Source organism: Urocampus carinirostris, chromosome 5, assembly GCF_059441175.1.
Source record: "Urocampus carinirostris isolate Australia breed hairy pipefish chromosome 5, RoL_Ucar_1.0, whole genome shotgun sequence".
In the NCBI taxonomy this organism is placed as follows: Eukaryota; Metazoa; Chordata; class Actinopteri; order Syngnathiformes; family Syngnathidae; genus Urocampus; species Urocampus carinirostris.
Window position 1 is genome coordinate 35,519,240 of NC_142353.1, and position 144,179 is coordinate 35,663,418.

The following is a 144,179-nucleotide window of genomic DNA, read 5'->3' on the forward strand; positions in this document are numbered from 1 at the left end:
CCCAAAATGCCTGTCGATTTTTTTTTTTCAAATTAATTCATTAAGAAAACTCGACTGGAGACTAGTATTTTAATCTACGGCTGCTTTATTTTTGTGTAAATAGACTGTTCTGACTATCGCATTCGAATTTCATTTTGGTAAAAGTTTGCCGGTTTTAAACAAGTTGCCATGAGGGACAAGACTGAGTCTCGGAGCCAGCTGGCTCAAGGACAGCTTCTTCCATCAGGCTGTCGGGACCCTACCCCTTTCCACCCCAAATCAAATCAAAGCAAAACTGCTCTATTTAAAGTCCAGTTATACTTTGAGCATCTTTATTCTAACCCTTATATATTTTTTTGTATTTTTACCTTGCTGCTATTTGTTATTTGTATTTTCTTATTTAGTGTATGTTCGCATGTGGTGAAAAGGAAGTAATTTCATCTATAGTGTATGTTGTGCATACAGCATAATTGACAAAGTTTGAAGTTGAAGCACATGTTGTTTGTTTGATATTATAATATTCTGGAGACGGATTGTGTTTCACGCGTAAAAGTTGAGTGATAAAATCTATTTTTCTTTAATATCAAAAAGTTGGCATGTACCTTACTGGAATATTTTTCAAGTAGTATGTGATATTACCTAAAAAGTGACGAAAATAACCTATTTTGATCCTTTTTCAGAATGGTTATAGGAAGCATTTCTTAGTCAAATAAAATCAAAGATTATTTGTATTTCCAAAGTAAATCAAAATGTCTTCAGATAGGAAAAGGTAAACAAAAAAGGTGAAAATTTAAATTTTCTGCTGACATCTTAAGAATTTATTGTTAGCATAGTGACCATCAGAACAGTCACTAGATGGCAGAATGTAGACTTATTGCAGGGGGCTTCCACATAGTGCTCGAGGGAACCAGGTTGCCCCCTAATGACAGCAGAGTAGCCAGACGACAAGTTCTGAAAATGACTCACCAGTGCTGGGTCATTTTAGTAATGGACTGAGTCTATTTAACCTTATCTAATCTTTAACCCTGTAATAACATTGTAACAATATACTAATAACATGGTAAGTTATTTTAGAAATGCGTACTAACCTCATACGAAAATGGCATTACTGACAATAGTTGGTTTTAGAGAAAAAAACTCAAAACTGTTCAATTTTGAAATCAATAGTTGCACTTAATTAGTCGTATTAAATTAATTAGTATTGATACCACATATTAAGTTTGCTGAAACAATCACTAACTAGCAAATAATTAATTAAAACATTTTTGGTGCCATCATTTATAGATTTCTCATGTGATAATGGCCTCACCAACATCTAATGAATTTGTAGGAAACAAACTGTATATCAAAATTATATTGTATGTAATAGAGGTATTAGAGTACATCAGTATGGCCATTATCGCATAATTGGTTTTTAAGGAGTTAAGGCCATTATCACATTAAACAGTTAAAATATGGAAATTATAATGTTATTAATTTCAATATTAAAAAGTTAATAAAATATGCATAACTGAAAAGTTCTTCCTACCCCCCAAACATAAAACAAAAATTAAAAAAAAAAATTCAGTAGTGCCATTTTGCACATGGTTATTAAACTAGTAGCCTGTTGGATTAGGCCAGAGAAGATGTTAGCTGACCCGCTAGGTTGCTGTGACCTTCCTTGTTTTTGCCATCATTCTATCTAAGAGCACTTTTGCACACGTTTTCCAGTTTTAACCAGTTAAGACCATTAATTCTCACGTAGTCACATGAAAGAGGCTGTGCCCCCTTTCCTTTGGGCGGCCAGTATAAGACTAGGCACTATCTTAGATCATACAGAATTCTTCTGCATCATGCCAAAAGAGGCTCCACAGCTGTGTATTCAATCTTTCTGGCATCCAGTAAATAATTAAAAGAGAATATGCAGTCTCCTAGTCCTTATTTCTAACATAGCATTTAGGATAACAGAACCGGGCCGGGGTTTGGGAAAATCTTTCAAGCTCTTTGCGCTACTTAGTAACAAAAAGTAGCTTTCAGCTTCAAAAAGGTTGAAGACCCCTGACTTATTTTGTGTAAAAAAAAGTGTAGGAATGTGTTTTTGACATTTGCAGCAAGGCTTGGTCCTGACCCTCAATGAAAAGCTCGACTCATGGTGGGTCTTTTTAAAATGGCCTCCACAGAGAAAGACAGAGACTCGCCGGTGGTCATCTTGTTCCCCCCCGGCTTGGACAGAAAGTCTTTGGCGCATCTGTCGGCCATTTTGCCAACATTAACGTCCTCTCCAGTGTTTACCCTGAGCTTGCGCGCTGCCTCCTGGAGGAGCTGCTTACAGTACGGAGCCCCCCGGAGGCCTTGAGCCATCTTGCCACCGGCCGAGTCACCCAGCGAGTGTTGGATGAGCGAGTGGAAGGTGGAGTTGACTTTAAGCGAGAGCTTGGCGGGGAAGGCTTGTCCGAAGCTTCGCTTTGCTGGGTGGAAGGCGGAGATTTCTCTCTTTGTTGCAGTCTTGGCCGGGTCCTGCGACAAGGCGGCCCTGGATCCCTCAGCGTCAGTTGCATCCTGCTCCAACGGTTGGCTCTCTGCAGCCTTGGGTTCCCACGGTGCCCCACCAGGCTTCATGTTTTGCACAGCCGTGGCATTGAAGAGGCACTGACGGTAGAGCAGGGCGTCGCCCAAGTTGGCGGCACCGCGGGGCCACACCACTAAGCCCCCTCGCGGGTATTGTTGGTAGGACGAGACAAGCTCCACGTTGTTGGCGACCGCCGGGTACGGCACGGGCCCATCCAAACAGGAGGGGCCCAAGCACATGTCCTTGGGGGACGCCTCGGGCGAGTACGGCGACTTGTAAGCGTTGAAGTCGACGGGGCGGTGCAAAAGCAGCGGCGAGGCTTGGCCGTTCTCCAGGAGCTCGCGCTCTTTGTACTCGCGCTCCAGCATGATGCTCTCCAGTTCTTTGTCGGCGAACGCTCGCCTTTTGCGCATGCGGTCGCTCAACGGCGGTGGCAGGGACGGTGTGGCCGCCAGGAAGGGATCGGATGGCACTGGGCGAAAACCTGTCCAATAGGGAGAGGAATTTTACTGAATACACTGAAAAAAAATCTTAAATATATTGACTTGTTGTAATATAATTGAGCTTCAGAGTTCTTGCAGGTGCTTGAAATTCTTTAAGATGCTCTAATTTTAATGCTGCATTTTCAAAGATTACAAGTGCTTGATTTTTGGTTAAAGTGCATGTAAATGCATGAAATTACTGCCATGTTTCACAACAAGTCTGCTTAAAAATAACTGCTCTCTGGTGGCTTCGCTTTGCCATTGCATTTCTTCCCTCGTGATTAACGGCAGCAGACTTTAGTTTGTATGGCAATGTCCTAGGAAACGTCCTCGTCCCCTTTGAGTCACAGCCAAAAGGACAGATGAATGCTACACCTAAACAGGGCACTATGGATGTGTATTAGGGCAAGGATTACTTGTCAATCACGGACATCTATGGGCTATGGAAAAAAATTATAGTGTATTTCTCAGTGGTGACTTCTAATAGGGGCAGCATGGTGTCATCAAACAATACTACCATGTATTTACTTGGATCGGATCGATACCAAATTCCCCAGTATTGGCCAAGTCAAATCTTTGAGGGTAAATTTTTCCTTTAGGTGCAGCATGTAAACCAGCATAAAATGACTTCTTGTTAAATTACAACTGAAGCAACAATTATTATTTTTTTTTATATAAATATAAATACCTTCGAGGATGCTTTTGGCCAGCAGAGTGGACGGCCGGACATGTCTCTGATAGATGGGTCTCCTCTCGGCTGGAATTTGTTTCCCAGACAGGCCTTTTTTGTCCTTTTTAGGAGGAGAAAATACACTTTGTCATTTGTAAATAAATTACATAGGTCTCGATGTCCATCCTTTTTGTCTCTCCAACATTTAGAAAGATAAAAATTGAATATTAAGACCAAATAAAAAGGCATGTCAGTTTTAACATTCTCATATGTGAGTATGTTGGATTTTAGATTCTCAAACAAATACAAATCCAAAAGAAACTCCTCAAACGGAGAAATAATGAAGTTTCGGTCTTCTGTTCCTATACTGTATGTGTTATTCTGTAAAGATAAATGTGTATTTTTATTTACCCCTCAAACTCCCAAATGGAAAATAATTACAAACAGAAAGCATTTCTTTGGTTTAACAAATATTGACAAATATATAATATCAATTTGCAACAAAAATCTAAAATCTAGCTAGAGATACAGAAATAAAAACATATACTAGATTTTTTTTAAATGTTTTGGTTTTTGACCACATATAATTAATTAGACCCCCACTCCTCCAAAAAACAAAATTAAAAAGAAAATTAAATTAAAAAAACAAAAATAAATATTTTTTACTTAAAAAAATTTTAACAAATAAATGTAGCATATATATTTTACCTTTAAACTACCCAAAATCATAATATAAATGACATATAATATTATGTATACATATGAATAATACAGTAGAATATGCATAAACGATATTAAAAACATCCAAAAGATATGTGCAAAATAAAATTCAAAAGTAAAGATAGATTTTTAAAAACAAAAAAATATATATTTATCGTTAAGAATACTTAAGCTACATTTAAAACAAATTGTTTTTATGAATAGATATTTTCATTGACCCCTAGAAAAATCTACAATTGAGAAAAAAAGATTTGCAACCAAGAGTAAGTATTGTTCTTTTTTATTACAGACATAACAAAGAGTCATATTTTTTTAATTACCGAGATATAAAATACAAATATTTTAGAGATAAATCCACTATGATTAGAAAAATATATATCATATTTCTAACTCTGTGAAATTGCACTGATTCACAATAAAGATATTTGTATTCTGTGTTTCACTTCATAATAACAGCTACATGTTCAAACACTTGAAAATAATCTGAATTGTTTTTATTACAAAAAATCAGAGGCGTCAAACTCATTTTGACTGAAGGCCACATGTAATGGCTTCCCTTAAAGGGCCTGATAACTTATTTAATCGAGATGTAAAATAAATGTAATTACTCCTTCGTGTAAAATAATTCCTCATTGATTTATCATTTAAGTCACAATTATTGCAGTTGCATTGACAAAATTTATTTACATAATGTTTTATATATTAAATCCAGTGATGCCTCCATATACGAGCCACTCGAGCTACGAGAAAAACCTAAATATGAGAGTTTTTGGAATTTTCCAGCCACGACAGGGAGCGGTGCTTAAAAGCCAATTTACGATCATCTCATTTATCTTATAACTGTATTTTATGTTCAATTAGTATTTGAATGTGTTCTTTGTGTTCAGGGAGATGTGTTTTGTTGCTATTTTGGATCGCCTTTGGTGCTTTTGCGAGTCCAGGAGTGGATTTATTTCATTCATTTCAGAAGAATTCGCTCTATATACGAGAAATTCTAGGTACAAGCATGATCCAGGAACAAATTACTCTCATATGTCGAGGTATGAGTGTATAACAAAATCAAAATATATTTTGGACATTTTTAGGAGCATTTATTTCTCCATTCTACTCAACTGCATCCGTTTGAAATATTGGCGTCACTTTGCCGTATTAGGAATGTTTTTAGATTACATTTTTTAATTTATGATCATCACAATTTCATTGGGGAAAATATAGTTTTGGGGGGAAAACTAACTAAAACCCATTTATTTTTTGTTAATTTGCAAAATTACAACAATGTTGCTGTATTAATTATTATTTTTTATTTATAATTACATTTTTAATTCATAACCATCACAATTTGATGAGGAAAAAATATATATATTTTAGGGGGAAAACTGAAATTTATTTGAATGAGTGTTTTGCGTTACGTATCTATATTTTAGTTGTCCATTTACAACAATTTTGCATAACAGCAACAAATGTGTTTATTACTATCTTCATTTACCTCATGTTGAGGTTTTGAGTTTTTCCTTGCCCTCATGTAGGTTTTAGATCAGGAGATGTCTTTGCAATAATCTATGGTCTGTGCAGCCCTTTGAGACTTTCTGTGATAAAGGGCTAAACAAATAAATATGACTTGACTGCGGATATTGTGTAGTTGACAGGCATCATGGGAAGATTTTTGGTCAAAGCACTCTTTTGACGTGTTTATTTTACAAACTCAGCCATTTTACCGGTCATGAGGTTGACAAGTATGGCATAGATGTCCAACAACTGCATGAATGGTAATTTAAAATATATTTATTTTATTCTTATGCAATGCAACTAATAGTACATACAAAGTAGTTTTAGTCTGGCAGCAGTTTGTTGACTGTTCCTATAGGGTGAGGACCAAAACCTATGGTGAAGAAGCATTCAGCCACTTTGGTCCTCATCTACGGAACAGTCTGCAGGAGGACATCAGGTCTACGGGGACCCTTGATAGTTTTTTTAGAGGATGCTCAGGACCCACTTTTTTAATATGGTTGTTACTGACATTAGTTATGATTTGTTTATCTTCTAATATTTTACTGTAAATGCTTTTACTTTTTACTTCCCATTTTCATGTTTTGCTCCGCTGTCTATTTATGTTTTGACATTTCAGTGTTTCCTCATTTGGAGGGCCCCATACTGCTAGGGTGCGATGCAATGGCTGAAAATCCTGAGGCCATCTGTGGCCATCCCTATCAGTGTAGATAAGCCCCGCTCAGGTCCCTCTCCTCACATGATTAGTCTGTGCCGTGTCGTCATGATGTTTTATTTATACAATTATAAATATAGTTTTAATTGTTTTTTAACCGTTGTGTGTATATTATGTGTTTTGGGTTGTTGGTGAGTATAAAGGAATGGATTATATTGTCTTATCATACGCTGAATGTTTTGCACTTTGATTGGAAATGTATTGCCCGAAAAGTGCTAAAGAAATAAATTTGATTTGATTTAGTTTCCGGGAATGTACTTTAACGACAGGCAAAAAAATGTAGTGTGTTCAATTACTGCAAAACTTGCATGCGCTTACCTCGGTGGCCTGTTGCCTCCGTAGCGCCACTTGCGCAGCCATAACCCGCTGGCGCTCCACCACCAGCAGGCAATTGGCACACTGGCAGTCCCTCCAGCGGCAGAAGCGCTTGTGGCCTTTGAGGCAGGACACCACGCCGTGGTTGCGGCAGCGCGCGCACTTGGGCGTGCGGCTCAGTTTGCGCTGCTCGCCCGGGGTCAAGCCTGCGGGGCCCGGCTTGAGTGCTACCCGGGCGTCGCCCCCACAAGCACCCCCGCCGCCGTCGCGCTCCCGCCGGCTATTTTCCTCCTCTTCCTCCGCACGCTCACCGGACTCGTCCGCCTCAGCTTCCACGCTCTCCACGTCGATTTCGAACTCGCAACCTTCGGTCATTTTTGCAAGCACCCTGAGTGTAAACGAGAATTTTTTTGTAGAACACACACACATATACATATGCATATATATATATATATATATATATATATATATATATATAAACGAAAGAATATAATATATAGCATATAGATTGCACCCAAATGTTAATAATACAAATCAAATTTATAAAATGGACGATGCATTGACTACATATAGGTTTAAATCTTCATTTATATCAAAATATTCGAGTGAGTGACATTTGAGCCAGTGAGCGTAAACGAGACTTATTAGTAGGCTTTATTTATTATTTTTTGGTTAAAAACAAATCCCCAACAAACAACAAATTGAAAAAAAATTAAGATTAACAACCCTATATAGAATCGAGATTGTACCGCCCAAAAAAATATACAAATAAATGAATTAACTAAATATAATTTAAAATCTTCATGACAAAATATTTGAGTGAGTTATATTTGAGTGAGTGAATATAATCAAGACTTTCTTTTATAAGAAAATTAACAAATACAGAATGAAGATTATGCCCCAAGAGATTATTATCATAAAGATCTCAATAATAAAGTTGATAATGCATTAACTAAATATAGTTTTAAATGTTTATTTATAATAAATTTCATTTCATTTCATTTCATTTCATAAAGATCTCAATAATAAAGTTGATAATGCATTAACTAAATATAGTTTTAAATGTTTATTTATAATAAAATATTTTGGGAATAGAATCCACCAGTAAAAAGATTTGCAAACTATAATGACGATAGAAGTGTAAACGAGACTTTTTGATTATTGGTACGAATGGATTACTCCGCATGTTAATTCTTGATGTTTGTATAAATTTAATTATCTTTGTTGTCATTGATAGAAACGTGGTGAACACTGTTTCCAACACGATTGGAATAAAGACTCAAAAGACCAAATAATAAAAAAGAATGTCAGGATAAAAAGGCCCTTTTCAAATTGTCGATGAAGGATTTTGCACGTGTTTATCCTTTTAAATTGAATTAGGCTATAATTTAGGTCCAGGACATTCATATAATAATTTTTGACTTATTTCGGATTTATGTTGCTGCTAAATGTCATTGCAATGTTTCATTGCTCTATTGTTCTGATGCAATTATAATTTAGGCCAGTCTCCAGCATTATTTGCCTATTCATTTAATTTTATTTCTTAAGTCTTTATTACATGTTCATCCTAAAGTGTCAGGTCTAATCTACTACATTGTTATAAATTGCAGTGATTGTAATTGAAAACTATAGGCCATTAGTTTTATAGTTGTTGAATTGCATTTTCTTCATTGTCAATAACGTGGTGAAACATTATATGTAACGAGATTAGACAGGACACTCCAGGGTAAACATGTAATAAAAGCTTTACAAGGTAGTGATTTGACACTGGCCTAAGTTATAATAATAGTACAATAAAATAATAGTGCATCGTCACAATAGTACAATGAAAAGTATTCTTAGTTCATGTTTTCGTCAACGGGTTTTAAGGAAACTAAAGGACAAATTGTTATTGATCCAAACTAATTCCAGACCGACAACATGATCTTTTTAGACAGACAGACAGACAGACAGACAGACAAAACATTGTCATTTGCATAACCAATTGTTTTTGCTTTTTTTAATTCATTATACAGCATTTGACCCTACAAATCGTCGTAATGTAAACTTTTAATTTGAAGAGTATTTTAAGCATTTATTTAGTTATATTATAAATGCAGGTCTGAAATGTTATGTCTTTTTTCTTTTGTAATCTCTCTTTTGTGGAATGGATTTCTGGTTTTGTTTTGTTTTTTTTGTTCTTGTTTGTTTGTATTTTGAATATTTTTCCTGCAACAAAAATAATAACATTCTTAGTTTTTTCGTGTTACAATAAAACAGTAGCTATAGGCAGGTTACTTATAATATATTTTATGTTTGTTTTGGAGGGGGAAACAATAAACTACACATTATTTATAATGGAGACTACAAAAAAAGTTTTAATAACATTCATAAAACGATATAGATTAATAGATAGATAGATAGATAGATAGATAGATAGATAGATACTTTGTTCATCCCCGAAGGGAAATTCACATTTCCAGCAGCATCCCTGAGCTGAGAACAATCGAGAACAATCGAAAATAACACGGGAGCTGCTGGAGTGGCTGCCATTCGTGACGGCGCCGGAAGAAAAGATTCAATTTGAATCATGTACAAACAAACAAACAATTGAATCATGTACAAACAAACAAACAAAATATTCATGTTTCAATAAGTGGAGTGTTAATAAAATGGGGGGAAAATAATTTCTGATACTGATATAACCAGGTAAAACTAATTTTAAGTTACCTGACCAGATGAATACAATTACCAGAAGTATTAACGCAACAGTATGAATCGTAATGACGATAGAATACATATTTCCAATAATAGAAAACTAGTGTTGTAAATCAGACAAGGCCTATAGTAATTATTAATGTATAATACAACCTGGTCAATTTAAAGAAAGAATATGTTGACAAAAACTTGTTTTGTTTCCAAGTAAATATTAAAGAAGTTTATCAAGCTACTTGTTAAGTCCAGGAAAGATTTTATTTGAACCAACAAAACCTTTAATTGCCAAGTCATTGAGTAATCGAAAAATGTAACAATAAAATAATATAGAATCATGAATTGTCTTTTATTCTTCTGAGGGATATTGAGGAGACATAACCAAACAAATGTCAAGGTTGGAAATAAGCATTTACCTCCAAGAGTGGACGTTCTGCAAACTCCAAGAGTTTTCCAGTGTGTTGGAAATTAACGCAGAGTTAATTAGCAGTTAATTAGGCGTCCGCGTGCTCGTCTTGTTGCGCGTGTTTGCAGACTGAGCCAAGTGTCCTGGTGCAGCGCCAACTCAATGCAAGTCATTTGTAAGCCACGCCTACCTCACTTCTGATTGGCTGCCCCTCCAGAGAGTAAAAAAAATTATAAACCGCCCTCTGGAGATGTCAAACCGCTCGGTGACGCTCAATTTAAGGTAAATTTCCAGTTGAACTGAAATTAAAGTGTTGTTTTAAGGTAAGCACGCAATGAAAAGATGTTTAAAACAAATAGTTTGAAGTAAATACACAATTTATGTTCTCATTCATTATGTTTCACTTCACTGTTTATTGAGCTAGGAAATGGTGTACAAGCTAGGCTAGTTAGCCCGTTTCGATGCTAATTGTTTTCAAGCTAGCAGCTAATTAAACCAACATGTTTATGAAACACTCTCATTCAAACACAACTAAATACTTTATACGCAGTGAAAAAATGCAATAAATCAGCTAATAAGCATGTTATCTTTTAGTTCAACACCTATTTAGCCAAAAGTGTAGTGTGCAAAATAGTTAATTATATAATAAGGGAAATAAAAGCAGAGCAATAAATTGTGTTATAAACACAATATAGGAATGCTCGGAAATGAAATTTGGAGGCCAAAACTGTCACGAAACGGAACGGGAATGTCTTGCAACGGGTCGGGAAGCAGGAAGTTGGAACTCATTTGCGTAGACGATCTGTCACTTTAATTAAGAAAGAAAAGTTGTCCAACACACAAACGGACCAAAAACAAAACAAAGCAGGCTGAAATGCAGGCAAAACTACAGACTAGGCATTTAACGGGATTAAACAGAACTTGCAGGAATCTCTCAGAATGTAACATTGAAGTGCAACAAAGTCTAACAAGCAGAACAAGAATAAACAAGTTTTCAACAGGGGTAAACAATGATCTGGCCAAGGGCAGTTCCAAAAGGCGCGTTTAAGTACACATAAGAGTAGTCAGGAAAATGCAGGTCAGTCAGTGTCAAGGGGCAGAAGGGGTGGGGCCAGCTGGGCGCCATGACAACCGTGCAGGACATGACAAAAACAAAATAACTCAAAATTGAGACAGCAAAATATATGTATATATCTATCTATATATCTATCTATATATCTATCTATATATATATATATATATATATATATATATATATATATATATATATATATATATATATATATATATATATATATATAAATCTTTATGTTACGCGAGTGGGTCCTGTCTGCGTTCTGGTCCTGACAGTGGCTGGTTATAATCAAAAATGTAAATTGGTTGTACCTGCTACGCTGCACAATCTCTTACTTCTAGGTACATATTTTTGGAGCATTTAAGGTTTTAATGGACATGAGAGTGAATATTGACAAAAAAAGAAGGGAACAAACAAGTCCCACTTGCATATTTGCTAAAGTAAAATATTAGTAGTAGTAAAACAAACTCCCCTGACATAGTTTAGCGCCAGCCTGTGGACTTTGGTGACAGACTGAATGTCTTACAAATTAAGTAAGTTGACTTTGTAGTGCCAGCATGTTAACATAAGCCAAAATCTGGCGAGCGGCTAACAAAACGTGGAAGCAGAAAGACACTCAAACATTTGGGGTGACGTCATTACAACATTGTTCTTTCGAAGGCTTTCTTCTGTTTTTACCTTAAACCATTTGGGCAGAAACCAAAATGCAAGAAAACCTTTTAGAATTGGGTGCATCCTTACTAAACACAGCTTTAACTTTTGTTTTAACTCATCCACCATGTGTGGAGAAAGGGAAGTATTTTTTTGAAGACCTGCAGGTGCAGCCTGACTCTCCACTTGGTCTCTTAATTTATGACGGGGGTTACGGGCGGCCACCCCAAGCCAGAGTTTCCTAGCAAGGAATGCTTTGATATGACGGGCCCGGGTCGAAAGGATGAGCTCGTCACTAGGGTCGGGACACCTCCAGGTGTAACGCGTTCTCTGTGGCTCATTAAGGACCCCCGGGATGATACTTTGAAAGTATTCTCGGCATCTTCTTTTGTGAAAGGTAGGGTGAAAAGAAAGTTACACCGGGAAATGCGGGACAGCCCATAGACCTTGAAATTCTTCCAGAGGTCCTTGTGGAGGGTCTCAATTTCTTTACAGGGGTGTGGGGTGGGTCCTGGATCCTCAATAAAACCCCGCCTGTGAGTCCACATGAGGGCAAAGCCAAGTTGTGACTGCTTTTATTGGGGAACATGCTACTGATGTCCGCCAGGGTTTCACAGACGTTTTCCAGCTCTGGGTCCAGTTCACAAATTGAGATCCTCTTCTGGGATCCTTAATCACTTTTCCAATCATCTGGGATTCAATAAAATCTGACCCCAGACCCCTATTTGGGATCTACCCTGGCCTTTGGAAATACATAATCAAGACTTCAGTGTCTCCAATCAATGTTTACTATTTGGTCTTCAACCCATATCAAACAACATTTAAGTTCCCCAAGAGAAGGCCTTGTAAACTGCTCAGAATGTTTCCAAAAAAGCAATCTGTGGAAAGAACTCATTTCTAAAGGTTTATCAGGATTAATTGATTCTTGGTGTCGGTCCACATTTTTATTATGTAGATGGGGTGGTTTTGTAGTGGTTTAAAGCCGTTCTTGAAAAGCTTCAGTGTGCCAGCCTGTTGGACTTTAGTGTTCCAGCAATGGTTTTAAACAGTCTGAAAAGCTTGAAAGCATTAGGTCCTGTTCAAGAAAATGGGGCATTCTTATGGCGGTCATGAGGTGTTGAAAGTGTATCGTGTCCTCTTCAGGGTTCAGGGTTCTACCTGTGTTTAGATTGAGTGTTTTGAGTGGATTGTAGTTTTTGAATTAGTTCTATGTCCTCATAGTTTATTTAAGTTTGTTTTTATGGTGAACCAAAAGATTTTAGGAGTCCGAGGCCCCGTTAAAAAAATATTTAGTCCTCTGACTTTTTTCTGGAAGGGAAAACTTAATATTCAAGGGGTTTCCTGGTCTTTTTATAGATTTGCAGTTCACCCAGTTGTTGAAGTGTATGATGAAGTACTTCCAGGTCTTTTTGAAGAAATTTTGGTAGAAGTAAAAAATAAGCCTTCAGTTGATGAAACTTTTCTAGCTCGTCCTGGTAATGCTGAAGGTGCTTGAAGTGTTTAAGAGCCGTTTTTGGAGGGGTTAATGACCCTTTTCAGGGTTTGAGGTTTATGTGATTTTAAAGAGTCTTTACAAAGGTTTGTGATTTTTGAATGTGTTATATGACCTCAGAAGATATCATAAGTTTATGTGATAAAGCAAAATACTTTCCTAGAGTCCTAGAAATGTTTTCTTAAAGGAGTTCGAGCTCCTGTTAAAGACAATTTGATCTTCTAATGCGTCTTCTACAGGTACATTTTTTATTCAAGAGGTTCCTTGTCCTCAATCGGTTGGTCAAGTCTTCAAAGTTTCTTGAGGAGGCAGTTCCACATCTTGTTAAAAGAAATTTTGGTCGCATTCCAAAACGAGCCTTCGGTTAATGGAGCGTTTCCAGGCTGTTCCAGGCATGCAGAGTTGTTCGGCTGTGTAAACTAGTTTCTAAGTTCCAGATGACTAAATGATTATTGTGTTAAAGCCTAAGAAACTTTTGTTGATGATATTATGAAGTCTTTTCACCTTTGCTGTCACGCGTAAATTTGATTTGTGTGTCCGACTGGACATATTGTGGTCGTAAGCTGTCGTAACACACGCAGAGCTAAAGCGACACTTGATCACATGCCGTGTGGCTGATTGAAAGAGCAGCATCTAGTTGGAAGTGTCCCGCTGAGAAGGAGGAGGAGGTGATCTCCACTTTAATGTGTAAGACAGCCCTGTTATGTAAATTAGCCTGTGATGGACTCACAACACATGCACTTAAAGACATTAGCAGACGTTGCTGGCTGCATTTGTCTTGTCTCAAGTACTTTGACACCTTTGCCCTGACCTGCCATCCATCAAACTGAACACAAACGTCAACAAAAATCACCTTGGACCACCCCATTTTGTTAGAGTGGCAGTGTGTAATAATTCACCACTAGAGGTTGATGTAGCTTAGTAGGAAGCTGAAGCGTTTGCATTCAAAGACAACACACTGTTGAAGCTTGAAGCATACCAATTTGCAAAATATGGATGCCTTCTTCCTTATTTTCTAGGGTGAATGTCAGCCAGAGAAAGGACATAAAAGCTGGTGTTACTCCCCACTATTGTCAACAAAAAAACAAGTGGGCTAAATACACCCGGAGTGGTTGGTCAGAGCTGATGTAAGCGGTTAACTTTAGCCACTAGAGGGAGAAGCTACTAAAAAGGGCAGTAAAAGATTGCAAGAGCAAAACAGAATTTGTTAAGCGGCAGGATCAGTGTTGGGCGCGTTACTAGAAAAAGTAATTATTTCCACTTACTAGTTATTTCCTCTCAAAATAATCATGTTACCCCATGTATAACGGACACCCAAAAGTAGCGTGTTACTCTGAAAGTAACTATCTAGTTACAAACTATTGTGTATACTCGCATTGATGCCAACCACCTTAAAACGCTTAAAAATAACGACATAATGAAAGAAATAGAAGAAAATGTGGACACTAACATGTGTAAGCGGTGAACCCTTCATATTTATTGGCCTCTGCAATTGTGAGAGCTTGTAAGAGACAACCCATATCCATTTTGTCTTCAAACCACTCAAATATTTCCTTTTACATTTATGGGTCCTGTCCAAGACATTTGATTTTTTTCTCCAGGCATGGTGTATCGCAAAATCTATTCTACAAACAAAAATACCAAATTTCATCACTGTAAATTCTGTGCTCATGTTTGCCCCATTGATTTTGTTGTTCCTTTTAAGCCACACCTCCTCCTCTCGTGCTGCCCACCATTCTCCACCGGTGACACACAACCAAATATGCACATATACGTGCCGTGAAAAAGTATTTGCACCAATCCTGATTTCTGTGTTTTTTATCACTCACAAAGGTTTCAGATAGTCAAACCAATTTTAATATCACACAGAGACAACCTGAGTAAATACAAAATGCAGTTTTTAAATGTTGATTCAATTTTTTTAAGGCAAAAAAAATTGCCCCCTAAACTTAATAGCAAGTTGGGCCACCTTTGGAAGGAATAACAGAAATCAAACGTTTACAATAATTGGTAATGAGCCTTTCACAATGCTCTGGAGGAATTATTGCCCCAAGTCTGCTTTAAAAATGACACAAACGCTCCCCTAAGGTGCCATTGCTTTCTTCCCTTCTGATTGGCATTAGTTTGTACGGCATTGTCCTATGAAGCATCATCGCTCCCTATGGGTTGCTCCCAAGAGGAGAGGGCACTATGCAATCTGTATTAGTGCAAGAATTACATATAAATTATGTGCATTAGTTATGGACCTTGCAAAAAAATTAAGGGAAGAACTTCCTGCACCTGAAAATGTAAATGATTTTACCCAACACCTAAATGGGGTGAGTTTGAAAAATATATATTTACACGGGTATTGTTCAGATCCACAAATATGTGTGCGGTTTATTCAAGATATAAAAATGATATGATAAATGCACACACAAGATCAAAAATGCATATATAAATCGCAGTTATATTTGTGGATCCGCTTAATACATGACTCACAAGGGACTTCTTGTTTTAATGGTACTGGAAATTTAGAATAATTGCCTTTGAAAGTCCTTAAAATGTGCTTGAATTTGGCCATGAGGTAGGCGTACGAACCCTGTCCGTTGTAGTAAAACGGCGAAGGAACATGTCAGCCATTTCAAAGGTTTTTCTCAAGTTGTTTTTCTAAACCCTTTGAGTCTTAAAACATATATTTTAATGATTGTTTTTGCATTTTATTCTAATCAATTGTGTTGAAATCAAATGAATAAATAAAGTATTTTTACTCAACCATGAATAGCCATATAATACACACTGGCTTAAATGTATTATTCAAATGTAAATTCAAGGAGGGCCAAAAAGAATACTATCACTGCCATATTGTTTTGGAATTGAGTACAAAAATAGCGCTAGATGTCACCATATGCACGAAAACGTAACTGGCAATTGGGCATGCAGTGTGTACATTATACCAGCAGATGGGAGCATTTATCATGTTTTCGAATGAAAACCGTGATCATGCGAATGGTCCTCTAATCCAGTGTTTTTCAACCTTTTTGACACAAGGCACATTTATTTTCATGAAAATAATTTGAGGCACACTGTCCGTAGAAAATTGTTTAAAGATGAATTGCCAGTACCAGTTACATGTTGTTGATTTTTTACTTAAATTATCACGTTGCCAAAATGACAGTATAAAGTATAGGTATAAGTACTTTGGTACATTAAAAAGACTGTTGTTAACTGTACAGTACTTTATTCACACAGCAGGACATTACCATTTTTTATCATCATTTGTGGTCACCGTGGGTCAGGAGGTAAACCAATTTATTCATTCTGGTTAATAATTTTGCTGTGGTTTGGGATTGTATTATATGTTTCATCTGTTTTCAAGTTTAGCTATATTTTATGCTGTTTTCCTCATGTTGAGGTTTTTGAGTTTTTCCTTGCCCTCATGTAGGTTTTGGATCAGGGGATGGTGTAATAATAGTCTGTGGTTTGCAATAATCTGTGGTCTGTGCAGCCCTTTGAGACTCTTTGTGATTAAGGGCTATACAAATAAACATGACTTGACTTGACTTTTTTAGAAAACAAAGAATAGAATAGAATAGAATAGAATACAATATACCTTTATTGTCATTGTTGCAAAATGGGTTAACATATTGTGAAAACGAAATTGGGCATGACACTCCAGTTTTACACATTCACAGTGAGGTATGAGCCAAGAAGATAAAGGAACAACAAAAATGAGCAAAAATGGTTTTCTAGTAATGCAAAACATGATTTAATACATTCCAAACCTTTTTTCAATATTTTTGGGAAAACATCAAGATATTTAAATTATGATTTTTACTTTATCACATTTAATTCATTATTTTCTGTTAGTTAATAGATATCTGTACATGTTCTGTCTCATGTTCAGAGAATTACTTTATGAAAAGAGAGAAAGTAAATGATGAATGTTGCAGTTGGATGATTAATGGCAAAAAGATATGTTTTATTCAAATACTAATAAAAAAAAAATGAAATAATAAAATTGGGCAATTTCCTGTGGCACACTACAAATTCTCACGGCACACTAAAAAACACTGCTCTAATCCATGGGTGTGAAACGCCTGATCCGGCCCGTTAGCCACATGTCTGAGACCCTGCTCTAAACTGTGTATTTGTATCAACATATTGCCATTTTTCTATAAGCCTTTAACACAGATTTTTGGTTTTGTTTTTCAGACGAGATATTTTGTCTACTATCTAATGGCGCCACCTGTTGGATAGAAAGTCCGCGCTAATGGGGGTAGGTCATTCACTTGCCAAAGCCTCAATTTATATTTTAAGTTTCAAACGAATTTTAAACGTTTCTTCAATATCAAAGAATATTTGCACTATTCTTTTTCCTTGTTACTAAGCCGTGTCATCAAAATTCGTGCTTTTAGGATTTTCTCGGGGGTTTATTTACATTTTACAGAAATCATCAATTTTATTCCAATTATATTATTTAAAAAATAAAATGTGTAATTGGTATTTTATTACTTTCTTCCTCTCTTTTCTCTCTCTCTTGCTCTCTCTCCCTCTTTTCTGTCTTTCTTTGTTTGTTTCTCTTACTCTCTTTTTGTTCTATTTGTTTCTTTTTCTCTCCATCCGTATCTCCCTGTCTCTCTATTTTTCTCTCTTTATTCTCTTTGTTTTCTTATTCTCTCCATCTTTCTTAATCTCTCTGTCTATCTATTTTAGTTTCTTTCTCTATTTATTTTTTTTGTTTCTCTTTGTCTTTCTGTTTCTCTTTTTCTTTCTGATTCTCTTTCTCTTTCTTTCTCTTTCTCTTTCTCTTTCTCTTTCTCTTTCTCTTCCTCCCTCATTCTTTGTTTTTCCTAATTTAATCTACTAGTCTGGCCCCCCTGATATTTCTGTCCACCATGTGGCCCCCTACCTCAAATGACTTTGACACTCTGCTATATCCTGTGGGCCTGAATGGCCTCTATACGTTGTAGTCTAAATACCACTGATTTTATGGAAATTATGAATGCCTGATTTCTAAGCACACAAATTTACTCCTCAGTGGTTCTTTTAGAAACAATTATCTTTGGTAACATTATTTTTTAAAATGACGCGAGTACCTAGGCCAGGTAATGGTGTTAATAACACATTGTGATCAAATTAATGCAAAAAATTTGGGACTCTTTAACAATATATTTCGGATCGAGTGAGGGAGGGAGGGTATGGAATTTTATGTACTAGTGGTATCAATGACCTCTTTTCTACAAAATAAAGCAGCAGAACTATATCAAATTACTCACTTTCATTAATGTTGCCATGGCAACATAGGTTAAGCCTAAGAAAACTAGTTTGTGCTTTTCTTTGCATTTTTATAAGTATCACTTAAATATTGTACAGTTTTGGGCTTGAAGGCATCCATCACTTAGTGGTCCTAAAGGAGGTCGTGGGCCTGCTTGAGTTGTACTAGAATGAAATATGACACAGTTTACATATCCAGTGTGTGTTTTTTTTTATTATTTCACACCCAACACATGCTCACAATCATGACAACATGCTGACAGGAATTAGCCATAGAGGCGTGTACATTCATTAGTATCCGGATCCAGATCGACCAATCACAGGTCCAGAACTTATGGCTAGCAAGCCAGTTAAGGCTCGTCTCATGAGAACATCTGGCTTGGATTAAAAATCGGGACCGTGGTAATCTACTCTCCATTTTGCCAATTTTAGTGAAAGCCAAAGCGCCGCAACTTTTCGGTTGAGAATATATAGGGCAGAATTTTAACCACAGTTTACAATCATGATGGTAAACTAAGATACCCCGTTTTGGCTGCACGTGTCTATGTAAGAATTTAGATGGAAGCTAATCAAACAATTAATTTTCACTTTTGGGACATTTTTTGATGAAAACGTATAGAACAAACTATAAAAACCTGAAATCAGCAGCCAAGCACCCAGAGTAATTTGATTAGGTGAGTGGTTAAGGTAGGGCAGATCTCTACACAATATTTCACTCCCTAAATACATCTGTATCCTTCTTGTTTGCAGTATTTTGTGACATTTTTACAGAAGAACTCTGCTCGTACCTTGGTTTGAAAATACTATCTACAACAAAAATGATGGTCAAAATTAGCCTTAAAGATCTCAAGTAACAGCAGGAGGGAAACAAATTTTGAATGGGATATTTGTTGATATGGGACACAGACTCTGGCATTATTATTGTTTCATAGATTTAATGAAATCATCAATTCTTCAGTGAAAAATAAATGTGCTGGAGAATTAGTTTTTGTCTATACAGTATAATAGGTTTGGTTGTTTTGTTGAATTTTGTCTTAAAATATATGGTGTGGCTCTCAAAAAAAAAAGCGAAATATTTTTCTTCCACGGCTCATCGAGTCAAAAAGGTTCCTGACCCCTGTTCTAGGCCGACGAGTTCAAGATCCGTGAGTCGGCTGAATCGGACCGTTCTTCGTAGTCCTCGTCTGGCGAGTACAGTGCCCCCTTGCCCCCTGGCCCGCACACCTCCCCCTCTTGGATGCGAACCCGGGACTCTTCAGTGACTCTGGGGTGGTGCTGATGTAAGAGCGGGGCCCCCCGGAAGACGGACCCCCCAGGGGAGGCTGTCGGGCCGAAGGGTGAGACATATTGGGCTGCAGCGGAGCGAAGCTGGTACTGTTGCTGCAGGGCCACGGTGTTCCAAAGGGTCACGTCATTGGGCATCAGGGTGCCGCCCGGGCCCCGCGCCAGGGAGTTGCGCAGCACCAGCGGGTAGCGTGGGTGCTGCAGGGGCAATCCCAGAGCGCCCATCGAAGAAGCCTCAGGTCCAAACCGCAGCGAGTCTGGCACCCTGAAGGCGGAGCCCACCGACCACTTTGCGGAAGATGTCACGTGGTGGTAGGGGCCCAGGCCCTGCTCCAACGGGTGGCCGCCTGGGGGAAGCACCAGGGAGTCCGAATGGGAGTCGGATTGGGATTGCACACCTCCATCTGGACCCCGACTGGACAGAAGCACCTCTATGGCGCCCACTAGGTCGCCCCCGCAGCCTCGGAGAATGAGCTCCAGGACAGGCGCTTTGTGGCCAGGGAAGATTTTCTTGAGGACCTCCAGGGGTGGCCTATTAGCTCTGAGGCCAAAGGGCAGGTTGATAGACCCAGCAAGACCCTCAATCAGCACCCCCCGGCTCCCTGGACTGGCAGGGCTCTTCTGGGGGCTCTCTGTGGCCTTCGACTCTTTCTCCCCCAAATGCCCGTCAGGGGGATCCGGCGTGTAGCAGGAGTTTGGTTTGGAAGCTTCTGGGGAACTCGCCTGATCTTGCTCTCTCTCACTGGGGCTGCCCCCAGCCTCGGTCCCGGACAAGTCCTCGCTCCTGTCTTCTGGACCCTCTGTAAAAAAATCACTTCTAGTTCAGATTTCGTACAAAGCAATAACTCAAAGGTGGAGTTAATATAAACAATCAACAAATATAATAATCGTTTTGTTACGATAACAAATTCTCCAAATTTCTATAAACGCTTAAATCTGCCTAGCAGACAGTGCAAGCCTAACCAAGGATAAACGGATAGTTTTTGCTGCAAATAATATATGCCAAAGCATTAGCTTTTAATTTAATAATCACATCATTATTTAAAGTCATACATAATTTATTTGGTGACCTGGTTGAAACATTTGTTAGCCTGGAGAGGGATGAGCTCCACCAGGCTGTACTTGCCCAAGACACACTACAGGAAATGGTGCCCCTACAACCCGTGTGGTATAGGGATCCACCCACCAAACCCACCCACCCACATAGAGCGTATGTGTTGTATTTGGTTTGACACATAAATACATATCATTATATTGTGATGCGATAATGTAATTGAACATACAGTGTACATATGATTTAATGTTTCTTTGTCTTTTATGTTTTACTTGCAATAGTGTATTTTCAGGTACAACATTTATTATTATCATTATTATTATTATTATCATTATTATCATCATCACTATCATTATTATTATTGTTATTACTAGTTTTATTAAACTAAGTTTTGCGTTTTTCATGCTGCTTATTGAACATGCTGATTGTGTGAAAAAAGACCTTAGCTAATTTCCTAGAAGAATTTTAATCTGGATTTGCGTTAAAAAAAAAAGCTCTATATCGTTTTCAGGATCTGATCGCTGTCTTGGAATGCGTCAAATGTTGCATGATAAGATGAAATCTTTTTTGGATTGTTCGTTCATCAAGATAACCAGCTAACGCAATACGCTTGTATTCGAGGTGGTCATTTTCTAAAGTTTACGCAGGTGATTAAAAGTAATGAGAAAAAAAAGTAGGCTTTTTATAACATGTTTTCTGACGAGTCTACTTTTTATCTGAATGAAAATATTCATGCCATATGTAATTTTGTCCTTTTAGAGCCGAGTGACCCTCACAAACTTTTTGAAGGTGATTAAACGTTAAGACTTCTCCCCTTAAATAATTAATTTGTTTCACCAAAATTATTTAACGGAAATGATCTTTATTTTTGCATTCGACAACACATACATTAGTCTTTTTCAAAATGTAAAATTAAGAAAAAAAAGAAAAAAAAATGTGGGAATGATTTGAATGATCATTTTTTAATTGGCTCTTTGGTCTCCAGGCATACCAACCAAAAAAAATCAGTTTGTACAAGAATATTGCAGATCCCAAAATGAAAATATAACATAAAAACAAAATACACAAAATAAGGAATCAAGAGAAAAAAACAGAGAAGCAACTGTACCCCGACATGACCAAAAAGATGATCTTTAAAGCCCATTGTCAATGCAAATATTGATCCCTGGCATAAAAACAAATTTGACTGGATGTAATGTGCTAAATACGTATTCTAACCCACATTCCACTCTTAGACTGTAAACTAGGCCATTTTACTTTATGAATAATCGCGTTTCTTGTGTGAGCTATTCGTTTACACGTGCATATATTAAGATTTCTGCAATGTTAATACATGCAAAACATGTAATTTATTTGTAAGCACACTAAATACACATTTCTAATCTCGTTGCATACATTTTTTTTCACTACGTTATCAATGACAAAAAAATTGTGGTCTACATTTCGCCCAAAATGATTGTTTTCTTAATTTTTATGTCAACATAATCACGGAATTAAACCCTGCTTTAGGTATTGATATTGATTATATTTATAATTTAAAAACAATTACAGTAATTAACATTTGAAACGATTTAAAATGTGATTACCAATGCCACAATATGCACGTATAAAGCGTGTTTTAGTGTACTATTTGAGCTTGACATTTGTCAGACTACATGTTTAAAGTGTTTTATTTCAAATGACTAATTAAAAAACTAGCCTTGCCTTAAAACACATGAACTAAAAAAACGACATACCTGTCAACCTCAGCCAATTGTTCACTTTATTAATTATGCCAATTCTTTTTATTAAGCGATATTAAAGCTCACAAACACAACGCGGCACCTATTTACTCACAAAAAGACAGACTATATAGAAAAAAATACAATGATCATTGGTGTAAACAATTGATTTACCTGCAATCAGGATTTTGCAGTCGTCATTTTCATTACAGCAATCTACGATGACGTTATCGTCTGCTATCGGTGACCGAGACGATCCAGATTAAAGCCGAAATAGGCATCCCGTACAAAAATCCCGTGCAAAAATTAAACAGTATATACTATTTGAAATGATCAGAAAGTTGTTGAAATACGAGGACACCGTATTAACAGGCATGAGAACTAACTGTGCACATGTATTTTTGTTGAAATATTTTCTTTTAGTATTTCTGTAAGTTTTTGTAGTATCTTTTTTGAAGTATCTTTTTAGTATTTATGCAATAGGGTTTTTATGTAGTATTTTTTTTATCTTTTCAGGATAAAGGTAAAATGAAATATGAAGTCACTAATTTAAAAAACAAAAGTTGACATTTAGCTTTGTGGTAATTCCGTCGTATTTCTGTAGTATTTTTGTGGTACATGTGTATCAGTATTTCTTTAATGTTTTTCTAGTATTTCTAAAGTAGTATTTATGTAGAAATATCTTTATTATAGTAGTAGTATTTTTGGTGGTATTTCTGTAGTTTTTTCTCTTTAGAGAAAAAAAGCAAAATAATAGATTAAGTTTCTGTTTTAAGCACCAACAGTGATATTTGGTTTTGCAGTTTTTGTAGTATTTCTGTAGAAGTATTTCTGTAGTAGTATTTGTGTATTATTGTAATAGTGTAGTAGTATTTTTAGTATTTTTTTCTTTTCAGAATTAAAGCAAAATAATATATTAGATCTCTGTTTTCAAGCACTACATTTTATATTTAGTTCAATAGCAATTTTGTAGTTTTTAAGTATTTTTGTAGGATTCATTTAGTAGTATTTCTGCAGTATTTTTGTATTATTTCTTAAGTCGTATTTCTGCAGTATTTCTGTGGTACAGATTATTCGGCCTATTATTTTAAATGACTAAAAATAACGAAAGCCACTTGTTTTAACCAATTTAGCAAGCCAATATGTATATTTTTTTCAGGGGGGGGGGTCGTTTTAAATCATGTTTCCTTTTTTAAAAAGTTGCTGATTGCTTTATATAAATGTCTGCAACAATATGGACACGTCTGATTTTTTTATAATAACACTTGTATTTATTTATATTTAACAGAATGAGAACCATTTGCAACGACAACTTAGCCAAAGCTGACTTGTTTGGAGAGAAGAGCACTAAACTTCCCATTAAGGTTAGATCATTATTTTTAACATCACATGATATAATAATATCTAAATAAAGACGGGTGTCAATTGTAATTATTGTGTAAAATTGAGAGTATTTTTCTGAATGTATTATTCCGAATATAAAAACGATGACTTTTTTGTACATAATGTGTATTTAATGACTTACAATAAAAATAAGCAAGATAACTAAATGGACAGAAGATGTTGATTGTGTTGTATCCCAATATTTACAGCTATACGAGCATGTATTTTGTGGACAATTTGTTTTGCAATTGTATTTATTTTTGTTTAATTGCATTTTCCCGTACAAAAAAAATATACCGCAAACACAATGTGAAATTATCAAAAACGCATAAAATATGGGGAAATTGTATACATTGGCAGGTATGAGTACTATATTAGTCTTTAAAACCCGACGTGTGTACTTGTGCCTCACCTGTCCCTTCCTCCGCGGTCTTCCATCTGGCTTCGGCTTCGGCGGCAGGGCCGACGGCGGCGGCGGTGGCCCCCTCGGCGGGCAGGACCCTGAGGGCCTCGGGCACCAGGCTATCGAGGCTCTCGTTGGCCTGCTGCCGGCGCAGGGCCACCTGCGCGGCCATGACGCGCTGCCTCTCGATGATGAGGATGCACTTGTCGCAGGCGCAGTCCTTGAAGCGACAGTAGCGCTTGTGACCCTTGAGCCACGACAGCACGCCGTGGTTGCGGCACCGCGCGCATTTGGGTGTGCGCTGCAGGGGCGCACGCGGCGGCTGCGACACCGGCGCGCCCACGTACAAGTACGGAGAGCCGTAGCCGTTCATATCGTCTCGCTTGGGGCACGCGTGCTCCAAGATGAGAAGGGCGAGAGTGAGGGGGACTTTGGGTGCGTGTTGCGACTTGGGGGGTGGAGCGGGGTCACTCAAAACACACACCCACACGCCCGGTTCTCAATCATAAGGAGCACGTGACTGACAACTGTGCAAAACGGAGATTAGGAAACAAATTGTTTTTGAAATGGTTTGAATGTTTCAAGAGAATTTTAGGGGGCGTTGTCGGTTGGTTTATGTATTAATGGTTCCTCTTAAACCCAACCCCCTCCCCCATGTAAAATGATTTTTTTTAATCAAATTCATACATGCCAACCTTTCGACAATAAAAATTGTTAGACGTTATCGCGCACTGAATTTTTACACGCGAAACACAATCCATCTCCAGAATATAACAAAAAAATGTGCTTGTTTAAAACCGGAAATGGCTTTTATCAAAACGAAAATCTAATGGAGCGGTTTATTCACGCACAGACTAAAGCTAGGTTAAAATCTAATGGAAATACGATTTGCAAGCAAAACTAAATACTTATATTGGGGTTATTAAGGGGCTATTAAAAATGTATCTTATCAAAATCAAATAAACATTTTTTAAGACCACCAATGTCAAAGTCCAGGGCCGCGGGCCAAATCAGCATATGAGGTTTTCTACATCCCCTGAGATCATCAGGATTCTCTTGTATTATACACCAAGAATTGTTCTGTGTTTTATTTACTGTGCGTTACTTGTCATTGATGGGCAGCACGGCAGCGCAGTGGTTAGCACGTGTGCGGCACATTTCTGAGGTCATGAGATCGAACCCTGGTGTGGGGAGTATGCATGTTCTCCCCGTGCTAGCGTGGGTTTCGTCCCGGCACTCCGGTTTCCTCCCACATTCCAAAAACATGCATGTCAGGTTAATTGGCCGGTCCAAATTGTCCCTAAGTGTGAATGAGCGAGTGAATTGTCTGTCTCTGTGTGCCCTGTGACTGGCTGCCAACCAGTTTAGGGTGTCCCCTGCCCACTTCCCGAAGATGGCTCCAGCACCCCCGCGACCCCACTGAGTATAAGCGGTGAAGATAATGGATGGATGGACTTGTCCTTGATGAAAGTTGTGTTTTTGGTTAATAGGTTTGTGCACTTTATTTGCCAGCTTCCCCCAGAGGGCGCTAACCAGGTATGGTGCAAGACACACCTTTGCCTAATCTCTCCACACCTGGTTGTGATTACCCCAACCCTTTATAAGGACTGGTTGCACATCACACTTTGTTGGGTCATTATCACTATCTCCCTGTTTTCCAGTCCTATCCTGGTTGCCACGTCTAATTGAAGTTTGGTTTTTGTTTCTAGTTGAGAACATTTTATTGTGGTTTTTGAAGATTTGTTTGTTTGTTACTTTGTTACTTTGTTCCTGTGTTTCGTTTTCAAACAATATCATTTTTTGAGCAGCCCAGCCTCTGCTCAATCTTTCTTGTATTTGTGTCCTCCTTGAAAGGTAACAACTACCGTCTATTGTATTTCAATACAATTATATTTTAAAAATAGGTTTCATACGGGTGCTTGAAATCCTTGAAAATGTTGTGTTCAAAGATTGAGAAGTGCTTGTATTTTGGGTGGCATGTTTGTAAATGCTTGAAATTTTTGCCATGTTTTCCAACAGTCTGACTCTATAAACCACACATTAGATAGAGGCAACACATTCAATGAAGAAAAAAAAACAAGTCTGTTAAAAAATCACGCCAACAATGCTCACTGGTGGCAAAAATCAATCTATACCGCTATGGTTTGTGGGAGTAAGAACAGGAAAATTTGATACAATATGGACCAAACAGAGATGGCAGCAAACACTAATGAAATAGGCACAAAAACTCAGTTTCACTTTTTATGCCCTATTCAGTAAACGACAGCTGCTGGTTTAACATTTGGCTTAGGATTTGTCAGGTTTTCTTGTTCTTTCTTCTACTGGCAGTGATTAGTGACCTCAGACAACAAGGCTATGGATTGATTCACAACTGATTTCTTCTTTTTAATGGTACTGGAGAAATTGAAAAATAGGCTTTAAAAGTCCTTAAGAAGTGCTTAAACTTTGGCTATCAAACCTGGCCGACAAACCCTGTAAAACGATTTTGAGTAATGATTAAAAATTGCTATTTTGTAATCAAAGTACATTTAGGCCACATTTGCCAAAATATATACTAAAGTGGACTGATGTTGCCTGAATAATACTAGCTTTTTTCATTTAATTTTCATGGTATGTTTTTTTTAAATACAAAAAGCATCAATTTGTGTGTTGAAAATCAAACATGAATGGCAAAGCCATAAGACAATATTGCATTATTTATCTGATCATATTCGGATAAAAATTTTCATTACGTTCACTAGTGACAAGACTACTTTACATAGTTTTACTCAAACAATACAAACACTAATGCAGTACCTTATTTTAATGAATACTAAGTATATATCATATCTAGAAAAATGACTAGATTATGTTGCACAAGATAATGTGTTTATGTAACGGCAAATACAATACCCAGATCCAAAGCCTAGGGTAAAGCTAACCATTAGCTTGAATAGTTTAGCTTCGCGAATAACTACTACAAAGAAAAAAATTGACTTTGAAAAAAGTCGTAAAAGCCTTTCTTCCAAAACGCAGAAAAAAACTATTTCTATTAGCCGTGTAAAATTACAAGAGTGGCTTTGGGTCCCATTTATCGGCAAGCACGAACCTAATAACATTGCTAGCGATAACAGTCGGAAAACAATGCTAAAAACATGAGTGAAAAAATCAAAGTGGCATAATATACAAATACAAATTTCTTGACCTATGATTTTTTTCAAATGAAATTTAACATTGTTGTGATAGTTAATGTATTTTTGCGTAATATTCATATTAATGTTTTCTGTAGGAGTATTTCTGTAGTAGTATTTCTGTATTATTGTATTACTGTAGTGCAGCACGGTAGCAGTGGTTAGCGCGTGTGCAGCACAGTTCCGAGGTCATGGGATCAAACCTTCCTGTGTGGAGTTTGCATGTTCTACCCGTGCTTGCGTGGCTTTCCTCCAGGCACTCCGGTTTCCTTCAACATTCTAAAAACATGCATGTCAGGTTAATTGGCCAGTCCAATTTATCCCTGGGTGTGAATGAGTGAGTTGTCTGTCTCAGTGTGCCCTCTGACTGGCTGGCAACCAGTTCAGGGTGTCCCTTGCTCACTGCCCGAAGATAGCTGGGATGGGCTCCATCAATCCCGCGACCCTACTGAGGATAAGCGGTGCAGATAATGCATGTATTACTGTAGTAATATGTTTTTAGTATTTTATCTTTTCAGAATTAAAAAAATATATATATTTTAGGTCCTTGTTTTTAAGCACTAAATTCCATATTTAATTTTGTAGTACAGTAATTGTTTGTTTTGTTTTTTTGTATTTCTGTAGTAGTATTTCTTGATTTTTTGTTGTACAGATTATTTTGAATTGATGATAATAGTAAGGAATAACCCCTTGTTTCAACCCATTTAGCAACACCAATATTTAACTTTTTGGGTGGGGCGTGGGGGTTGTATAAATGTATTTACTTTAAAATCAAGTGGCTGATTGCATCGTATAAATGTGTATAGCAAAAACGACAATGTCTTTGGTGGGCTTCATAACGTTTGTATTTATTCATATTTACCAGAATGAGAACCATTGGCGATGCCAACTTAGCCAAAGAGATCTTGTTTGGAGAAAAGAGCACCAAACTTCCTATTAAGGTAAGATAATTATTTCTAACGTCACATCATATGTCTAAATCCAAATTTGATATCAAGTTCAAATACTGTATATAACTGAGATTCTTATGAATTTATTTCTCTAAATATAAAATCGAAAAAAATACATATTTCTAATATTTTTGTTCTTAACATGTATTTAATTATTTACAAAAAAAAATTAAGAACTGAAAATAATAAAAAATTACAAATTGGGGAGCAAAAGCCTTGATTCTTATCTGCACTCAAAACGTAAACACATTTTTCTCCCCGGCCCTCCGGGAAACATGGCAGGGACACTGTAAGTCGCCGTTCACGGCATCCTGCCCCCTCAACAAAACAATCAGCTATTAAAATCCAACAAATGAACGAGCAATACAATCGGAAATCGTCTGCAACTTTTACAACTTGTCCGTTTTTCATGTTTCGCTGCGGATGGAGAATTGAGAGAGCTTGCTGATGAGAGCTGGGCAGTTTATTCAAGCACATAATGGGATGATGCATCACGAGGATGGGCAGCCAATGGAGTGGGGCCGTTAAGCTTTTAATTGGAAAATGGCCCTGCACCTTTCCAAGGTGACTAAACGGGTATGGACGCTCACTTCTGGAGTTTCTGACCTTTCAGGCGAGGCGTCCACAACGGCAAGAGGATACTAAAATGCCGTTGATGTCATGAGAAAAACAAAAAAACACTCATCTCCATTATTGTCTTTGTTTTGCCTAACAAACATTTTTAAAAGATAAAAAAAGCAAGTAATGCGAGGTAAAAATAATTGAATTTGTCCTATAAGAAAAAAGGTTATCGTAATTCAAATGTTTAAAACAGGAGTCTCAAATAGGGCTGCAACTAATGATTACTTAAATAGGCCATGAGTCTGTCAATTAGTTTTTTCAATTAATAGATTCATCGAATTTTAAAACCACATAATTATTTTTCTCCTCCATTGAAATATTGACTTTTTGAATGAATGGAAAAATGGTACACAAAAAAGTAGAAAATTGTACAATGTAAAACAATAACAAAATCCAAATGTTTGTCAAATAACCAAACAAAAGAAAAAAAACGTGCAAATTTTTGCCAAACACATGCAAATGTGTAAAATACTTTTTCACATAAAGTGCAAAAAAAAGTCAACACGGAAGAGAATGTACTTCGTTGGAAGTTATCTTACTGTACATTGAATGTTTTTATACAGACTTTTGAGTTGCATTTCCATGTCTAAAAAGTGCTATATAAGTAAATATTGCTCAAAATGACCCCGTGCATCAAAAACTGGTCTTGCACCGCCCTCTGCCAGTCTCAATTGCTACTACAAGTTGGTTGCCGAATCATGAGGAAATTCAATGTACTTATTTGCTGTAAATGAACGTGGTAAGTGCTGCATAAATCGTGCGACACAACAAATCGATGATGAAATTTGTTACCAACGCTTTTGATAGTCGATTCGATGTTGCAGCCCTAGTCTCAAACCCAATTTGTTTGGGCGGCGTCGGAGCTAGTCTCGGTAAGGTTGGGCCGAATCAGGTTTTTCACAAGAAAAGCTCTCAAAAAACATTCCACTGTTCTGAAGTATCTTTTTTAATTGCTACTCTCTCTTCTCTCTCTCTCTCTCTCTCTCTCTCTCTCTCTCTCTCTCTCTCTCTCTCTCTCTCTCTCTCTCTCTCTCTCTCTCTCTCTCTCTCTCTCTCTCTCTCTCTCTCTCTCTCTCTCTCTCTCTCTCTCTCTCTCTCTCTCTCTCTCTCTCTCTCTCTCTCTCTCTCTCTCTCTCTCTCTCTCTCTCTCTCTCTCTCTCTGTATCTATCAATTTATATCTATCTATTCATATATTTATAGAGAGTAGCAATTAAAAAAGACATTTAATAACAGTGGAATGTCTTGGAGAGGTTTTCTTGTATAGATAGATAGATAGATAGATAGACAGAAAGGGAGATAGATAGACAGAAAGGGAGATAGAGAGGGATAGAAAAAGATGGAAAGTGACAGACAGACAGATAAATAGATAAATAGATGAAGCGTAATGAAGCGTAAAAAGCACGTTTATGACAATTTTTTCCCCAGAAGGTCATAATTTCAGAGTGGTACACTTTCATTTTAACACCAATTTTTTTGGACACTTTTTGTCACTTAAGAGGTCGCAAGCTAGGTGGTTTGACCCTTGCTCAGTTGATACCAGTAAGGGAGGGGGCCGAAATGGAGGTGTGGGCCCAGAGGGGAAAAAAATGGCTGTGATTAGGGGCCGCTGATTGTGGGGCGGGGCTTGTTGTCAAAGAGCAGCTGATTTAAGGGTCCCCAGGGGAGTGATATTGTCCGCACGTCTCAATTGAGGTTAAACAACACATTTATATTCGTGTCTGCAAAAAAAAAAAAAAAGTACAATATTTATGTATATTGGGAGTGTAACAAATACTAATTTAAAATATTTTTTTTATGTGAACCATTTACCAAAGTGGACCGAATACTTTTTTTTTCTTTCTTATAACTGTTGCAAGCTTTTATTGTTTTTTTTGTTTGTTAGGATATAGCTTAAATATGAAAGCCTCATTAATTCAGGTACAGTGTATTTGTATTACCCAGTGTGTACCAATTGAGTTGAACAAAACCGAATTGAATCGTTCCCTTTTGTAACCGAACATCTTGGAACAATAATTTTCCAACTTTGGTATAGAAAAACAAATCAAATCCCCCTTTTGTTGAAAGACATGACTCATATATATACAGTAATCCTTCGTTTTCTGAGTAGGGTTGCATCCTAATGGCCCCCTGATAGTCAAAACCTGTGAAGTTGAAAACATTTCTGTATTGTCAAGTGATAATATCAAAATAATCCTGCCATTTTATTGCAAAACTGTATTAATGACATGATCCACTTCAGTTCTCGTGATACTTTGTCGCGATCACGTGGACAATAACTGCAAATTTGTATGTATTTATAATTTGTTTTTACATTGCGGGTTGTCGGAGATGGAAAAAATATAGGCCTCATAAGAAAGAAAACACATAATTTATCCTATATTCATTATAAATTGTTAGGAATGTTTGTGTCCTGTTTGTCCTGCTACAGAAACCATATATTTTTCCATATTTTGCCTTCAGAGAGTGCCAAAAAGCCACACGTGGCTCCAGAGCAAGTTTAGCGAATCGAAAAGTGCAACTTTGTTGGCGATATAAAGCATCTTAGTCGGCCCTTTGGTGCTTTGGGCAGTCCAGAGCATTTTGTTGACAGTTTTTCCAAAAACTTGAAGTTGAAAAAGAGTTGAGCATGCATAATGGACGTTCGTAGAAGCGGTTAAATATATGTGTACAACTGAGACAGCCATTGACTCGCAGGCAGACACAAGCAGAAACGGGGGGGGGGGGGGGGGGGGGGCAACGGTTTGGCCAATCAGGATGGAGAACACAATGCACGATGAAAATCCGATTAGTAGCGAACCCGCAATAATTATACCGCGATACAGCAAGGTTTTGCTTTGTTCCTTTGCTTGTTTATTCTTCCTTCGAAGCTGCGGTCGTCTTTCGTTGATCGGTCCTGGTTAGCCCCCCATTGGCAGCTCTCATTGGTAATGGATCTGGCATTTATAAAATACAAGCCCGGCAGTGGTGGCTTGTGAGAGTTGTCACGTAGCCTAGACCAAAGGGCCGCACATGTCAGCCCCGATATTGCTTTCTCTCTCTACGCCACTTCAGTCCCTTCCTGGACCCGACAACGATTCTCGGAGCAACCGCTGGTGATAACCGTTTCTTTGCGCTCTTCTGACTTTCCTCAGAGCCCGGTTTAATTAATGACTTTCATTCCAGTGTAACAAGCTGCTTAAAGCTAACTGTTGCCATGTTTCTCAGTTTGTCTTGGTCGCCACATTGACTGGTATGCCCGCCACGCTGTTCTATTGACAGCATCACAGTCCCTCACACAGACATTCACAGCCCACCCAAAACACCCCCCCACTAACCTGCTTTGGTGATAGAATTTGCTGTGTGCTGTCTGCTGTAGAACACAATGCACACTATGTTTATATCAATGACAATTAAGACAATTCTGTTAAAATCCGTAAAGCAGTAAACCAGCGATAACCAAAGCGCCAAGCATCAAAGGAATACTGTATTTGTATGCAAAAAATATGAACTATTTTGTCACATTTTGCATAGAGAAGAATTTGGGAACCCCTTAAAGCTTGACTTTTTGAAGGTGAAACTAACAAGACGAGCCAGTAGGAGGCATAACATCGTGGGGTGGGTGTTAAGCAAGGAGGGGGGGAGCACTGGCGAGACACTTTGTTCTCCCTGTGATAAAATGGCCTCCCTTAACTAAAGTCGTAAAAGCGCCTGGCCATAAAAGTCAATCTTGTGTAAAATCCAATTAAGTCATTATCTGACTGATTGTATCTTTAATTGAAAACAGAAGTGACAGTAAATTTGTGTGATATATCAGCAGCAATCGATAGTAGCGCCGCAGCTGATTGATGGCGCATCGGCGCTTATAGGTAACTCCACATTCTTCTCTCTAAAACCACTCGGGGATGAAATTAAGAGTAAGTGCGTTTCATAAAAAAAAAAAGACGAAGAAGAACAAGACGGCGGTGTTATTGATTCCAGTAGATGGGGCACGACCCGCCGGTGTGTTAGCCGCAAAGAAAACACTTTGGACTTTGTTTTGCGTCGCCCTCCATCATTTCCAACCCGCAAACAAACTTGTAGCCACATAAAAGTGGAGAAAACACTTCACATGAAGGATCTTTTGCCATTTTACGCTTGCAATATCTAGAGTGATGACCGCGAGGAGAACACGAAACTCAATTACAGCCAGCACGGTTACAGCAGAGGCGGTGCCTTGCATTTCGAAACCCAGGCCTTTAGTAGTGCTATGTCTGAATTAGGGTAGAATGATTTGGGGGAAAAAAGAATGCGATTTTTCAGACCTAAATTTCAGTTTCGATGCGATTTTCGATTTGAAAAGAAAAGTGCACTTTCTGTGCTAGTTTTTTTCCCCGGGAGAACACAAACATAGTGACAAGCAAATATAACTTGAGATGACGTACTTAAGAGACGGAGAGTATACCACTGTTACAAAATATCAACTTTCGATGTACAAATAAAAAACAGAATTGCAGTTGGACGAAGGGTCTTTATTATCATTATACAAAACGACATTGAAGGGCTTTTGCTTTCAGTGTAAATAAACGATTAAGGGGCCGGGAAGCTACACGCTAGAGTCGGGTCCCCTCAACTTCTGCAATGTCTTTGTGATGACTAAAATACAAGAGTTAGAAATGTAGCGGTTTTCTACGAATGGTAGCTCCAAGTCATCCGCTTTATTGGTAATGGATTTGGCGTTTGTGACTAGCCACGTTGGGCAGTGGTGGCTTAAGAGTTGTTAGCCTAGTTGTTAGCTTAGCCATCCGACGCCACGTCAGTCAATTCCCCGACGTGATGAAAATCCAGGCAGCACCCGCTTTTCCTTGCGCTTTTCTGACTTTCCCCAGAGTCTGATTTAACTCATGAATTTATGTTCAATGTAACGAGATGGTAAAGCGGCAGCACGGCGGCGCAGTAGTTAGCGTGTTTGCGGCACAGTTCTGAGGTCATGAGATCGAACCTCTTGTGTGGCGTTTGCATGTTCTCCCCGTGCTTGCGTGGGTTTCCAAAAGCATGCATGTCAGGTTATTGGCTGGTCCAAATTGTCACTAGGTGTGAATGAGCAAGTGTGTTGTCTGTGTCTGTGTGCCCTGCGACTGGCTGGCAACCAGTTGAGGGTTTCCCCTGCCCACTGTCCAGAGATAGCTGGGATGGGCTCCAGCACCCCCATGACCTTACAGAGGATAAGCAGTGCCGATGGATAGATGGACATGGTAAAGCTACAAACTGTGGCGTTTGTTTTGGTGGCCATTTGTGTACGCGGCGTTTAGTCGACCAGCAGCTTAAACCAGCCTATCGAAGGTGTGCACACACGTCTTGCAAACTTTGCCTCGCCTTTATTGATTGGTGCCATTAAAACCTGCTTCTGATTGGAGGGCGATGTTACACCAATTCTTGATGGCTAAACACTCCGTCAAGTAAATAAAGTGGAACTATGAATCCTTGAAAAAAAACAAAACAGTGGTTTGCGGTTACACTATCATACTATGTCACATTGCGATATCGATTCGATTTCGGTTAATCTTGCAGCCCTAGTCTGAATTAATCTAACCCTCTATAAAACATTTCCTGCGTCACATGGAAAAATACATTAATAATAACGTCATGGGCAGCACGGCGGGGCAGTGGATAGCACGTGTGCAGCACAGTTCTGAGGTCATGGGTTCAAATCCAGCTACCGGACCTCCTGTGCGTAGTTTGTATGTTCTCCCGGTGCTTGCGTGGGTTTCCTCCGGGCACTTCGGTTTCCTCCCACATTCCAAAAACATGCATTTCAGGTAAATTGGCCTGTCCAAATTGTCCCTAGGTGTGAATGAGCGAGCGAGTTGTCTGTCCCTGTGTGCCCTGCCTTTGGCTGGCAACCAGTTCAGGGTGTCCCGTCCCACTGCCCGAAGATAGCTGGTATGGGCTCTAGCACCCCCGCGACCCTACTGAGGATAAGCGGTGCAGATAATGGATAACGTCACCAAATTGCAATACCATATTTTACTCACCAAAAAACTTGTTATTTGTGCACAAAATCCATCCTCCTTTCTTTCCTCAGGAAGATTTCAATTACTCCGTTGCACAGAATATCCGTGCGTTTCATTTCCATTGAGTTATTTTCTATCGCCATCGAGGCTATTGCTGAAATTCGAGCCTGTTGTATTTCTTCTATATTTTTTTAATTCAAAAATGTTCGTTCGACAAAGGCAGTGAACACCGGGATCTCTATCGTCACTTCTTCATTTTGATACTTCCTTTACCGCCCCGTAGCTAATGATAATTTGTGGAACAGCTGACGTTTCCTTAGACCAGTGCTTCTCAATTATTTTCTGTCACGCCCCCTCCTCGGAAGAAGAAATCCTCTCGCACCCCCCAACCCATGTATTTTACAAATATATTTAGCATTATTTGTGATATTTAGAATTTCATTTGCATGACATATTAAAATTTGCATTAAAAAGAAGGATTATAGATGCAATTTAAAAATCATGTATACATTTTACAACTCTTTTAATGTAATTAATTCGATTGTTTACATTTTTAGGCCTATATTTCAACTATCAAATGATTTCAATTTACTTGCAAATCAGTGTGGATGAGCCTCCCTCAGGTCCCTTTCCTTACATGGTTTGTCTGTGCTTTGCTTAAACTGTATTTATTTTAATATTTTTATTTTGTTTTAACCATTGTGTGTGTGTCTTTTAATCTTGTGTTTCGGTGGTTGAGTGTGGTAAAAGTAGGGGATTTGATTTACTTATGTACACCTAATGTTTTATACAGCACTTTGAGTGCAATTCATTTCTTGAAAAGTGATTTTCAAATACATTTTGATTGATATGAATGATTTGCAATGCACAGCTTTTTGAAGATGCCAACAGCGCTCGCTGGTTTACTGAGATAAGAGTCACAAAGCAGAAGAATTGTTGCTAATATTCTGCACCAAGGACATAGTTTTGGGGTCGGCATTAGTGAGGAATGAATTATAACAAAACAAAAGTTTTACATGTGAAAGGCTCAGCCAATACATTTGTCTTATGTGCTAGCGCTTCTGGAGAGAACATGATTTACCCCTTTCTGCATCCGCTTCATCAAACTTCCTCATCTTAGCTTTCGGGACTTCACTCTGTCTCTCTTCGTCTGTCTTCTCATCAGTGTTTAATATTTTTCATGGGGTCACTTGAGGGTCTACTCCACTTTGTATTTACACTATGCACTGCATGGAGGCGAAATTTAAACAAAATACCCTGCCAATGAGAGCGCCACAGCTCTCTAGTGTGCGCCCCACTATATGAGAACCATGGCCCTGGGGCCTAGGGCCATGGTTTTCAAATAGTGGTCTAGGGCCTAGGCCTTCTAGAAGGTTTTGGCTCAGCCAACTCGAAATCTGATTGGCTAAACTGTTTTATCGTCACTCATTTTATGCCTCAGGCGCCTGCAGAACTGATTGTGAAGGCCTCAAGATAGATTTCTGACTGTGGCAACAAGTAGTGGCTGAAATGAGATTGCTCAAATACTTGAATATGAAAGTTACAAACCCGGAAGCAGCACAACGAGGGGAAAAGTACTGCAAAGGAGGCTGTCAGACAGTTTTCAACTAAAGTCAAGTCAAGTCTTGTTTATTTGTGCAGCCCTTGATCACAAAAAGTCTCAAAGGGCAGTATTTTTGTTGTATTTTTGCAGTAGCATTTCCATAGAAGAAGCATTTCTGTAGTATTTTTTTTAGTATTCCCATTGTTTATTTTTTTAGTATGCAATATTTTGCGGTATTGCTGTAATGTTTCTGCCGTAATTTTTTTAGTGGTATTTTTGTAGTACTTCTGTCATATTATGTAATAGTATTTATCAAAGTATTACAGTATTTAATAATTAAATAGCAGCTTTAGTCTTCATCTTTTACTCTATGTCTAATCATCACTAGAAAGTATTAATGGACAAAATATCACTAACATCAAATGGTTGCAATATATTTTAGGACAGCAGAGAAGGATTTGCAGGGTCCGACTGGCCCACCACTGGGTTGCAGTGAAATTTAAATTGATACGTTTTGCCATCGATGGAAGTTAAATGAGTCATAAGCAAGACTTGAAGCAGAGTTTTTGTTATCACTATTTACAAACAGAGCAACAAAATTCAGCAATTTATGTATGGCCTAAAATGGCAGGTTTGGGTTGGCCATTTTCCCACAGCATAATGCTAGATTAAGACTCTTAAATATTAGAAGACTTGAGCTGATCTGCTAGGTTGTTGTGACTTGTCCTTGCTTGGCATCTTAGTATCTAAAAGCACTTTTTCACATCTTACCCACTTTAAACCAGTTTGGGTCTCACATTGGGTCTCACATTGGTAAGGCAGAGCCGCTCCCGCCCACTTGTAGGTGGGCAGCTAAGACTGTACAAGACTAGGCACTATTTTAGATAGGACAGATTTTTCTGTATACAGGTATTTGATCTTTCTGGCATCGAGTAAATAGAAAATTGAGATAATACAGTCTCCTGGTTCTTTTTACTAGTATTGTGAGCATTTAAGATAAAAGAACCGGGCTTAGGTTCATACCGAACTTTATCGTATGCTAAAACTAGAATTAGATATTAAAGAAAGCGTTATGTGTACTGCTGTTTTTGAATACAGCGAACTCTCGCTAAAATGCAATTCTCTTTTTACTGTCTTGCTACTTCACTGATTTGCATCATGTTCTACATTCTGATTGGCTAAACAGTCCCTAAGAGAGCAGTCAAGTCAAGTCATGTTTATTTGTATAGCCATTAATCTCAAGAAGTCTCAAAGGGCTGCACAGATCACAGATTATTGAAAACTACTGACTATTATTACACCATCCCCTAATCTAAAACCTACATGAGGGCAAGGAAAAACTCAAAAACCTCAGCATGAGGAAAATGAAGAAGACATTGAGGATAAATAAATAATTACTGGTACTGCATACAGTCCTTTTTTCTTTTCTTTTTTACATTTTTATTATTTTTCTTCGGTTGATCAAATACAAGGTTACAATGAATTTAAATTCAAGAACTTTGATAAATAATCGCGAAAACAGAAGGAAAAAGAGAGCTTGACGGTTAAAAGCCGGAGCTAATTATGGTCCCCTTGATAGTCCAAACACTTTTCATATTAACCAAATCATGTAACCAGTTAATACAACAAGGTATTATATGTAAAATGAATTACATCTTATACATATGTCAAAGAAAAATTAAACAATAACAAACACTTAATATGAAGTCACATGATAAATGTAGGATTATAATTTCTGATCACAACATTTGGTCAACATAATCAAATACAAAATTAGACTAGAACAATTTCGATAAATAGATATATGTAAGTAAAGTGAAACTAAATTCTACACTCTTTTTTGATGAAAAATTAAGGATGCGGTTTATACTCGAGTTCGCATTATTCACAAATAAATCCGGTATCTATAATGTGATTTGAAAACCCTGTCAAGTGCTGCTTTGAATGGTCAATGAAATCAAAACAGAAATAACTTCTTGTGGTGAAAACCTTGCAGTGCAAAAGTTGAAGGCCCCGGTTTATTTTTATACATCTTCGTCAATAACGAGGTGATCGGAGCCGTCCAGTTCGTTCTCCTGCTCCGGCTTGTCCTGCTCTGGGATAGGCGGGAAACAAACTGAGTCCTGCATGTCAGTGCTGCTGCCTCCTGTCATGGCTGAAGACACACAAAAAATAAATAATCGAGCAGAAAATATTTTTATTTAAATTGTCCAGAACCGTCATTGAGAAGTTGCGCTGAAAACAAATGCACAGAAACAAACTTTGGCAGTGATGGGCTGCATCTGGTTCAAGATTTGGCCCCGGGGCTTGGCCCGGGGACCCATTCAATTTTTCTCATTTGTATTTGATATACACAGGCAGACATCTTTATGTTATATACATTTTTTGTATTTGTTTGTTAATCGATGATTTTTATCAATTTATTTTTGAAACACTCAGAATTAAAGGAAAATGATATTTTTTAGGTCCTTGTTATAAGCACTTAATTTGATATTTGGTTTTGTAGTGTTTCGGTAGCATTACTCTTGTAGTATTTTTGTGGTATTACTGTTGTTGAATTTTGTAGTATTTTTGTAGCTTTTCTGTAATAGTATTTCTGCAGGATTACTGTAGTGGTATTTTTGTTGTCGTATTTTGCAGTATTTCTGTCGTGGTGTTTTTGTATTATCGTATTACTGTACTAGTATTTTTGTAGCATATCTGTAGTTTTTGTTTTTTGTTTTCAGTATGAAAGCAAAATAATTTATTAGATCCCTTTCTTTTAAGCATTCAATTTAATATTTGTTTTGGAGTAAGTTTGTTGTAATTTTGTATTACTGTAGTAGTGTAAAAGACAAAGGGACAAAGCTGGCACAAAATAAAACCCCAACATTTATTTTATCGGTAGTACTTCATTTACTATACTATATACTTCCATTATATTGTCAGCATTTTAGTTGAGTAGGCCAGATTAGAAAGCCTGACGGCTACATGTGACCAGCGGGCCGTAGTTCGCCCACCACTAGATTAGGGTTTAGTCCAGTTTTCATTGAAGTGTTTTTAAATTGGATATAAGGCTTTTCAAAAACGCTATACAACATAACTTGCAGTTTTAAAATCTAGATTTTTAAATACATGATAAAAAATATTTGTTTTAAAGTTGCAAGTACAGAAAAATGTAGCCATCTATTTGTATGTTGGCCTTAAGTGCAGTACACAGGACAGGACACTAGGGACAAAAGTGGCAACAAACGACTCATTTTTAGAAGTACCGTATTTTCGACACTATAAGGTGCACTGGATTATAAAGCGCGACCCCAAAAATATGTAATGTATAAGGCGCACTGGACTATTAGTCACATTGGATTAAAACTATGGTAAGAGCCAGGGTTGCATTAATATATGGATAAACAATTAAATACAGTAGCTCTACCTGTAGTACTAAAGGGCGGGTGGGTGTCAGTATCCCTTATCCACAAGGGTCTTAGGGGCACCCTTTTCTGTGACAGTATGCAATATTTAGTACTTACTTGTGGTACAAAAGATTCACTCGGTTGAAAAAAGAAACATTGATTGGAATACTAGGCAAAAATACATGAACTATAATACCAATGTTAATTTTTTTTTTTTTTTAATCATTGGTCGAGAAATGTGTATTTTTAGTTACACAGTGGAATCCCCACTTATGTCGGCGTGATATTGGTCCGTCATTCTGCCGCCATGCTGTGCCATTTGTCACTGGCCCTCACTCATTTCCGTGCCATCTAGTGGTCAAATAAAACACATTGAGGCTTTAATTCCATGCCCTTATAGTCGAGTGCAACTATTGTATGAAAAATATGACAAAAGAGTATTTTTTTGGGGGTGCGTCTCGTAATCTAGTGTGCCTTATAGTGCGGAAAATACGATCCTTCAAATATTTTATGGAGCTCAATTCCCCACGTTTTAAATAAGGTCGTCTATGAGTAAATTTCCATAACGGTGTTGCAATATTGAAGGTGTCTCTACATTAAAGTTAACATTCAGGCTGTTTTGGCTTCCCAAGATGCGATTGGCCAGCTCTGCCTCCCTCCTGTCTGCCTCCCAGTCCAGTTGTGAGGTCATTTCTCTCCTCATTAACTTCCCGATTGGTTGGGGACGCTTACTTTTTTTTTTTTTTTTTTTTCCCCATCTGCACTTTGTCACCACTTTCAAACGGATGCTTTCATCATTAAAAAGGATGTTTAGGTTGCAAGGGGAAGCCTGTGAGCTGAGCTTGTATGCTGTTAGAGCGCATTGTGTGTTAGTAGTACGTGTGGATGCGTCTTTGTAGGCAATTAGAGATGCTGTTGGGCGTTAAATGAGGACACAGATGTCTGCTGTCTAATTCAAGTGCAGCCTGAATATACAGTAATTGTCAATTAGTGCCATGTTGTTGCCACTCGTTTCAATTCATTAGTGGAATTAATTGTTTCCATACGTGCCAACCTTTTGACATTAAAAAGCGGTAGATTATATTTTCGCACTCTATTTTGCATGCAAAACATAATCCATCGCCAAAATATCAACAACAAAATAGAACTACTGTACATGTGCTTGTTTAAAACCGGAAGTACCAAAACCAAAATCCAATATGCAGGGTTCGTACGAGTGTTTGAAATCCTTGAACATGCTTGAATTTTAATGTTGTGTTTTCCCGGTCAGGAAAATGCTTGCATTTTGGGTGACGTTTCTAAAAATGTTTGCATTTTGGGTGAACTTTTTGAAAATGCTTGAAGTTGTTGCCTTTTCCATGTTTCTTGGCAGTCTGTCTCTATAGACCACATAATGAATGGAGAACATTTTTTTTAAAGTGCGTGAAAATGATTGTCAGTAGGGTCCCAGGGGTGCTGGAGCTCATCCCAGCTATCTTCGGGCAGTGAGCAGGGGACACCCCTAACCAATGTTCCCTGTAACTTTCCACGGGTCTGAGCGTTCACACAAAGTCAGTGAGCAACGATTGAAACAACAGTGAGCAACAGCAATCCCAAGTGTGGCAACTAAATCATTATCAAACATGTCCAAAACTTGACATCAAGTTACATTTTGAGTTTCCGGCAATGCAAACGTTTTTTTCACTTCTGAATGAATTGCAAAGGTATTACGGCCTACAAACGTCATTTGTTTTTACAACAATTCTTTCACAAGATTTTCACTACTTTTTATTTTGGTATTTTTTGTTCTTTTTTGTTTCCCCACCAACACCCCCCCCCTTCCTTTGTGCACAATTTTACATAATATTTGGTTGTGTAAGGATTAAAGAAGCAAAAACAGCCTGAAGAGCCGTTTGGGACCCGAAAGAGCCGGTTCCCTTTAGTGAGCCGAGCCGAAGAAGCCGGTTCTCGAAAAACTCTACTGACTTTACTTTTCAACTTCGTTCGACATTGACTTCAGGCGTTCAAAATACCACATTTAGAAAACAGCGTCAGGGGAACCCTTGTATTTTTACCTTCATGCACTGTAACTTTGACTTAATTCGCTTCTTAATTAGCAATTTCGAGCCCTGATTTTTGTGCGCTGGCTAGATTTTCTTGTACGCTGAGAATGTGCGAGCAGTGCGCGCAGCTTAGAGGGAACACTGCTCCTAACTGGTTGCCAGCCAGTCGCAGGGCACACAGAGACAGACAACTCACTCGCTCATTCACACCTAGGGACAATTTTGACCGGCCAATTAACCTGATATCCATGTTTTTGGAATGTGGGAGGAAACCGGAGTGCATGCAAGCACGAGGAGAACATGCCAACAACACACAGGAAGGTTCACACTCATGACCTCAGAACTGTGCCGCACATGCGCTAACCACTGCGCTGCCGTGCTGCCAGTTATGAAACATAAAATAAGAAAATAAGAAGGCTGGGATTCTGAATAGGAGATAAATTACATTACTAACACGGAATAGAATACTGTGGAAATTAATCAATAATTGGTATTAAATAATAAGGAATTTTATTAAAGAAAGTCGGCAGCACGGCGGCACAGTGGTTAGCGCATGTGCGGCACAGTTCATGTCTTGGGAACCTCCTGCGTGGGTTCAAATCCAGCTCCAGACTTCCTGTGCGGAGTTTGTATGTTCTCCCCGTGCTTCCGTGGGTTTCCTCCGGGACCTCCGGTTTCCTCCCACATTCCAAAGACATGCATTTCAGGTGAATTGGCTGGTCCAAATTGTCTCTAGGTGTGAATGATGAGCGAATGAGTTGTCTGTCCCCGTGTGCCCTGCGATTGGCTGGCAACCAGTTCAGGGTGTCCACTGCCCGATGATTGCTGGGATGGGCTCCAGCACCCCCGCGACCCTACTGAGGATAAGCGGTACAGCTAATGAGATGAGATGAGATTAAAGAAAGTCTCAATTTAATGTTCATAAAATCAGTTGAATGAATACATGAATGAATGGCCTTTACTGTCATTATCCATCCATTCCATCCATTAACCGCTTATCCTCAGTAGGGTCGCAGGGGTACTGGAGCCCATCCAAGTTATCCTCAGGCAGTGGGGTTGCCAGCCAGTAAACACAAAGGCAGACAACTCACTGGCTCATCCACACCCAGCCACCATGCCGCTATATACAATAAAATTGGAGGGCTTCTCCTTTCAGTAAAAGTAAAACAAATTAAGGTAAAAATGTGCAAAAGGATAAACACTTTAACAATATACAATATGAGCATGATCACAGTGGCAGTGGAAAATAACATGCTTATTGGGAGTTCAGGGGGGTAATGGACTAACTTAATCTTAAATAAAAGCAGGGGAGTAAATAGTTCAGATTAGTATTTGAGTGGAAAATCTGAATATTAGAGAAGAAATACAATAAATAATTCAAACTACAGAGACTCAAAGAAACCAAACCACTACATTTTGTTTACATATTTTAACCAATAGTTCACAAAGTTTTTGTTTTACTCATAGCATCAAGATGGCGGAAAATCATTGCGCTACAACGCATAAATAAAAGTGAACTTTTGCCCCTGCGGTCGTCAGTCAGCGCTCCAACAAAAGGGGGTTATGGGGGGCTGTCAGTTAGCAGCCTCCCTCTTGCACCTGATAGAGTGGCCGGGAGTGCATCAAAGTGCAATCAAAGTGCAATTGCTGAGCAACAAAAGCCCGCACGGGACAAAAGCCCCCTTCGTTTTGGGGGTCATCATTGTCCCAGTCGCACTGCCTCTGTTACAGGGGACCGGAGGCCGGTGAGGCCCGCCAAGTGTCTTTAATCCCGTCCATCAGTCAACAAGAAGTGCAAGAGATAAATGAGCTGCAGTTGAAAATATGTCCATTGATGTTGCTTAATACCAGGGTTTTATCCCTCTGTCTTCTTTTCTTGCTTTCTGTCTCTCTCTTTTGGTTTTTCTTTCACTCTCTAGTCTTTCTCTCTTTCTATTTCTCTTTCCGTCTTTCTCTTGGTGACTCTCCCTCTCTCTCTCTCTCTCTCTCTGTCTCTCTCTTGCTTGTTTTATCTCTTAGTTGGTAGTAGCACAGGAGGTAGAGCGCTCGTCTTAGGATCAAGTGGTCGCAGGTTAGATTCCTGGTGGCTCCGTATTATATGTCAAAGTGTCTTTGGGAAAGACACTGAATCCCTAATGCCCCTGATAAGCAGGTAGTTGCCTTGCATGGCTGACTCACTATTGGTGTGTGAGTGTGTGTGTGAATGGGTAAGTGTGACGCGCATTGCGCTGTGGGAGGTCTTCAGTGACTTGAAAAGCACTGACCATTTACATTTAGTCTCTCTTTCTGTCTCTTTTTCTCCATCTCCCTATTTCTCCAATTTCTCTTCTTTCTCTCTATCTTTGTCTCTCCAGTTTTTTTCTCTGTTTCGTTGTCCCTCTCTTTTTCTCTCTCCCTTTCCCTCTCTATTTGTCTTTATGTCTTTCTCCTGTTCTCTCTCTATTTCTCTCTTTCTTCCTCTTTTAATCTCTCTTTCTCCATCACTCTCCTTTTTTCTCTTTAATCTACTATTGTGACCCCCGTGAGATTTTTTATCAACCATATGGCCCCCAAGCTAGTTTGACACACCTGCTCTAAGGTGTCATAGGGGCAAAACATACCCACCGCATCGCCGCAAACTCTTCTCTTTGAATTCGACAGAAAAAGAAGGGAACACTCAATGGGGCTGAACAACTGATCATATTCAAAATCATATCAACATTTAGGAGAACGAAATGTTATATTTGCATGGGTTGAAATTGAATAAAAACAGAGCAAACTTCATAAACTCATTAGTCACAATTTTGATTTTCTATTTATTTTCCTTTCCCTTTAAGATCTATTATCAGGGTACCTATTTCTTTAGAATTTTTGGCCGAACTAAAGAGAAAAAAAACATTTTGACGATGTAATGTTAATAATCAGGCATTTTGAAGGGAAGAATAGAAATACATAAATATGTTTGATTTATTCATTAAAAATAAAAAGAGCAAAGGACAATGACCTTAAAACAATTATAACACAAATACCAAAAAAGGTGGATTGCTTTGCTCATTTTAAGGATGAGATATTTTTCACCATGCAGTATGTTTCTTTTTGTCAAATAATAAAAATAATATATCAAATGCTCATGTAATAATTCTGCTCATTTTAAGGATTATTTTGTCCCTTTATTTGTCTTAAATTTACTATTTTTTGTTTATTGAAAATTAGCAAAATTTTAAAATGGCATTCCAATATTTTTATCAAAAATATTAACTTCTGTAAAATAAAATCAGATTCAGAATAATATTTTGGCCCATTTTAAAAGGTACTGTTTGGAATTTTTTAATTTTGTATTTTCGGATGCCATCTTCTGGCTTAAGTCACTATTGCAGCCTCTGTTAGACTACTTGTGTTGCCCATGCAAGTACGTGCATTTCTCAGATGCGCTCGAAAAACTTTTCTTTTTTCATCTTTTGGGGGTTTGGTGTGGCATCGTGACCGTATTTAATACAATTCTTTTCTTACTTTTACCATTTTCATGCTACACTAACAAAAAATAGCAAGCATGAGCATAAAATACCCCCACCTCCTTTTTCCTGGTTTCTAATGTCCTGCAAGTCCCGAACACCCTAATAAAAGTGAGATTAAAGCAAAAAGGTGTGTTGAAAAGAAACATTATAAATGCTCTTTGACCTCACGTGGGCATTATTAACACACTCAATAGAGAAAATATTCTCCTTCAACTTTTAAATTACACCTCAATCGACGCACCCCAACTTTAAGTATTTGTTTCTTAATTCATTTCAGACTCAACATATTTTTCCCATGAAATGAAAAAAATCTTGAAATGAAAAAAAAAATAGCACAGAAAAAATAAAAAAATAAAAGTACTATTTAACCCAAGAAAAGTTACATAAATACAATATAGCCCAAGTTATCAACCGTTTTTAGAATGAAATAGAATTGAATAGATCGATAATGCTGTGACATTAGCAGCAACATATTTTCTAAATATGAGTCAAGAAACAAAATATGAATAATAATTTTTCAATACAATAGGTAAGATATACAGTCTTGAGTACTCTTGAGTAGTCTTGAGTCAATGGCGCATTGTGTTCAGCAGACAGCAGACAGCAAATGCTATAACTGGGGCAGGTTTGGGAGAGCTATCTCTGTTGGGTGTGCGTGACTGTGATAGGCTGGTTTATGATATCAAACACAGGGCGGGCACACAAGTCAATGTCTTAACACAAAACTAACTGAAGCATGGCAACTGCTAGCTTTTAGCGGCCTGTTACATTGAAAATAAGTTCATAAATTAAATCGGACTCAGGAGAAAGTTAAAAAAGCGGGGGGTGATCTGTGGATTTAACAATAGGAAGCAACTTAAGCGGCGCCAAGAAAAAAGGCAAGACCAAGGCTGTGTGTCCTACTACAACAACTAGGGTAACAACTTTTTTAAGCCACTCCTGCTGAGCCTGTACTTACCAATGCAAGATCCATTACCCATGAAATGGATGACCTAGAGCTACAACTCGTGGAAAACCGCTACATTCGGGACAGTTGTATTTTAATCATCTTGATCACCTGGCTCATTACAAGGATAACCGATGGTGGCGTGCAGCTAGCTAGCAGCTCTCTAAATCGCTTTCTTACTCTGAAAGGAGAAGCCCTATAATCTTGTACTTCTGTAGAATGAAAATAAAGGTTGGACCTTTGGGGGCTCTTATAAAGGTGCAATGTTACTTCGCAGATTTTCACTTTTTGCAAAGGGGTTCTGGTCCCAATTTACAGTGTTAACTGAGGGATTACTGTATTATTTTTTTTTCCCTCTGTACTTAAATTTGTTAACGGCTTACAAAATTTGAAATTTAAAAAACAAAAAATGGGGAAACGTATACGATGAAGGGTATTGTCGCCATTGTTCATGATCAGAAGTTAGCGAAAAAAAAGCTGGAACAATGGAATAAGAAGTGTCGCTGTAGTTCGGGGCCACTCTCGCACTTAGCACAAGTTATTATCGCGCCAACAGCAATTCAATCTTAAGAATAATAAGTAGCCTGTCAAATGACAAGGTTAGCTTGGGATGAAACGGCGCTCATTAAAACGATACGAGCACAAAATGTCCCTGGACACTTTGGCGTGTGTGTTGTTGTGTATGTGTGCAGTCCGTCATCATCAGCCGGCAAAGCGCAACTTAATGATCCGGAAAACTCAGTCAAAGGGCAGCCAAGCAGACGGTCTTTAAACAGGGCGACTCACGCCAGCCCAAAACCCCCCAACAATGTTCACGCGGCGAACCTTCACCCCGACTTTCTGACCACACGACTTTGAAACAACGGAAAAAAATATACAGGGGTACTATTTAACCCAAGAAAAGTTACAAGTTACAAAGCTAAATCCAATCCAGGATCATGCTCGCGGCCTTGAATTCCTCGTAATGAGCAAATTTCCCCAAAATGAAATAGTTAAAAGCGAAATGGTTCATTCCCATCCTCCTAAAAGCATCTTAGTTAACCCTACGGCTATACCTGTATATGTTGAAACACACGGAAATAGAAGGATTTTATTCTCGGATTAGTTTTTTGGGGGAAATCTCATACCTGCAGAAGAGTGTAGGATGGACATCTTCTCTGGAAAATAACTAGGGCAATAGCATGAAGCCTTACTTGGTCCCAGTTCGAATGTAATCACAATCTAAAAAACTAAAATTTGTATTTCACACATTTTTCGAAGGTGTTTCCAACAGCAGCCATTCGAAGACAACCAGTTTACAGCTCTAAAACCTCTGTAATTATGTATTTTATTTTGGCTAATTTTTAGACATTGTGAAAGAGTTGTAAATGTTTGACTTCTCTTATTCACTGATTGTTCACACTTGCGCATTATAAACGTGTGTAAAAATAGATCCCGGGTTGCATTTGCGCATGTTTATTTTCGGCTCTGATTTGAATACAGAAAAAAAATTGTTGTGACGCTGAGAGTTGTAGTACCACTTTGGTCCGACAAAGGGCGCCAATGCAGTTTTATTTAAAAAAATCTTATATTGTCAAAAACATTTTTTATTGAACATTGCGTCATTACAAACAATTGGCATGGAAGTTTGTGTTTGACTGTTCAATCATGAAACAACGTGGCATCTAGTGGTCAAAATTTACACGCTCGGACTTTAAGTAAATGAGGGAGGTAGACAAATTTAAGGAGTATATATATATATATATATATATATATATATTGATATGGGACACAGGCTCCAGAATTATTATGATTCCATAGATTTGATCTAATCATCAAGTGACACACAGTATACTAAAATGTGCTGATATATTAGCTTTTGTCTGGAGAGCTGGTTTGGCGTTTTTCTTAAATTGGTCTTAAAATATACAGTGGCACAGTGGATGGGTGGTTGGGTGGTTAGTACGCAGCCCTACGATACAGAAGTTCAGCGTTCAATTCCAGATGTTTTGTATTTTACGATTGCTTTGGTAGATTCATATGAAATAACTAATTACTAAATAATTTGATATCAGCTGGGTGGTTAGCGCGCAGCCCTACGGTGAAGAGGTCCAGGTTCAATCCCAACTATCGCGGCCTCCCCGTGCGGAGTTTGCATATTCTTCCCGTGCCTGCGTGGGTATCCTCCGGTTTCCTCCCACATTTCAAAAACATGCATGTCAGGTTAATTGGTCCGTCTAAATGGTCCCTAGGTGTGAATGGCCGGCAACAAGTTGAGCGTGTCCTTTGCCCACTGCCCGACGATGCCTGGGATGGGCTCCAGCACGCCCGGGACCCTTGTGAAGATAAGCAGCGCAAAAAAAGGATGGAAATGGATAAATGGTGTGGCTCTTTCAAAGAATGTGTTTCAATAGTTTTGCTTTATGGCTTTTCTGTTCAAAAAGGTTCCCTGCCCTGTACACATCTGGAAGTTCTTAATGTCTTTACCTTGTATTTTATCAAACATGATGGTTTTTTTATTCAATACGATGCTAAAACGGATGTAGGGAAAGGCCGCTGAGGATGTGGGCCCTCATGTGCGGCCCTTACACTCAGACTGACAGACGGCATCAGTGTCGGGGTCAGAGGCTAATTAAGCAGCGAGGACCCTTTGGCCCTGTATTGTTAACCAATCTGTCCCCACTGGAAAACGAGTGGCGGGTGGGGAGGGGGTTCCGGGGGTGGTCCATCCTCTTCCCTCCGAGTTCAATCTCCATCGGGGCTTCTACGTGCCCCATCAACTCACAAAATGGCCTGTCTGTTTTGTAAAGCGTAAGGTGAGGATACGGCTTAATGAGCTGAGCTGGCTGATCAATATTTCCAGCTCTGAGGGTTACCTTTTTAAATCTGTTGGGTACACAGGCCAAAACAAAATTCTCTTTCTCTTTCTCTTTCTCTTTCTCTTTCTCTTTCTCTTTCTCTTTCTCTATCTCTATCTCTCTTTCTCTCTCTCTCTTTCTTTCTATCTATCTTTCTCTCTCTCATTCTCTCTTTCTCTTCTTCTCTCTCTCTCAATCTCTTCTATCTCAATCTCTCTCTCTTCTCCCTCTCTCTCTCCCTCTCTCTCTCTCTCTCAATCTCTCTCTTTCTTTCTTTCTTTCTTTCTCTTTCTATGTCTCTTTCTTTCTCTTTCTATGTCTCTTTCTTTCCCTTTCTATCTCTCTTTCTTTCTATCTCTCTCACCCTTTCTCTTTCTATCTCTCTTTCTTTCTGTCTCACTCTCTCTCTCTTCTTCTCTTTCTATCTCTCTTTCTTTCGATCTCTCTCTCTCTCTTTCTCTCTCTCTCTCTCTCTTTCTTTCTTAATTTCTCTCTCTCTCTTTCTCTCTCTCTTTCTATCTCTTTTTCTCCCCCTCTCTTTCTCTCTCTCTCTCTGTCTCTGTCTGTTTTTTTTTCTCTCTTCATTCTCTCTCTATTTTTTCCTCTTTCTGTTTTTGTTCTCTTTCTCTTTGTCTCTCTTTTCCCCCCTCTCTTTTTTCCCCACTGCTGCCTTCTCTCATCGCTCTCTCTTTCTCCCTCACTCTTTTTTTATTTCTCGCTATCTTTTTCGCTTTTTCTGTCTTTCTCACTTTCACTGTGTCTCTCTCATTTTCTCTTGTCTTTCCCTTTTTCACTGTCTTGGCCACTATTTCTGTCTCTCTTCTTTCTCTTCTCCTTTTCTTTCTCTATCTCTTTCTTTCATTTGTCTCTCTCTTTTGTTTGTTTCTCTCTCTCTGCCTCTCTCTCTCTGCCTCTCTCTCTCTCTCTCTCTCTCTCTCTCTCTCTCTCCAACTCTGTCTTATTGTTTCCCTTTTTCTTTCTTGTCCTCTTTCTCCACTTCTTTCTTTTCCCCTTCCATTCCCCTATTCCTTCTCTCCCATTCTTTCTATCTATCCCTTGCTTGTTCTACCTCACTTTCTTTTGCTTGTTCTTCTGTGTTCTTTATCTTTTTCTCTTTAATGGACTTACATGTGGCCCCCAAGCTCAAATGAGATTGACACTCCTGTTTTAATAGATGAAAGACTGTTTTAAATTGTAGTCAAATCATCTTTAAAACTAAATGTTTTAAATGTATTTCAGTTACATTTTTGCTAATTTCCTCAGAAATAGCGTTTTGGATTGCTCAATGCTTTTTGGTCAGACTGCCTGTTCCTCTAACTACTAGGGTGGTAGGGGCATCTTTTCCTGTGGTGTGTCTTGGGCAAGTACAGCCTGTTGGCGCCCAAATTTCTCCACCCGGTCTCGAACCAGGGACCTTTCGCATGTTATTCGAATGTGCTACGAGTACATAAAGCACACAGCAGCCATTTATTGGCTTCCCATGCCCGCGGGCTGACGTTAACGGCGCTGTCGTACAAGCCATTACAACAAACAATTACACTCTCATTTAGCACTTAGTTGGGTGGCAAAGATGACCTTAAAACCCCCGGGGGTATGACGGACCTCAACCGCCCGAGGGTATGACCGACCCCAAGCCGGAATCCTAAACGTCCCTCTGTTTCTTACTCACAGATCACAGACCAAGACCACTTTTGTTTCACAGGGAATGTTCCTTCGACGGTATAGCTTTTGTTCAGAACCCAGCGAAAGAGACACAAACCAAATATGAATGATTGGATTCTGCTACTTGGATGAAGTGCGTGTTTGAATCAGTAGTGTCAAAATTGAGTCCCGCGAGCCGGATCAGGGCCGCCAAGAGTTTGAATCAGGCCCACGAGACAATCACTGGAAGAAACGCGGAATAAAAATGAGCTGCAGTTTTAAATATTTCCGCTGGATGTCGCCAAAGCCGGATGCCACTCCCACATCAACCGGAACCGTATTTCTGTATTTCTTTTGTTATCTTTCCTCAGTTTTCTTGCTGCGTTTCTCGCTTTCTTTTTTGTCTTTCGATCTCTTTTTGTACCTCTTTGTTTCTATCTTTTCCTGTCTTTCTTTTTTTTCTTCTATTTTTCTCTCTGTCACCCTCCTCTCTCTCTCTCTCATGCTCTTTGTTTGTATTTCTCCATTTCTTTCTTATTAGTTTGTTTTTTTCCTTGAACCTTTGTGTACTTTTCTCTCTCTTTCCCTACTTCACTTTCTTTCTCTCTCTCTTTTTTTATGTCTGTCCCCCTCCCTTTTACTTACTTTCTCACTCTCTTTTGCTGTCTTGCTTTCTCTTTTTTTTCTTACTCTCTTCTTTCTCTTTCTCTCTATTTTTTCTATTTCTTTCTGTCCCCCTCTCTCTTATACTCTGTTTTCCTCTTCCTCATTTTTTCTCTCTCGTTTGTATTTTTTTTTCTTTCTTTTCCTCTCTCTTCCCTTTTCTACTCCTTGTCTTTCTTATTATTTATTTCTCTTGCTCCCTTTCACTCTATTTTTACTCTTGTTTTCTTTATCTCTCTTTCTCACTTTTTCTTTCTTGCTTTCTTACTCTCTTTTTTCTTGCATTCTCTTTTTCCTTCTTGCTTTCTTTCTTACCTTCATTCTTCACTCCTTTATTTCATCCATTCCTTCTTTCTTTGCTCCATTCCTCATTTCTCTCCTCAGTTCCTCCATTTCTCCTTTCTCTTCTCAGTTCCTACTTTATTTATTTTGTCTTGCTTTCTGTCTTTTCTCTTTTCTCTCCTCATTTCTTTCTTATTTTCTTTTGTCTTTTCTTTTCCATTCTTCTTCTTTTTCTTTTCTGCCCCTCCTTCATTTTTTCTTTTCTCCATTCTTTCTCTATTCTTCCTTTATTCCTTTCTCTCTTCTTATCTTTATTTCTCTCTCGTCATTTACTAGTCCAGCCACTGTGAAAGTGTTATATTTTACCATGTGGCCCCCAAGCTAAAATGAGTAGGCGCCTCTGGCTTAAATTCAAGGGGTAGTCAAATTGAAATGGAATCATCAATTTACATTATTTTGGGGATTATACTGCAAACTCGAAAATCTCAAATTGGCCAGATATTTGAAAGTGCACCTTATAATCCGGTGCGCCTCATATACCGGAAAATACAGTGGATAAAATTGGAAAAGCATAGTTACAATTAAAGGATTTTTTGCAGCCCTAGCTCTTTAAAATTAAATCCATGTGCCTTATAGTACGGTGCACAACTATATCACAAATGTCAAAACATATGGAACATAATCAGACTATTAGTAGTCCGAAGGTGAATATTGTAATGCCCCTGGATTTAATCAATGACACAGTCGCTGATTAAGTATCGTCGCCAATTGAATAACCAAATAACAAGCTGTATGAACATTCACACGAGATCAACTGTTGATCGTAACTTACACCGTTTACATGCACACGCAAAATGACTTTAAAGCATAAAACTTCCAAATCTGTTGCCTCCCCTATCCATCGCGTCATGTCCTATCTTAAAGGGTCCATGCGTGAACAGAAACTTACAGAGGATTCTCATGAAAAGAATGGATTCTTGATGCTTGGGACTGTAGTTCCAGCTATCGCAAAAGCTGGCGTTATTGCCGAGGAGCCGAACGGCACAGATAGTTACTCTGAAAGTGACTCTAAAAGTGGAGGGTTATGGAAGTGGTTCTTGTCAGAAACAGAGGACAAAGTTTTTGAGGGTTTTTTTTCATAAAATGTGAGTACCAAACTTTGGTTTTGCACCAGCTCTTTTTAAAAAAAAAAAGTCATTTTATCTCTGTGTTTTACTTTGTAATCAATACTTAAATAAACCACAACAAAATCAGTTTTTCTGCCATTGTATTTTAAAATATGCACACCTGTATGCTTGTCTGGGTTGTTAGAACACGGCCACAGCAGAGGGCACCTGCACCCTATAGTGCAGTGCGCCCTGTGTAGTGTTAAATACAGAAATAAAACGGTGCGCCCTATGGCTATATGGTATTTTTTTCTGTAATGTTTTCCTTTAATCCTGATAGTCTTTTTTAAATCTTTTTTCCTCTTAAAAGCCTTTATTACATGATAACCTTGGAGTGCCATGTCCAATCTCGTTGCATACAATGTTTAACAACCTTGATGTCAATGACAATAAAGCCAATTATTTTTGATTCAATTCAATGTTGATTGAAGAACGGGATGCTATATAGTCCATCAAATCTAACAGTTCATTTTAAAGTGGAACTGATTCAGATACAATCACTTCCACGCAACTGTTTACGCTTACACTTTTTGCTGTTCGGTAACGATCTCAAATCACATTAGCGACTGCGACTCTCCCTGTCCACACCCATTCTCTAATACAGATGCCGTTTTTAAGGACCGGTAACGGTCACGTAGAGTACAGTGACAAGGGTCGAATCCGTTGAAAATCCTCTCGGAAAGATAGTTATGGATTTGTAAGGGTAGGTTGTCGCGGGTCTATCGATTTGCAAGCCTGTCATTTGCATTTAAATGCTGTGGCCCCTGACACCCGTATAACCAATGCTCATATTGACGTACACAGACTCGAGTTTGAATCTTTGCTTTCAAAGTGCGATCGATCGGAAAAGTTGAGCCGGGGAACTTTACAAAGTCTCCGCAAGGACGGGGGCGAGAAGGAACATGAAGCAAGATTTCCCCCCGACAAACATCCCGACTGTGTTTGTGTACGTGGGGTTGGCGGGGGGCGGCGGCGGAGGCTTGATGGACTGCGCTGTCACCTCCCCGCTCGGCGATTTACGACGGCGGGGCTGCTGACGAGCTCGGTGCAGTAAACGGGCGGGCCGGGGGGGCGCGTATTTCACACGGAGCTGGCTTTTATGAAGAACACCGCCACGGCTCTCCCCGGCAGCGCCGCCCGGCCCGCCGTGACGGATGGAGAAAGACGCATGACAAGCTTCATCATTGTTTGTAAATCTTAACTGTTCCCGCTCACTAACTCCAGAAGGCAATTTTGCGGAGACAGCGGGGGGGGGGGTGTCGGTAGGCCGGCATTCAAGAGGGAGGCGGGGGGAAAGGACGGCTTTGAAGATCCTGAAGGTTATTTGGATCTCTGTATTTGGCCAAGTGATTAGCCCTTGCCTTGGAAGGCCTAATAAATCTGTCGCGGTGGTTTTTGGCAGCTGCAAGGTGCCTCAAGTTAGTTCCTGTTGCTAGCCGCTTTGGACAGCTCTGTTCAGGACTAAAACAACATTCAAGCAGTTTGCAATCCAATAAAGAGGTGCCTCTTTATATGAGCACCTCAAATCAAGAGAAGTTCGATATGCGAGTTTTATTCGGAAGAAAATCTTGCCAGGACAAGACGAAAAATCCAGCTCACGAGCTTTCCATAGGCCACCAGTAGAGACCTCTCACCAATCGTGACTGCTCAGCGCCAGCGTTAGCTTGTTCCAGTTTGTCTGTGCAAACTACTACATGCAAAAAACAGACCAAAAAAATGTGGTGTATACATCTTTTTGTGTGTACGTTCATTTAAAGTTACAGGTATTTTAATTTGTAGAGTACGATATGTGCATACATATCAACAGTCTAGATAGATAGAATAGAATAGAATATACCTTTATTGTCATTGTTACAACATGGCTTGAAAATATTGAAATTGGACGTGGCACTCCCGTTCCACATTTTGCAGTGAGGATAAAGAAAACAAAGAGATAAAGGAACAAAGAAGATGTTTGAGACTCTTTGTGATTAAGGGCTATACAAATAAACATGAGTTGACTGACTTGAATACATAAATACCCAATATAAAGTGTTTATATAGCGTATTTAAATAGTGCTACATAAATTACACACTTTAATAAAAATAGGGTAATATGCAAATGTGGGGGTGGGGTTTAATGTGGGCTTTTTCTCCCCCGGGTGGAGTTAAAGAGCCTCGTGGCATGAAGAAGAAATGATCTCCCCAGTTTGTCCGTGGAACAAGACTGTGAGTCAGGAGTATGTCGCTGAAGCTGCTCTCCTGTTTGGAGATGGTGCTGTGTAGTGGATGTGATGAATCGTCCACGATTGACCGCAGCTTTTTCAGTGCCTGTCTCTCAGCTACAGTTGTCAGGCTGTCCAACTCTGAGCTATCTCATACTTGTCAATCTCAGCCAAGTGCTCCCTGCATTAATGATTGCAATTTCCCTAATTAGGTGATAAGAAACCTCACAAACACAACACGGCGTCTATTTACTAACAGCAAGACAGCTTATGTAGAATACCATTACAATATTAGCAATCCATGATGACGTTGCCATCTGTTACCAGTGACCGAGACGATCCGGATAACAGCCGAAATGAGCAAAAAGAAATCGTTTTTTGAATTAGTCCAAAAAACAAAGTATAAGTAGACAGGTACAAAATCTCCATCACTCAGCCTCATAAACACCTACCCTTCCTCTGCACCACGCGAACACCTTCATTATGACGAGTGCCTCCATGGTAAAAGCGCATAATAAACTCAGATTTCATTTCGGCAATATCATCTTATTTATCTTATAACTGCCTTTAGTTTAAATACTATTTGAATGTGGTTTTAGTGATCACGAAGATGTGTTTTATAGCTATTTGGGGTTTACTTGGATGCTTTCAGGAGGAAATGAACGGACCAATTTGTTTTCAATTATTTTATATTGGAAAATTTGCTCGTTACATGGTCCTGGTATCTGGTTCGATGTCACTTTTTATTAGGGGTCTGCAGATCACAATCTTCTGTCCGATCAAAGCCAGACCTGCTGATCTTGTTTTAAAGAGGAGCTAAATCTCTATTAGTCTCAGGAGAAGACAGTGGCATACGTTATATTCATGACAAAGGTGATTGGAGAGGTGAAAAAGATCAGTTGATATCAGAAGGGATTAGCCAATTACTGATTACACAGAATTCTGGAAATCAGGCTTGATAAATCATGAACGCCTACTCTATAAGGCTTCCTGTATAAAACTACGTGTCTCAGATGTAACGTAAAGATTGATCAAGACCGTTAACATTTTCTCAGAGTATCCTAAATGAACTCATCATCGGTATTTGAATAGTGTCCCTCTGGGATTTGGGGGCACGGAATTTCTAATACAAAGCTGCCCTACATACAAATGATCGTTCCTAAGTTGAATTTGTCCATAACCAGTCCTCAAGGTTGGAAAAAAGAGTTTTAGAAATAAAGAGTTACTTCCCGAATTTCTACATAGATTGGTGATGAATTAGAATTAGAATTACATTTAATTGTCATTGATATCAACGTTGTGAATGACAACTCTGGCACTCTGGGGTTAATCTAACTTTAAAGAGAAAAGAGATCAAAGACTATCAGGATGAAAAATAATGAACATAGTGCATTAGAAAAACTGTGTCTAAGGAGGGAAACGTCGAGAAAGTACTGGACTTAGTCTTTGAGGACTGTAATTTGAGACCAAAAGTAATGAGGGGGTCATGCTTAGAGACCAAATTGTCTTTGGTTTTACAGAATCAGTTCCAAAAAGGATCAACACCTACAAATCTTATATCTTTGTTCTGATTGTTGATACATCAGTGATCATGTTCAGGTTAGTACCCTGACTTAGCACACTAAATAACTAAGACTACTCGCCATATGGTGTCATCTACAGACACTAATTTGCTAGATGCATGAAACAATACTAGGAAAATGGGCTTCCTCGATGTGTGGACAAATATCTGATTAAAGCCATTCCTGCCATCTAATGAGGATTTATCGTAGACTTGATACTTACTGATGAGCAGCCCCAATCCCTTATTATGTTTTGGACACTCGAAGACAATGCTTTGGAAAACGTATTTATTAGTTATGGCATTGAATGAGTTCACAATCCTTGTAAAATAATTCATGCACTGTTTGGTCTTTTTTAAGGGAGATATTGACAAGCAGATTGGTTTAGCATGATAAAGAGGGAATTGAGCTAAAATTTTCGATTCGTCGGCCCAAGAACAGGATGAAAATAGCCAAAATGCGTTCCTTGGCTAAGTTTATGGTCATTCAAAAAAGATAACAGATAACACCTCTGTTGCATGACAGTGCTCGTGTGAGGAGGGCTTGAGAATAGTTTGATTAGACCCAAATCAGTCGTTGCGGTTAATACCCCCAAGAACAGTGTGCTTATTACAATGCTGAGTGACGCGTTGGCTGGATAAGATTAGCAAGTTCCACTGGCCCCGGTTCAAGGCCGCACGGTCCAAGAGCTCAGGCCAACATAAGGAATATTGTGCAGGCACGTCGGTTTGGACGAAACCTGTTCCCTTTGTTGAATACGCCTACGTGCTGGACGGGGACCAAGTGTCTGATAAGACGCGGAATCCATGCGCACCCGACTCTCTCACAAGATACCTGGAAGTCAACGAATGTTGAGGAATGCTCTCGCTCAGTGATTATTTTGCCAGCATTAGGAAATGATGCAAGAGAGCCGCTCCAGATTTGCTATCGCGTACGGTAGCGCTGTGATTTAAGGGTGTAAGCAATGGGGAAGACTCGCTGAGGAGAATTGCAACCCGGGAAGCAATATTTTGAGAAGTTTGACATGAATACTACCTCTGGAATTGAAATTGGGACCAATTCCTCGGAAACTCTAACTACGACAACATAAGTTTGCAAAATGCGAGTCCTGTACACAATGTTTTAATCATATGCTTGAAAGTCAATATAAAGCGATACCTCTGTACTTGAATGACAAATCGCTGATTGAATTGCCAAGTGAGATGATTGACCAGCTTGGCTACTGGTAGCTTCATTACAAGGCCTACAAGATGCAATGAGAATTTACTGTGATTTTAGTGCGTTTTATTGCCCTTTTTTGATGTCGATAATGGGTCCAGATAAAGTTAGAGATAAAGAGAAGCAAAGACAAAAAACAGTAGAAAGATTTGTAAAAGGAAATGATTGTGAAATATGAGAATGGTGTACTAGTGTCTGCAATCAATCCGCTGCTCAAAGACACAGTAAAGAGTTTTACGTTTTTTTTCATATTTCATATCTTCATTATGCTTATGTAAATTACCAAACTTCCATCCATTATCTGCACCGCTTATCCTCAGTGGGTTCGCGGGGGTGCTGGAGCCCATCCCAGCTATCTTCGGGCAGTGGGCAGGGGACACCCTGAACCGGTTGCCAGCCTGTTGCAGGGCACACAAAGACAGACAACTCACTCGCTCATTCACACATAGGGACATAATGGACCAGCTAATTGACCAATCATGCATGTCTTTAGAATGTGGGAGGAAACCGGAGTGCCCGGAGGAAACCCACGCAAGCACGGGGAGAACATGCAAACTCCACACAGGATGTTCGATCTCATGACCTAAGAATTGTGCCGCACACGCGCTAACCACTGCGCTGCTGTGCTGCCCATGTTAATTACCTATAGATTTTTAAAATGTTGTTTAGGTCAAGTCAAGTCATGTTTATTTGTGACGCCCTTAATCACAAGGAGTCTCAAAGGCCTGCACAGACCACATAATATTGCAAACTGCAGACTATTATTACACCATCCCCTGATCTAAAACCACATGAGGGCAAGGAAAAACTCAAAAACCTCAACACGAGGAAAATGATAAAACCTTGAGAAGGGACATGAGGTAATCCCCCTTCCAGGATGACCAGGCTGCATTGGATGTTGCATTACCAAACAATTAAAATAAAAATGAAATATAAAATAATAAAAGTCTTACATAAAATGAAAAATAAAATAAATAGGGTGACCAGGTTGCAATGGATGTCACATTAACAAACAATACACAGACATTGTCAACATGAAATTTAGGTAATTCATAAGCTATAGAACATAAGTGTGTTTTAAACCTAGATTTAAACAGTTCCACTGAGGTTGCAGTTTGAATCTCAGAGGGCAGAGCAATCCACAGGAGGTATCAACAAAACTCTCACGAATGGTATAACTTACACATTTTAGTAACATTTATGGTGTGTATGGTTGTTTAGGTACATATATTATTCATACTTTGGGTATTTTGGAATGCGTAGTTCATCCATCTATCCATTATCTGCACCGCTTATCCTCAGTAGGCTCGCGGGGGTGCTGGAGCCCATCCCAGCTATCTTCGGGCAGTGGGCAGGGGACACCCTGAACTGGTTGCCGACCAGTCGCAGGGCACACAGAGACAGACAACTCACTCGCTCATTCGCACCTAGGGACAATTTAGACCGGCCAATCAACCTGAAATGCATGTTTTTAGAATGTGGGAGGAAACATTCCAGACTATTATTTTTCAACAATTGGATTGAATTGATTAACTGCTTCATTTTTTTTTTTTGCTACATAATTGGAAAATATTTGACGTGATATGAAACACAGATTTTTCTACTTTCACAAGTTTTTTTTTAAGTCTTGACGAGTTACTGTTTTATTTATCGATATTTCATTCATTTCATTTGCTTACTAATTATCACAGAACAGTGGAATGATTATCAGTGCTTTGATTGTGGTACCTGATGCGGCCCAAACTCACCCAGGCCCTAAATTGAGTTTGCCACCCCTGCAGTAAGGGAACCCAAAATATTCTAAATATTTTTAAACATGATCTTGCAGGACATTTTTGAGGGTCTACTTAAAATAAACAAGCCCACCAAAATTCCTGTTTTATACTTCTTGACAAGGTGATGGACAATATCAGTGTTTCTCAATTGGCAGCGGACCTGTTTTCAGTGGGTCGCTTTGCCCAAATATGGCTAAGAATAAAATGGAGAGTAACCTACATAGTGGATAGCCATAAGGCCCTGCTCAATCTCTTCTTCCTGTTTTGTCAATCAGCGCCATCACTATTATGTTAGAGAGGGACCTCATCTCATTCTATTGGATTTTTGTTGGTTTTATTTCATTTTTCTGCCCATAATAATGAGTCCTAAGAAAATAGTGACAAAGGGAAGAAAAAGTGGAAAACAGTGACAACAACGATTGAGTCGAAGAAGGAAATGATTGCGAAAAATGAAAATATTGTACAAGAGTCTTCTATTGAAGCACTTCTTGAAGGTACAGGAAATTGTTTAAAAACATTTTATTTCTAGTTTTTTTTTTTAACCGTGTATTGATCTTTATTATCTACACAGTTAAGCAATTATTGTTGTTTAGGTACACGATTTTTTTAATATTTTGGGTACAAACTTATTTTAGTATGTAGCTATTTGAAAGAAGTTTTAAGGGGTCGCTTATGCAGACGCTGCCCTACTTACGATCGAGATAGGTTCCGGACGACCGTTCGCAAGTTGAATTTGTTGCTTCAGTGATATATTTTGTATGTTTAAGGTTTTTATAAGTATGTTATGGGCTTGTAAAAGTAACCTGTATTGTTTTGTACCAAAAAATAGATATTTCATAAAATAATATGCTCTATAAAGTTAAAAAAGTAGAGTTTAACTTACTTTTGGAAGATGGGCTTTTTTTTCCTCCTTTGTGGTAAAAAGTGGCCGAAAAAAAGCAATCCAACCATTTTCTCAACCACACCAAGCTTCCTTATTCCACTCTCATTTCAAAAGAAGCCTCTTCTTTACTTATTTACACTTTACGCCAACCACGTTGAATGGATGCACGAGATATTAAATAATAAAAATGTCAAAGTTCTTAGTGCGCTGGAAATAGCATAGACATAAATAGTATAGAATGTTTACACACAAACTAGGAAGAGGAAGCAGATTTCTTCTTTGGGTGGATGCTCGGTGACCTCCCACAGCGCCACAAGCCGGTAGTGGCGGAAAGAAGCACTACAGTGACGTCCTGTACTCGAAAAAAGGTCGACACAATACAAAATCTAACTTACAGCAATGTTCGGATATATTTCGCCATCCCGAATTTTTTTTTCGTATTTACCATTCTACGTGAGTCGAATGGTCGTAGGTTGGGGAGCGTCCGTATTCAATGTAGGCTGCATACGGTACTCAGAGATGTTCTGGATTTGCTGGTAATTTTGCCTTTTGAAAAAAGGTGAATATACTCTACCATCTCTGCTTTCAACTGCACAATCTGTTCATTCGATAAATTTGAGAACTGCATTTTCTTGATTTGGGTGCGCAACCTGTCATCAGGGTGTAATGGCATCAGAGTGGTTGAGAACCACTGGACTATATAAGTTATCACAGGTGTACCAAATGTTGTGGCAGGCATTTCCTGCTATGATGGGGCGAGGAAAAACGTGGGAACAGCCGGGGGGGTGCTGCCTTCAAACGTGGGACCACCCGTGGGGAAGAGCGGTTGTGATCTTGTAATGGAGCGTAAAGCGGTGGGCAGCGAGGGACCCTCACAGGAAACAGACAGGTGAAAGTCCTAAACACATAGCGAGGAGATGCGGGGGTCTTAAAGCCGCCGACGCTGGTTGTGCCTCACAAGGTGAAACGGGTTATTGAAGACCTGGGAATTTGGCGCTTTTTAACTGAACTGTTACGATTGGATAGATAAAGTTTCAGGTTTTGCATCTCTCCGTTAAAAGTGATGACTTTGGAATGTCCTTACCTAAATTATACTGAGTTTTATGGTATAACATAGAACAGTAGTACTTTTTTATACAAGGACTGCTTACAGGGTTCATACGGGTGCTTGGAATTCTTGAAAACGCTCCAATTTTAAGGTTGTTTTCAAGGTTTGATAAGGGCTTGAATTTTGGGTGAAATGCTTGAAATTGTCGCCATGTTTCTCGGCAGTCTGAGTGGTTAGACCACACATAAAATGAAGAGAATGTAAAAAGTGATAAGGACACTGCTCTCTGGTGGCTTCGCATTGCATTTCTCTAATTAGTAGAATTTTGGTTTATGAGTTTTATTTGCAACGAAAAATGTTCTCGTTATACAAGGGATATTCCAGTGGCTACCACTAGAGACCGCTCACCGCTTGTGATTGCTCACTGCCAGTTTGCATGTGCAAACTACATCAGGCAAAAAAATAAACAATACAACTTTCCAATTTTTGGGGTGTTTACTTCCATATAAAGTTCCAGTGACCAAAGTTTTAAGTGTTCAGTAAGTTCGTTGTTCTGTTCTGTTCAGGATTGGTGTCGAAATGAGCAAGACGAAATCGGTCTTTTTTTGATAAAGCACAAGGATTATTTTTTCAATTATAATTTGACAGTACAAACGTTTTTTAGTCACAAAAAAACCCTGCATAAAGTGCATTGCATTTTTGGTTGAATAAATGTTTGAGCCTGTAAACTGGGTTTGTTCTTTGGTTTTGAAGTATAATAGAGTATTTCATCAAAAAAAATAATAAAGTAATATATTAAAAAAAAATGTTCTACCTAGCGGGTTTTGACTATCACGTGACCTTTTATGAACGCAACCCCTGTGAAAAATGAGGGATTAGTGTATTTGGTTCTGACTTTGCAGAAATTAATACGGCCTGTTATAGATTGGAGTGACCAATAAAATCGAAGGAATACTGTATCTTTAATTGTATAAAATAGTTTCAAGGCGACTTCCTCACTTTTTAGACCTGCATAATTGACTATCGTTCCACAGCGCCACCATAGAGAGCATCTTAACGTGTTAAGCAGGATGCTATGCCGTAAACAGGAAAGCCCTACAAAGGATTATAAACACGACCCAAAAGATCATTGGCTCCTCTTCTGTCTAGCCTGGAGGAAATTGCCAGCTCTCGCTACTTCAGCAGAGCCAAACCATCCTGAAGGACTCCCTATACCCTAGCAACTCCCTTTTCAAACTGTTACCATCTGCCTACGGTTCATATACCACAAGGCCCGGACGAACAGACTGAGGGATAGCTTCTTCCGCAGAGCTACCAACACAATAAACCACAGATTTGGAACATAGTTCTAAGTGCAATATCCCGGTTCTAAGTGCAATATTCCAGCTGTGTATTTGGTATATTAACCACCATAAGGCGCACATAAAAGTCTGTTATTTTCTTCAACTTGTCCGATGCGCCCTATCGTGCATTAATGTAAACCAGTGGACTTAGATCAGGTGGAATTATGGTTGGGCACCCGCCAGGGGACCGGCAGTTCACGGGTTCAACCCTTGGCCAAGACATAACTAGAAGAAAACTAACATTTCTATCTAAATCTGACTTCTATGCATCTTCTGTGTGAACGTGACAAGTTTCACGTGACATCACAAGCAATGAGTCCATTATTTGTGGAAGTTCTCATGGATGCCAACACTGTAACATATCGAGCAATTTGAAAGTTATTGTGCTACCAGAGGCTGAACAGTTTCCCCCCTCAAATACTAATCAAATCTAAAACCTCACTTTCCCTCTATGGAATGCTTTCCGTGTTTTGGTGTGTTGATTTCTAGGCTACGCAGTAAAACATGGAAACCAAGCAAGATTAACGAAGCAATGGTTCTCAAGTGGAGGGAGAGGGGGGAATTTGTAAGGGTTATTGTTCTATATTCTTTATCAGTTATCCATTATCCGTTATGGGTCAAATCATAGTTCACTACAAAGCCACGGGCCGAGACACTTGTTCTCAGCCAAGAGGCCGAGTTAAGGTCCTGGCCACAGAGCCATGCAGCGATCAGTGCGAAAACACCGTTCTCAGAGGTACTGCAATACCGGGCCGATGCAGCTGAAACACAAACTCTGACCACTTTTATCCGTGTCCTTTACTTTGTAATCATCCATCCATTATCTGCACCGCTTATCCTCAGTAGGGTCGTGGTGGTGCTGGAACCCTTCCTAACTATCTTCGGGCAGTGGGCAGGGGACACCTTGAACTGGTCGCCAGCCAGTTGCAGGGCACACAGGGACAGAAAACCATTCACTCGCTTATTCACACTGAGGGACAATTTGGACAAGCCAATTAACCTAACATGCATGTTTTTGGAATGTGGGGAAAAAACAGAGTGCCTGGGGGAAAGCCATGCAAACTCTGCACCGGAGGGCTGGTATCTGTATTTGAACCCATGACCTCAGAACTATGCTCACAATGTATTTTTAAATACGCACACTTGTATGCTGGTCTGTGTTGTCATAAGGCGGCTGCAGGAGAGGGCACACACGTCCAATCATGCGGTGCGCCCTGTGTAGCGTTAAATACAGAAATGGAACCAGCTACAGAAACTGCACCTTTTAACACGATGGACTCTATGGTCGTGATGTGAATAGTCAAGTCAAGTCATGTTTATTTGTATAGCCCTTAATCACAGTCTTGATTAAGCGATATAGTTTCATCAGTAAACCAAGGCGTGCGTCTTTTAGGTCGTGATTTGAGCCGAAGCTGCACCACGGAATCCAGGACACTAGCCAGGGTAGCATTAAACTCATTCATGAGTGAGTCAATAGAGACTTTATATAAAGGAAACGACGCAACTACTGAAAGTAGATCAGAGAGCTCAGAAAATATTGTATTTTTCTATTTTCTATTTTTATATATTGTTTATATATGTTTTGCCAACTGGAGATCAACCCTAATTCAGTTGTACCAATACAATGATAATAAAGGTGATTCTGATTCCTAAATGTAAGATCATTTCAACACATTGAAATTAGCCTTTTTTGCAAAATTGTGTTTTGTATGAAGAGTTCTTTTCAATCGTCTCTGTGAATTGAATTGCAAATTATCCTCATGTGTGGCAGGTGACTCACCAGTGGCTATGGCCTCAAAGCAGCTGCCTTGCTCCAAAGTCAAGAAGGAAGAGCCGGCACCTTGAGGGAGGTACGTGCCCACGGAGTAGTAGTCGCCCTGGGGCATCTTTTAAAAAGCAAATCACACACACACACGCTTTTGTCATAGTGCAAACTTTTGCAACGGGACGAGGTCTGGCCAGCGAAGGCCGCTTTTTCAATTTCACTTTTTATGGAATGTGATTTCTGTCTGCACCAATAGCAATACGTCAGCCGCCTTGTCCACACCATCAGCTCGCTGACAGCTTTATAAACTGTTATTTAAGCGACACTCAGCTCTTGTATTAGGCTCTGAAAAATACAACATAGATTGGGCGCTCGAGCTGGGGGAAGATGGGGGGGCTCGGGAGCGGACGTCACACATCTTTGATGGTCCACCAACAACCGCGTATTATTATCATTGTGAAAATTATATGCACCGACAGTCAATCAGAGGACCGTAATTCTGTCCGTCTCCATGAAACATGTGCAGGTCAAATGGAATCGAAGACTGTACAGGCTCTTTTAATGTGCGCTCATTTTTTTGGTGGTTGCAAATTAGCCCTGATGAAAATATAAAACATTGCTCCCTCGCCGTTTAAGGTTCGACTTTTGAGTTATTGATATTAACTCATTCAATGCCGTAACAGATAAATACGTTTTCGGGAGCATTATCCTTAAGTGCCAAAATGAAAAAAAGGGTTTGGCGCTGCTCATTGGTAAGTATCAAGCCTCTGGGAATGGTTTCAGTATAATGAATCAACATTAGATTGCACGAGTGGCTTTGAGCAGATATTTGTCCGCACATTGAAGAGCACACTTTCGGTATCTGCCGAATGAGTGTGTGTGTAAGCGGCCCCATATGGCAGTGCGGTGGGAGTCGTGAGAAATGGACCAATAGTGATAATCAGTTAACTTTCCATCAAAGCTCATTTATTTCGAAAAAAGATGACAAAGTCCCATCGCCAGGTCAGAGAGGGGTGACGTTTCGTGCAAGTCAGCAGAAACGCGATCTCCCAGGGGACGTGACGGCCGTGGTGACCAAACTATTGCAATGTTTATTCATCGTTCATGTATAGTTCATGCATCAGTTCAGTGTTCTTGCAAAAAAGTGTTAACTACATATTAACTGCCACAGGTATAAATATTTAAAATAAAATGTCCTTTCACAAAAAGCTCTTTTTCTCAGAGGTTTTCTTGGAGAAGAAACTTAGCAATGTTAAACTGTTGATTTAAACAACAGTGAAAGCTAGAAACGTAAGTAGTTTTTTTCCAATGAAAGATGAGGGTTGAAGCTTACTTTTGATATGTCCTTTACTTATACAGCTTGTTGGTTTGTTTGGTTATCCCTTAACAATTCCCTGTGGTGTGTCTTGGGCAAGTACAGCCTGGTGGTGCCCATCCTTCTCCAGGTCAATAAATGTTTCCACACGGTCTCGAACCTAGGATCTTTGATGTGTTAGGCAAATGTGCTAAACACTGCCTATATAGCTATAAAACTAAAATTTCTGTAGACCTTTAAAATTGAGTCCGAATGGCAAAAATCAAATTTGAGAAAAAAACACCTGGCATTGAATGAGTTGATATTTGTGAATTTGGATAAGAAAAAATCGAGAAAATTCTGTAAATCAACGCACTCCTACTGGTGAGTTTATATGTCTTGTAGCATTTTTAGACTTTTTCTTTTATTACAAAACTAACTAAACACAGAAAACAATATCATTAAATAATAATCAGCAGTAAAGAGTATTAAAAAGTAATTGGAGGAAAAAAAGAATCATAATTAAAAAATATACTATAAAAAGGTAGAAAAGAGACAAAAAAGAAAAAAAGAATAAACTTGAATTTTTTTATACAAACACATTAACACTGAAAAACAGGAAATCATTTATTTTTAAATCTACAAAAAAAAGATTAAATACAAAACTATTTTAACCTATTTTAAGAATCCTCCACAAAAAAAGCATATTTACCAATCAAAAAAGAAAAAAACGCGCTGTGATTGATGAGAAGCCGGCTCCCTTCGTTCACTTCCAAGAGCCGTTTCGTCCGCAAACGACATGAGTCGGCTGCTGCACCAATGTCAACAGCACTGTCGAATATAAGGCTCACATTTTTCGCAATTCAGCCTTCAATCGCCTTTTCTTTCGGCGCATTAGTAAATACCATATTCGTAACGATATGATGGTCGCTATTTTGAATGGTGACTTGATCCGAAAAGACGTGGTTTTTGAGTTTTTCCTTGTTCTCATGTAGGTTTTAGATCGGGGGATGGTGCAATAATAGTCTGTTGTCTGTACAGCCCTTTGACACTCCTTGTTCTTAAGGGCTATACAAATAAACATGACTTGACTTGAATCTCTGAATTATTGCAAACAAAACTTTGACTCATGACATATAACGAAGATTGGCATGCGTACATACAGTACTCGATTACCGTAGTCAACAAACACCATGCTAAAAAGCTACCACGGGAAAAACACACCAGGCTTCAAAACTACGCCAGAAAACAGTATTTTGAAGCAGTGAAAGAGTCACATAAGACTAAATTGAAACGAAAATTGTAAGTACTGTAATGTCTGTTACTGTTGTTTGTGTCATGCATGGTTACTTTAAGAAAGGACGTGTCACGAGGGTGAGAAGCAGGCGACAGATGCGGTAGTTTTAGGCGTTGAGGTCAGTGTATGTGCGCACATAAACGGTGTGAGTTGCATAATCTGTGAAGCCCTTTGAGACTCTTCGTGATTTAGGGCTATACAAATAAAAATGACTTGACTTGACTTGGCTTGTTATTTTGTTATTAAATCAGCAATCAGCCTTGTGCGCATGCGCACTAGGAATTGTTAGAACATCTTCTCAAGGTAGGACGTTTTGGCAGAACAGCGAAAAAAGGAATTAGTTAGATTCTCCTGTTCCCAAAAAAATAACGCCATTACGTATCGGCAATATTGATAACATTATTCCTAACACCAGGGTTGGGTAGGGTTACTTTAACTGGATTACTTTCGATGACTTTTGGATTACTCCAATACCAAATATGCTAATAAAAGACAAAAGAAACTAAATAACTATGAATAAAATTATGACTCACAACACGTGGTAAGCTTTCTCTCCTGGCTTTGTTCTCCGTCAAAACTAACATAAAATGCGACAGAAACAAAATGAAAATAAATCCAAACAGCTTGCCAACATCATTTTTGCCGTACCATGTGTTCCGTTACTCCCCAAGCCTGCACATAATTGAGTCATTTTATTCATATTTACTTTCTTTTGTCTTTTATTAGCATATTTAGTATTGGAGTAATCCAAAAGTAATTTAAAGTAATAAAGTTAAAGTAACCCTACCCAACCCTGCCCAACACTCAATTTGGGTGAGAAGTACGTGAGGTGAAGCTCACCTCACTTAGGGGCCGGTCACACAGCCGTTTGCGGCTGAATCACGGCTAAAATTTTGCGGGTTTTTTTTGCCCGTGGTTGCCCGGGATGGAAAATGCGCAAAATTGGCCAACTCGCTGTTCATCGGTGGTATGCCTGCAAAACAGACGCCGGCGACTGTTCCACTTCCTCATCGCGTCATTTCTGCGTCATTTTCTCGTGTGGACCACGGGTATAAAAGCTCCCAAGACGGTGTTGTGCCCAAATCCGACTCCTACGCAACGCCCACACCGCCCCACCCCCTTGCGTGACTTTTTCTTCCACGTTAACAAACGCATTTTGTAGAATACGATCGCACTTTATTGTTTAAATAAACGCGTTATATAGACTAGGATCTCCCAATTGTTATAATTAGCTCGCTTTATAGTTTTAATAAGCGTTTTATATAGAATACGATCGCTTTCGTTGGAAGCGCAGCAGAATGCGCGTTCACGCGAGGGGGGGAGGATTTACCGTTCGATTACGTTCACAACAAAAACAAAGACGGAATGGTTTAAGTTGTATTACATTTCCAACAAATGCAAGACGAAGTGGTTTTGGTTAAACATTCGCCATTACATTCCCCGAAAGTGAGATGAAACGAGGTTAAAGTGGTTGTAGTTTTATTGGTCTATCTTCTTTATTCATTATCCATTTTCGATCAGTTCATAATACGCTACAAAGCTTAGGAGCCGGGACTCTTACTCTCAGCCAAAAGGCCAAGCTAAAGTTTTAGCATTAAAGCCTTGCTGCGACTATTGCGAATGCACCGAAAGATTTATTCAAAATGAAGAGAAACTACGCTGACGGGGATTCATGTTCACCCCCTTGACGTCACGAGCACAATGGTGTGCTCGGCAAATCGCGCTGTATATACGCGGAGAAAGGCGTTTGACTGTCACACGCGTAACACGCTAATTTCACGTAATAACACCGCGATACAAGCGCAGAACACGCTACTACCATGCTCCACCCACAATTACCCGCTGAAATTTCCCGTCCTACCCATGTATAAGCACGCCCTGGCCGCGGCCAGAGCACGTCGTACCGCGTCATTTCCGCGTCATTTCCTCGTGTTGACCACGTGTGCGGCACGCGGTTTAACACGTGCTCAAACTTTTGAGCAGCTCAAAAGTTTTGAGCGCGGCCAACCACGTGAAAATTTCCGACCGCGAGTAAAGCACTGCTCTATCTCGTCTATATGGCGGTCTCAAAGCGTCCAACCGCGCTCAACAGCATCTGCTTCACGGCCAGAAATTTCTGGCCGTGGTTCAGCCTCAATATGCTCGTGAAAGGCTGTGTACCCGCGCTCTGAAGAATTGAGCAGCGCCAAACAGTTTCGCGCTGCCACCCGCGCGCGAATTTCCGACCTCGTGTCAAGCACCGCTGTATCTCGTCTGAATGGCGATCTCAATGCGTCCAATAGCGTCCGCCTCAAAGGCAGAAATTTCTGGCCGTGATTCAGCCGCAAATGTCTGTGTGACCGGCCCCTTAAAAAGAAAGTCCAACTTGAGAGTTACTCAGCGTTTAATGACAGTTTTGGAGAAGGGGGCGGGGCTGTACCTCCGTGCGTGGTCTTGACTTTGTTATCAGGGCATGATCTCGCGCCTGCACCCACATTTTGATTTCCCATCAGCCACCTGCACGGCAGCCAAGCACCAGTGAGTGTGGAGAGCAGTCAGGGGCGGGGATTAGATGCCTCAATTGATAAAGGCCGAAATGTTTCCTATCTTTTTTTTTGCCGAAAAAGAATCAGGTGCGGTTTATGTAGCTGTACAGGAAGTGAACTGTGAAGTTATGTTTAAAGTGAACGGAGATCAGAGACTCAAATGTTGCAGAAAATTAAATTTTATTTTAAGACAGCAAAATATATGTAAACCGCATTTTTTTAACACTCAGACCAGGGGTGTCAAACATGTGAACCATGCGCAGAATTAGGTTGACCAAAGGATTGAAAAATGAGCTGCAGTTTTAAATATAAACAGGGACATGGAAGCTGTGTTTCTCGCTCTCTTTTTATTTCTCTCTTTCCTTATTTCTGTCTTTACATTTCTCTCACTGGCTCGCTTTCTCATGCTCTCTCCTTCTCTCTGTCTTTCTTATTCTCGTTTGCTCAATCTCTCCTTTTCTTTCTTTTCTCTATCGTTTGCTCTCTTTCTTTCTTTCTTTTTTATTCTCTTTTTCTTTCGTATTCTCCTTTACTCTCTCTCACTCTGTTTTTCTGTATCTTTCTTTCTCCTCACCTCTCTCTCAGTTTCATCTTTCTCTTTATTTTTGTTATTTTATCTCACTTTTCCTTTCTTTTTTCTCCCTTTCCTGCTCTTTCTTTCTCTCCATCTCTCTCTCTCTCTCTCTCTTTCTATTCTCACATTTTTTTTCTCTCTCTCTCTTTATCCCCCTTTTCTTTTTCCCTTTTTGATTTCTTCATTTTTCTCTGTTTCTTTTTCCTCTTTTCTTTCTCCTCTCTTTCTCTCTTTCTATCCGTATCTATTTTTCTTCACTTCATTTCTTTTTATTTCCTTTTCTCCCTTTCTCTCCCTTTTTCTCACTCTCTCTTTTTCTTTTCTTCTGATTTTTCTCCCTCTCTTAATCTCTCTCTCTCTATATCTATCTTTGCTTATTTTTCACTCTATTTATTTGTGTTTTTTCTCTTACTTTTTGTCACTTTATTTCTCTCTTTCACTCCCTCTTTCTTTATCTCTCTGTCTTTCTTTCTAATGTCTTTTTGTCTTAATTCCGTTCCTTCTCTTCCTCCATTTCTTTCTCGCATTCTCTCTCCCTCTTTCTCTATCCGTCTCTTTCTTTCTTCAACTCTTTCTTTAGCACTTTCTTTTTCACTTTCTTTATTCACCTCTTTCTTTCTTTCTTTTTCTTCTTTCTCCCTCCCTCTTATTTCTCCCTCCATCTCTTTCTCTCTAATCTACTAGTCGAGCCACTGGGAAAGTTTTTTCTCTAGCATGTGGCCCCCAAGCTCAAATGAGTTTAACACCCCTGACTTAGATGGTCTCATAGGAGGCCATTGTAGATGAAAATGAAATATTTGCAAACATCTTTTATATACAAGCGTTGTTCATCTGAGGCAGCCTTAACTTTGAAAAAGAAAAGAGAAAAAAAGCAACCGTCTGAGTTTGAATAAGCTTGAGATGACACCTCGGGAAAAAAAAGTAAAATAAAAAAAATATAATAAAACAAACATCAATCACCAAGCGGGATGGCTAAATTATGCTAAGGAGTGCTAACTGATTAGCATTAATGCGCCGGCTCTCTCCCTCTGCCCAGTGAGCCGGAGCGCTCGGTTACGGCGACGACAGACAATACCATTAACCTTTGCAATTGCCGAGTAGCAAGAAGCCGGCCCAGGGTCACGCCGCCGCAAAAAACATTTATCATGAAAAGTAAAGGGCCCGCCTCTGGAGTTATGATGCTCATTTGTTTGACTCGCAAAGATCATTACGCCCGAGAGATACGTTGAAGCTAAAATGCTGCCATTGACGGTTAAAGGTGTCAAAAATCGAATTTTTCGATAACGGAGTTAAAAGCAGGATTTTTCATCAGGGGTCAGTGCATTTATTTTAGCACCTCCTGGTGGTAAAATAACATTTATTAAAAAGCCAACAATAATCATTGAAAATGCTTGAATTTTAATCTTGTCTTTTTAAGGTTTCAAAAGTGCTTGAATTTTGGGTGGAATGCTTGTAAATGCTTCAAATGGTTGTCATGTTTCGCAACAAATCTGCTTTAAAATGATGCCGACCGTGCCCTCTGGTGGTTTTGCCTTGCTGTTGCATTTCTTCTGTCGTAGTTAACGGCAGTTGATTTTAGTTTGTATGGCATTGTCTTATGAAGTGCATATAAGTGAAACTGAAATAAAACTAACTAAAAGAAATAGTGAACCCAGTGAAACAATTGGGATTGCAAAGATAAACCAATCGGATTTTTCCAATGGCTTTGTTTCAGTCGGTCGTTACCTGCTGATAGCCGTACAGGTTGTTGTAGTAGGTGGAGTAGCAAGGGGGCTGGTAGTGGTTGTGATAGGACGTCTCCAAATCCATATCGGACTGATCGTCACCAATCGACTGGCTACTTCCTGCCACCGGGCTCGAACCGTTCACTGCACCTGGGAAAAAAAACACACCACCACTCATTCCAGCGCTAGGTCACAGGCGCCCCCTGCAGCCACCGGCTGGGATTGACAGCAGCGGAAGATGGGATTTGTGGTAATATGGTATATTTTTAGGGGAAAAAATTGGATTCAGCTGCATGGAGTGGTCGGTGACCGGGAGCTGCATTTGTGGCGTTAAAGACACCACAAAAGAAGACCACATGAAAGCTGTTTATGGAGTATTTTGGTATTTATTGGGGATGCCTTTTCACGAAACCTATCTTAAGACACCCGCAGGGGCTTAAAGTTTACAACTGTGTACATTTTTGCGGAAATCGCTTTGGCTGTTTCAAAACTATAGGTCACATACGAATATGCACACACACACACACACACACACACACACACACACACACACACACACACATTAGGACTTGCAAAGTAGTTTTGATTAGCTACATTGAGATTATATTAGGATTAGATTAAAGTGGATAAATTGAGATTTCACAAATGACAAATTGTATTTGTCACGTAAAATCACAAGCTATTAATTGAACACTGAAAAGACAAATAAAAAATTATATTGCATAATAATTGGATGCAAAATCAAATCAAAAATGTCAATGAAATTTAGAAAAATACATCAATAATAGGAATATTCAATAAAATAGAATTAATATATATAAGTATTGTTACATATAAATTCAAATTGAATTCGCTAAAATAACAATCATATACGTTTTAGAATATTGAATATACAAAATATATATGACATCTACATTTGATCGAAAATAATATTTTAATGAAACCTAGAAAGCATACAAAATATTTTAAAAATATTTGAAATGTTGTGAGTCGTAAATAGAAAAATAAGTGTACAAAAATAAGTATTGATGCATGTCAACGCAATCAAGAATCGTTATTTTCAATGTTCTAATGATATATTATAATATAGTACAAAATAAGAAAGGCTTAGAAATATGATATTAGTTACGTCATGATTTGATACAAAATTATATAGAAAGAAAAAGACAGAGAGAGAGTGAGAGAAGGACAGAGATAGAAAGAAAGAGAGTGAGAGAAAGAAAGAAAGAAAGAAAAAAAGAAAGAAAGAATGAAAGAAAGAGTGAGAGAAAGAAAGAAAGAAAGAAAGAAAGAGGTAAAGAGAGAAAGAGGGAAATAGATAAAGAGAGAAAGAATGAAAGAAAAAAGAAAGAAAGAGAGAAAGAAAAAAAAGAAAGAAAGAGAGAAATAAAAAGAAAAAGAAAGAAAGAAAAAAAGAAAGACAGACAGACAGACAGAAAGTAAAATAGTGGGAAAGAAAGAAAGAAAGAAAGAGAGAGAGGAAGAGAGAGAGAGAAATACAAGTACAGCGTTTGTGAGAGGCACCTGGCTTTGGCAACATCAAGTGGACATATTTCAAACTGCTGCTCGTTTTTCTCTTGCGCTTCTCTGAGCGTTTTGTCTGGCAGGCCGGATTCAATCCCTTTGCGGGCCTGATCTGCCCCACGGGCCGCCTGTTTGACACGCCTGCTTTAGATACTTGATCAATTCATCCAAAATCTTTTTTTAAAATAGCCTAAAAGTGATATATGTAAATTAGTTTCCTTGTACAAGGCAGAGTACAGTAGTACTGCGTATTACGTACTATTAACATTGTAACAACATAGTCATAACATGATATTTTAGATAATGCATATCACACTGGCAGGCCTTTGTGCTAATAAATAACAAAAAAATGTTCTCAACTTCAAAAATATTGCTGATATATAGCTTTCGAGTATCAATAATCATAATTATATTACACAAAATAAACGCACAAAAAGACATAGCACTTCAGCAAAATATGAAATGCGTGCATATTATAATATATTCAGCGTAACTTGTAACCTTTTACGGCGAACTTAGTCAACTCCCCCACACGGTCTTCCTTTCTGCATGATTATTTTTTTAAATAATGATTTTTGGTTCCACTCCTTTTATTCTCTCAATGTCAGATCAACAGCGCCGTTTAAAGGCCATGCACGTAAGTGCAGGTGGAGAAGGCAGCATCCCTGCAGTCCCCATTCTCTTCTGTTTTCGCCTTATCGCCAAGGCCGCAGTGATACCAGAGTAAACACTATATTGTATCAGTATTAAACGGTTCACACCCTTTCCCAATAGTTTTCATGCCGGGTATTCGGTACCGTCTGTATCAGGGGTCTTCAACGTGGTGCCCAGGGGCACTAGGGTGCCCCCAAAGGGCAGCTGAGGTGCCCTGTTCTGAAACTAGCTCACGAGTCCTGAGTAAAATTATTTTGAGTCCGTTTAACCTTACCTACAATAATTAATCTGGTAATAACATAGTAACTACATAATAATAACATGATAAGTTGTTATTTGTCACACAAAAGGCTTAAAAAACGTTGGAGACCCTTGGTCTGTATCTATCATGTCAGGCCCGCTCAGATAGTTGATAAAGTAATGGATTTTACCATGAGTACCACCAAAAACTAGCATTTTTAAAACTCTCTTTTCCCTAAAGGGACCGTGTGTAATATTTAGTGCCCCCAAGTGGTGCACATAATCTTTCATGCAATACTGGGCAAAAATACATAGAGTATTATCCATCCATTATCTGCATTGCTTATCCTCAGTAGGGTCACGGGGATGCTGGAGCCCATCCCAGTCGTCTTTGTGCAGTGGGCAGAACTGGTAGCTAGTCAGTCACAGGGCACACGGGGACAGACAATTCGCTCGCTCGTTCACACCTAGGGACAATTTTGACCGACCAATTAACCTGACATGCATGTTTTTGAAATGTGGGAAGAAACCGGAGTGCCCGGAGGAAACCCACGCAAACATGGGGAGAACATGCAAACTCCGCACAGGAAGGTTGGTAGCTGGATTTGAACCCATGACCTCAGAATTGTGCCGCACACGCGCTAACCACCGCGCCGCCGTGCTGCCTATAGACTATTATACCAATGTTAATTTTTAGAAAAAAAATCATAGGTAGAGAAATGTGTCATTCGTTTTTACTGTGGAATCCCTTCTCGGATCGGCGCCATGTTCTTCTGGCATCCTGCCGCCAAGCTCTGCTGTGCATCACTGGCACTTGCTTTTACCAGACAACACAGTGCCATCTAGTGGTCAAATATTACCAGGGGTGGATTCAATAACAGGGTAATTTAACCCATTATTCTTCCTGTCGTTGCTACGCCGTTATCGTTACTGAAAAACCAGAATGCTGTCTCATACCTCAGTCAAACTTTTGGCATATTTATTTACCAACAACACGCGAACACCGCTAATTCAACCTAACAAATCTACAAAAACACAACACAGAGTCGTGTACGTGATGACGTCACACAATAGAGAACGTCCTACCGTAATATCACAAATAAGAGCGCTATTAAATTCACAATACTCAACATCTCATTTGGAGAAACTAGTGTAGGATTCTTTCTCAGTGGTTCCTGCGTTTTTAAACACTAATTGTTTCAAAACTGATGCTCTCTCCTCATTGAGAGAAGTGTTGTCAGCTATCATAGACAGAGAGAGAGAGAGGTATGGGATAGTCACTTTATATTGTTTTACTGTTGACTTTTGTTTCGAACCAAATATTTGAAGTGAAGTTGCATATTTTTACTTGAATAGTTGTCTCGGGTTGTGAGAGTTGGATTTATTTATTACACTGAAGTTTTAAATGCTGTTTATATTATTGAACTGTTTACTTTCGTTGCATGAAAATACTTGATGCACAGTAGCATAGGTCTACCTGACCAGTTGTCTGATTAAGGATTGTGATTTATTCCATAGAGTGAAACTCAATGTACATTGTTTTACAACAGATTTCTGTTGTTAACAAAATTCTTGAAGTACAATAGGCTATGTCAACTTGACCAGTTGTCTCAGGTTGTGAGAGTTGGATTTATTTATTTTACACTGCAGTTTTAAATGCTGTTTATTATGTTGAACAGTTTACTTTCGTTGCACGAAAATACTTGATGTACAGTAGCACATGTCTACTTGAGCAGTTGTCTGACTAGAGATTGTGTTTTACTCTATAGAGTGAAACTCAATGTACATGGTTTTACAGTAGATTTTTGTTGTGAACAAAATATTTGAAGTACAGTAAGCAATGTCTACTTGACTAGTTGTCTTGGGTTGTGAGAGTTAGATTTAATTATTAAACTCACTTTGTATTATTTACTGCTAATTGTTATTTTATAACAATCAACAATTATTTGTGTGGCACTTCAAGTGTAGGATACATCTGTTGCTGGTCAGGTGCAATAAATATTAGTCTATAACACAATCTCCTGTCATCTTGCTGCTTGGAAACATTTCAAATTCTTTGACATGAGACAACTTCTTTTTAAAGTCAAAGAACTAGGTAACTAGTCACTTTTACTGTAGAGTAATTCAGGTACTTTTTGGAGGAAGTTGTGAGTAACTATAGCTAATTACTTCATTGACTTGAAAAGCACTATATAAATGCAGACCATTTACCATTTCCTTTTTTTAAATAACATGCCAAACACTGATTATTACACATTGGGACTTTAACAAATACAGAATAATCTAAAATGTGATGTAAAACATTAGATTAGAAATAAAAAGAAAACTGAACACCGCAGCGTCGCAAATACTTCACTGCCTTGAAACGGTTCAGGCCATTTGAAACCACAGGCTGAAAGCATCCTAGCCAAAGAGCAGGGAGGTTTCAGGGAGGGAAGGAGCACTACAGAACAGATTTTTAACCTGCACATCCTATGTGAGAAGTTTCAACAACACCAGAGAAACCTCTATCACGTTTTTATTGATTTCAAGAAGACGTTTGGCATAGAAAGACAAGCCTCCTTGTGGGGCACCATGGAGAAGTACAACATGGGGCCGATATTTGTTCGGACCATTGAACAACTGTATGCCAATGCAACATCACAGTACTTATCAATGGTACCATTGGAGCGTGGTGATGAATCACAGTCGGTGTGAGACAAGTCTGCATTCTCTCTCCAACTTTATTCAAAATCTTCCTCAAGAGGATCATGTCCAAAGCTCTGGAGCAATATGAAGGTACAGTCAATTATTGGGGACACAACATGACTAACCTCTGTTTTGCTGATGATATTGCCGGATTGATATTACACAAACAGGAACTCAAACAAAACATCAACCCATTATGGGATGGAAATCCATCCATCCAGCCATTATCTGCACCGTTTATCCTCAGTGGGGTCGCGGGCCATCTCAGTTGTCTTCGGGCAGTGGGTAGGGGACATCCTGAACTGGTTGCCAGCCAATCGCAGGTCACACAGGGACAGACAACTTGCTCACTTATTAACATGTAGGGACAATTTCAACCGGCCAATCAACCTGACATGTTTTTGGAATATGGGAGGAAACCAGCGTGCCCGGAGGAAACTCATGCAAGCATGAGGAGGACATGCAAACTCCACACAGGAAGCTTTGATCCCGGATAGAAATCCGCACTGAAAACACAAAAGTAAAGACCAACAATCCCCATGGTATGATCGAAAATGTCCCCATCAACTACAGAGAGCTAGAACCTGTCACCAAATTTAAATATATTGGAGCTGTCACATCAGAAGAGGGTTCAGAACCAGAAATCTTGGCCAGGATAGCTTAAACCACAGCACACTTGCCAGATTAAACCCATCTTGAGGGACAAGAACATAGCAGTGAAATCAAAGATCAAGATGCAAGCGCTGGAAACTTCCATCTTCATCTACGCTTGCAAGACATGGACTCTCACAGCAAAACTGGAAAAGAAGATCCAGGCCATGGAGATGCAATGCTACAGGAAATTTCTAGGCATCAGCTACTAAGCCAGTGTGGCAAACAAAACTGTGTGCAACACCATCAGAGGGCATTGGAAAATCCCAATGACCAATAATGATTAATATGGACTCTATAGCAACAATTACATTCATTTTACCCGAAGTGAAGTGTGCACTGCAAACCTGAGCATTTTTAATGAGTGCCTCAGTTCAATGTTTTTGCTTAAATGCATTTAACCATAACTCTATTCTTTTTCTTTGATCAGGAGTGTCCGCTGGGATCCTATAAAACTTCAATTTACAATCACTTAAGTTTTTTCTCCAGTTCTGTCACCTAAACACACAACATGTCGACATTTTAACACCACACTACCGAAAACAAAAGCTTGTTTTTTTCAAAGTTTTAACCATCGCTGAGTATTTTTTTGCCTCCAGCTTTGACTGTGACTTCACACGTGACATAGGCTATGAAAGGGTCTATACCAGGGGTCGGGAACCTATGGCCCGTGAGCCAGATATGGGTAGATTGAATCATAGTCACGTCAATTGTATCCTCAGCATTCCAAGTCTGATAAGCACAAAGTAGAATTTGGAGCACACATAGGAGGGTTTGGTCCAGGATTTAAAGGGCAGTTTTGACTAAAGATCACAGTCAAGATGTCTCTCTAACAGACCCCGTTTTAGCTGTACATCCCTAAGGAATCCTTTCAATGGAAACTCATTAAACAATTTAGGTTCACTGTTTAACAACTTTATGACGAAAACCCACAGAAGAAAAAGTAAACACCCAGAAACACCAACCAAGCAAACAAAGCAATATAATTGGGTGAGTGGTAGAGAAGGGTGTAGCTATGCACCAAAGGTAAATACCTCAGTATCCTCATTTGCAGTATTTTGTGACATTTTTACTCTGCTTGCTCCATTATTAATGACAAAATGAAGGTCAAAATGAGCCTCAACAATTTTAAGTAATTGCAGGAGGGAGACAAGATTAAAGTGGTAATTTTGTTGGTATGGAACACAGGCTCTGGTAATATTCTCATTTCGAAAGATTCATGGCTAACCTGGGCCCCCGAGTGGCCTGCTTGGGCCAGTGGGGGGAGGTGGGGTTAGAATAGAAACATATGATGCGGAAGGGGTAAACCAGTGTATGCTCTTGGGCCTTTCTGCTGACGAAAGGTTGCATGGCACAGCAACTCACCGTTTGTTGTGCTGTGTGCTTAATTTTCGGTGTCAGGTTTGGAAGAACGAAGTGGAATGAATATTCGGTGAGTGTGTTCTTGACTGGAGCCACCTCCCATTAGGGGGATATGGTGTTGGTTGGTAGGTAGGTACAGTAGATACATTTTGTGAAATACTACGTGTTGAAAAATTAGGTTTTTTTTGGAGATTGGATTTAGCGGTTTTGTCTTAAAATATAGGGTATGGCTCTCTATCAATTTTTTTAAATATATTTTGCTATTATGGCTCTTTGGGTCAAAAAGGTTCCAGACCCCTAGACAGCTTTTATGCCGGTGTGGACCCCCGGTGAAAATTAGTTATACATACCTGTCAACCTGTACAGTTTTGCCGTACAAAGTACGTTTATTATGCATTTTAAGACGTGTACGACATACGAGAAAATCTGTACGGGAAAACGCAAATTTGTCAATTATGGGTACCATCCGATATACACCGACTATCACGAAACAGCAATTCAATCAAATCAAACGAGTTCGCCGCAGAAGCCTCCATCTCGGTATCGTTTTTTTCGTTGCAAACGAAGCGAGCGGTTTGATGTAGTGAAAGGAAGTCCGTTTCTTTTTAGAGAACCGGCTTTTTCGGCTCAACTCGTCAAAGAGAGCCGGCTCTCAAACGGCTCACTTGCTTTGAGGCGCTATATTACGAATGATTAGGTTGTATAAAGAAGTTGAGAAAAAAAGGAAGTAAAGGTGGCCTTGGGGGTATGGAGCCCTCCCCGAGACTGGGAGGTTGTGGTTCAACCCTCGGCCGAGTCATACCTAAGGCTTCGACATTGGTACCCGTTGCCTCCCTGCTTGGCGTTCAGCATTAGGGGTTGGAATTGGGGGGTTTGGTCACATAATGGCTCCCAACACCTCAGTTGGGTTGAGCGAGGGGGCTGGGAATCCCCTCCTCTGTATCAATCTCCCCCCCAAAAAAACGAGTCAGAAACTACTCTAGCCACCTCCCACCAGGGGGATATGGCTGCGGTATATAATATAATAATACATTGAGAAAATGAAAAAAGACAGGTTTGTGGTTATCCCTTTAATCAGTATATTACCAACAATAAATTAATGCAGAAAATGAATTCATAATTTGAAAAAGAAAATGTATTATTCTACTTAATTGTATTTGCATGTGATTTTTCCTTCTACAGTGAACGTCCAAGCTACTTAATCTTTGAACTTTTTTTTTTATAATAAACCTCATTCATGTCGAGCAACTCAGGATCTCACAACAAAATGTTAGTTAACACTGATACATGATATAACAAAACACATATACAATATAACATGTTAAACGACATAAATAAACACGTTTGAAAAAAAAAATATGGTGTAAGATTATTTTGTATTTTGTAAGGGAAACTACGACAATTTGTAAGGGAGTGGAGCCCTGGAGTTTGACAGGTATGGTTATATTCCCCTGCGCCGAGGCTCACCTGCAATCGAAACCAAAGAAGAATCATCTCCGGCCTGGGTCAGAAGTTGTCCCCCGACATCAAACAAGCACTGGGGCTCCCCCTCTCTTTTCATGTGCTCGTTGGCCAGGACGACCGGGCTGCACAAGCCCAACTCCTCATCCTGAGCCTGCTGCCTCCTCAAGGCCACCTGCACAACGGCAGAAACTGGATGTTCGGGCCGAGGACGGACCGGCGGGACGCTCGGGGGTTTTACCTGAGCCGCCATGACCCGCTGTCTCTCTGCGATGAGCCGGCACTTTCGGCATTGGCAATCTTTCCACTTGCAGAAGCGTTTGTGGCCCTTCAGGAGCGACACGAAGCCGTGGTTGCGGCAACGCGAGCATTTGGGCATCCGGGGCCCGCGACGTGGCCCAGAAAGAGGTGAGGACGGGGTTGCCAGCTTGCTCATGGTGCAAATGAAAAGTCCACATTCGGACCAAGGACGATTATATTGGAGGATGACGGGACACCGGGCCTCCCACTCCCTTTTTTCCGAAAAGTGTGGGAATTTTTTTTTTCCCTGAGGTGGGAGTAGAGATCGTATGTTACACCAAGCTCATTAGCCTGCCAAAGTGGCATCTATTACACGAAAAAGAGTCCACAATAAATTGTAGTGTTGCCGATCATATTTGTAAAAAATTAGGATTTAAAACAGTAGTTCTCAACTGGTCTGACTTCAGGATCCACCATCCCAGCCCTTGACCCAAATAAAGAAAACATATCTACTTTCCAAATGTGCACCGCTTGTCCTCAGTAGGGTTGCGGGGGTGCAGGAGCCCATCTCAGCTATCTTCGGGCAGTGGGCAGGGGACACCCTGAATCGGTTGCCAGCCAGTCACAGGGCACACAGAGACGGACAATTCACTCGCTCATTCACACCTAGGGACAATTGGGACTGGCCAATTAACCTCACATGCATAAATTTTCGAATGAGGGAGGAAACAGGAGTGCCCGGAGGAAACCCACATAAACACGGGGAGAACATACAAACTCCACTCAGGAGGTTCAATCTCACGACCTCAGAAATGTGCCGCACACGCGCCAACCACTGTGCCGCCGTGCTGCCCCAATGAAAACCAGAGATTCAATAAAGTATTCACATAAAAGGGACCGCCAAAACCTGTCACGGGATGTCAGACAGACCCAAATGCAGGACACAAGGAGACTTAAAACAGATGTGATCAAACAAAAAACAAACAACAAAAATGAAATTTACTAAAGAGAAGGGAAAGTGGAATCAGGACTGCTGAGAAGAGGAAACCTGAGAGGGGATCTTGAGGTGGCTAAAGTCTTGAACGGAAGATTTGGGAGTACTTTGAAGATGATGCCCGGTGAAGAAGGTCTTGAGAGGATGTGGGGACTGCTTATTAGGCGGAGACTTAGGAAGATAGTCTTGGGATGGCGAAAATCTTGAAAAGAAAATTTGTGAGTACTTTGAAGAAAATGGCTTGGGACAAAAGGTAACTGACAAAAAAGTCTTGACAAGAGAAGCTTGTCAACTCGGCAAGTGAACGTCTTGAGGAGGATCAAAGACGACTCAGCAACGTTGAACAGGAGGCTGGGGGGGTATTTCTAGTAGAGGTTGGCTAGTTGGTTGATTGGGAGCACCTGGACAGGGGAGTTTAGGAGGGGAATGGGGTAATGCTGCCATCCCTTGGAGAAGGGGAGGAACTGCAGCCACCGAACCATGACAAAACCAAAACGCAACACCGTATTTTCAGGACTATAAAACACTTCATAACCCCAAATTTGCCAGAAATTAGAAAGCGTGCCATTTAATCTAGTCCTCATTAGAAACCAGACATATACTAAATAAAATATACACAGATCGAAAAACAGTCCATTTGCTATCATAAAATAAAAAATATATTTTCATATTGAATAATTAAGATTATAAACTACAACTTATGATATGGATAAGTGAGTACTGATATTGAGTATTGGTGCCAATACCAGTCTTTCTTATGATATCATTGCTTGCGACAGTGGTCAATACCAATTTTAACTGCGCTTTTAGTTGTTTTATTTTTTTATCAGATATTAGAACAAATGGGAAAAAACTAAGATTAATTTACATTAAAGCCGCAATGTGCAATATTTGACCACTAGATGGCATCGTGTTTAGTACGAGCAAGAGCAAAAGGTCAACGGCCGAGCGTGGCAGCAAGATGCCGGGAGAACTTGACGCTGGTCTAAGAAAAGATTTCACGTTGAAAAAGAAATACACATTTCTTGACTTTTGATTTTTTTCTATAAAACTTATCATCGGCATGATAATCCAGTAATCAAATCATGTTCTTGTTTCACTGGATGAAAGTGTTTGTACCACTAGGGGCAGTAAATAATACTCACTGTCCCTTTAATAAAATACAAAATCGAGGTAAATATGTTAGGTAGGAAAAGGCAAGCCTTAAAAAATAAATAGTTAATTGTAGTTAACAGTTGAGTATTGTATCAGACTGAAAAGAATATCTCTAACACGGTATACAAAAAAATAACATGTATTGAGATTGTGTATGGAAGTTGATGCATGTAGATTTCTTTACACAGGCTGCTTATTTTTTATTTATGTTTTGCTTGCTTTTAGAATTTATTACACAATTTTATTTTTCATTTCAAGTGTTTCCCTTCGTTACCTTTAATGTTAACCTAAACAGCTCCAAGATACAACTTAAAACAGCGTGGACACAAAAAAAATCATTTCAAACGTTTGAATTTGATTTTTAAAAGTCAACATTTGATAAACACCCGAGCTAACCAACAAAATAATACTCGCATTTTGCAGTGTCGTTTAGTGGTACTTTCTCCGAGGTCACCTAAACGCACCGTTACCTAGCAACCAAATAGCACGCTTCGTTTGGCGTCAACTTTTTCAAGCTAACTGAGATTTCCCTTCATTTCTGTTCTTTTTTTTATTTCACTTTTGTGTGTCCTTTTTTTGCGATCATGCCAAAAAAGGACAAAAAACGAGACCAAGTCAAGAACACGAAGAAAAAAAACACTCGAGTCGAAGCAGACGTGCCCGGGGATAAAGAGAAGGATTTCTTTCGCCTTCAAATTCGTTTATTGGGCGAGGAGCTCGAGAAGTAAGGTTAATAAATTAGGGGTGAAAAATAATCAAAAACTACGCACGTTTTTAACCTTTCAAATTCTCTCCTAGGCTATAATGTATTACATTCAAATCTTAATACTCCTTTTACTTTGAAATTCTGATGCTAAGCACGAAATTCCATTACACTACCTTTTTATTGCACTATTGTTGAGATGCAATTACAATTTAGGTCTGCCTCCAAGCAACACCTTGTACATATTAGGCCTATCTGTATATTAGTTTTCTCTTTTATGTCTTCATTAAGTGTTTATCCTGGAGTGCCACGTCTAATCTTGTTGTGAACAATGTTAACTCCATTGTTATTAATGACAATAAAGTCAAGTCGTGTTTATTTGTGACACCCTTAATCACAAGTCTCAAAGGGCTGCACAGACCACTACAGACTATGATTACACCGTCCCCTGATCTAAAACCTACATGAGGGCAAGGAAAAACTCAAAAACAACAAAGTCAAAAAAGGGAACTATGCAATCTCCTTAACATTTGGCCGGTATTAAAATCAAGATGAATTTATCATTAGGTACATAATGTGAAAATATGGGTTGGTTTAACACTTTTTTTGGGTGTAAAATTCAGAAATGAAACTTGGAGACGATACTGTTTTTTTTTTGTGTGTCTTTCTTGTCCTGATCTTTGAGTTGACTTTTTTTGGGCTGCTTTGACAAACGGATCTTGATGAACTTTCTGCAACTTCAACTCTGCGTCACATTTCTTCACCGCAAGATGGAGACAATCTAAGACAATTGTAGTACCGACTTGGGCACTTGTGCAGGTTGTGATGCATTTTACGGAAAACTGATCCACGCAAAATCTCAATTTGACCAAAAAGTGTGTCATGAAAACATATTTCTAAATACATGAGTGTTAGAAGGGTATAGACACAAAACTATCGATTTTGCTGTTTATAGAGAGAATCATTCAAATTTAAAGAAAAAAAAAATCAAAGATATTAGACCCATTGATCAATTGTGTGTGTTCCAGGCGACAGTTGCAATGCGAGCAACTGGAGAAGGAGAAGACATCCCTCGCCCGTCGTTGCCGCTACGCGGAGACGGAGAAGGAGGACGCGGTGGACTACCTGAAGACGGAGCTCCTGGACAAAGAGGACGAGGCGGAGAGGCTCGCCGAGCAACTGCAGGAGAGTCGACAGGAAGCCCGGACGGAGCGCGAAACCCTTAAGGCGCAGCATGCCAAAGAGCTGCGGGAGTTCCAGGATCGCCTCCATCGCCTGGAGGATGACAACGCTGGCCTAGGTGAGGAAAGAATTGCCTCAACTCACTCCGAACACCATTCATTTCAGAGGTAAGAGCGGGAAAAATATAGCCCGAATCCGACCCATTATTTTAAGAGTTGGGGCAGGAGCCATCTGTCATTTTTTCGAGTTGAAAAATGGGCCGTAGACCACAGCAGAAATACGTCCTTCAGAATCTAGCTCAGTATTTTAGGAGAGAGAGAGGCAGAGAGAGGCAAAGAGAACCAGAAGAACGATGACATTTCAGTTTTTTCTGGGTTAAGGCGCAAAAAAGTGACATCCATCTTTGAATCTCAGTGAGGCAAGCCTCCAGATTTCTACAACTTAACTGTCCAGTTGCCTCCAGGTGGCAGATACAGTTGAGTGTCATCTGTATAGCGATGGAAACTAATATACTTGCGGATAATATCACCAAGCAGAAGTATCTAAATACTAAAAAGAAGGGCGCCAAGTACAGAGCCCTGTGGAACGACCACAGGGGACGTCAGAGTGTTTACAGGTCAAATTGTCGTAATTAACACATTGCGTCCTGTCTGACACAGTACAGTTCCTAAGATACCGATGCATTCCAGACGAACAAGTAATACGTTGTGGTCCACAGTATCAAAAGCAGCACTGAGATCCAGCAGCAGTAACATTGACGAGGCCCCGGAATCTATTACTAAGAGGAGATCATTGGTTACTTTTACGAGGGGCTGTCTCAGTAGAGTGATTTGCCCAAAATGCTGACTGGACAGTTTCAAAGAGATTATCTTCCGACATAAAGTCATTTAGCTGCTGTGGCAACAACCTTTTCAAGTAATTTTGCAAAAAATGGCAGATTTGACACTGGCCTATAATTACCTAGGCTTTCCGGGTCAAGGTTAGGTCGCTTTAGCGTGGGTTTTATGACAGCAGACTTGAAAGCTACCTGAACAATACCCGAGGATTTGTTATCTGCTGTCTGCTGCAGAACACAATGCGCAATACTTTGGTATCAATGACAATAAAGACGATTCAGTTCAATTTTAAATATGTAAAGCGGTGAACCAGCGATAACCGAAGCGCAAAGTAGCGAGGGATACTGTACTGCATTGATGATGAACCTGTCAACTCTACATTGCCTCCTAGTGGCCAGGATGGCAGCAGTGGAGGTTTTCGAGAAGCAGAAGGAGCAGTTGATGTCAAACTTGGCGGCTGCAGAGAAGAATCTGTCCGAGCGAGAAGGAGAGCACGCTGAAGCCATGCGGGCTGCAGAGATGAAAGCGCTGCTGGAAAAGAACAGGTGATTTAAAAAAAATAAAACAAAAAATCGGCATAGTTGGTCAAATGATATATGCAAAATACAAAATGGACAGGCTTGTAGTTGTGCAAAGAAACCAGAAGGAGACCCTGGAAAATCTGGAAAAGAAAAAACGATTTGACGAAGTGGTTTCACTTTTGGTGGAATGGTGGATGGGTGGTTATGTGCAGCCCCACCGTGCGGAGGTTCAGGGTTCAAGTCCAGCTACTGCAACCTCCCTGTGTGGAGTTTGCATGTTCTCCCTGTGCGTGCGTGGGTTTCCTCCGGTTTCCCCCACATTCTAAAAACATGCATGTCAGGTTCATTGGCCGGTTCAACGACTGGCTGGCAACCAATTCAGGATGTCCCCTGCCCACTGCCCGAAGATAGCTGGGATGGGCTCCAGCACCCCCGCGTCCCTACTGAGGATAAGTGGTGAAGATAATGGATGGATAGATGGATTCACTTTCAAAGCATTTGCAAAAATATCTAGTCGTTTTCTGTCGTGTGATCAAAACACCTAGAAATGTATTTGTTATAGCAGTTTTCAGACATGGGAATGCAACTCAAAGTGCTGTATAAAAATATTCAATGTACAATCAAACAAAAAAATAGATATGTCCCTCTATCTTCCCCACCCCAAACAACCTAGAACGGCAAGTACCAGACGCTCACACAATGGTTAAAATAAAAAAATAAAAATAAAAATAAATAATAATGGTAAGAAAAGGACCTGAGGGAGGCTCGTTTGGTTTTGTTTGAAAATGAAAACATCAGTAAAGCCAATTTCTTTAATTAGACTATCTGGATTTTTTATGATCCAAGAAATACAATAAAATAAATCCTTCCTAAGAAAACAAGTTAAAGATTAGAGAAAAAATAAAAACATTTTTTTTAAAAACGTTGAATGCAACATATAAGCATAAATGTTCACAATTTATTTTTTCATTAACAAAAGAAAAATAATAAACCTCACTAAAAGCTAATTAAAATCTCATCTCATCTCATTGGCTGCACTGCTTATCCTCAGTAGGGTCGCGGGGTCATTAAAATCTATTATTATAATAATGATTTTTGTTGGTATTTTACACTGATGTTCTTTCAAAATATATTAGAATGTCTAAATTAATCATGTAAACAAAAAAAGATTGGATTTACAAAATGTTACAAAAAATGCAGAAAAAAAAAATCTGGTTTGATTCTTTGCAAAGAAAATTATGGATGACCATAAAAGGAAAAGCTAATTAGAATATTTTTTAACAACTTATTTGTGTAATACAACTGCAAATAAGTATTTGAACACCTGTGTATCCTCTAGAATTCTGACCCTGAAAGACCTGTTAGACCAGCAGATATCAAGCCCTGTCTTAAGTTTGCGTGTGAAAAATCATGTCTGTTATTCATATTTTTATGAACGTGTGCAACTATTGTTCAATAATCTCACAGTTTTAAGCCTTTTTCTTGAAAACCAATTGTTGACAGTAGTGCCATTTTTGCACGAGGCTAAATATATATTTTTCGCATTACTTTACATAAAAATGTATCTGCAAAATAATTTAAAAGGAAAAAAATGATCCAACTTCCTTCGTTTTTTTTCCTCACAGGCTAGAAAAGCAACTGGAAGCGGCGTCCGAAGCAGCCGTGATAGAGGCGGAGCGACTGGTGGAGCAGAGATTACCTGAAGTCAGCAGGCGGGTGGCGCTAGAGAACCAGGAAGGCCGGACGAGGTACGCCCAGCTCACCGAAAAGGCTCACCAGCTGCTTCGAGAAAACCAGTCCTTGAGACAGCAGCGGAGCCGCATGGCCGCCGACGTGGCCGTTCTGGAGGAGACCATCGACAAAATGGCGCAGCAGAGCTGTCGGCGAAAGAAGGTACAGTACACTTTTCCTGTCTTGTTAATTTGTTTTGGAAATAATATCAGGCATGAAAATGAATCAGTTGTTAAAAAGTTGGGGAGCGTGTGGAGGATATATGTTCTGGTGCACTGTACAACCCCAGAGGGCCCAAGGCGTAAGCGAACTAAGCGGCTGCTTAGGGCCCTGCGACCACTAGGAGGCCCCAAAGAGCAGTTAACTTTGGTGGAGCCAACTTTGTCTCCATTGTCACTTTCCTGTGTCCACGACAAAATAACTACAGAAATACTACAAAACTAAGTATAAAATATGGTGCTTAAAAACATGGACCTTCTATATTATTTAGCTTTCATTCGGAGAAGAAAAAAATAGTATAGAAATACTAAAAAAATACTATGAAACAAAATACTACAGAAATATTACCACAGAATTACTACAAAATCACAACCACAGTAATATTCCAAAAATATACTTAAGAAATATGACAAAAATGATTCTATGTGAATACTTCAAAAATTATACAAATATTACCAAAATACTGCTTTGCAGATACATCAAAAATACTACAGAAATACAACTTTATAATACTGTCATACAAAACACTACCAGAAAAATATTATGACAGAAATATTACTACAGAAGTATTACCACAGAAATACTGCAAAAATACAACAAGAGCAATACTACAAAACAACGTCAAAAATAAAACTACAGTAATACTTCACTACAGAAATACCACAGAGGTACATCGAACATTCTACATTAGAAATACTAAAAAATAAGACAGAAATAGTACTAAAATCCGAAAAAAAAAAATCAGAGTATTTCTACAAAAACACCAAAATCATTAAAGTACTGTGATACTACAAAAATACTACTGACATACAACACAAAAATCTACCACCTAAATACAACAATAATTTCTACAGAAATACTTTTACTATTAGGGAAAAACTACCAAGAAAACATCTGCAGAAATAGGACAAAAATAAAAATACAAAAAACAACTAAACTTCAACAAAAATCTGACTACAGATATACTAAAAAAAAAATACTTTGAGAGTACAACCGCTGTAACGCTTGAAAACGAAATATCAAATCGCTTAAAATAGAGACCTTCTACTATTTTGCTTTGTGATCGTTTCAAAACTCATTTGATGAGACTAATCTAGTTCAAAAGAACTATAATATGTAGATGTCTGCATGTATATTTATTCCCAAATGTGAAAATGGCCCAAAATTTTGGACCCAATGCAGGCACCGACCTCCAAAATCATGGACTGGAGGACCCAGGTCTGGTCTAGAAGGGTTAACATGTAGGTCTTTCAAAGCTTTATCCATCAGGGAGAGAAAGAGGTGTGATTCGGTCCATTCAGGGAGGGGCGGAAAGACTGTTCTTTTTACATCCTGTGTATAAATTAATGGTACTCCAACAATCCAAGAGGCCTGAGTCTTTCTCTCTGTAGCTGGAAAAGGGGAGAGTGGTTCTGTCCATTAAGGGGGGTAGAAGGAAACGTGCAAAGCCTTCTGTTTGCCCCCCCTGTCTGTAGCTGGCGGAAATGAGGAGTGTCTGGGTGCTACCACACTCAAAGATCACCACCCAACCTTTGACCTTTGTGATTGTACCACCTCCCTCCACCAGGTGGCAGAAGAGTTGCAGGCCGACCTAGAACAACTTCGAACGCAACGCGACCAAGCCGACGTCGAGCTGGAAGCACTCAGGTCCAATTTAACCGACTGGCATCTTTTTATGAGTGTGACGAGACATAGTGTGAGCTTGTTTTTGCAGAAAAAGCCATGCAGCCATATGTGGTCGTTTGGAGGCGGAGCTACAAGAGGAGAGGAAAAGAATTGGCCAGATAAAGGAAGCTTTAAGACCGACGCCCAAAGTAATTCTTTGAAAAAAATTTGTGTTGGGGGAAGGGCTAATCATTCTTATATATTTAGGGTTCGTACACCTTTCATAGCCACATTCAAGCACTTGTCAGACTTTCAAAGCCAATTTTCCAATACCATTGAAATAAATCTGGTGTGAATCATATTTGTGGATCTGCAGAATACATCTGCAATTCACATATGTGATTTTAAATCTTCCATGTGAATTCAAAGACATGCGATTTTTAGATTTAGCATTAATCGTGAATATTTTGGTGCATCTGAACAAGGCGTGCGTTGATATTTTTGAGACAAATCTCTCCCCATATAGTTTTGGGATTAAAATGACAGCCACCAGGCTGTACTTGCCCAAGACACACCACAGGAAATGGTGCCCCTACAACCCAAGTGGTTGAGAGACCCAACCAACAAACTCATATAAAGTATACATTTTCAGTTGCAGGAAGTTCTTCCCATTAAAATTTACCACTAGGAAACACTACCTTCATTTTTTGCATGGCCTATATTATTTGTGCACAATTGATCCGAAATCCTTGCACTAATACACTTTTCATAATGTCCTGTTTAGGTGAAGCATGCACCTGTACTTTTGGGTGCAACCCATAGGGGGCGCAGTTGCTTCACAAGACAATCCAATACAAACAGCTGCCAGAATCACTAGGGAAGAAATGCAGTGGCAAAGCTAAGCCACCAGAGAGCAGTGCCTGCATCGTGTTTAGGCAGACTTGTTGAAAAACGTTGCAACAATTTCAAGCATTTACAAGCACTCCACCTAAAAATCAAACACCTTTCAATTCTTTAAAACATGAAAATCAAGCATTTATAAGTCAAGTCAAGTCACATTTATTTATATAGCCCTTAATCACAAAAATGTCTCAAAGGACTGCACAGGATTACAATTACAAAATTACCTGATCTTAAACCAGCACGTGGGCAAGGAACAACTCAAAACTTAAAAGGAACTTAAATACTTGTATGAACCCCGTTTTTCACATTTGTTGTTCATTGATTGGTCGATTCGGTGCACCCATGCAGAAGGTTCTGGAGCTCCTGGAAGGTCCCCGCATGGCCCCACTCGGAAAATCTTCACCGGCCGTCCAAGAGCCACCAAAGCAAAGGTTCTAACTCGCCTGCACCAAATCTTTCTTTCAACTTCCCGTTTGCTCAAGAGTCATTTTCAACAGGACGAGTGGCCACGCCCATCGGACCACACCCAAAGAGAAACCTTTGCAAAGGTTGGTGCAGTGTTTGCCATCTTTTTAAAGCCAGAAACTACTTTTTTACTTTTAGCAACAATTAGATTGAATTTTTACAAGAACTACGTTCTGGACTACAAGCTGCTTTTTTTGCTGCAGTAGACCAATCAATGGAATGAGCCGTTCACAAAGATCCAATTAAATGGTATGATTATCTAAACTTTAATGGTTGTAACTCAGTCACTTGGACTAATCCTCATCAACATTAAAACTACTATATAAGTGTTTAAGTTAAAAGTCAAGTCACATTTGTGACGAACTTAATCACAAAATGTCTCAAAGGACTGCACAGGTTGCAATGACACCATCCCCTGATCTGAAACTAACATGCTGGTAAGGAAAAACTCAAAAACCTTAGCATGAGGAAATAAGAAACCTTGAAAAGGAGCCGTGTAACGTAGGGACTTTTTGACTACCTCTAAAGTTTCGTTAACCCGCCCTCCTAGTATAAAAGTGATCCTCGGCCATTTGAACAATGCATTTGTGAATCAAACAACTTTGTTCTGTTCCTCAATTGTGCGCAGAATATTCTTGATAGAAAGTTAAACTGAACTGCTCTTTTATAGAGCTTGTTTCACAACCCAGAGTGGCAAAGGAGTAATTCCCCGTCAATGTATACATGTATAAAAATAAATGTATGACGCATTCTTTCGCTACATCACAACGGAATATTTGCCCGGGACTACAAACAAGTTGTACTTACTGAATATTATTTTATTAAAATGAAAAAAATAGTAAAGCTTGAGAAGGGGCCTCACAAGTGGTAATCCCCCTTCCAGGATGACCAGGGTGCAATAGTGATCACTGGCAGTTGAAGGAAATTGAGCTGCTGCCTGTAAACCTGGCATAAATTGGTCAATTGCAAGGTGAAAACGATAGCTGGAAAAACTATCATGGAAAAATATTCATGTGATACATCAGAAGGCAAAACGAGAGGTTTGACAGCCTTTATTCAATATTATATGACAAAATACTTTATTACAAAAAATGACTACAAAAATAACCCTACAGTAAAACTGCAAATATACTACAGGAACACTACAAAAATTCTAAAAGTAAAACTACAGTCCAGACGCTCCCCTACTTACGACCATTCGACTTACGAAAAACGGTAAATACGAACATTTTCTCCGGGATGTCGAAAAATATCCGGACATTGCTGTAAGTTAGATTTTGTATTGTGCACCTTTTTCAAAGTACAGGACAGTGCTGTAGTGCTTATTTCTGCCACTATCGGAGTGTGGCGCTGTGAGAGCTTACCCAGCATCCACCCCAAAGAAGAAATCCGGCTTCCGCTTCTTAGTTCGTGTGTAAACATACTATACTGTATCTCCAGCGTGCTAAGAACTTTGATGCATTTATTTTTTAATATGGTTGGTGTAAAATGTAAAGAGGCGAGCCGTTTCATTTGAAATGAAAGTGGAATAAGAAAGATTGATGCGGTTGAGAAAAAGGTTGGATCACTTTTTACCACAAAGGAGAAAGTCTCCTAACTTTTGAAGCTCATCTTTCAAAAGTAAGTTAGACTTCACTTTTTTTTATCTTTATATAGCATATTAGTTTGATTTTTTTTTTGTACAAGATAATACAGGTTACTTAACCAAGCCTTAAACATACTTATATAACCTTAAACATACAAAATATAGCACATAAGCAACTTACGAATGATCGTCTGGAACCCATCTCATTCGTAAGTAGGGCAGCCTCTGTATTTCAAGAAAAATACTAAAAAAAATACTAAATAAATCCAATTACAGTAATACCAACAAAAAAAAAAAAAATGAAATTAGGTGCATAAAACAGGGACCTAATATATTATTTATCTTCACCTGTGAGCATTCCAATACTAATCTATTGTAACGAATGTAGATGTCTTCATTTATATTTATTCATATATGAAAAAACAATGAATAGGTCTCAGTAAGCAGCCTATTGGCCAGATTTTGAACTCCAAATAGTTGCCTACTCCTTATTCAAAACAATGCGGGTTTTTTTTCTAAATAAAATATCTTCACCACCAGGAGGTGCTAAACAATACACACAGTCTCTTTAAAGCACTCAATTAACTCGAGATTATTTTTGCAACACTGACCATGCATAGATCAAGAAAACACTGGATGCCAACGTTCTGATTCCATTTATGTTTATTGATAAAGAAAACGAGCTTGCGTGCAAACATCGACGTACGGTATGTACAAAGGGACGCGCAGCCGAGGCGCTTCCAAAACTCCGATAAATATATGACTTCATATCAATACTGTCATCTTTCTCTTTAAATAGTTACAAACGGTTGATAGAAAAGTCAAGAGAACCGCACTTTGTACACAATAACAAGCGAGAAAAGAACAATATTTAGTGTGTGTCAGTGTAGGATGAGGCACTAGTTGGAGGAACAATACAAAAAAGGCCCAAAAATGACCCAATTGGGTTCTTATAAGGCAGTGAAGAGTCACTAATCCTAGCTTAGGAGCTGCTAACAGCAGCTAATGCTAGCTGGCCTTGGAGTTTCTAACCATAGCTTGAGCGCTGCTAACATTAGCATTAGGGTTGCTAACAAAAGCCTTAAAGGAGAAACTCGACACCTGAAAAGTTTTGCGAGGGGAGTTAGCCGTGAGTCGCTAACAACAGCGCCCCTAGTGGCTAATCAAAGGCGCCCGGACGAGTGGGGCTCGGTGATGTCTTGCGGGTCAGTCGAGGGGTTCCCTGAAAAGGACAAAGATGTTAAAATCACCGGATCTTCCGCAGTTAAAAAAAAAAAAAAAAAAAGACTTGTGATTTTTTTTCTCTACTTAAGGCGCACCAGACTATAAGGCACATGAAATGAAAATTAGAGGTAATGACTAAGATTAGACAATAATTAATAATTCTATGCAAAGGGAATCAAACCCATATCATGGACCCAAAAGAGGGTCGTGGAACCGTTTTTGGGTCTTAGCCCTTTTCCTTGTCAAAACAATGCTAAAAGTTAATGTCACACCTTAAGAGTAGGAAGCGAAAATTCCCTGAATGATCTTTTCTGCCTTTTAAGTCAATTTGCTCATTTGAGAGGGACCACATCTCCTTCTATTGTGATTTTGTTAGTTTTATTTCCCATTTCTGCCCAAAATAATGGCTACCATTGAAGTGCTGCTGGAAGGTACAGTAAATGGTTTAAAAAGGTTCCTTTTTACCAGTAATCTTTAGCTGCATGATTAATTGTTGATCTGTAGGTACACTCTTGGTTCATATTTTGAATTTCTTTTAGTATATGGCGGTTTTAAAGCAGATTTAGGGTGTCCCTTAAATGTGATGTATGCTTATACGAAAGTAAATACAGTACTTGAAGTTGTTTTTGTTTTGCTGGTCATTTGGTTTTTAGGAAAATAAAACTGAACATATTCTAGTATCTCTGCCTTGAACTGCACCACCCTTTCATTGGATACATTTCAGAAGTGGATTTCTTATTTTGGGTTGCAGCTTCTCAAGAGGGTGGAATGGTTGGTCCTGAAGTCAGACCAGTTGAAAACCAGTTCAATAGACCAGTAGGGACACAGACAATACATAAAAAGGCTTTAGGTTTTATGTCGTCATCATCACACTTTTTTTAGTCACAGTACTACAGTGTTAATGGCTGCAGATAAAATGTCAGACATTAAACCGGTCCATGGTACAGAAAAGGTAGGGGAATCACTAAAATACTGTATTGTATCGTATATTCGCAAAGTCCTAAAGCGCAAGCGATTCTGAAGTGAATGAAGAGAAAGGCATTCTGGGAAATAATTTGGTTGCCCTGGAAAAATATAACGAATGGTCGGACTTATTCAATGTTTTTCAATTACAATGCTTTGTTTGGGCCGAGTGAAACAACATTTTATATCAATTTTAAATCACCTCGTTTTCTCATTTCTCCAACATTTGAATCGAATACTGTGACTAAAAATAGTATGACAATAACATTAGACCTAATGCTTTTTCCTATGACCTTGATGTCCCTAGTGGCCTGGTCATTTGGCTTTGGCGCTTCTAGGCTTTGTAGCGTATTATGAACTGACCGATAACGGATAATGGATAATGAATAACGAAGATAGAACAATAACCCTTAAAAACCCCAAAACCCCTTTTGCCATCACTACCTGGATTCCATCCCCATTGCAATTGTGGTCAGTGAGAAATGTTACTCACAGTGCCAGAAACCTTGATTAGCATAGTGCATTCTGATCAGTTAAAAAAAAAAAAAAAATCCACTTTTTTTTACCTGTGTGTCAATAATTTTTCAAAAGACAGTAGGTCTCACCTACGTATGCATATTAAAAAGAGGTTGACACTTAGAGGAACAGTTTAACTGATCAGAATGCACTATGCAAATCAGTGTTTCTGGCACTGTGAGTAAATGTCTATTGCTGACCAGAATTGCATAACAATGGTGGGATTGGGGTCGAATCAAGAAGGCAAATGGAGAATGGGAGGCACTAGTCAAAACAGTGCGATATTTAGCCTTTTCGTAAAGTGTAAATAATCCAATTTTGCCCGCATGTAAGGCACGATTTAATATCCGTAGCCAATTTAGGGTTTTTGGTTGTGCCTCATAAGGTGAAGAACGCAATAAATAAAAAATAAAAGGAGACGTCTTACGTACAGGCGACTGCGCTTTGGAAAAGTTGACGTGCGCATAAAGCAGGACGGCGATGTCCTTGTGTCCGGCATCCAGGGCGATGGACAGCGCGTTGCTCTCGTCCTGAAACAGAATCAGATTTTAACACCCAACCAGATTACTTTGAGTTCAAGGGTCTCAAGCCCAGGGTCTGGGGGCCAATTGCAGCCTGCCGGATGGTGGTTTGAGGCCCCCGCCTCGATATAAAAAGAGAAGAGGGATTACTAAACGCCTTAAAACATTCGTTGAAAAAAGAATATTGATTATGAAATCGTATCGATTTGAATGGTAAGCAAAAAAGCATGAGCTATGATATAAACATGCACGTTTTGAAATACTCGTAAGGTGAAGAGATAGCTCGCATTGTCAGCAATAATGCTACTAACAAACAAAAATGTATTTTCTCCTTTCTTTAATTTTTTTTCTTTTACACCTTTTGCTTTTTTTTCCTTCATTTTTCCTTTTTCGGATGTCATCTTGATCTTTATTAAATTGTTCTTTTTTGTGTAGCATTCTATTTAAACAGATATTTTTATCAATGGTTTCCCTTCCCTACCTATCTCATACCAGAGTTTATATACCGTTTGAGGCCAAATTCAAACACTTATCAAAGACTTTCAAAGCCAATTTCTCCAGTACCATTAAAAAAGGAAATCTGGCGTGAATCCTGTATTTTGAAGAGCCAAAAACATGTGATGGATTTACATTTGCAATCTGTAATCTTGCATGTGCATTTATCAAGACATATGATTTGTAAATCCTGAATATATTTATGGATTATAACAATATGTGTACGGACAAAGATCTCCCAATATCAGTTTTAGGTAAAAAAAAAAATGACAGTAATCTGTAGCTTATACTTTCAGTTGCAGGAAGTTTTTCCCATTACAAGTTTCCTTCTCTTGCATTCTGTAAAGTAAATGTTCATAATTGACTAATATGCATCTCTTAGTGACCTATTTAGACGTAGGATGCACCTGGGCACCTGCCGATGATGCTTTATAGGACGATGCCATACAAACTAATGCAGGCTGCCGTTAATCACGAAGGAAGAAATTAAATTGCAAGGCAAGGCCACCAGAAATCGATGCGGGCGTAAATTTTGCGCAACGATATGTTGAAACATGACAACGACTGCAAGTATTTCCAAGCACGGCATTGAAATTCAAGTATTTCAAGCACCCGTACGAATGCAGTCACGCGGACCCCGAATACCGAAACTCACGCTATCGCTGAGCGTCGCGTCGGCGCCGGGTTGCGCCAGGAGCAGTTTGAGGATATCGGCGTGCCCGTGCTCGCTGGCGCACATGAGCGCCGTGGAGCCTTCGTCGTCCTGCACGTTGACGTCGGCGCCGTGGTCCAGCAGCGCTCGGACCATGTCCATGCGGCCGTGGCTTACCGCCAGCATCAGGCCCGTCTGGCCCGCCTGCGGGGACACGACAAACGTGCGTCAACGGGCTGTAAATGGCCCCCGAACTATAGTTTAAAAAGCCTGGTTTGAACAGGTTCATTCTCATTGATGTCAAATCTCAACTCTGCACACGTTTAAATCTTATTTGAAAAAGTATCTTAACAGTTTGACTTTCAACTTTGACATTTAGCATCCACCCCATAGTTTACAATAAAATATACACAATTCATTTTCAATAAATATTTTTTTTTAAGTTAAATTTGTATTGTATTATATCTTGACTTTATTTTTGCAATGACACAATATAAAATAAAATGTAATGCTCAGTTTAGGGCTACATAGGGATTTTTTAGAATAATTTTATGTGTTTTTTCTATACATTTATATATAAATCTTAGTTATGTTTATATTCTTTGACAGACAAAACAGAAAAGTAACATTTTTGGATGTTTTTTTAACCGCTTTAATTTTAAATGAGATAAATATACACATACATATATACACAAATACTCACATATATTTAGTTAAAAGTTTTAATGTCTTTAAAAAATAAATGAATAGGATTAAATGCTTATCGATAATTAAGGGCAAATGTAAAAATGTGTTTAGAATCATTCAATCATTTATTCATGTCGTAAAAGATCTATTTTTTTTTTAATTTAAACACGTTCATGTCACGTTATCTATGAATAATACGTCCTCAATCTACTAGTCAATTACCATCAACATATGGAGCATGTCTAAAAGTACGGTGTGCAATAATTGACCACTAGAAGTCACTGTGTGGAGTCGTGCAAGCAAAAACGTCAGCTAAAAAGCACAAGGAAGACTACAAACTACAGAAACTCTGACCAAATCACACCATTTTGCTAGGTTTCTGTTTTTTTTCGGGGGACCAGTAGCAGCAAGATGCCAGACAATCATGTCAGTCCCTTCAGATGTAAAAGAAATGTCAGAGCTACAGTGTTTATTTGTGTTTGGCCGTTTGGCTCTCACTTACAGTATATATTAGTGCAATAATTCATCTGTCAAGTATCCCCGATTAAAATTGCCAGTCATCGTTTGGTAACCGGAAATCGAACCCGGCTCGCGGCGGCTAGAGTGTCGACACTTGACTACTCGATTACCATTGGTATAGATGACATGCGAAAAGGCAGAACTCACCTCATCATGCTAGAAACACTGATTTGCATTTTGTTCTGTATTCTAATGGGTTAAACAGCCCTTCCACTTTTTAACCTGTGTATCAATAACATAGCAAAAGACAAACGGAAAATACAACACAAGCCCTTTTACATACTTGTCTGTATTAAACCGAGAGGATATTGACGCACAGGTGAAAAAGTGGAGAGATTGTTTAACCTGTGCAAAACAAAATGCACTATGTAAAGCAGTGTTGAGTAAAGAAGCCCCCAGAGAGCAGTGTCAGTGTCATTTTGAAGCAGACTTGTTGAGAAACATGGCAACAATTTTAAGCATTTACAAACCCTTCATCCTTGAAAACATTTCCTACAATTCCTCCATTAAAAGGTCCCACTTTTGAAAACGGCTAACCTGGCTTGCGCGCGCGTTGACGTCTCCCTTGCCAAAGAGTTCCTCCACCACTTGCATGTCGGAGGGCGTCTCCACGGCGGCCAGCGCCGCCAACATGATGGGCGTATATCCCGCCTTGTTCTGCTGGTCCACGTTGCACACGTCTGCGATTGCACGTACAAAGACGACGTCACTTTCCAAAGTACATTTCAAAAAAATTCAGAAGTGGTCTCACCGGCATCCAGCAGTTCTTTGACGACGGGGAAGTTAGAATGCGAGACGCTGTAGTGCAGCGCCGTGTTGCCGTTGCCGTCGGCCATGTTGACCACGTAGCGGAGGACGTCGGGTGAAACGCCGCCGAACGCCGCCAGGTAGTCTGAGACGGTCGCCGCCGACGCCGATTTCTGGCTGGAGGCGCGGAACCACTCGTGCTGGACCGTGTTGATGCTCGTCCTCTGCGTGAAGAAAGCGGAGCAGAGAAGCATAAGACAAAAAAATGAGCCACTTCTCGTCAAACAAGGACCTGCGGTTCTGAATATGTCGAACGAATGTCACCAGGGCCACGCGCCACTCTAAACCACCCACCGTCGCTGTATATGCCGACTGCCATTCAGAAATAGGTCGGTCCTCAAAATTTGCAGGACAGGGCCCAAACATTTGTGAGGACTCAGGATGAGAAGAGGGGATTTATGATAACAAATTAAAGCCTGCTTTTTGTAACGAAATCTAAGCAATACTGTATACATATTTTCATCTTCTATTTCTGTGTCTGCAAAAGTCACATTAACCAAAAATTTTCCATCATTGGAGGGATTTTTTTTTTTTTTTTTTCAAGAGTTGACGGGAAAATTTCAGAGCCACCTGTCATTTTGACTAGAGGTCAACCGATCATCACAGGCCAATTGATATTTGGGAATCGGCCGATTAAATATATTTAAAATTGGGTGAGAGGAGCCGGCGAGAGTTTTGCTTGGATGAAGTTATCAGTCAGTTCTCACTTGCCTGTACACAATGTAACAAGTTATGTAGGGAAATGCAATTGAGAGAAAAAAAAAAAATCATCCAATTATGTGCTCTTTATTCCTCATGTATTGTTGAGGTATCCGATTTATGACTATCGGCATACACCCAGAAACAAATACAACCAACATGTTTTTACTCCGGTCCCAATGCAATTTTTTTGCGACCCATTGCGGCCCGCAATCAAAGTTTGCATACCCCTGCCGTGCTGTAAACTATGTGACTTCCATTTGAAGTAAAATACCATTGGGATGGGCGTTTCCTCAAACGTTCCTTGGTTAATGAATGCTAGTCACCCAATAAAGCTGCGGTGCCTGGCTTAGGCGACATCCAGTGGACATGTATAACAGCAGGTAAATGATTTACATGCCGCGGCTCAATTTTCTCTTGTGCTTCTCTAAGCATCGTTTAGCAGGCCTGAGCCGACTTATAGGCTGGATGTTTGACACCCCTGACTTGGAATAGGCCGAATAATCCAGGACTTTTTTTGCAGGGTGCAAATTCTCACCAGGTCTTTACTGCTCACGTCGTTGGGCTCACTGAGGTGAACTTTCAGGACGTTGCATGCTGCCAACATCTTCTCGCTCAGCTCAAACCTGAACAAACACACACAGATCGTTTCTGACACCGTTACAGATTATAAATCGGGGAATTATGTTTAAAAAAAAATTGCCGACCTCTCTCTGGTTTCCTGCTCGTCCAAACTTCCTTCTTCCGTCTTCTCCTGCGCGTCTTCTTTGGCTTCTTTCTCTCCCGGCTCATGTTCTTCGTCCCCAGAAGCCGAGGAGCTGCTGCTGTCCTCCGAGCTGGAGTCGTCGCTGGAAGTCGACTCGTAGCTGCTCCGCCGGGGGGCGACAAACGAGTGAAAACGCTTGCTGGGGAGGAAGCCGCATGAAGTGGGAAATCACATACCCGCCGTTGACCCCGACAAACTGCAGGTTCTTCTTGGTACCGTTGGACTCGCCTTGCCCATCCTTCTTCTTCATGATGGACTTGAGGGCATTGGCGCTGCAAGGCTGACCTGGAAGAAGGTTGGAGGAAAACAAAAACTGTCACTTTGTCAATGTCTGTTCTCAACGGTGAGATGCGTAGTTTGAGGTGTCCTTAAAACTTTTTCTCTCGAAATTGTGTTAATGTCCTACTGAGTTCATAGAGCCTTTATATACTTGGTTTTCACGGCGCCTATCTGGTTTTATCATGTGTTTTGGCTACAAAGTACATTACGCTGAAGGGAAGGAGGCGGGAGGGGTTGAGGGGGCAACAGAGTGATGTCACTCACGTGGTCGTGGGATGAAAATGGTGAAAGTAAGGACCATTTCAAATGGAATACAAATGCCAACCCAAACCCCCGAAAAGCTGAAAAAGGACGTTTCTTCGAGCGCATCCAATTATTTCACATATTTGCTCACGCAACAAAAGGAGCTTTGACGATGATTTGAGATAGATTTCTAAATATTCATACACATGTATACACTATATATTTTTTTAATTAAATTTACCGAATTTGTACAATTTTTAAGTAAAAAACAATTCAAATGACCAACATTTTAGGTATAACAGTTATAACAGTGCTTATTTTAATAATTTTGACATTCTATGAAACGTAACAAACTCACGAAAACTTAAAAATGGGATATATTAAAACTTGGTTTTAATGAGCACATCCTAAATGGTATAAAAAAAAAACTTACAATAGAAAAACATTGCTTTAAATACTAGGCAAAAATACATCAACTATAATACCAATGTTAATTTTTATGAGAAAAAAAATCATATATATTTTTTTTAACAGTGGAATCTCTACCTAGGGCTCAACACCATGATTGTTATCTTGCTGCAACGCTGTGCTGAGGCAGGGGTTTTTATTCACATTAGACAACAGTGCCATCTAGTAGACAAATATAGCACACTAAGGCTTTACATCCATATCTTCTGAAATGCACCATATTTGTAATATTATTAGTAAAATATGAAATAATAATCTTTAAACGGCCAAACATTTGATAAATTGAGGAAAAAAATATTTTGATGTCTTCTTCATGGGCTATCTGAAATTGTTTAGGACTCCTTTCCAAATTTGTTTCTTTTGGTGTTTACCGCCATGAAGAGCATTGGACATTTGCAAGTCCATGCGGCTCTTCTGTTCCGCTGCGCTCAACTGATGAGTGGGGGTTTGCACCTTGGTCGCTAGGTCTTCGTGCGGCCTCGGTGCAAATTCTGAGAAAGACAAATAAGATTGTCCAGGTTTTAAGGACAAAAGTAGGACGCTGACCTACAAATACAATGAATCAAATCACAGTGAATGACTTGCACCATTCAATTATTGCCTTTCCTGCACTGTAAGGCCCACCGGACGCAAAAAAAAAAAAAAAAAAAAAGCCTGGAGTTTTTATATATTGAGACACACTGGCATTGTGGGAAGTAATTTGGTCATCCTGAAAAAAAAAAATGCATGGTCGCACATATTTAAAATGTTTGTCACCAACAACCCTTAGTTTGATCTGCGAAAAACAAGCAAAAGTCTCCAAAACATATCTGTCACTGTGACTAAAGGGTGATAAGGAGATAAGACCTGAGGCCTTTTCATGCATGAATCCAGAGTGGTTTAGTGCAGTGTCTCGTAACTGGTGGGTCGGGACCCAAACTTTGGTAGCAGACCCGTTGCAGGACTTTGCCCTAGCAAAATAATGCTAAGAAGGAGAAAATTACAGAGGATTTATTACACGATCTCCTCTTTCTGTTCGATCAACGCTGCCCCAAACGTTTTAGAGGGACCCCATCCCTTCTTATTGTGATTTTATTTGTTTTCTTTTTCAACCCATAATGGGTTAAAGAAAAAGGGATAAGGGGAAGGAAAAATGGAAAAGGGTGTCAACAACGTTCGAGTCAAAGGATAAGTTTGCTAAGTCCCAAAATATCTGTCATTGGAGCACTGTTTGAAGGAACAGTACATGGTTTTAGAGTGTTATATTTATACCCTTTTTATACCAGTAAACACATCTTTATTATTTACACACTTAAGTAATGATCATCTTTTTTAGGTACACAACTTTTAATATTTTGGGCATGAACTTTAGCATGTGGCTATTTGAAAGCAGTTTTAGGGAGTGACTTATATGCGATGTAGGCTTATATGAGAGTATACACAGTCATTTTGGATTTGCTCACTTTTTGGGGGGGAAAGGGGGAATATATTCTACTATTTCTGCTCTAAACGGCACTACCCTTTCATTTGATACAATATTCTTGACATTTGCGTAGCAGCTTGTTCTTAGGGTGCAATATTGAGTCTTTCAGTCAGACCAGTTGAGAACCACTGATCTAGTGGATGGGATCGGGTGCTCTCCCAGCACGATACGGGTTCGATTCCCGTCGTATTCAATGATATGCAACTGTGAACAACCATACATGCGCTTAGAGGGCTGGTGGTTAGGATTTGGTTCTCTTACCATAGCTATCTGGTTTATTCCCTGTTGCCACCATCGTTATGCAATCGTGGTCAGCGATTGAATTATGAACTGATCAATAATTGGAAAAATAAGTTAAATCTAATGAGGCACACCAGATTAAAAGGCACACATCGATTGTTGGCCATTGAGGTTTTTGGGTGCGCATTTTTGGGAAAAAAATACGGTACGTTTACGTGAGTGTGTGAGAGTGGGCAGTGGCTAACAGCAGCTCCAACTTTCCTACGCTCGTAAGTTAGTCTGGTATTATTTCGGTTCAAGTGCAAAGTCACTGCGCATTCCGCAAAGAATGACCGAAGGCGAAAGGGGCTGCGCTGCAGGACAAAAGAATGTGTCCGCCGGCGTGAGAGCGCCTTACGTAACAGCGGGGCGGCCATGAATCAGCACGAGGTGTTTAGTGGAAGGGAAGGCGGCTGTAAAAACAAACAAAAAAACAAAAGGAGGGTGCGATGGGTGCGTCTGGCTCCAGAATGAAAATGAAGTCATTGTTGATTGGAGTCCAAAACTTAAGTATTACTTTTGTTTTTCTAGAAAAACAAGATTACAGCAATAAAATGTAGTCAAACTTGGAAAATAGTTTCGGAATATAGACCTAAATTACAGTAAAATTATGAATCAAAATAAATGACCTGTATCTCTTCTAGATCCCTGTGACCACAAATGATAAATATGTTCAACACTGTCAATTTGGCAACACGATCTTTTAAGCTATGAAACACTCGGAATTCATTTCTTAACATCTTTGGTGGACAGTGTGCCCTTAAGATTTTTTTGATTAAAACAAGTGTACCCTGTCTCCGACTGAATTAGAGGGTTATGTCAGTGTATTCCGAGAACCCAAACACAATAAAATGTATTGATACAAGAAGACGTGTCTGACTGCATTTGTCCTGCTGGAGCGTGTACACTCTTGTGTTTGCACTTCAAACTATGCAGCGAGTGCGGCAAATTATCTCCGTGACGCAAAATGAAGGTGAAAGTGACAGACCTGAGCAGTGGGGGGCAGTGTCGGCCTGTAGCTCCAGCAGGTCCTCGGCGCTGGCGCTCTTCATGGACGAGAGCGTGTTGACCAGCTGACTGTTGATGGCTCCGAACTGCGACTGGGGCTGGCCGAAAGCCTCTGCGAGTTCGCTGTAGTTCTCCGCCAGCAGCATTTGTTGCTCTTGGAGCAGCTTCTGCACCCGCTCGATGTAGTGATCCAGGCTGGCGCCACCTGCGGGTGCTGCATGGCGTTCTACAGTCTCTGCCTCTAGTTCAAGGAGTTGCGAAGGTCCGCATGCCATGTTGCGCGTTTTCATTCCGAGGAGGAAGTTCTCGTGAACGCTGACAGATCCCACGCCAGATTCTTTGGTTTTGGCAATAGAGGACTGGCCAAGGAGTGATTCTGTCCCCACGGCGACAGAGCGAATCTTTGCGGCAGACAGCATATCCTTAATAAGCCCCTCGCCGGCAGCGACTGTTCTGGTTTCGGCGGCGGCGGTATTGGTGAAGGAGTCCGTCAGCGCCGGCGTTTGGGTGTTGGTTGACGTGCTGGACACTTCAGTCTCTGTGTTGGTCTCTTGCGTGGTGGAATCAGGGGTGACCATAATGCAGGAGTCCACGGTGTCTACAGTGTCTGGGTCGGTTCCTTGGGAGACCATTGTCCTGAATGGGCCCACATGGACATCAACGGAGCAATCCCCGCTTCCGACCGACCGAGACTCTTTGAACAACTCTGCCATCGGTTTGCATAGCGCCAAACAGTCCAAAGACTCTGCGGTGTTGGTACCCGCCTCAAAGGTTTTGACGTGCTGACAGTCGTCAGTTCCCTCCAAACTGTGATCAGGTCCGACGGCTATGCTGCAAACGTTGGGGCGACATGACACCCCAACGGACGAGCTCTGAGCTTCATAGATGAACTGCTCTCCGACACCCCGACTGTGAACAAGGACTTTTGCCTCCACGCAGACGTTGTAGGTCTCAGGCCTGATCATTGAGCCCTTATCCGCTTTCTTCTTGTGTGAGCCGCCAGCTGCATGGAGCTCCAGCTTAAGCTTTGTCATCTCCATCTGGTGAGTGGTTTCTTTCAGCTGCACCTCCAAGCGGTAGATAGTGTCCTTCAGCGTCTCGATGGTCTGCTGCTGCAACTCCATCTCCCGCTCAGTCTCGCTGGAAAGGCCCAGCATGGTCTCGTTGACTCCCACCGAAGCACTGCGGGTTTCCCAGGCGTCTGTCGCTACAGCCACTTCCCGACTACCATTTTCTTTGGGTGCATTTCTCAGGTGAATAGGGAGGTTGTTCATATTTTCGTCGGTAACCATACCGACGGACTTCAGAAGGGCTTGGTTCTGATTGCTGCATGACATCTGACTTTCATACCCAACGTTATCCAGTGTGGTCTTTCCCAGAGCTTGAACCTCAGCAGCTAATCGCCGGAACTCTTCCAGTTGCTGAGCGCTTTGCTGCTGCGCTTCAGGCTCTACGATGTGCAGGACCGTCTCTTTTTGGACGGGGCCGGGATTGTCCATTTGGTCTGCACTGCCCACGCTGAAAGAGCGCTTACGGAAACCGACGGGACCTTTAGACTGGGCAGCCAGTTGTCTCTTCTCTTCCTGAAGAACGGCGATCTTGACCTGCAAGATGGGGATGGTCTTCACCTGCCCTTCTAGCTCCTTCAACCTCCGCAGGGCAACCACCATCTGCTCGCGGATCTGTTGAAGGTGCAGCGGGCTAACATTGGTAACTGGCGTGGTCATCCCAGAGCTCAGGGGACTGTGGCGGATGGAACTGCCCAAGGACGGTGGGTAATAGTTGTAAAAGTCTCCATTCTGTAGTTGACCGTTGAAGGGCTGCAGAGCGCTAGGAGAAATTTGGCTAGTGATTGCGGAACCGGAGTACGACGAGAGCGAGCTGTTTGAGCCCGTTCCCCCGAAGCTGGCCAGGCGGCGGCGGGGCGGTTCCATGAATAGACGCTCCTGCTCCAAGCGAAGACGGGTCTCCATGAGTGTCTTTTCCACGTGGGGGTTGTGGCGCGGCAGGAATCTGGGAGAGGGCGGCGGTAGGTGCAGCTTGGCTTCAGCCACACCGGCGAAAGACTGCTGGGGGCCGCCTTCACAGCTCGCCCTTTGGTGGCTGAGCGTCGCCTGGGTCTTTGGCTTCACCAGAACCGGCGACGGTTTTTCGTCACTGTTGGAGGACGAGAGAGAGTCCGTGGACGTCCATTCGGCCCTGGTGCCGGAACGTGGCGCCGCCGGCGCTGGCTTGGCCCCTTTGGGCTTTCTGTGGATGCTCACTTTCTTTATGTTGTTACCCCTCTCAATATCGTCCACATATTTGAGGAAATCCAAGTCCAGCTGAAAACCGTACGGCGTTTCCACAAAATACTGGTCTGCAGGGTCTTTGTCGTTATCTGAGCTTGGACATCTTTGGTCTCGTGCTGTGAAGACAGACGAAGCACAATGATTTGTAACGTAAGTTGACATATCATTATTCCTTACACAAAGCAAAATACGGGCTGACAAAATACATACTAGTTTAACTCAATACTAGATAGGTAGGCAGAGGGAACAGCACAAAACTACAGTAATTTGTCATTTTTGCCAATACATATAATTTGAAAACACATGCACAAACTCGCCTTACTCTCACACCTGAAAGTGAGTGACAAGTACTGTTACGAGTGCAGCTTAGTCAGCCCAGAAATATGGCAAGCACGTGTCGCAAACCACACGAGAAAATATATTTGATGCGGCATGTCTGTGTTTAAAAAACACCTTGTTTAGGCATATGAAATGGTATAGTAAAAATACAGGAATAAAATAAAACCCTTAGAGTTCAAATTTCCTGAGGTGAAAAAAATGACCTTTACTTTAAGGAGAAATAAAAAAAAAAAAAAGAAAAGAAATTGAAACAGGAATAAAATAAAACACTAGGAAAAAAAAAAATCCTGTAAAAACTTTGAATCAGTAAAACATATGCAGACGTAAAAAAAAAACGTAAAGAAAAAACTGGCAAAATATGCTGACATGCAATTTTCTGTCAGCATGGATAAAAGAATATACATTGATCAGGATAAGAAAAATACATGAACTATCGTATAAACATGCTTTTTTTTTTAATACTTGTAAGTCGAAAAATGTGATTTGGAATATTTGTTCATCTTGCTGTTACGGGTACCCCCAAAAACCAAAAACTTGTGAAAGGCTTAGCAAAAAAATATATAAAATACACCATCATCTAGTACAGGGGTCTCCAATCTGGTGCCCGTGGGCACCCAAGCTGATCTTAGGAGGCACCCTGTTCTGAAAATAGCTCACCAGTGCTGGGTCATTGTGATTTTCTAGTGAAATATATTTTTGGGTGGTTAAATTAGTCTATTTAATCATATTTTTGTATAATTAACCTTGCAATAACATACTGACAGCATAGTGATAATATGATTTGTTATCATTAAAATACATGATTGTTGCGTACCCTTTACGCCAATTAATAACAAAAGGTAGCTCTCAGCTCGACAAAGGTTGGTGACCCTTGATTTGTTGTGAATTTTACAATATTGCGGTGTCCCCTTATTTGCAGTAGCAAGACAAATAAATGTCATCTTAAAAAAACAAGAAAACATCTTTTCCATTGAATCTTATGAAAGCGAGCGAGTTCCATCGACTCAAAAGTCCAAACTCCACGCACTTGATGCCTCCCCCTGCACCAAAACACCTCGACCCCTGCCACAGGTCTAAATGCAGGGTCTTGTTGTGCCTGGTATGCCTGGAACTTAGACAGGCTGGAAATAAACGCACTTTCCCGCAACAGCCCGAACTCTTCCCTCTCCGCGTCGTCCCTTTCAACGCTCGAGACGAGATTAGGAAGTAACAAAGTTGCATTTTTGGCACACTCACCTTAGTCCTCCTGGCAGTTTCTGCGCTGTGACTGCTAGCTAAAAGTGTACAAAGATTGCACTGTGCCGTTTTCTTGAGCAAGGGGGGGAAAGGTACGGTTGGTGTAAACTATGTACCGCGGTACTATTGGACGGCTGCCTGGGCCAATCGCGCTCAACGCCGAGCCAGGGTGCTGCCTTTTACCCAAGAAGGGGGTTGCTGTTCAGCCGAGGGGGCGGTGAACTCGCTGTAATAACAGCAGTTTGTTTGCTTTTTTTTCCCTTCTTGAGACAAACACATGGCGCTACTGTGCATGTTTTTTGTCCATGATGTCATGGCAGCGTGCCATTGAGAAATTTGTAAATTATAAAAAATGCTTAAATTAGATGTTTAAAAACGTGCAAAATATTTGGTGATAAATTGGTTGGTACCAAAAAAAAAAATTACCCCAAAAAAAAAATTAAAACTGAATTAGTAGCGGGTAATCAATTATCAGTGTAATTTTATCAGTCAAGTAGAAAACGACGACTAATTATAGCATAAACCTTTAGTGAAAAAATGGTTAGTAGAAATGCTTTTAAAAAATAACTTTAAAAAAAGTGCAGAAACAAAGATTTGTCTTTTATCAATTCAGGAAAAATAGCTAAAGAAATTCCAACAATATGCAAAACAATCAGTGAAAGTCGCTCATCAGTACAAACACCTTTAGGAAAAAATGGCGCGAAATTGTATCCATTAATCAGATGATTGAATTAAGCAACAATTGCAATAATCTAATCAAGTTAAGGGAAAATAAGTGATTTGTTACAAAAATAAAAAATAAGTGCAAAAATGAATTAATTTAATAATTTATTTGTTGTTGATTAATCACATGTCTTCATGATACTGTATAAGTAATGGTAATTAAATTATAATAATTGTTATATGTTTAATTTCTGTTTTAGACTACGTGAATTGAAACATAATTTAATCCACCAAATCATCTCAAATTTGAGTATTATAGTAACTGTTGCAGCTCCAAAATTAAACTAGTTATTAGAGAAAGGTTGTTGATGAAAATATATGTACGTCAGAATGAAAAAAAATGAATCCATCCATCCATCCATCCATCCATCATCTGCACCACTTATCCTCAGTAGGGTCACGGGGGTGCTGGAGCCCATCCCAGCTATTTGTGGGCAGGGGACACCCTGAACTGGTTGCCAGCCAGTCGCAGGGCACACAGAGACAGACAACTCACTCGCTCATTCACACCTAGGGACAATTTAGACCGGTCAATTAACCTGACGAGCATGTTTTTGGAATGTGGGAGGAAACCGGAGTGCCCGGAGGAAACCCATGCAAGCACGGGGAGAACATGCAAACTCCACACAGGAGGGTTGATCTCATGACCTCAGAACTGTGCCACACACGCGCGCTAACCACTGCGCCGCAGTGCTGCTGAAAAAATGAAATGATTGGAAAGAAAAAAAGCGCCAAATATTTGTAACAATTTAAATGCACAGAATTGGGGCTAGGATTGTCCTTGGAATAGGGCTGGTAAAAAAAATGAATTTTACTTGCATGAGAAAAAGAAGTCACAGGGTTCCCGCGGATCCTTGAAAAGTCATGAAAAGGCATTGAATTCATTACTCTTAAAACAAGGCCTTAATTGGCATTAAAATGTCTGAAATCCAATTTTCAAAAGCCTTAAAAATGTGAACACATACGAGTTAGATTTGTTCGAACTAAAAAGATTTAGTAAAATGTCAATTGTCTTTTTAATAACTCAACGATTTACTTTTGTGGGTGTTAGTTGACGTGCTGGACACTTAGCTATCAAAATGGTGATGTGGTTTCAGTCAGGCCTTTCAGAGCAGACGCATGTTTTCAGTCTACCCTTGAAAACAGCAACTTTGAACAGAGACGTTTACTTTGGACCATGAAAAAGTGGACATTTAATATGAAGTGGCTGTCTGACAAACATTTATGGCCATGGCTAAAAGCAGTGCCAGGTAATGTGTTTGAGGCACTGCGTATCGAGTGCAAGAAATTTGTGTTTTTTTTTTGTTTCGTTTCAATTGTGTATTTTTATGTCGACTTGGTCTAAAATTTGATTTCATAAGGCATTAAATTAGTCTTTAAATGTAACTTGCCTTTTAAAAATATTTAAAGTTAAATTCTAATTAAAAATCAAATAAAAATATGAGATACAAGTTAGAATGACAAAACAGACTATATAAAACAAACATGTAAGGAAGAAAAGTAAACGTAAAAAAAAAACTTGGAGACTAACTAGCACTCTGGAAATGACTTGTTAACTCACATCAGCAGTTACTTTCAGATTCTCAGCTAAAACGATTGAATCAAAGCTGAGACAGCAGACAAAATCTTATCACCATAACAATATAGTCGCTGATAAGCCGCTTAAAGCAGGAATCGCATCTCTGAGAATGAGCCGTTGAGCTATTCAGCCAAGTAAGCAAAAACCAAAGATCACAAGAGCTAAAATGGATGACGTCTAACCTCCACTAGATTTCAAACTTGTTATTGTAACTAACAAAAGCAACAGGTAGGTCTAGTAGGCGTTTTTGTCTATTGTAAAGGTCAGTCACATGACTCCAATCCTCCAAACTACCAATCAGAGCTTTGAAAATGAATCGGCTCCTCCCCTAGAATGTCATCTGCGATTCCATGAATGACCGAATGCTGCAGTGTCAGCCAAGCGCGTGTTAGGAAAACTGCGCACTCAATGTTTTCTTCCTGCAAGGAATCTCGCAGGCAAGAGGAGACGAGCACCCTGTCGCAGAATGCGGAGTTGACTGCTAGTCATCCTTGTTGAGAAAAAAAATGATCATAGAAATAGTCTACAATGAACAATTTTCCAACAGATTGAGGCATGTCTACACGAATAGAGTCTCTGTTGGGAGTCTCATGCGCAATAACAACTGAAGTGTCTCGGTTGGACAAGTAAATGTACAATAAAGGCAGAGTCAAGATCACCTGGATGGGTGCTAGAGTCGGATCCCTTAACCACACGGGTCTTAGGGGCACCATTTCCTGTGGTGTGTCTTGGGCAAGTACAGCCTGGTGGCTCCAAACCAACAAATATGTCCACATGTTCTTGAACAGTGGACCTTACGCGTACCAAAACCTCCAAATCAGGCGTGTTTAAAGTCCTGCCCGGGGACCAGTTACAGCCCATAGTCAAATTTTTAGTGGCCCGCAGCCTCCATCATACTGTATGTTGAAAACAGTATTCCAGCCAGTAATGTTGACCGCAGTATATAATACATTTGTGCAAAGGAAAAAAAAAACACCACCTCTTACCAGATAGCAGTATCCATATGGCTACCTTGCCCTTGAAGAATTTTAGCTGAGCCCATTTTCCACATGGCATATGTAAAACAACAAAATAAATAAGGAACGTTGAAAGTAAAGGCTGCCACTTCCAGGACAAGTGGAAATTGGAGTATTGTTTTCACTGAAATCCCTAACAACTGCATCTGCCTAATTTTTCAAGACACTATGGCTGTTTTCAAAGAATATCAAGAGGCACTGACGGATGAAACATGCCGACTACTAAAAGCTACATGGAAACGAACGCGGTGAAAAGGTGAAGCAACTGGAAGCTGTTTTAACAGCACAGTACTACCTTTTCATGAAAACCTTTGAGTCAAATGAAAATGCTACAAAGGCAAGCCATGCAGTCGCAACGCTGATCAGTAAGCGTTTCGCAGAGGGTGAATATATTCAAGACTTTTCAAAGAATGCCAGGCTGAATAGTCTACTCTCACACATTTCTAGCTTACCAAATCTGGCCTGCTTTCTGATTAGTTTGGACACCCCTGCTTTGAAGTTTGAGAGCATTTTAGCCTGGAAAAGGCCGTTAAAAATACTACTTGAAAAGTTTGCAAACTAGATTGTATCGTGGCGGTAGATCAGTGACGCATGAACATTTAAAGAGATTCTTGCACCGTTGAATAAAAGACTTAATCTATATTTTGCTACAAGAGAGAGTTCGAATGTTATACCAGACTGTCTGATAAACCTATTTGAAATTAAATGCATGCACTCCAAATAACAAACATCAGTAGTTTAAACCGTTTAAGTTCAAACTGTTGTGAAAAGTTCCTTTGTTAGACTTTGCAGTTGGCCACTGAATGTTCATCACAAAATACACACAATATTTGTTTTATTGACTGTTGTACTGCAGCTAATGAGCCAGTTTTTGGTTAACAGGGCTAAAATATGTATTTTTTATTTGCTGTGCCTAAAAAATGGACATGTCTATTGACCAAGGCTAGTTGGTTTTAGATAGGGCATTTTAATTTAATTTTTGTTGAATAGAAGATACTAATTTTTCTTGTTTTTTCATCATTTTCCTCATAAATCTAACATAAAGTTGATTGACTTATCCAATCCAATTGTTGTTTTAATAATCAGATTCAGATTCAGATCTACTTTATTGTCCTTCTAGTACACGTGTATACAGAACGAAATGTCGATACATCTGACCCGCACAGTTTCCTTGAATGTACAGATATAAGTAAAAGTTGTATTGTATTATGGCTACGTATAGTATTTTACCATAGTGCCGATAGTGCAAGAGGAGTAGCTAACCGGATGTGCAAAATGGGCAGTCAGGTTAACAAGTCAGGTAAACAGTAACATTAACACTGTAACAATAACGCTGTAAGTACAATAGTGCAGAGAGCAAATGTGCAAGGAGTGGCAAGCTATAAAGAACTGCCAGTAGTGCAAAAAGTCAGATTAGCAGCCTTTTAGATTTAGGTTAACTATATGTTAGATTGACCATTTAACAGTCTAATGGCCAGAGGGACTAGACTACTGCGGAACCTGGTGGTCCTGCACCGCACACTGCAGTACCTCTTCCCAGAGGCTAGCAGAGTGAACAGTCCATGATGGGGGTGAGAGGGGTCCCCGATAATGTTCTTAGCATGGGATAGGCAGCGCTTCTGGCCAATGTCCTGAATGGAGGGAAGTGTAGTCCCGATTATTTTCTCTGCTGTCCTCGTTACCCTCCTCACACTACCCCCGTCGGTAGCGCTGCAGCCTCCACACCACACAGAGATACAGCTGGTCAGGATACTCTCTATGGTTCAAGCTCAAGTCGAGGATTAGAATAGTCAGTACCTGCAAACTTTTTCCAAACACATGTGGAAAAGTTCTGTAAAAAAATAAAATTAAAAAAAAAAAAAAGAGGCTTCACTTGTCAAATCGGGAAATTGTTTGCCGTCGACACATGTGGAGCTCCAATATGATGCAAGCGGGTGGAGGCGGACCCTAGAGTTCCTACGCGCATCCACCCTTACTTGGTATTTCCTGGCCGCGTTCCGCGTTCCAATTACTCTGCAGAAAAACGAGGTTTAAACAGCGCTGAGAGGGGACACATCCGTCCGCTTCAGCAGACAGGAAACCCGCAGAAAACAAGACTGGCACAACGCACACAGTACATTCTTGCCCTTTTTGGGCCGGCTGGCAACAGACGGGGAGAAAAGAGAAGACTGCTTGGCCCTCCCTTGGGGCCCCAGACAGACGTGCCGCTGCCTATTCCAAAAAATCCAGGGCGACGACGGCGAGGAAGCACAGACGAGACTTTTTATCGTAGTTAAAGGCAGGGGTGGGAAACCTAGTCTACGGGCCACAGTGGCCTTTTTATTACAAGCCAGAGAACAAAAAGCTTTACCTTTTGTTTTGTTTTTAAAGTCTTACTGAAATACTTTGTTTTGGTGCCACTATTGACCCCAGGGTCCCCCTTTTGAGGGGCCCGCTGAACAATTATTATTATTTTTTTTTTTTTTTAAAAAGGGCTATGCATACAAAAGAAAGAGGTTTTTGTGCCTCTTCTCCCCAGTTTCCTTTTAGTCCCACTGATATATTTGTAAAAAGTACCAAAAATAATTCATTTTGGTGCCATTCTTGTCCTCGGTGTCCTTTTTTTTAATACAGCAGCTGAACCAAGCTTTTTTCGGCAGTTCTACAAATAAAACGTGATACTCTAATACCCCATGTCCATTTTTTGTAACTTCACCTGCTAAACAAAAATATAAGATGAAAAAGTGTCCCTTAATTATTGTCATGTTAGTGCCACTCCTGTCCCCAGTGACCCCTTTTATAATCCAAAGGGGACAGGAAGCGTCCAATGTTCTAGCTTCTCTCCGTCCATCCTTTACCAATTTTGAAGGAATGAGGCATTTGGGAAAACTGAAATAATCAGCTCAGCATGCTGCACATTCCTGCAGGGATTGAAGAGACTCGCCACTCTCCCCTGTTAGTCCGGCCAGGAATGCAGGGCAGTCTGCAGGTATCATAACCCCCCTCAACACAAAACTGCGCACCCTCCCAGCACTAACCGTTCGCTTTTGCACAAGAGTGTAAAAATCCTTCCTGCCAACACACAAAAACCTTTACAAATTCCTGCAAATATCAAGTTGACTTGCAGTACCCTTAGCTTTTTGCGCATGTATAAATAGAAATAGAAAGGCATGGCAGATATATTTAGATATTTACTAGATTTTTCCTTGTCCATGCCGCCAATACTGAATAAAGTGCTGCAACGCTACCTACTGGAGAAATGGGGCAACTACACAGCGTAAACTATTTTCTACTGAAAATATTTATACGGAGTCCTTACAGACTTTTTCAAATACACAAAGAAGCTATTCAACCTCGAGTACCACATCTCATTTCGTAAACTATGTTTACTAACTTTTTTATCAATGGACATACATTTAAACATTGACATTAATTGACAGCTTTTGTTCAAATTTTGACCTGTGTTTCCTCTATTAACTCATCCAGTGCAAAGATGGCTTTTCCCATTAGTTACATTTTCCCCACCTACTCAAATATTAAATGCTAGAATAGAACATTTTGCTTATTATAAAGTAGAATTTAGTTTTAAAAAAATGAATCCAAAAAAGTTTAAACTAGGAAAATCACACTTAAAATAAGCAAAAGTGAGTGTGTGTGAAGCACATTGTAAAGCGCTTTGGGAGGTCTTCATTGACTTGAAAAGCGATATATAATTGCAGACCATTTATCATTTACAATAAAGACATTTATGATTCCAATTCGTATCAATTTATGAAAGTTATTTTATTGATCCTCATAAAGAACAAACTTCTCTTTTTGACAAGGGGACGGATAAATGGGAGTTGGGCTTTTAGTATACTGTATACAGTATACTATATTACCCTATTCAAAGAATTATTTTATGCCATCAGCAATAATATGCATATTTATCAATGCCCTAGTGGCAATTTGACAAACATTCGTAAATGGCATAGCAATAAAACATATGGCAATACATTTACAACATGAATGACTATATAAATTGACTCGCGCAGGAAATGACGGATGCAATTATACAGTCAGTTTAATGGCATGACTATATAGGCTATATGTAAAATCTTAATTAAAACAAGGCAACATATGGAGAAAGTCCATGGAAATGCTTTTTTTGCATGATTGACAGTAAAACTACCAGATGAATCTCTGTGGATGAGCTTAGCTGGGTTGATAGCCTGGACTGGAGCAAGCTAGCTGTAAAGAATAAATCATTATAGTAAATGAGCCAAGCTAAATTTAACCTACTTTCATGCAACAGACTTGGAGCTAAATTTAGCCAAGATAAACATAGTCCGGCTTAATCCCTTATCCTGATTTTGTGCAATAGCCCCCTCCCCCGGTCAGAATAGATTTTACTCAAAGTACTTTCCACGACGCTAAAGGTCGCTGCATTAAAAAACTGTTCTATGTAATTGGTTTTTCTACAATGATAACCATGAATGAATCTCCAGCCAAATTACAGGGCGTAGACAATTTTGTGGGAAAGAGGGAAACGTAAACGAAAAAAAATAGATACTGGATTTACCCATGTCACACAATCATGCAAAAAAAAAAAAAAAAAAGTAAGCGTCCAGTCATGCTGATTCACTCAATCTTATAATGATGATGCCCAATCCAAGCTTTTTAACTCTATAACCCAAACTGACATATGTGGCTATACTCCCTTACCTGCACTGTTGCCGTTGAGGTGCACCGTTTGAGCCATGGTCCCTGCTGAGCACGCTCAGTCCCGCACCAGAACCGTGAACAACCACATCGACGATATGGTTATGTATACATATGCGTGCAGAAAGTCCATGCATCAAGTCCAGCACGCCTTAGAACCTGGAGACAAAAAAACACAACAAACCGGTTAGCGACAAAGTTGTGACAACGTCGGCGATGCGCACGTATAATCAAAGACCGGCTGTAATAAAGCCCTTTTACACGTGTAACCTCTTAAAGTTGCTCATGATGACATAGCCCATAAATATTCATGCAATCATTCGTTTTAAAATCAAATCATTTCCTCGTCCCTACCTGCCATGCTAACGTCCTCAAACTCAAAAGCAAGCCAAAGCTGAAGCTGCAATGAAGAGAAGGGAAGGGTAGGTTTCACGTGGCTAAGTTTAGATGATGTTGTCAAATGACAAACTAAGCAAAGTGCATACTAAAAAGAGGATAGGAGCGATTTAGGTATGCAAAGGGGGCAGGGCTAAGCTAGCCTCCAGGTAGCGCTCAAAGAAAATGCTAAATAGTTTGTTTTCTTCAAAATCGGAATATAGTCGTACAAAAAACACCTTCAAAAACATTTCGAATAACACTGGATTTGGAGTTTACAAAAACATGGTTGGGAAATTGATGTAGATTCCAAATCATATTTATGGTTTATAAAAACAAAACAGTCATTCACCAAGCCATTCGCCCTCTCTACCGTGTTAATGTTCAAGTGCATCTATCCATCTACCCTGGTTATATCCCTCGAGAGGGGTGACCGACAGCAAAAACAGAGAAAACAAAAAAGAGAAAAGGTAGCAAAAAACACAAAAAATTTTGGACCATGGCCATCCCAAACACCCAAACAAGTCAAGCACCTCGGTACCCAAGTTGGTCATGCTTTCGTCCCTCCAGAAGAAATGGGACACAAGAAAGCGGCCGTGTCACTCGGGTCAGGGTGACAGAACACACTCTTCTGTTCAACAGCAGGCCCCAACAGCTTTCACTGGTTTACCCCTGCTGCATTATACAGGTGCCCTGCCCATCCCTTAGAACACGTCCAAACATCCCACTATCCTTAAACAACACCTATCCACTAATTCCCATCACCAACAAGAGCTCTGGCTTCCACAATATTTAGAGGTGCATCTATTAGTTAGACACTTTTCAAACTGCTCTTATACTGTGTTTTTATCGGTCCGTTTCCTAATGGGACAAGGGTCCAGACAGTTGAGAGAACGGGACTATAATAAACGTTGTCTCGCCAACTTTTTATTTTAAAAAAAACAAAACAATTTAAAATTTGTTAACTGCTGACTCCAAATTTTTCAGAATATTAGCTTCTCGAAAGTATTTTTTTTTTGTCTTCACGGATAAAATACTGATTCTTGTCAAATTTGAATCAAACAGCACCATGCAAGTCACAATTTAGGCAAATGCAATATATTAAATATATAAATCTAATCGAATAAATGATATATACAGGTACAATAAATAAATTCTAACTAATTGAATATATATATATATATATATATATATTTTATTTTTATTTTTTTTTCCCCCTTTGTGTAATTTATTTCAGTCTAGCTCTTCAGGTACTTCGACAAAGTATCAAATTATTTTACTTTCATTTTTGTGCATACCTAATATATACTGTTCATTTCAGCCAACTGTGTGGAAGTATATAAATTGTATTATTTTTCAAGGCAAAATATTAAAAAAAATTACAAATAATGCATTTTGTAATAAAAAAATAATCTGATATTTGGCTGATATAAATCTTAAGGGACGAACTGGTAACTAAATAATTTCATGTACATTCAAGTTAAAATTTTTATTAGTGATTACATTGCACCCCGATTGATAGATTAATTGCCAAAATAACCAACAGGTTACTTGTGTATTAACATAATCATTTGTGGCAACCTCATAATGTTAACACGAACAATAACAAGCAAGTTCTGTGCTGAAAACCGAGCAAGATTCTTATATCACCCAAAAAGTTCCTTCAAAAGTCAATTGAAATATTGAATGTTCCAGGAAAACATGCACAGTTTGCTGCAAAGTCAAATATACCTTCAACATTTAGAAAAACTTGATAATAGCCATAAAGATAATGAAGCAGTATTGTTGTTCAGCAAAACATATTACATGGTTTTTTTTTTTCATAACACCCCCTCAGTTTGATACTAGACATTACATGGACCAAAACAATCACAATGGTCAATTAAGAGTCGAGCCTGCAGAGGCGATTCAAGAGTGAGCAAAAGATGCAAAACTCACCAATTTGCCTTTTCTGCAACGCTGCCTCACAACTGCACACACAAAACCAGTGTGACTTGTTTTGTTCTCAAACACGATGTAAACAATGGATCCTGGTACGCCCCTGATCCATCCATGATTCTTTTTCCTCACTTGAGCGAAAACTCAAAGAAGGTTAAAAGTAGATGGTAATTGTTGATGTTTCTGATTCACTGGTATCTTCTGCTTGTTCATGTTTTATTATTAGAAACTGCAGTAATTATTTTTATTAAGGAAACAATTACAGTTCTACCTCAAATAATCTATTTGCATACACAAAACCCAGCGGCATTAGTAATAGGAGCGTTCATAAAACAGATGCTTTGTTTTGTAGCAAACACTGTCCTCTAGCGGCAGGAGCGCGATGTTACATGGAAAAAATAACTACTAAGTGCAAATGCCTTGGGAAGGAATAATCTTACAATAAAACAAAAGACTGCATTTTCTAAAATAAATCCGACAGAGTTGTGGAAGCTTATCATTTTCCTGTCCTTGTCCCATCTGCACTTGACTCAGAACAGTCTGGAGCCACGGGTTTGTTTAGCAACAAGCTGGTGAATGTCACTCGGCACTCTGGGGAAGGCCAGAGAGGCGCCATGCAAATAATGTCCGGTCATTGGTGTCAAATTTGAGGCCTGAGAACCAAATCTGGGCCAACACATCATATAGAGGCGCATTCAATCATCAGAATATACGTTTTTGATACCGTTTTTACAATAACTTATAAGGACAGTGTGTAATATTTATTCTTCATAGTGGTATAAAAAACGTTTCAGTAAAAAAAAAAAAAAAAAAAATTATTTGAATACTAGCCATGAAATAAAACGGTGATTCAACACAGTATCGTGTGTAATAATAGTGTGATGAGGAGACAAATCGAATGCTTTTCCGATGTCATTTAGATCCCTAGTTACAGTATTTGAAATAACGTCTGCCCGGACGCCCGGGGCGTGCAACTTACACAACGTCTCTGCCCGGGTGGCCGAACACTCTTTCAAGAAAAAAAAAATATTTTGTTTTTATTTTTTTCAAATCAAACGTTAGCTTTATTCCGATTTTGAAGTCTTCGTTCGGTTTGGAAATGTCAGACTTTCGGTTTGTTTGGCAATTTGCATACTCGGCAGCCAATCAGAAGCTCGTGCTTCCAAACTTTCTCAAGCGTTATAGGGTCGGGCATTTGCATATCATTTTCCAAAGTAGACGCACAGAGAACACAAGAAAAATGGAGAAGTGGTTAGGAATCGGGCCAAAACCTCAGCTCCAGAATATTCAAAAGAAGTTACCAAAATTCATGACACTACAAAACGTAAACGTACATCAAAAGCATCGTGGAAAGAGGAGTTCACGTGGCTTGTAGCAGACGACGCAACACAAATTTGCATGAATGAAAATGAGTAAATACAGGTAGATACTGATGGCAGATGGAAAACAGCGATGTCATATACATGCAATAAATGTTATAAGTAGATTTATAATAAGCCTAATTTTAAAGTATATATTCTGATTATTAATCCTTAATACTTTGCAACAATGGGGGGTTTTTTTTGTGATTAGTTGTCTTATTGTGGGTGTCAAGTTGTGAAAAATGGGGCAGGCAACTTTATGGCTGGGCAGGCAACTTTTCAGAGTTGTCTGCTCTGGTTTCCGGTAACTTTTTGTCATGGGTTTCAGACACTGCTAGTTATCTAGTGATAACACAGAGCACTTAAACCTATTAATCGTTAGGATTATTATTATTGTTGTTATCATTACTAATGTCATTGGTGGGCCAGGCCCAGAGAATAATAGACATAGAACTGCTCCTGGTATCGAAAAGATTGCTGACCACTGAACTGTTAACTTATTATTAAGAGATGACGCTTACTTTTTTTGCAAGCACGCACTGTAAATGTGGTTGCATTTGCATGTGTCTGGTCCCAGTCGGATCAAGTCAACTAGCTCCATGGAAACAAACAAAGCGCCCCCGTCCTCATGGTGCCATCTGATGAAACGGACCTTTTGAAGCTAAAACCCTAATCCGTCTATCGGGCGCAGGGCTAATAACCCGCACCAAATCGGGCCCATCTGCTGAGCGCCCAGTCGCCGGGTGGCGCGACGGCACTTCAACTCTGAAACTGGCGAACACGGGCGGCAGGGGCCCCGATTAAGTGGCTTTCCACGTCATTAGTCGTCGGGGATACGGAGCCGGCTAATCGGGACGCCTGACCGCTATATCTGGGCTCAAGCGCTCGGTGCCCCGATTAAGCTTCAGAGTCCATTTGTTCTTCATTAATAAGACACAGCGCGGTAAGGGCAAAGCGCCAGGGCAAACGATTCTTATTCAGCTCTCAAATCCTCATTTAGTCCTCGTTAATTCAGTTTCGGAGGGGATGAAGCGCCCGAGTGGGCCCTGAAGAGGGGAAGGACTCGACCAAGTGAATGGAAGGAATGAGGAGGGGGCAGAGTGTGAAGCTTAATCCCATTAAAGTGGAAGCCAGGAGATGTGTTGCGCCATAGGCCGGGTAGGGAGGTTGGAGCTCGCTATCGCACTCCCGGCACCTTGTTGACAGCCCTCGACGTTTAGACTCGCCATTCTGAATTGTTTTCTTAAGAACTGTGTTGGGATGGGTTAGAAAATCAATCAAAAACCAATCGTCCAGGCTGACGGAGTTGAGATTTGATTTTGGGCCACATCACCCAGCCCTGTTCACGGTAAACAGGGACATTTGATTAAATATTTCTTGTTAATGGTGTTCATGAGGGAATGCATTTGAATTTTAAGGAGTTTTATAGTTCCAACATTTATGCTCCAATTCTATTTGTCTACTTGTTATGTCTTGTATATGCAACTTCAGTTTGGCTTTTCAATATTTGCATTTTATCACGGTCATGTCTGACCCTAGATCGAACCCTAACCATATTCAGTAACCTCATAACCTATTTTGACACCTTAGGCTAGGTTTACACTGCAGGAGAATCTGATTTTTTTTGCACGGGCACGACCTGTTGAATTTTGTATTTGTTTCTATTCAGCCAGTATAAACCATAAACATGATATATACAAGAAATCATTCGACACGCGAACTCTCAATAATGATAATACAATAGATGTAAAAGAATAGAGTAATAAAAATACTGTAGTATATAATACAAAGTAATTATATAGAATAGTTTAAAAATAAAGAATATGTAAATAACAAGACTAGAGTAGAATAGTTTGGAGGAACGTCGTTGGCATCATTTTTTGTGTCCGTTTTCTAGTTCGTTCGATGTAGATACTATGCAAGGACGGGAGGCCAGTATCTATTATTTCCTCTGCCGTCCTCACTACTGATTCCATCTTTGACAATTCTTTCTGATTGACGCGGCCAAACCAAACTGTGACTGAACCTAGTTAAAACGGATTCAATGATAGCACGATAAAAATTGACTAGAATGAATTGACGGACTCCGAATGATTTGAGTTGACGAAGGATGTAGAGCCTTTGTCTGGCTGACTTTAGAATATCAATAGCATTGATACGACTCGTATCCACTTTTTTCACACCAGACCCAGGCCACCTATATACGTGGTCCCAAATCCGATACGTATCCTCTTTTGGAATGTCTGAACGGTCAAGGCGCATTCATGTGACCTCCACGTCATCGTGATGTGCGGCAGACATTATTCTGGCTTCAACCAGGCAGGAGGAAGCGGAGAACAACGGCGGACAAAAACATCAAATCGCATAGGGAGAAGCGCTGCACTATAAGACGCATGCAATTAAAGATTCAAACATTAAATAATGCATTCATAAATGGTTACTGAGCTGTCCTCACACTGAAGTATCCCCTTTTTTGCCAGCTAGAGAACGATGTGCAACAACAAAAAAGGATTCGCAAGAAGCATTGAAAAGTCAAGGTCCGTGCTGCTGATGAGATTCTGCGTTTTTCCTTTTAGCAACAAATAATTAACTCGTCAATCAAAGGAGGGTGCTCCAAGACCACTGTATACGGTGCTCAAAAGCAGAACAGGGACCTCACACTGGCAAATTACTGCGGACAAAACATCTATTCGAATAATCATACACACTTGAAGAAAAAAAACTTTTGATAAAGCACTCAAATGAATCTTGGAAATTGAATAAAAACAAACTTCTATTGTTGCATTTAGATAGGTAGATACTTTATTCATCCCTGTAGGGAAATTCACACTTCCAGCAGTATCATTGTGTTGAAAGATAAAATAAAAGATATAGAATACAAAAAATACCCAATATAACGTGTTGATATAGAGTATTTAAATAGTGCTACGAAAAATACACACTCTAATAAAAATAGGGTAATATGCAAATGTTAGGTGGGGTTTAATGTGGGCTTTTACTCCCCCGGGTGGAGTTAAAGAGCCTCATGGCATGAGGAAGAAATGATCTCCTCAGTCTGTCCATGGAACAAGACTGTGACAGCAGTCTGTCACTGAAGGTACTCTTCCGTTTGGAGATGATGCTGTGTAGTGGATGTGATGAATTTTCCATGATTGACCGCAGCTTTTTCAGTGCCCGTCTCTCAGCTAGTTGTCGGGCTGTCCAGCTCTGTGCCCACAACAGAGCCCACCTTCCTCACCAGTTTATTAAGACTTCTTAGCGTTGCCTCCCCAACACACTCCCGCATAGAAGAGGGCGCTTGCTCATAAGAACCCCCTTTCATCATTGTTTGAAATGTCACAAGCATGTTTGTACAAATCAAGTTAATGATTGAGTTAACTAGTTGACAAAAATAAATATCGATTCATAGAAATCCTTTTTTGATGACGTGTTATTATAGTTTCTTTTGTGTGGTGATGAGATCTGATTCATGTTACGTATGCCTTGTTAAAATTTGAATTAAATGACTGGATTAATGTGAAGTGTCTAAATTGTCTAGTGAGCTTCTCAAAGGCTGAACAGTTACCATATGCGGTATAGTTTATATCTATGCATGTCCAATTTCATTCATCTTTTTTCCCCCATTTATAAAAGGTGTGCCAGATTACAAGGCGCACTTTTAAATTTCTGTCCAATTTGAGTTTTTTAGGTGCGCCTTAAAGTCTTTGAAATATGGTACTTTGAAACCCTAAAAAGCCAGTTTATGTTTGGCTTTATGTAGGGGTTTTAATGGCTTTTAATGGTTTCAAACTAGGTTTTAAAACTAGTGTCTCAGCGTCCTAGTATGGTTTTAAAGCATTTTAAGAGTTTCAAACTAGGGATCCAAACTAGGTTTTGGCTTCAGACTATAGTTTTAAAGTGTTTTTAAGGTTTCACATTTTAATTTCGTCTTCAGCTTCATATAAGAGTTTAAAATTAAGTGTTATTACTCGGGATCCAAACCAGGATTAGTTTCATATTACGCGTTTAAAGAGTTCTTTGGGTTTCCAACTAGGTTTTCAAACTAATGTTTCAGCTTTATATTAGGGCTTTACCAATTTGCTGAGATTTCCCCGCGTTCAAATAGCGCTAATACCGATAGCGCAAAAAACGGCAGGAATGACAACAAAGAGGCCTCCGGGGCAACTCTACACCATCAACCTCACCAAGTGGCTGGCCGGAAGCTGTAAATGTCTGTGTCACACTTTGCTTTTTGCCTTATCCTGGGTCTGGGGTCCTAAGGTCAGAGGCTAGCAAAACATCAGCGTAGGACACTGCCACTGCTGCATTGACGCTGGGGGGTTGACATTCCCATGAAAACACTACGACATCAGGGAGAAGCCAACCAACTCTCACTCCCCACCAACTTTCAGCGTGACAAAACAGATTATCGGGGCTCTGGCGTTAAATCTTTATGACGTCTGTCACAAACGGCACAAAGTAGAGCTAATGAAAGCCACCTTGACTGTCCTACATCAGGCGGACCACAAAAAAAGATAGCTCAGGAAAGCTATGGACAGCGTTGCCTTGGCGATAAGCCCGAGTGGAAACTGAAACCTGAGATGGTCAGTTGTCGCCCGACTCCCATCACATGGAGAAACCGACAGGTACGAAAGTTAATACGTTAAAAACATATATGCACGCTGTAAATACAGCTGGGTAAAAATAAAAAAAAAACTGGGGTCTAGCATTGACTGATCCAGTACTTTGCTTCTTAACTGAAAACAAGAGTCCATTTATTTAAATTAACTAAAAAAAACAATTCAATTGATTTAAGTATTTGATCAGTCATTTTTGTCTCCATTTTGGGTTATTTTGGCCGAAATGTATTTTACATCTAGTGGACTATATTTGGGTCATATTGAAGGATTTAACAATACACCACAGAACGTCGATTTGTCATAAATGACGCAAAAAATGGCTTGTGTTGTGAACCAAACAAATACTGCTAAGTTTGATTAAATCGAACCAAATAATGGATCAGTCCGGTTTCTAAACCCATTTTGGATCATATTAAAAGGATCTCTTAACGTTACACCACTAAAGTATGTCAGTTTATGGTAAACTATCCCAAAAGAGTGTCTGTCAAGAAAAACCTCAATGTTTAGATTGTTTTGTACAGAACAACTTGGGAAATAATGGACAAGTCCATTTTATACCCCCTTTTTGTTTTATTCCTACATTTGTGACCTAGTTTCTTGGTCATATTGAAGGTTTCCTTAATTTGAAAACCCAACATTACGTTGACATGTATTATTTATCGACCATATTTGGGTCCTATTCAAGGTTTTCTTAAAAGTTCTACCACAAAATTACCGTATTTTCCGCACTATAAGGCGCACCTAAAAGTCTTAATTTTTTTCAAAAGCTGACCATGCGCCTTATAACACAGTGCGTCTTATATATGGCTCAATATTAAATTCGCAAGGTCTGGCAACTTACTCAACGGCCGCCGACTCGATTTTACCCCAAACGTGGATTAGTCCGCGGTGTATGCTGGGATTTATATACCGGCGTTTCATTGGCTAACCAATGTGTCAATCATCATTTGAATCGATCACTATTGGCTGAAGTTATTCGGAGCCTCGGATTGGCTAGATGCCCAAAACAAACCCTTCAATCGGCCGAGTTTAGCAATGGCGTAGCAAGCTTGCTACAGTACGCCATAAAGAAACATGTTTCATTAGTCTGTATTTGTAAATATTCTACTCTCCTGGATTTACTTCACTCACGGTTGTAAGAAGACCATGATTGCGTATCATTATTGAACGTGAGAACTTAGGTGAGTTATGCGGCTTTATATTTTCCCGGTATCTTGTTTTAGAACGATCTTGATGTTGCTGTGATGAGTTGAGTGAATTAAACTCAATTTCAAGTGTTTATTGTCATATGCGCAGTAAAGTTGTGAGCGAAAAAGAAAATGGAAACACAGAAATGTTTGGCATTTCTTGAATCCCAAGACTTCAACCTTCCGAATGATATTTGAAATGACGCATTTAAGTGACATCGTACGGACACCGCATCCGCACGTGTCTATGACACGTATTTGCTTCTTTGCAAGCTTTGGGAATGTTAAGGGGGTAATCAGTTTGAATCATCTGACTGTTTTGTCGACGTTCCCATTGTAGCGCCTTATAATCCGGTGCGCCTTATCTATGGAAGATATAGGACCAAAAACTATTTTTTGGGGGTGCGCCCTATAGTGCGGAAAATACGGTACATCAACTTGTGTGAGAAGACCTCAAAACCATTGTAATGTTGTAAAGAAAGGCCAGAAGGTTGGATTCAATTGATCCCAAAAATGAAATCGGTCCATTTTTAAAACCACAATTTGGGTTATTTTTGCCGCAAGTGATTTGGAGGAAAGGCGGCATGGCAGCTAATGGTTAGCGACACAGTTCTGAGGTCGTGGGTTCTAACCCAGCTACCAGCCTTCCTGTGCCGTGATTGCATGTTCTCCCCGTCTTCGCGCCAGTTTCCTCCATGCACTCCGGTTCCTCCCACATTCGGAAAACATGCATGTCAGGTTAATCGGACGGTCCAAATTGTCCCAAGGTTTGAATGAGCAAGGGAGTTCTCTGTCACGGTGTTCCCTGCGACTGGCGGGCAACCAGCCCACTGCCCGAAGATTGCTGGGATGGGGTCCAGCACCCCCGTGACCCTACTGAGGATAAGCGGTGCAGCTGATTGATGGATGGATGATTTAGAGTAAACTTGTAGTGGACTATATTTGGGTCATAATTAAGGATTTAAGGTTGCACCCCAACATAATGTCAATTTGTGTTAAATGACTGAAAAATAGTAGTGTTTTAATAACCCAAAAACTGGGTCATTTTATCTAGAAATGCCCATAGGATTGGATTGTTTTGTACAAACCAACCAAGGAAAAATAATACTGTACCCCATGTTGGGCCAAGAATAAAATTTGTACTGTTTCACAACAGTTCTAAATGCATATCTAGTGTAATTTTCCACAAAGGAACTGAATCGTGTAGTTTTATCCTATTAAAAGATTCCATGTGGGCCATCACAATCATCAGATAAGATCAACGTGTCACCAGGGGAGCTAATCTGCACTGTAAACAAAGTGCAGCCGACCGCAAGAGGAAATCATTTACTGCTTCTGTTGTTGTTGTCCAAGTGCCGTCCTCTCCACCCAACCGGCCGGCCCCTCTCGGGTTTAACGCTTTGCCGACGGCTTTTATGGTAGGCGCTTCTGATGTGAGGAGCGGGAAAGGCTCGTATCTTTTAATTACAACACGGTCGTTTAAAAGCAACCGCCGATGTGTGGGAAAACCTCAGTGCCAGCTGCAAGTGGTTAACAACATGTTTTTAAGGGTGTGTTGGTGGTCGTCTGCATTTCTTTTAAAGAGGGACTAATAATCCATCACAAGCGTTCACTGTATCATATGCTGGAACTACGGAAGGCCAAAATTATTCAACATAACAAAACGTTACTTGCAAATTGTGAGCAACAGAGCTTTTTGGCGGGCAACAACTAAAAACTGGGCCGGTTGGATTTACCCTGTACCCACTAAAAAGCACAGCTACCAAGAGTTGGTCAGAGCTGTAGTAGCTAACGATCAGTCAGGGGAACAACTTGAGCAGCTAGCAAAAAAACTATTGAAAAGGTCTGTAAAACCTCTAGGCTGGATTAAAAAAAAAAAGCCGGATGACACCGAAAGACTTAATTACCTGGAGCAGCTATCAATGATAACAGCAGCTAGTCAAGCTTTGCACCTCAGTCATGTGGCTAGCAGGGGGACCTAGTAAAAAAGGCTAAAATGAAAAGTGGCTGATGCCCGATTCCAGTTGAGGAACGAAATTTGCTGTTAAGAAGCTGCTAAAAGTACGAACGGGACAAGCCAACTTTGCTTGTCATTCCGGCATCTTCGTCAAAGGAGCTTTCAGGATATGAAATCTAAAAATATCTTGACTTACAAGTATTAAAGAAAATTTTCATGTGATTGTACATGTTTGATTTCATGTTAATATGGATCTTTCAGTCGATATAAAACCTACACTGGGGCCTTAATAAATCATGCTCGTTGTGATGCTTTGTTTTAGCCACCAAAGGACTAGAATATAAAATGTTTTTAAAATAACTAGGCATTTTTCTTGAAAAGAATAAATGGTTTGATTTCTGCAGACATGTCCCTCAATAGTATGGGTGCAACGAGTAGTCAATGTTGTCAACAAAAATTGATAATAGAAATACAGACGCTCCCCTACTTACGAACATTCAAGGTACGAAAAAAAACGGTAGATTGGGTGTCCCTTGCCCACTGCCCGAGGATAGCTGGGATGGGCTCCAGCACCCCCCCGACCTTACTGATGATAAGCAGTACAGATAGTGGATGGATGGATAATTATTTCATTAAAAAACAGCAATCAATGAAAGCTTAATGTGGGAGAGACACATGCATGCCACAGCAATCAGCTGTCGTCACTGAGACCATCCTCAACATGATCCTCATTGAGATGCTCACATTTTTGCATTTTAAATTCAGAGTTCACAAAGAACGAAAAGTGATTTGGTGAGCAAGGGTAATAGGGGTTACTTTTTGCTTATTAATGTTGAAACTCATGTTACTGGGTTTTCACATTTGCATTTATTTCTGGTTCAAAAGCTCATGTCCCTTAAACAACAAAAATGGCTTTGTTTGCACTTTGTTAGAAAAGATATTTATTTGCAGGTGTATAACATACATGTATGTATTTTGTCATTTATTTGACAAACAGATTTTCTTTTTTTTTTTTTAATATTGTAGAATATTCTGTTTTGCGCAGTATTTTCTTTTCTGTCCACAAAACTTGAATATCTGGATAAAGAAGAAATTAATGTGTTTTTTTTATATATTAATGTGTTTTTTCATCATCAAAAAAAAGAAATTGTCAGATTAATCAATTATTAGAATGATCGTTAGTTGCAGCCCTACTCTTATGAGTCCCTCATGCGCAACAGCATCTCTGTCTAGAGCTGGAAAATACAGAAATGATGACGTCCAGATCAAGTACATGTACCAAAACTTCTAAAGTTTGGGAGCATTTAAGCCTGGATATGAAAGATAAAAAGACTATTTGTAAAGTTTGCAAAGCAGACCTAGGTAATACAACATTTAAAGAGAACAGTCAGACAAGTTGCACTAAACGGAGAGCGACTCGCTCGATTCAGGTAACATTCAAGCCAATATGGTTTCGATTACATGCATTGTACATTTTATACGCGTATATTTTGCTATAAAAGAGAGCTTGAACGGTGTGCCTGACAAATTTATGTAAAACTAAACGCATGCAGCCCAAAGAACAATCGTGAGTTGTAATGAAATTAAAAACGTTTATCGTTGATTTTAAACTGTTGAGAATCGTTAAGTACTTTTGTTGGAATTTGCATCACAAAATGCAATTGATTATTTTAATTTACTGTTCCACTGCGAGCCTGTTCAAGAGCTTTTCATATGGAGTTTTGTCTCGACTAAGCAAACACTTTAATTGCATCAGTTTCTCTTTCATTTATTATTTGCATCATAATTTTTAAAAAGTCAACCTAAATTTAAGAATAAATAATAATCATCAGATTATTTGACTAATCATTCTAATAGTTGGTGACTAGTCCACAATTAATATAGTCGTTAGTTGCAGCGCAAAGCAGCAGTGGACACAAAGTGACATGACTATTCGTTGTCCTTCAAAGCCTTACCACTCTGCTGGGGACCCTGGCAACGTTTACACTTCCAGGAAACTTAATGGGGTAAGTAGAATGTTTCCTTTAGTGCTTTGGAGGTTTAAAATGTCAACAAAATATCTTGACATTTTCTTGCGATTCTTAGAGGTTTGTCATTTGAAATGTCCTTAAAAAGTTGCAAGTTTCATATTTTCTCTATTGAGTATGAGTTAACAATTCACAACTCAGTTCAAAGAGCCCCTATGCTTTATTTTCCACTGCGCCTATCTGCTATTATCTTACTTTTACCAGAGCCGTTAGGGGCAGAGCACATTAGGTAAGCGGAAAGGTGGGGGGGTGAGTGGTGCAGAATGACATCATGCTTGTACCACTTTTTTTTAAAAATCTCCATTTTCCATGTAGCATCAAAATGGGGGGAAGGAAGAAAAGGTGTCATTAAACCCCAAAAAAAGAATGAAAAAGGATGCGTTTATCGGAGTGCATCTAAATAATGTACGTCCTTGCACGCACAACATGAATGAGCAGTCTGAAGCTGCAATGATGACAAGCCAGGAAAGAGTAAGAGTGCCAAATTCTATACAGATCCCTTAAGGACAAACACTCATGTACGTTCAGCAAGGCTGCACACCACACTAGACAACAAAATAGACAATTTAATGGAATTATAATTTAGGAAATTAAAAGGTTTAGTTCATAACAACGCAACGAGTATTAAAAATTGAATACAACTCCAAGTACATTTCAACTCATTTCAATAAGACCAAACAGTGACTCATTTTTGTTGACATGTTTTCTTCCCTCCTCTTGTTTCATTCAGAGGGGAAACTTCCCTGGAAATAACAAGGAGATGTCAAACCGTGCCGTCTCACACGGACCCGAGCGAGGGCCAATTACGAGGCGGCAAATGGCGCATGCCAATTTGCACGAACGCACACATAAACGCGTGGTAACCTGACAATAGCGGCCTGTGCAGGCCACTGAAACGCGAGCAGCCCGGTGTAACTGGCCGGTCAGGGGGGGATGGGGGTCATTTGGGGGCTCTTTCAGCAGTAAAACTGTGGCATCCAAGGAAAGGAGGCAATTCAAATGCCAAGGTTGACTTGCCGTGTGGAGGAAAAGGTTTCAGATGGGGTCGAAAAGAATGAAAAACAGGTCAAAAGTAATTGTTCCTTTCTAAGAAATCCTTTTGTGTTTATTTTGGTCCATTGTAGTCCTTAAGGGAGCAGTAAAGAGCGTTGAATCAGACCGTTAACTTTTTAAAAATAGGTCCATGACTATTTTTTTTTAATGTCCATCATCCTTGCTAAATATCGCTGCAGATACCGGCCTTTTACGATATCAGTGACCGGTATTAGCACTAGCAGCCCTATGGTAGCACTTTAATAATTGTATAATTATATCAATTATGAAAAGCCTTAATGGTATTTTAAGGAAAAAGCTCATGCGAAAATTTAAAGATGTTTATCAGGGAGCTCAAAATCACAACCCGGGGGCCATTTGCCACCCTCGAGATGATAGGTTGTGTCCCCTGCCTTATTAAGAAAGTTAACCAGAGAGTGTGTATAATTTGACCACCACTATTCTGTCTTGCAACCAAAACGGTTGCTAAAAATCGCGAGTACGAATGAAGATTACGGAGATTCAAAGTGGCCATAAAGCACAATTTTTCGTCTATTTACTTGCCCAGCCTTTCATCAGGTTTGTTTTTAAGGTACTAGTAGCAGTAAGATGGTGAACAATTATGTCATCCCCTTCCAGGTTAGGCCATGTTATGTAAAATAAATGGAAATGTCTCCTCCTACTAGTATTTAAAAAATGCACATGTAAGATAGTTCTAGTAGTTAAATGAATATTCTTTTTTTGCTTTAAAATAAGAACATTTTTTAACACTAAGAGGCCGTGAACAATAGATTCAGTCCCTTTATAAGCAGCCCTAGCTGATCATGGATTCAGATATTATAGTTTGATTTTTCATATGAATTTTTAATACTTTTTAATTTAATTTTTTGGATCTCATCTTGTGTAAAAAAATCCCCCAAAATAGATTTGAAAACAGAGGAATGTTTTTAAACAACCTTTTTCTGTAAAACCTGATTTGGATACAACCTCAACCAGACCCAAGCTCAGGCAGGCCCCAGGTAGATCGCGTTGGAGACCCCTGCTGTTTATAAATATTTGAGCTTTTCCCAGAGACTAAATAGTTTAGCATGAATATTGGTATTGGTCTGAAACACTTTTGTATCACTATTCATATTTTTTTACCAGGATATTACCGTTTATCTATTTCATTTGCCTTACTTTTGGAGGTAATAAGGCCAACTTCCATGATTTTATTGTCCCAAAAAAAGGGAACAACATCACTGGTCTGGCTGACTTCAGGAAGACGCCTTAAGGAATGCCGCCACTCGACGGGGCACTGTCTGTGCACGCCCGCATAGCTTTGGGCTTTATCAAAATATCAACAGAAGCCTTTGCCTGTCTCCGAAAAACAAATAAATAAACCGGTAGTGAGATCTTTCTCAGATCCGTCAACGTGTAGCGCAGAATGATAGCAAAACTGGTCTGCAACGAGGACGTCGGCAGAAGAAAGAACGGATCCCCGCGATTGCCCTTTGATGATCCCCGACAAAGCACATGACAAGTGAGTGAAAAGAAAGGGATTAACATACCAGGAAACAAGACATCATTGTGAAACACACTTTAGGCTTTACTTGAGGGTTAATCCAACCACACGAGAGGATGAAAAACCTCAATCACAAGCATTTTTTCCCCTCTCTTCCTTTGTAATTAAATTTGCAATCACAAACAAGGTAGCAAGCAAAAAGAAACAGCTCTAAAAATTTGCCAATTTTTTAAAGATACCCTGGTAAACATTTGGACAAATTCGCTGAAGACCACCCAAAATGTCTGCTTTACCAATCTTAGCTATTTGATCAAGGTGAGACATGAATTGTTTATCAAACATCTTGTTCTTGATGTGTCAACCCATTTTTTCATTGAAAACCCAGACTGGTAAAAAGAAAATTGTAAATTTTAACCAGGATTTATAGTCTAGCAAAAAACAGACACCAACTTGAAGACTTCATGTCTGGAAAGTTAACTAAAAGAAATATTTTTTTAAAAAGTAGCTGGAAGCAACAGGAAATTGTCCACAAAATGACCGGCAGATAGACACAAAAACTGAAACATAAGTTAAGCTACATTCCCATTGTGCCAGCAGTAACATGATTTAGATCGAATGAAGCAAAATATTGGCTAGCTATCCCTGTGATTTACCCGAGCCTCCCAATCCACAAATCACACTTCAAAACGGATTTACCGCAACTCTGCCAGCTCTTTGATGAGCGCCAGTTGAACTTTCTAAGAAAAGTACGGACCAGCAGCCTCTGGTGTGAGAAAAATCACATGCACGGTATGACATTTCAACAAGTGTTCGCTGAGATTTTTCAAAATCACACCATTAGACTTTTTGTGTGATTCAAATAATCCAACATCATGTTCAAATTATGTAAGCAGTGGTTTTACACACTGCTTGTATTCATGACAGCACCCCCCCCCCCCCCCCCCAAAAAAAAAAACACATCTGTAATAATCCGGAGCCCTGATATTTTATCGGGGAAAAAAAAAAATTCTTGCTTTAATTAACTTTACCAGTACAGATACAACTGTTTCACTTCCGATATACAGAGACCCCTCGCTACTTGACGCTTCGGCTATCGCTTGTTTACTCCTTCGAGGATTTTTAATTGAATTGGCTTTATGTTTATTGACATTGTACCATGCATTGTGTTCTGATTGACAGCGGGGGACAGATTAGGGGAGGGTGCTCTGTGTTGGGTGGGTGTTGCTGTGTGTGCGCAACTGTGAGAGTGGTGTACGCCGTCAGTCAAACAACGGGTCGGTCGCGGCCTCCCAAAGCAAACTAGGAAGAATGGCGAGCGCTAGATTTTGGCGGCTCGTTAGAGGGCAAAGAAGTACTGATCACCTAGCTATCGGGTCCAGGAAGCGCCTGAAGTGACAAAAACAAGGCTGCAGGTCCGGCCCTATTGCTAGGGCTAAGCTATGTAACAACCCTTACCAACGCCAGATCCATAAGCCATGAAATGGGTGACCTGGAGCTACAACTTGTGGGAAACTGATACATTTGGGACAGTTGGATTTTAGTCATTGCAGAGATTTAGCGCCCTTTCTTACACTAAGAGGAGAAGCCCTCCAATTTTGCTATGATTTTGTAAATGGCAATAAAACCATTCATACAACTGCAATTACGTTTTGTGTGTTATTTGTCGTACATTCTCAGTCGGTAATAACTTCATCTTAATGGGAAGTTTGCCCCATTGGGGATTTTATGAAGGTGTGACACTACTTAACAGATTTTCACTTCTGATGGGTGGTTCTGGTACACATTAAACGCGAAAAAAGTAATTTCAGATATCAATATTTTTTGATCCTATATCAGTAGGAAATATACATGCTGTTTGTACAGTTTTTTTTAAAACATCCAAATTAGGTACAAAATAATTTCATCTGAATTTAAACTATGTAGCTGGATTCCTCCTAAACTGTACCAAATGTGAGCTCAACCGCAAACTTGAAACTGCGAAACAGTAGGTACTCAACCACGATTCCTGGCGTGTTGGTTGGCCAAGCTGTCGTGTTGAGAACGCGCCCCTCTTTGGAAGGCTAATTACAAGCCAGTCATGGAGGTCCTCACCCACCGCAGAAACCGGTGAGAACATTCGAGGGTTGCCATCAGATAAAAACACATTCCAGTGAGGGAGACATGTATAAATCCTTCACTCGGAGTTAACGCGTAGCTCGCGTGGCATTTATTTTTAGTGTCCCAAGTATGCGCAGATGTGCGTCCGGCAGTGAAATTACAAGTGATCCACACCGCGGAGTAAATACAGCTGCATTCAGGGAAGAAAGAGTTGACATTCGGGGTTCCTCAATCGTCCTACGAGAGCAAATAGCGGAATGGTGGGACTACTGAGAACAATGGCGATTCAGAGATGGAGACACCGAGGATACCCTTCAATCGTGTGGACAGAGGGGTCGTGTCACAAAGGTGATAATTCAGGGACATGTGCCAAGAGTACACAGAGGCTGATACAGACCCCTTCGCTAAGCCGTATGTACCAAGCTACACCAGGCGGACCCGGCTCGTGCGATGTATGCACAGCTTTGCCGCTAAGCTCTCTTTGAGACATGCTTGCGAAGTAAACAGAAACGCTTCCTAAAACTTCCATCATTTGGTTAACTGATTGATGACCTCAAATATAGACTAATGGACACGTTGATTTTACTGTTCAACTGTAAACATGGTTTTCTTGAAATTAGCCAGGAGGTGGGCAATATGTTTATAGGACTTAAGATTGCAAGCTCAAAAAAATAAAGATACGATTAGCGGCACAGTTCTGAGGTCATGAGATCGAAGCTTCCTGTGTGGACTTTACATGTTCTCCCCGTGCTTGCGTGGGTTTCCTCCGACATTCCAAAAACATGCATGTCAGGTTAATTGGCCGGTTCAAATTGTCTAGAGGTGGGCAATGAGACAATGAAACTTAAGATTGTAAGCTCAAAGAATGTAAAGAGTGTTAGATTTTCTTCTGTTCCTTCACTCCCTGGCCTTAGTTTAGCACAGAAGCAAACATTAGCTGCATTGAAAACTAAAACACTTTGGTTGCCAATTAATGCTCAAATGTTTAATCATACAAATTGAAAAAGATGTATGCACAATAGGGCTGCAGCCACGAATCGATTACGTTTATTTAAAAAATTAGGGACTTATTACCTCATCGATTCATCGTGTTGCGCAATTTATCAGCCACTAAATACGTTAATCAGTGCAAATAAGTGCTTTGGATCTCGTTGAGAAGTTGTAGTACCACTTTGGTCCCGTAGAAGGCACCTTGAGATCATTTCATAAAAGTATCTTTCTTTTTTTAATGAAGATTGCATAATTCCAAAACAGAAATTGGCATTAAATCTTACTGCAATATGTAATATGCAATATGTATTCTGTGTAGCACTATTTAGTTACTTTATATAACACGCTACAGTGGGCATTTGCATGTCACACTGGGTATTTGTATATTGTATTCTTATGGCTTTATTATTGTACTGTTCTCAGCTCAGGGATGGTGCTGGAAATGTGAATTTCCCTTCAGGGACGAATAAAGTATCTATCTATCTATCTATCTAAACTGTCAAACACTACAAAGTTAACAAGGGAACAAAAAGTGCTGCAGAAACAGAAAATATGAACATAGATTCATAAAATTTACAACGTAAAAAGAAATATAACAAAGAAGTGTTTAACTCAACACAAAGGGCAGCCTTTTTAGCATGTTGTAAATAATTTGCACATTGGGAATGTTGATCATTTTCAAAGATTTACCCTGCCCCCCTCAAAAAAAAAAAACATTTTAAAGGTCAGTTTACATTTATTTTTTTTATGTTTGCTTCATATAAAAAATATTTATTGCACTTTTTTTGTTTTGTGTGATAAGTCTAAATGTAATATCTTTAGATAAGGTGGTTGGAAAAGAGTATCTAACACATTTGCAGGTGTATAGCATCCATTTGTATGTATATTTGTTTATTGGCAAGTTATTTTTCAAACACTTCGGTTTTTTATTGTATTATATTATAGAATATTCTGTTGTGTTGTGCAATATTTAAAAAAAAAAACAATCCATTGATTAATCGACAGAATAATTGACAGATTCGTTCATTATTAGAATAATCGTTAGCTGCACAATATAAATTCAACCCTCACCAAAATATTATTGGCAAAAATCATGATAAAAATGAAGATCGCAATTTTATCCCAAAAAATAATGGAAATGTGATATTTCAGTTTTGTCATCTGTAAATTGTGTTTGTAACCAGCAGTCATCGTGGTTGCAGAGGTCGAGTGCACATGGATTTATCAGTTGTTCCACTTGTGGAAGAACAAAACAGGAACAAAAGAATGGGATTAAGTTCAGGAGGCACTGCAGCTGTGCAAAGAGACCCATGCAAATAAATCATATTTTCAAAGGTTACCATACTTCATATTATCTAAATAACACCTCATCCGTAACTAACGTGCACTAGACCTCCATATTTAGGTTACAATAAGGCATTAAGTGAAAAAAATCCCTGATGCAAATATTGTAGCGGCAATGTATTTTCTCCAGCATGTTCTTTGTGCTTCCGATTAGCACTTACTGCTACTCAATAAATTGGAGTTTATCAGTTGTATAAAAGGGTAAATACCAAATTATCTCCACTCAGGAGATTAAAAGGATTCTCATGCAGCCTCCTAAATGTAGGAAAAACACCGGACGGCAAGGAATTTAATCAAACAACCATCACAATGCTCCCTTTTAGACAGTTCAATTTAGCGCTTACCTCCGGAAGAGCATGGAGGGTTTGGGGTCTACTTTAGAAAGAAAAAAGGAAAAGGAAAAAGGGCAGTGAAGTCCATCAGACCCCTCAAGGGAAAACTCAAGCTCTTCAAGGACACAATAAAGACTACCGGCCCCCCATTGTGATCCAAAACCCCTTACGTTTCTTTTAGTACATGTAAAGGACTTAAAGAAAAATATGTGCGGGATGTCAAAGCGATAAAAGCAAAACAGAAAAACAAAATATCATACTCTAAAAGTAGTAGTAAACCTAAAATAGACCAAGATAATCATAAGTTTGAGACCAATGGCAACTACAAAAATATGTCAAGGTTGTTACAGTCTTGGAAGCACATGGACGTCACCACACTCAAAAACTGATTTTATATGCAAGTGAGTCCCATAATCCACAGTTTGTGTCAAAATACTGCAACTTTGTGTATTTTTGTTGAGACATTGATACTGAAATCTGAACTGATTTAGAGTCAGCATTTTAATACCGAATTCGCATAACTAGCTATACAAAATCAAATTTAAGGCCTGTTATGTGATGCATCAAACTTGCGGCTCGTGGGCCATTTCTCACCCGAAAGACGACAGCTTGTGTCCTCCACCATATCCAAAATCTTAATGTTAGTGCAGCCTGCTTGGTTTTGATGCTAATTAGTTAGAAATGGCTGAAAATGGGTACCACTTTCACATGCTAATGTTTGAGAAAGATGATCCCAAGAGCCAAGAAATCCGCAAGTTTGAGAGCGTTCTCCATTCGGGCCCCAGTGCTTCCCCCTGAGATTCGATCTGCAACCTCAGTGGTGATGTTTAAATCCAAGCTCAAAACACACTTCTATTCCCTATCTTATGAACGACCTATGTTGACAATATCTGTGTGTTATTTGTTATTGCAATATCCGCTGCAGCCTAGTCATCCTGGAAGAGGGATTACATCATGTACCATCCCTTCAAGGTTTCTTCATTTTCCTTATAGAGGTTTTTGAGTTTTTCCTTGCCCTCATGTAGGTTTTAGATCAGAGGATTGATGTGGTTGGCAATAATCTGGTCTGTGCAACCCTTTGAGACTCTTTGTGATTAAGGGCTATACAAATAAACATGACTTGACATGGACATCTGCCTTGCAATATGAGTCGCTAGATACTTCCTGCTTCGACCCATGGCAGTGTGTACGTGTCACAAACAAGGAGTTTCAACAAATTAGTTGATTCGAGTCAACATTTTTTGCAATCTAATCACAAATTGTTTTAATTAAACTAAAACATGGAACAAGGGGTCAACGGGGTGGGCAGGAGATTGTCTCCGCTGAAGCTTAAAAGACACTGGATGCACCTTACATACAACTTTTGGCCAGAAGGAGAATGTCACCGCTGCTCAACTAAAGCTGAAAGGCCAGTGGATATTAAAATACAGTGGACGCAACTTGCATGTAACTTTCAGTGAGTTTTGGCCTTTGCGCAAAGTTTGCAAAAAAAATGTTTTATTATTTCATCTTTGTATTACAGCTCGGCTTATTTTCTTATTACAGTGGAACCTCGGTTTTCGAACGCCTCTCAGTTCAAACAAATCGGTTCTCGACCCAAAATTTCGAGAAATTCTTGCTTCGCTTTTCGTTCAAAAAAATCGGAGTTCGAACGCCGGTGCGCTAGGGGCGATGCTGCGCGGCGTACGGGTGTAGATTGCCCCCACCCCTCGTGAAGAACCGTTGTCACGTGAGCGCGCACTTCTTTTTGCTTTCGTTTTGAATATCGGTGAACGGAGTGTTTTAACCCCTAATTATGCCTCGGAAGAAGTTCGGTGAAAGAGGCAAAGTTGCTACAGGTGAAAAAAGAAGAGTAGTGCGTACAACTGTTGCATTTAAGAAAGAAATAGCAAAATATGAAGAAGGTGTGAGAGTTTCCGATCTTGCTATACATACAGCATGGCTTCTGCTGAGCACCACAAAGATAAGAAATCCTATTTATAATTCTTTTCTTTATCCTTTAACATCTCACCACTTGTTGTGGAGACCCGGGTGCTAAATGACGTGTAAGCGACCTAATATTTTTATTCTTACACGTTCATGTTAGCGTAATCTTTCGTACGGAAGATTACGCTAACGCAAACATACGATTAGCCTGGGTTGGCTTCATGTTTACATTCTTGCTAAATATTCAGGGTGTTGGAACAGATTAAAATGATTTTACATTACTTTTAATGGGAAAAACTATTTTCCGTGGTTGACCAAATCGGTTTTTGAACAGGGTTCTGGAACGGATTATGGTCGAGAACCGAAGTTCCACTGTAGTTCTTTTTTTTTAGAACAGTGGAGTGGTATTAACTGAGCTTTGCTTTTGAAAACCCTAATGTAAATGGAGCTTGTGACCCCCTGATGTAAAGGACTTGGACACAAATGTGAAAATAAACAAATGAAACGTGCACATGTGTGATAAAACATCAAAATGGGTGCAACGACCAATCAATTAAAAACTGCAAGTCCACACTTAATGGCACACCTAGCAATTTTCCAAATAAACGCCCTGCATCGAGGAACATTCCACCAAGTTATGATTCATTTTACTACTTACTTGGAAAGCAGTACTTCACACGGAGTTCAAAGTCTAATCTGCAAACGCCGAGCACGTAAATGCACCACAGACACGTTTAATGTAACCCGTTTATACGGCAGCGCTTCATTGGATTGACTCGTTTGCTCTCCACGGGGGGGATACTTGACCAATTTTAAGATGTACACTTAAACTAAACCACCCCCCGCTTTTTTTGCTAACTACGTGGTTTTAAAAACTAAAAACTGAAAACTGGAATGACTGTTTTGAGTGAGTGCGTAAGAACGACTTACCCGATGCAAGGTGTCCTCGCACGGCTGCTTGATTGGGACTTCAACGCAACACCGGCGGTTCCCACACAAACTTTTGTAAGCGTTAAAGAAGTTCTCCACCGATACAGAAATGTTTTCAAACCCCCTGAAAGAACACTTTTGAGGCTCTTTCGAAGCACTAACAGGTCCCACGCGCGACGTTCAGCCTCTTTGTGGTACTTGTCCGCTTGACTTATGTGTGTGTGCGTGAGAGAGCGGCAACTTGTGGAGGGACACTGCGCATGCGCACTTCACGTCCCTATTTAGCTCAGCCCTCGGCTAAATGCTAAGAAGGTCAACCAGCAGCACAGGTGTAATTATAACCTACAAATGTCTGGACGTGAAAAAGTTATTTTTTAGTTTCAAATATCAACTATATAAAATAAAGACACACCATTAAACGTTCGTTGACATTATGAAAAGCACACATGTATTAAGAAACTTTATCAACTTTTAATTGCCTTCATCAAGTGAACATTTTTTCCTCTAAAACATTAAAACAAAACGCAAATAATTAAAAAGATACAACAATAAGTAAACATGATCACTATTTAATTTCTGTTATTTCTGCTCAACCACGTTTTATTCACCGTCCTCCGCCAAACAATGTAGTTCGCCCTCTTTCTTGCAAGGCGTATTGATATATCTATTTTTTACTTAATGGTTTTAAAATAACACCTCATTTTTTTGGATCATAAAACTTGACAAAATGTTCTTTCGTGCGTGTAAGTTATATTAAGCTTCAAAAAAATAAAAATAAATTAATGTCTTAGGGATCGTTTCACATACTGAGATCAAACTATCCGCGAGGGCCATCTTGTGGCAAGGTCACATATAACAGGAGAAAACATGTCAGTCTTTTTCGTTTTTAGGCCTTCAGAAAATTGCATTTTTTGGCTCTAACCAGAGTCCCTAGTAGTTGTTTGATTTATTTTTATTTTATTTTTATTTTATTTAACAAATGCACATGTGATGGCATTGTTTTGGCAAACACAACTTAAAACACACAGTATTAGTAAAACTTAAATTACAATGGCTGATTCTGACGGGCATCTCAGAATTGAAAGCAATGGTTTAAAAATAAGCATAGTCATTGAAAATAAGTGAACTTGCAAAATTGTTTTTTTCCACATTTAATCTAGGGTCTGAGTATGTGCTAACCACGAGTCTGCCTTGCTCCACAGATACAACAATGGCTCGTTTGACATGTAGAAACCTTACAGCCTCACAATTCAACCATGCAAGGGACACAGTGTGTCAACTATATTTAGAAACCATGTCAAAGAGGTTTTTTTTAAGAAAACGTGGTTACTTTTTTCTTTCTAAAAAAAAAAGACAATGTGGTTACTTCCCGTGACCCTAGTGAGGATAAGTGGTGCATGAAATGGATGGACATGGTTACTTTTCTTGTTACTCCATGTCAACAAAAATACATTGCAAAGCACTCATGCAGAATAAGAGCTTGCTCTGTCCACTCCACGCATCGGCCCGGTATTGCAGTACCTCCGGGAACGGTGCATTCGCAATGATCGCAACAAGGCTATAGGGCTAGGACCTTAGCTTAGCCTTTTGGCTGAGAGTAAGTGTCCCGGCTCCTAGGCTTTGTAGCGTATAATGAACTGACCGATAACGGATAATGGATAATGAATAACGAAGATAGATCAATAACCCTTAAAAACCCCAAACCCCCTCATGCACTAAAAATAGAATAGAATATAAGAAAATAGTAGATAGTATAGTAGACAATAGTATAGTATAGTATAGTATAGTAGAGTATAGTACAGTATAGTATAGTAAGAGGGATAGAGATAGTTACTGTATTCATCCCTGTGGGAATATTCACATTTCCAGCAGTATCCCCATGTAAAAAATAAAACAAGAGATATACTGGTAGAATACAAAAATACCCATGATAACATGTAGAATAAAAAGTATTTAAATAATGTTCAAAATATAGACACTGTAAAAAAGATAAAGCAAAATATGCAAATGTGAGGTTGGGTTTTAATGCGGGCTTTTACTCTCCCGGGTGGAGTTAAAGAGCCTCATAGCATGAGGTAGAAATGATCTCCTCAGTCTGTCCGTGGAGCTGGACAGCGACAGCAGTCAGTCACTGAAGCTGCTCCTCTGCCAGAAGATGATGCCGTGTAGTCGATGTAGTGATTTGTCCATGATTGACAGCAGCTTGTTCAGTGCCCGTCTCTCAGCCACAGTTGTCAGGCTGTCAAGCTCTGTGACCACAACCAAGCCCGCCTTACTCACCAGTTTATTCAGACGTGAGGCATCCTTCTTCTTAGTGCCGCCTCCCCGACACACTGCTGCATAGAAGAGGGCGCTCGCCACAACAGTTTGATAGAACATCTGCAGGAGATTTTTTGTCAGATGTTGAAGGACGCCAGCCTTCTGAGGAAGTACAGTCAGCTTAGTCCTTTCCTGCACAGTGCTTCTGTGTTGGCAGGCCAGTCCTGTTTATTGTCCATGAATTAGAACCTCTGCATCTGATTGGGACAGCATCAAACGAATCTTCGCAATATTACGGAGGTGGAAGAAAGCTATTCTAGTAATATTTTTCACGTGTAACTGAAACGACAGATTAGGCTCAAGTATAACACCTAGACTTTTCGAGTCACTATGGGTGATATTACATTTGTCTAGGTTCAGGGAAGTGTTTGAAAACAACTCACGACAATGCGCTGGACCAATAATCAACATTCCAGTTTTTTCTGGGTTAAGGTGCAAAAAATTAAGTGACATCCATCTTTGAATCTCAGTGAGGCAAGCTTCCAGATTTCGACAACTTAACTGTCCAGTTGTCTCCAGTGGCAGATAAAGATGAGTGTCGTCTGCATAGCAATGGAAACTAATATTATACTTGCGGATAATATCACCAAGCGGAAGCATATAAATACTAAAAAGAAGAGGGCCAAGTACAGAGCCCTGTGGAACATCACAGGGGACATTAGAGTGTTTGAAGGATTGATATATCAAAATTATTTGGTTCTTGTATGTTATAGAAGTTGCAAGCTTTATAAATGCTGGTCTGAAATATCGTTTATTTTTCTTTAAATAATATTTTGTGGGGGATGGTTATGTTCTTGTTTTGCAGTTTAATTCGTCTTTCCTACAAGAAAAATGAAAGAGGGGTAGGCAATTAAAAGCTTTTGTTTCAGTCCTTTGGGTACATGTTCATATCCCTGTATTGTACAGTTTTTTTTGTGGAAAAATGTGTTTCCTTATGTTGTTCATTAAGGGTAAACGAACAAATAAAAATAATGGAATAGAATAGTCTTTATTGTCATTAACATCAACATGGTAATTAGACATGGCACTCAAAGAGGTGCCGGCCGGGTTGAGAAGAGGCCCTTATTAAGTTGACATCTTTGCTGTGGTATCACAAGCCGGCAATGTTCTCCAGACTGGGCAGGGTAAGCCAAATATCTTCTGAGCGGTGTTGATTAGTCTCTGTTTGCCCTTTCTGTCGGCCGCTGTGCTCCCAGCATACCACACAGTGACGCCATGTACCAGAAAGCTCTCCACTGTGGCTTTGTAGAAAAGAGGTCTCCAAAATGGTGCCCACGGGCATCAGGGTGCCCTCTGAGGACAGCGGAGATTCCTGCGGACCTGTTTTGAAAATAGCTTACCAGTATTGGGTCATTGTGAGTTTCTTTTAGTGGTTGACTAAGTATTTATTCAACTTCCAATAATTAATCTGGTAAAAACTGTAACAACATGATAACTTGTTATTTTCAGGGTTGGGTTGGGTTACTTTAACTGGATTACTTTCAATTACTTTTGGATTACTCCAATAACAAATATGCTAATAAAAGACAAAATAAATTCAATATGAATAAAATTATGACCCACAACACGTGGTAAGCATTCTCTCCTGGCTTTGATCTCTTTGATCTCCGGCAAAACGAACATAAAATGTGACAGAAACAAAATGAAAATAAATCCAAACAGCTTGCCGACATCATTTTTGCCGTTCCATGTATTCCGTTACTCCCCAAGCCTGCACAAAATGTAGTAATTTTATTCATATTTAGTTTTTCTCTTTTATTAGCATATTTGGTATTGGAGTAATCCAAAAG

General features: G+C 39.6%; 5 protein-coding genes and 1 long non-coding RNA gene across 7 annotated transcripts; 2 read left to right on the forward strand and 4 right to left on the reverse strand.

Moving 5' to 3' along the window:
- Positions 1 to 959: 959 nt before the first annotated feature.
- dmrt2a (doublesex and mab-3 related transcription factor 2a) lies at positions 960 to 10,162 on the reverse strand. Its single transcript, XM_088335173.1, has 4 exons — positions 10,043 to 10,162; positions 6,939 to 7,323; positions 3,698 to 3,800; positions 960 to 3,011 (listed from the first exon to the last, which is right to left on the reverse strand). The coding sequence occupies exons 2-4, from the start codon at positions 7,308 to 7,310 to the stop codon at positions 2,089 to 2,091; spliced, it is 1,398 nt and encodes a 465-aa protein (XP_088191299.1). The 5' UTR covers positions 7,311 to 7,323; positions 10,043 to 10,162; the 3' UTR covers positions 960 to 2,088.
- An 84-nt stretch (positions 10,163 to 10,246) lies between these two features.
- On the forward strand, positions 10,247 to 64,995 carry LOC148366147 (uncharacterized). Its single transcript, XR_015850551.1, has 5 exons — positions 10,247 to 10,314; positions 17,445 to 17,508; positions 23,854 to 23,929; positions 28,387 to 28,462; positions 64,873 to 64,995. It is a non-coding gene; the product is annotated as an uncharacterized LOC148366147 (long non-coding RNA).
- On the reverse strand, positions 18,693 to 24,724 carry dmrt3a (doublesex and mab-3 related transcription factor 3a). Its single transcript, XM_088336589.1, has 2 exons — positions 24,361 to 24,724; positions 18,693 to 20,590 (listed from the first exon to the last, which is right to left on the reverse strand). Exons 1-2 carry the CDS (start codon positions 24,722 to 24,724, stop codon positions 19,629 to 19,631), a joined length of 1,326 nt encoding a protein of 441 aa, XP_088192715.1. The 3' UTR covers positions 18,693 to 19,628.
- On the reverse strand, positions 38,064 to 81,360 carry dmrt1 (doublesex and mab-3 related transcription factor 1). The gene is made up of 5 exons (XM_088336590.1): positions 81,102 to 81,360; positions 80,867 to 81,035; positions 72,282 to 72,430; positions 64,882 to 64,987; positions 38,064 to 38,760 (listed from the first exon to the last, which is right to left on the reverse strand). Exons 1-5 carry the CDS (start codon positions 81,294 to 81,296, stop codon positions 38,630 to 38,632), a joined length of 750 nt encoding a protein of 249 aa, XP_088192716.1. The 5' UTR covers positions 81,297 to 81,360; the 3' UTR covers positions 38,064 to 38,629.
- Positions 81,361 to 83,744: 2,384 nt separating this feature from the next.
- On the forward strand, positions 83,745 to 91,656 carry LOC148366150 (cilia- and flagella-associated protein 157-like). Of its 2 annotated transcripts, XM_088336588.1 has the most exons (8): positions 83,745 to 83,973; positions 84,981 to 85,252; positions 86,362 to 86,515; positions 88,117 to 88,384; positions 90,009 to 90,088; positions 90,156 to 90,255; positions 91,298 to 91,380; positions 91,447 to 91,656. In XM_088336588.1, exons 1-8 carry the CDS (start codon positions 83,834 to 83,836, stop codon positions 91,523 to 91,525), a joined length of 1,176 nt encoding a protein of 391 aa, XP_088192714.1. In that variant the 5' UTR covers positions 83,745 to 83,833; the 3' UTR covers positions 91,526 to 91,656. The 2 variants fall into 2 exon arrangements, with proteins under 2 accessions (XP_088192714.1, XP_088192713.1); XM_088336587.1 differs by having other exon boundaries at positions 90,009 to 90,255.
- Positions 91,657 to 93,644: 1,988 nt separating this feature from the next.
- kank1a (KN motif and ankyrin repeat domains 1a) lies at positions 93,645 to 140,325 on the reverse strand. The gene is made up of 12 exons (XM_088336591.1): positions 140,071 to 140,325; positions 116,455 to 116,610; positions 104,568 to 106,994; positions 102,210 to 102,329; positions 101,025 to 101,133; positions 100,790 to 100,948; positions 100,621 to 100,708; positions 99,328 to 99,547; positions 99,114 to 99,256; positions 97,374 to 97,574; positions 96,134 to 96,232; positions 93,645 to 94,221 (listed from the first exon to the last, which is right to left on the reverse strand). Exons 2-12 carry the CDS (start codon positions 116,489 to 116,491, stop codon positions 94,159 to 94,161), a joined length of 3,666 nt encoding a protein of 1,221 aa, XP_088192717.1. The 5' UTR covers positions 116,492 to 116,610; positions 140,071 to 140,325; the 3' UTR covers positions 93,645 to 94,158.
- Positions 140,326 to 144,179: the final 3,854 nt, after the last annotated feature.

What these genes read in the sequence shown, in the direction of transcription:
- dmrt2a (XM_088335173.1), bottom strand. Translation starts at nt 7,310, where the DNA reads ATGACCGAAGGTTGCGAGTTCGAAATCGACGTGGAGAGCGTGGAAGCT. An exon ending in GGAGGCAACAGGCCACCGAG is followed by an intron (nt 3,801 to 6,938) that starts GTAAGCGCATGC and finishes CCTCCTAAAAAG; the next exon opens with GACAAAAAAGGCCTGTCTGG. An exon ending in GGCCAAAAGCATCCTCGAAG is followed by an intron (nt 3,012 to 3,697) that starts GTATTTATATTT and finishes CCTATTGGACAG; the next exon opens with GTTTTCGCCCAGTGCCATCC.
- dmrt3a (XM_088336589.1), bottom strand. Translation starts at nt 24,724, where the DNA reads ATGAACGGCTACGGCTCTCCGTACTTGTACGTGGGCGCGCCGGTGTCG. An exon ending in GACCGCGGAGGAAGGGACAG is followed by an intron (nt 20,591 to 24,360) that starts GTGAGGCACAAG and finishes ATTTTTTTACAG; the next exon opens with AGGGTCCAGAAGACAGGAGC.
- kank1a (XM_088336591.1), bottom strand. Translation starts at nt 116,491, where the DNA reads ATGGCTCAAACGGTGCACCTCAACGGCAACAGTGCAG. An exon ending in CCTCAACGGCAACAGTGCAG is followed by an intron (nt 106,995 to 116,454) that starts GTAAGGGAGTAT and finishes CTGTCTTCACAG; the next exon opens with CACGAGACCAAAGATGTCCA. An exon ending in ACGTGAGCAGTAAAGACCTG is followed by an intron (nt 99,548 to 100,620) that starts GTGAGAATTTGC and finishes TTCTTCACGCAG; the next exon opens with AGGACGAGCATCAACACGGT.
- dmrt1 (XM_088336590.1), bottom strand. Translation starts at nt 81,296, where the DNA reads ATGAGCAAGCTGGCAACCCCGTCCTCACCTCTTTCTGGGCCACGTCGC. An exon ending in AGCGGGTCATGGCGGCTCAG is followed by an intron (nt 81,036 to 81,101) that starts GTAAAACCCCCG and finishes GCCGTTGTGCAG; the next exon opens with GTGGCCTTGAGGAGGCAGCA. An exon ending in CTTTGAGGCCATAGCCACTG is followed by an intron (nt 38,761 to 64,881) that starts GTGAGTCACCTG and finishes GTGTGTCTTCAG; the next exon opens with CCATGACAGGAGGCAGCAGC.
- LOC148366150 (XM_088336587.1), top strand. Translation starts at nt 83,834, where the DNA reads ATGCCAAAAAAGGACAAAAAACGAGACCAAGTCAAGAACACGAAGAAA. An exon ending in TTGGGCGAGGAGCTCGAGAA is followed by an intron (nt 83,974 to 84,980) that starts GTAAGGTTAATA and finishes TGTGTGTTCCAG; the next exon opens with GCGACAGTTGCAATGCGAGC. An exon ending in GGATGACAACGCTGGCCTAG is followed by an intron (nt 85,253 to 86,361) that starts GTGAGGAAAGAA and finishes ATTGCCTCCTAG; the next exon opens with TGGCCAGGATGGCAGCAGTG.